The sequence below is a fragment of the Vicugna pacos genome, chromosome 22, assembly GCF_048564905.1.
Source record: "Vicugna pacos chromosome 22, VicPac4, whole genome shotgun sequence".
NCBI lineage: Eukaryota > Metazoa > Chordata > Mammalia > Artiodactyla > Camelidae > Vicugna > Vicugna pacos.
The window spans coordinates 30633580-30771917 of NC_133008.1; the positions used below are offsets into that span (position 1 = coordinate 30633580).

Here is a 138338-nt window from a genome sequence, read left to right on the forward strand (position 1 = left end):
AACTGCAGATTTGTGAATGAGCCTCTGACTGGGAGCCCCCCGCCCACCCCCGGAAGGAGGGTACTTGTCCTGCCTGCCCCTCCCCTGCCCGTCCGCCTCCCCGAAGGCCCGGGCCGGGGGGAGTAGGGGGTGTGCAGAGGATGGCCCCGACCCTCCTCCCACCCGTCTACCACCCGGTCTTGGATGCTGGCTGGGCAGGCGCCCCGAGGCCTCATCAACTCCAGAGGGGGTGCCCTGAAGCCATGGGACAGCGCATGGGCTGTTTTCAGAGATGGGAAGAGAAAGCCGTTCCCAGTGCACAAAGAGAGCGGGGTGCGAGGGCCCAGGATTGTCGAGTCCTGGCTGTGCGACCTCAGACAAGGCCCGGGCCACTCTCCCTGGCCTGAAGCTGGCAGAGAATCGCTGAGGACGGTGGCGGGGTGAGGGGGATGAGACGCAGAAGCCCGCAGAAGGGGCTGTGATTGTCATTGACTCACTTTTCCCTTCCTTCTCCCCGCTTCCAGACAGAAGCCAGCCAGGGAGTGTCCTTTGCTCTGACCATCTTAGCAGCATTGTGTATTTATGGAGCACCGAGTGTGTGCCTAAGCCAGAGGCGAAGAAGCCGGCCGCCGCTCTGTGGGGGTGGATGGTCTGGCCTCTCGCTGGCAGTAGGAGGGACTGAAGATGGACAGCAGGAAGGACTTCCTGGCGAGGGGCTGCTGGAGGCTCTGAAGTGACAGTGGCTGGCCTCTGCGTTTTCATTGGCCTTTCAAGCTGCCAATTAGGAGTGGACAGAAGGAGGTGGGGGTTGTTGGCTGCACAACTGGACATGAACAGGTGCCAAAGCTGATCCCTGTGGGATCAGGAGTGAGGATGGTAGCACGCGGGGAATTTGACTGCCCTGGGCTCACCCCTTCTGCTTGGTCTCTCGACAACCCGGAGGATTCTTCCTAAAACACGGCACTTTTTTGTTTGCCACCCTCCACACTCCCTAGTGTCCCCAGGTTAAGGTCTCCCCTGGGACTGGGCCTGGCTTTCCCCTATCTTCTCTGCCTAGCATACCTTTCCTCCTTTTGTTACCTGGGGACTCCTATGCATCCTTCAAAACCCAGCCCAACATTCCCTCCCTCCCACTGAGGGTGACAGAATTAGACAGACAGAGATAAAGAGAAACAGAGATACAGAGACAAAGAGAGTGAGAGACAGGAAGAGAGAGACAGAGAGAGGACACCCAGCCACACCTTGTCTGGGTTGCACGTTCTCTACTCCCACCACGAGAGGTTTGGATTATCAGCCACATTTCCTTGTGCGATCCACACCTTCTGGCCCCAGGCCCTGGCTGTGAACACATAGGACTGACAGATTTCTGTGTCCAGCTTGGGGACTCTGAGCCCTCGCTGGGCCCCACATACCACAGGCTCCACCAATCGACCCCCGACAAAGCACGAGTGTGTGGATGAGACCAGATTACTCAGATCACCATCACTCACAGCTGTGGTTTCTTGAGCACCTACTGTATGCCAGGTGCACGACCACCACTCACCCTCACCAGAGCTGTGCCCGGTCAGGACAGACCAGAAAACAGAGGCTCAGAGAAGTTTAGTTAGGGGCCCAGGGACACACAGCAGGTAGAGCTCACATCTGCGATCTGGGGGGGGGTTGCTGAATACCTGCCTATTCCCACCCTCGCTTCATCCGGTCTCAGCTCAGATGACACCTCCTGAGGGAGGCTCCGCTGGCCCCTGGCCTACAAGTGCTCCCCACCCCGCCCCTGCAGCCCCTCCCAGCTTCACTTTCCTGTATCACTATACTTAGTGCTTGCCTGTGGCCCCCGGCTCGGGGGAGGGTGTCAGCTTCTGTCTGGCTCATTCACGGTTTTGGCCTCAGTGCCCGGAGCCGCGCCTGGCACAGGGTAGGCGCTCAGTGATCTACGTGTTGAGTGAATGAATGAATGAATAATGGGTCGGGGTTTTGCAAACATTGGCATTTCCTGCTGACTTTCCCCAAAGGCATTTTCATCTTGGCACAAAAGCTGCAGGTCTGGCAAGGGGGCTGGGGAAGGGCTAGGGGCTGGGCATGGCTCCCAGGGCCTGAGCGGGGGCCTGCCTCGGCCAGCTTGCCCAGCTGAGGCCAGCAGGGCCCAGCCCAGCGGACGCGGTTGGCCACATGGAGGCCCCCGCCCCGTAACTATAATTTGCCTCGGTACCCTGTGGTCGTGGGAGACAATTACCCCACAGATGTGCGGTGGGAGTGAGGCATTCAGATGGCGCGGGTCAGAGCCCGGGCTTTGGCGGAAGGCAGATGTGGGAGGTGCCTTTCCAGCGGAAAGGGAGGAGGAGGGAGACTTCACAGAGCGAGACAGAGACGAGGAGAGATAGAGAGAGAGAACAGGAAAGGCCTAGAGACCTGGCCACGCCCTGTCCAACAGGGCAGCTGTAAAGAGAAATATAATTAAAAAAGAAACCCTCCACGGTTGTGTCCAACTCAGATCAAGCCTGAAACCTACAGTGTCTTTGCTAAGAGGCTAATCAAGAGTGAGAAAGGTGTTGTAGACGCTGGGGACCCCTGAAGGCTGCAGGACAAAATCCAACAACCTGACAGATGTGTAACTGGAATCCCAGCAGGACAGGGGAAAGAGGGCAGAAGAAGGTTTTAAGAGAGAATGGCCAAGAACTTTCCAGAATTAAAGACATTGAATCACGGTTCCAAGAAGCTGGGAAAATAGCAAATGGAATAAATATGCCCCAAGCACGTACCCAGACATGTCCCATTCAAAAGCACAAAACTGCAAATAAAGAGGGTATTCTGAAGTGCAGCTGAGGGGAGGGGGGCTCCCAGGGCTGGGCACAGGGGTCATGGAAGCTGGTGCTGCCCACAGCCCTCCTCTGTGCACCAGACAGACCGTCCCAGCTCAGGACCGTTTCCCTGGCCCTCCCGCCCGGGGCAACCTGCCCGTGAGGTTTCCAGCTGGATTTCATCCTCCTACAGCCACAGGCCTCGAAGCTCTCAAGCCCTTCCTGCAGCCAAGAGTGTCCTCCTCTGGCCCTTAGCCTCATCCCCTCTGTTCTAGGCCGCCTCCCCCTGGAAACCTTCCATGACCACCCAGAGGGCTTGACTCTTGAGTCAGCCTGGATTTGCTCTAGCAAATCTCTTCCTTTCGTTGAACCTCAATTTCCCCATCTGTACAGTGGGCCCAGTGATGTCTTCTTTTCAGCTTTGCTGTGAGAGCTAATGAAATGTCAGATGTCTCCAAGCCAGGGATCTGGGCATGGGACATTGCTTCCTTCCTTCCTTCCTTCATCAGACTTTTATTGAGCACCTGCTGTATGCCAAGTCCCGTACTGAGCTCTAGGGAACATAACACAATCAAGGCAGACACCAGATTCGGCCGATGCAAATTCTGGGTGGCTCTGGCCTCATCTAAGCCACACAATTGCCCACCTGGAAGCCAGCACAAGCCTCCTCTTTCTCCACACAACAGCCAGGGGTAGCCTAAAACATGCAGGTGTGATTGTCTCGCCTCTTCCTCCTATAAAACCCTCCATGGCTCCCTATTGCCTTGGTGATAGAAATCAACATCCTCACCAGGTCTCCAGGCCTATGACGCCCGACATCCTCTTGCTAACTTATTCCACCTCCACTCCTTCCCGGCTACTCTTGTGAGTGGAAAGTTGAGGACAAATTTGCAGGTGATATCTGGGGAAAAGGGTTTCATGCAGAGTGTAGCCAGTGAAAAGGCCCTGGGGCAGGACTGTCCCTGATGTGTTGAAGGAACAGGGAGGAGGCCAATGTGGTTGGAGCGGAGTGAGCAAGGAGAGAGGGAGGAGGTGAGGGAAGGGAGGGTACAGAAGCAGGTCGTGCAGGGCCTTGTGGGCCGTGGGGAGGACGTGGGCTTTTACCCTCAAGGAGGTGGGAATCCTAGAGGGCTGTGGGCAGAGGAGGGCGGGGTCTGACTCAGGTGCTCCCAAGCGCCCTCTGGTGGCTGCTGCGGGGAGGACAGACTGTGGAAGTGAGGGCAGGAGCCGAGGACCAAGGTGGAGGGGACTGCGCAGGTCCAGGCGGGAGATCCTGCGGCTGGACCAGTGGAGGCACAGGAGAGGGGAGAAGTGGGCCAATTTAGGAGACACTTTTGAAGGCAGAGGCGATAGAACTTGCTAACAGACTAGTTACGGAGTGAGCAAGAAAGGAGTCAGGGATAACATCAAGATATCTGGCCCCAGCACTTGGAAGGATGGGACAGCCATCTGCTGGCATGGGGACGACGCGGGAGAAGCAGGGCTGGGGACCAGGAACAATTTTGACCTGAGGAATATCCCCTTGGAGATGTCAGGTGGAGTCATCGATCTGAGGCTGGGCTCCTCTGAGGCTTTGATGGGGGGACAGACAGGCAGAGAGTAGGCGGCCTTGTTCCAGTGGGCTGGCTGAGGACCTGGGGCTCTTTCTGGGCCCTGTCGCCAGAACCCTCTGCACAACGTACACCCACCCACACAGCGCGCTCTGGTTGGGCCCTGGAGCTGTCCGCGACCCCCGGTGCTGAAACTTCAGTTCGCGCAGGGACCTGCCACTGGAGTAAAGTGCCTGGCAGGGACTGAGCTCTCCAAACGTATCTCTGGACTTCACCCACGATGGCAACGCTCTTTCGGTGCTAGTAGGCGCTGGTTTCGATGCCTTGCACATCCCAACCTGCATTGTACAGACCGCCAAAGAAAGGCAGGTATGTGTCGTTCCAAGTCTGTTCCAAACTCCCTACTCCATCGGAGGTTACTGCACCTTTAAGGATCACTGAATGCGTCACTCCTGACGTCACAATCACCCCTGCTCCAAAGACAGGCCTGACTTCAGGCTGCGGATTGGCTGATAGACTCACGAATATGTAGGTAAGCCTCACCCCCACCCCTTTCTGGTAGGCTGGGAAAAGAGAGGGGGCGGGGCGAGGACCTGGGGGCGTGGTCAGAGGATTTTCGTGCGTTTTGTTCTCTGCAGCGTCTCCAGAACCTACCTACAGCAGAGCCTAGCACACCACAGGCGCTCCATAAGGGCTTGTTGACATTCGAATACAGTAGGAATACTGTCCGAGAGTTCACTTTTCTGATTCAGGAGATCCTGTTTTGCCTTCTTACAATGTTATGTTATGATGACAAGGTTTGTTATTCGTGCGCATTCGTGTCCTTGATCGTCTCAGCAATCCTAGATGGGGCAAAGTATTTTACAGATGAGGAAACTGAGGCTTGGAGGAAGAATGAGGCTGCTCAAAGGCATGCAAACCTTGAATAGCTCAGCAAATACTGAGGACAGAGGCAAACATGTCTCTGTTCTTGTGGGCCTCAGGTCCCACGTCAGGCTGTTTGACCACCGTGCCATTCCCTGTGCTCGGAAGACTTTGTGTGTCTCCGTGCCAGTCCAGCGTCTGAGAACTCCAGGATGGGAGAGTTTCCCTGCGCGGGGAACCGCACGTGTAAAAGCCTGGCGGCAGTAACACATTCAATCTGGAGAGAGGAGGCAACAGAAGGGAGGTGGGGCCGATCCCACAGGCTTTAAGGCACTGGCTAAGGAATTTGGGCAAAGTAGCTTTTATGTCCTAGGAGAGAGCCCAGGGGTCTCCTCACCCCTCATGCAGTCCACAGCGGGCCGCGACACCCACCGGGCGCTCAGTAAATGCTTGCGGCCTTTCAAGTGAAGGCATCAATAGTACCGAAGGAAGGCATGAGTTTCTGCTGCCCCCTCCTGGTGGCCAGGGGCGAAGCCGCTGGAAAGTTAATTTCAGCGGGATTGATTTGACACTTGCGTCGCGGTTACTCTGGGCTTCACAAATATGGATTCGTTCACTCCCACAACAACCCTCAAAAGCTTGTGCTTGATTGTCCTCACTTTTCCAGAGTTGGGGGGGAGGCTGAGCCTCAGAGAGATCGGCCACTGGTCTGATAATTCTCATAAGTGGGATTCAAACCCTGGGCGGTCTCCAGTTTAAGTTTAAGCCTCCAGACTTAAGAGCGATGAATTTAGTACTATACGTGTATACATTTAAACACGCACACACACAGACACATGGGTTGCTTCCTGCTGTGTATTTTCTGCATCTCTCCTTTTCGCCTAACATGACCTGGAGATGATTACACTCTCCAAGGACCACATGGTATCCCACCGGGTAATGCTCCCCTGCAGTGGCCATCCTCCAAGGTGGCCCCCATGGGCCCCACCCCCTGATATTCATGCCCATATGTAATCTCCTGCTGTGACTGTGGGCTAGACTTTGTATCTTGCCTCTAACAAATAGAATAAAGCAGAAGGGATGGCATGTTACCTGGAGAGATAAGTCAAAACAGGCAGTGTCTTCTCTCCTTCCCTCACTTTGGGTCACACTCTGTCTGGGGGATGCCAGCTGCCCTGTAGTGAGCAGCCCTATAGAAAGGTCCACATGGTGAGGAGGAACTAGGGTCTCCAGCCAATAGCCATGTGAGGGAGCCAGCTTGAAACAGCTCCCCCAGCCCTAGTCCAGCCTTCAGGTGAGGCAGCCCCAGCTAATACCTTGACTGTGACCTTGTGAGAGACCCTGAACCAGAACCACTCACCTAAGTTACTCCTGGATTCCTGACCTGTGCAAACTGGGTGAGATAATAAATGTGTGGTGTTTTAAGTGGCTCAGTTTGGGGGAGGTTAAATTGTTATGCAGCAGTAACTAACTGATTTACCCTGGATGTCACTTAGCCTGTTGCCCCTGGCTGCACACCTACATCATAGCCATCCCAAGCACACCTTTATTCACTCTATGGAGACCCTCAGGTAGAGTCACTGTTTGGTACAGGTGCATATTCTAAATGTTTAAAAACTTTGAGTTAAATTTCAAAGCTTAAATTGGAATACTACAAATAATAACTTGAATTACAATCTGATACATTTGAATTTCAGCCATCACACAGCACAGGGAAGTGGGACAGCACAGTGGTTAAAAGACTAGCTTGAGAGCCTGGGTTCAACTCCTGCTGTGCAGCCTTGGGCCAGTCACTTAACCTCTCTGAGCCTCAGTTAACTGACTCATAAAGTGGGGCTATTCACAGGACATACTTCATGAGGTCGTGGCAGGTTATGTCATGTAAAATAGTTGGACCAGTGTTGTCTGAGAGAACTTCCTGAAGTGATGGACGTGTGGCTCTGGAGACCTAGAAATGTGGCTCTGTGTGACTGAGGAATAAAGTTATAATTTGACAAATTGATTGAAATATAAATAGCTACATGTGGTTAGTGGCTACTGTATTGTATGACACAGGCTTGAAAGAATGCTTGGCAAAGAGTAAATGCTTAATAGATGCTTGGTAAGTATAGTATTCTGCCAAACCGTTCTCCAGAATGCTGATTTACACCCCTCCAGCGGTACAGAGGTCACCCCAGGTATTCTCTTATTACTCCAACCTGATCCCACACCTCCCCTGCTCAAAACACTCTGTGGCTCCCAACTGACATCAAGATATGTCCCAGACTTGCTGGTCTCCTTGTGATTATAACTTTCAGCATGCTTGAGAATTACTTTTCCTTCTGGACATGGGGTGCTTTTGATTTTTTTGTCCCAAAGTACTTTCTCCTTGGCTGCAACCTTGGGAAGATGGGGACAAGGTCTGGCACACAGTAGGTGCTCAATCACAAAGGAACATCTGTGACCCAGCCCCCATCACCTCTCATCTGTCTCTTCACCCAGTGCTATGGTCTTAGCCAATGGTCTAACGACCACGACATCCCAAGCCTCTGAGTCTTTGCCCATGCTGTTCCTTCCACCCAGAAAACCCTTCCAGGTGGACTCAGACTCACCTTTCCAGCTCCCACCCCAGCTGGGTCTTGTTCTTTCTGTAGGAGCTGGAGGAAGGCACTTCCTGTCTCTGAGCTTCAGTTTCCTCAACTATAAAATGGAATGAGTTGTTGATCAGATTAAAGGATGCCATTTCTGCAAAGCCCCTGGAAGGATATTAAGTGGCTAATTAAATTGAGTGGCTAGTACCCCTCCCGTAAATTTGGAAAGGCTCAGCTTGAGTGTGTCCATCTCCGCTTACTCATACCCCACCTCCACGCCTTACCTTGGAGCACACTGTCCCCCATCCCGGGTCTCAGGATTTTGGGGGAGGAACTTTGAGGCCTTCACTGGAGTGCTGGAACTGCAGGCCATTTTGTTTTTGTTTTTTTAGCCAAAGCTACATCAGGTCTTGGATCTCACCTCCTGCAAGTCTCACCTCTTCAGAACACTTCCGGGGCCTTGACTGTGTCAGGTCCAATGGAGAGATTTCTCCGTTGACTGTGTAACAAGTATAGGTGGGGATGCGCAGAAACAGGAACTCCTGTGCGTTGCTGGTGGGAACACAGATTTACCAAGATCCAGCAATTCTGCTCCTAGGATGGACCTGAGAGAACTGAAACAGATGTTCAAACAGAAACTCACACACGAATCACTACAGCAGCATGATTCACAATGGCCAAAGGTGGCAACATCTCAATCGGTGGATGAATGGTCTCGCCACACACTGGAATATATTCAGCCTTAAAAGGAGCAGAGCACTGACAGTCGCCACAACATGGTTGGACCTTGAGAACACTATGCTCAGTGAGAGAAGCCAGATACAAAAGGACACACTGTGTGATTCCATTGATGTGAACAGGCAAATCCACAGTTTCATATGGGTGCATATTCTAAATGTTTAACAGCTTTGAGTTAAATTTCAAAGCTTAAATTGGAATACTACAAATAATAACCTGAATTACCATCTGATACATTTGAATTTCAGCTGCCACACAGCACAGGGAAGTGGGACAGCACAGTGGGTAAGAGACCAGCCTGAGAGCCTGGGTTCAGCTCCTGCTGTGCAGACAGAAAGTGGGTTCGTGGTGGCCACGGGCTGCGGAGGGGTTGGGGAGTGACTGCTAATGGGGACGGGATTGCTTTTAGGGGTGATGGAAACCTTTAGGAACTAGACAGTGGTGATGGTTACACAGCCTCCTGAATGTACTTAATGCCACTCAACTGTACACTTCAAAATGGTAAAGAAAAATGGTGAATTTTTATCTCAATTACAAAAATGTATATTGTATGGCATCTCCCCTGCCCCCACCTCCTGGCTGACTCCTTGAGGGCAGAGCCCAGAACCAACTGGTTACTGCTGTGTCCCTGACCCCAGCAGAGGCTCAGGCACTCAGTAGGCAGTCAGTAAACGTTTGTTGAATGAATGAATGGACGTATGAATCAACAAAATGTACCTACTTTTCTGGAGAAAGAACACTCCCATTTCTTCAATGTCAGGATGAATCAGACAGAATCCTGACCATGGGAACGACCGACCTTCCTTCTCCTCCTGCAAACCCTCCCTCTAAATCTAGATTGATCTCTAGTCCAGACACCCAATGCACTTGGTCTTTTTCGATGAAACAGGGCAAATGAGGGAGAACTCAGTCTTTTAGCAAGTAAAACTTTTATTAAATAAACTTTCAGTTTCTCCAGACCAAAGAGAGGCATTTTGGACATTAGGATGACCCCTGCAGCCTCTCACCTGAAACACGCCACAGTGACGAGGACCTCGAGATTCAAACCAAGTCAACCCAAAGTTCCCTCCAAGTCTTTTTCTTGTCTTTCGTGTGTGTGTGTGTGTGTGTGTGTGTGTGTGTGTGTGTTTGTCTCCAAAAGTCGTTTTGCAAGTTGAAACTTCATGAAATTACTCGTAGCAGAAATAAAGTACATCGTACAAATCACGTAGGTCTTTGATGTGGAGTATAAAAATGGTATTTACAGCCAGTAAACATGGACCAGAGGACACACGCCACTGCACGCCAGCACGCACTCCCAAGCAGGCCTGGCGGGGGGCGGGGCGGGGCGGGACACGGATGGGACCCCGCCGCCCCTGAGCACACACTTGTACACGCAGACGCACGGGACACAGGCACGCTAGAGAGGGTCTTGGAACAATTATCAAACTGGAATATCGAAACAGGTTGGTCAGAAGATTTTTTTTCCTTTTTTTTTCCCTTTTTTGCTATTTTTTTTTCCTTTTTTTTTTTTTCTGGGTCGGTCAACACATTTGGTAGAAACAAAAGGGAGTGCTTTTTTTTTCTTTAAAATTTTTTTTTCTTGAGCTTATTAAGTTCTCTGGTGCCTCATCTGGCAAGAGGCCCCACCGGATGTCCGAAAAAAAAAAAAACTTGACTCTGTGCTTCAAGAAGGGTTTTCACGGTTTGGGTAGCTATACAGAGCCCCGCCCCCCCACAAAGCATAGTCCTCCCCGCCCCAACTAGAAAACAAAAATCCATTGTCATTTGATTTTTTTCCTCATGTCTTTTCTTCTTTGTACCTGCTCAGAAAGACCAAAAAAAAAATTCTTTGTAGAGGTATCTCCGGTGAAGGGGTGCAGGTCGGGTTTGTCTAGTGCACGTGGCAATCTTGGTCATGAGATTGTGGATTCCAGGCTGGTGATCCAAAGGCAGGGAGGGTGGCCGCCTGCCCTTGGGAGGGGGTTCTGGGTGGGGGCTCCCCGCCCCCGCCCCTGTCTGCCCCCGACACGGAAAGCTAAGGGCTATTGGTCACATGAGTAAGGCTATGACTGGGGGGAAGGACTGGGGGAGGCCAAGGGGTCTCTTTTGTGCCTACATCCGGGGAAGGTAGGGCCCTGGGATGAGGAGGGGGAGGAGGTTCCGGAAGCTGCAGCTAGGACCAGGGACACTGAAGCCAGCTGAGCCCACAGGCCCGCGAGAATCTCGTCGGTGGCAGGGGTCAAAAGTCCTGGAGGTATATCGCGTCGGCTGATGATTCTCAGTGCTTCGCCTGGTGCCCTGGTCTGACATGACAGCGGGAGGTGGGGAGACACTGGGCTGCCCCACCAGCCTCAGCCCTTCTGAGTGTCCCTGCTGAGTGACCTGCCCAGGGCCACCTTCTCTTAGATGGAAGGAAGTCGGAAAGGTTTGGTCCCATGATCTATACTCAAAAAATATATATACCGTCTATAGCTCTCTATATATATGCATGTATATATATAGGAAAAGTTGCGATTTCATTCGGGGAAGCCACAAAGGTTGTGTTGTGGGGGGAGCGAGGAAATCTCCCAGAAGGGGCAGTCAGCCCCTTGGCCCCCAACTCAGGAGCCCCTCGCAGACCACGAAGCCCCATCCCAGCTCCGTGTGGCCTTCAGTAGTGTTTCACATTTTGGGGAGGGGGACAAGGAAGAAGGGAGAGGAGGTGGGGGCTGGTGTCCAAACTCAGTTGTAATTTACGGTAAAGTCCTGGATCGGATGGAAGCGGGAAACCCTCCTGGGGTGGGAAGGCCCCTCACCTGGCGGAGAAGGGAGGGGCGTTAGGGTGTGGCGATGAGGGCACAGGTCAGCAGAGGACATCACCTCCCACCCCCACCCCTGCCCTGGCCAGGCTAGGGTCTGGAACCCAAGGGACCCTATCTTTTCAGAAAGTCCATTTTGGGGTCTAGAGGCTGACACACCCAGCTTGGAAGGGACTGAGGGTCATCAAACCCATGCCCTCATCTGGCCACTTGGGGCAAATGTTTATTTCTGCCTCCTCTCCCCTGCTCCCTGCCACTGAAGCTCCATGAAGCAGCTCCCCAATCCCATTTCGGTTCATTCACGGCTGGAAACAGTGCCTGGCGCACAGTAGATGCTCAGTGAGGAATTGCTGTCAACTTGTCCAAACGCAGATTGCCTGTTGCTGGCTTCCAGGGGTGGATTTCCGTCGCTCCCAAAGACACACGACCCCGTGACTGAACACCCTCGAATCTGTGGGTGCTGGGAGCAGGGTTCCTGGGAGCAGGAACAGCCCCTCACTGAGCACCTGCTTCACACCAGATCCCAGGACATCCTCTGTGATGACGCAGCGACGACGATTAAGAGGAAACGAGATTCCCAGGTGGCAGGACCCGGGCTCAGCTGGGAAAACACCGAGTGCCCTGCGGGGATCCGTCCCACTGCCTCTGGGGGAGGCCACGTGCATGGGCCCACTTCACAGATGAGCCTTGTCAAGGCGTGAGCTCGTTGTAAATTTCCCCATTGGCCCCTCAGGCTCACAGTTCATTCCCCCAAAGAAGGTGATGATTGGACAGAGTTGTTCACACTAATGGCACAAACACGCTTGGGGATTTGTTCGTTCCTTTGGATTCCCCCTGATAGCCCCCCCCCAGCATGCCATGGCTGAGGGCAAAAATTCCATTCTCCCATCAACTCATTGGTATGCATTATGCCAAGCAAAGAGCTCTCAGAGGAGCCCAGCTGGGAGAACAGATTCACAGCACAGGACAGAAGCCCCTTCCCACAGCCCACTCCACCCCAGACCAAACCCCACCTCTCAGACGAACTTCTATTCATCCTTCAAAGCCTTCTCCAGGAAGGATCCCCTAACCACCCTCCCCACTCCCATCCTACTGCTCTGGTTCCAGCCCTGACCACAGAGGGAGATTGGGGGTGTCTTCGTCCATCTCTGTCCCTGTCAACCAAACCTGGGGACTCCTTGTAGCCTCTTGCAGCATCCCCCCAGCCTGGGGAGGGTTTGGAGAATGAGGAGGGAGTGCGGACAAGACGGGGGTGGGGCGGGGTGGGGGATGGGGATGGGGCCGCCTGGCGGCTCACCTGGGCCAAGCCCGCAGCCTCAGGGCGGCTGTGGGCGCGGTCAGTAGGGGTGTCCCGGATCTTTGGGCCGCTTCAGCTGCACTTTGAGCCTCTTCATGCCGATCTGAAAGCCGTTCATGGCCTGGATGGCGGTCTGCGCGCTGGCCGGGTTGTCAAAGCTCACGAAGCCTGCAGAGACCGGGGTGGACCCACGATGATGGGCAACGCGGGCATCCTCTGCTTGCTCCAGTGCTGTGGCCCTGGCTGCCCAGTGGCGCGGGGCACTGGGGGCAGGAGTGTGCACTCACAGGGGCAGGCTGTCCGGGAGGTGGAGGGCTTCCCAAAGGACGCACAGCAGCCCTGGCCTGGTTCTGGCACCTCCTGGGCTTGCTTGCCTCTGGGGATGGGGCACTCATTTCTTACTTGGGGTCTGCTCTGCTGAGACTTCTCAACCCACGTGGGGGACAGGTGTGGCCTCTGGGGGTTCCACATCACCCACACCTCCCACTACATAGATGAGGAAATTGAGGCTCAGAGAAAACACATGACCCCTGACTGCTGAATGTGATTAAGCAGATTTTCCTCCAGAAATTTCCTTCTTCCTCCTGAAAGCAGGATACAGAGGAAGGGGCCTGGGCACTGGCGGAGGGCCCCCTGCTTGCTGTGTGACCTAAAGCATGTTGCTTGGCCATTTTATGCCTCTCTTTTCTCCTCTTGTAAACTGGGACAATTCTTCCCTTTTATGGTTGCATAATGAGTGCATACAGGAAGTGCTTAATAAATAGTCAAGAGTCGACCCTTCAAAGAGGACAGGGTGGGGTTAAGAGTCCAGATTTTGGAGTCTAATAGACCGTTTCTAATCTAGGTTCTGCCTCTTTGGTGCTGTGTGACTTTGGACAAGTTACGTGCCTCTCTGAGCCTTAACTTCCCATTTCTGGGGACAAGGAAGTTCTCTCCACAGTCCACAAGGCCCTGCACAACCTGCCCCATCCCCTCCCTACCCTCCATTCCTCCCTCTCTTCCCCTCACTCACTCTGCTTCAGCCACACAGGCCTCCTCACTGTTCCTCCAATGCACCAGGCTCAGTCCCGCCCCAGGGTCTTTGCACAAGTGATTCCCTCTGCCTAGAACACTCTTCCCCCGACATGCCCGTGGTTGGCTCCTCATCATTCAGGTCTCAGTTGAAACATCGCCTCCTCCTTATCAGTCTGTACTCTGTCACTAGTTTTGTTTTTCTCCACACCACATATAACACCCTGGTCTATATCCTATGTTTGTTTATTTCTGTCTCCTCCCTCTGGACCTATGCTTTCCAATTTGGTCTTGGTAGCCACTGGCCACAATTTTAAATGCATTAAAATTAATACAATGAAACATTCAGTCCTTTGGTTGCACTGGCCACATTTCAAGTGCTCAGTAGCTACGTGGGGCTGGCGGCTCAGGCAGCGCAGATATAGAACATTCCCATCAGCGGAGAAAGTTCGAGGGGCAGCACAGTAAGACTGAGCTTTCCGCAGGCAGGGATTTTTGTTGTCTCCCATCACTGCTCTGTGCCAGTGCCCGGCATGGTGTATGGCACACAGTAGGTGCACGATCTGTTTGTTGAATGAATGAGGGAGTCTTTGAAGGGTTGAGAGGTAAGTGCTTAGCACACAGTAGGTGCTTAGTAAGTGCTCACTTTGATCATGAATGTGATTCTTTTGGACTAGACCTGTCTTGTGGCTGCCCACACTCTCCCACCCTCCCATTCCAGGGAGGGCAAGCAGGAAGGGGCACCCCACAGGGACTCACCAAAACATTTGCTCTGGTTGGTGGCCCGATCCATAAACACCTTGGAGGAGATGATATTGCCGAAGGGCAGGAACATCTGCGTCAGCTCCGTGTCTCCAAACTCCTGGGGGAGGTGGTAGATAAACAGGTTACAGCCTTCGGGACCTGCAGGTGGGGGAGAGAAAGACATAAAGCCCCCAAGGAGAGGAGGCGGACCCCCGGGGGAGGGGCGCGGGTCCAGAGCCCACATCTGGCATCTCCAGTTGCTGGGAGAGGGGTGCTCCCTAACACCCAGAAAGAAGGAGCATGGAAGTGGTGGGGAGGGGAGGCAGGGTGTCCTGAGCTCTTGTCTATATAATCCCATACTCAGATATTCCAAACCTCTAATGATCCTCAGTCCCCAGAGAATTTACAAAATTCAGCTCATCTCTACTCCCCCAAATCGAGATAAATCCCTCCATCCCAGACCCTGGATAATCCCCAAATCCTAGAAGACCCCAAGCCCCTGGAAAATCCCTAAACCTCAAACTCCAGATCATTTACAGAAATCAGATGAAGTGGGTGTGGGGTACACGGAAACTCTGTCTTTGCAAGAACTCTGTAAATCTAAAACTGGTTTTAAAATGAAATGCTCATCTTTTTTTGAAAGTTCAATGATCACAGAATAAAATAAGACAAGTGATTCCCTGGTTCCAAACCCCAAATACCCAGATATTTTTCAAAACCTTGGATAATCCTCCAAATGTTGGATAATTTTCAAAACTCAGATGATACACACATAAAATCAAGTAAAATTAAAAGATAATTCTCCAGTCTTGAACCCCAGATATCCTGAAGGCACAGATAATTTTTAAATGATATGCTATCCGGATTAGAAAGAATTTTTTAAAGCATGGCTAACCCTCAAAATTATCCCCTCCCCCAATAATCCCCAGTGCATGGCTCATATAAAAACTATAAATAAGAACAGCATCAAAAAAAACCTTGATTATATCCCAAAAGAAAGGTAACCATCAAACCACTGAGAACTCCCCTGTACTCGCAATGAATATTCCCCACCCTGGAAAATACAAGATCCAAAACGACACAGTCACACCTACCTCTTACCTTCCAGATTAGGACCACAAGTCTGCTAACAGGCTTGTTTTTAACATGCCAGTATGTTCCCAGGCGACTGATACGTTTCAGAACGATTTTGAGCAAACACGAATTTTGTGTTTGCTTGTGTGCTATCTCTAGGGGAATGCAAAAAACCACACCCAGCTGAACCGAACCTCCTAAGAAAGCAAAATGCACACACACTCGCATACACAGCTCCATCTACCAACTGTCTCAGTTCCCCAAGTGTGTTATGAGTCACACCCACTCCCTTCTGGGGTGAGGACTCCCCGTCTGATTTGAGACAAACCTTTCCATCATTTCACGGTAACACATGTTGTAGCCCTTCCGAGGCCACTTTCCCGTGCAAACTTCAGGTCTTTTCCAAGATAAATTGCCAAATTTATTGTAGTATTATGTATTTCTTAACCATCTAACACGCATAAAACCATATTACCATTTTTATTAGGGTTTTATCTTTTTTTTTTTGCCACATCACAGCCCACATTTTTGAATGGCTTTCCCCAACCCTGTTTCCCCCATGAGCCTGTGGTTTGTATGGTGAAGTTCTGCAAACTCTGGTGAATTTCCAGAAGGCATAGGTCATGTTATAGCAGCTCGGACTGCATGCGAACCAGCTTTTAGCCACTGCACCCAGGCAGTGTCCCCCGTTCCTGCGGACTAACAGCAATGGAGAAATTAAACAGATTCTCACAGAACTCAGTCTGCAGGCCAGGCCAAGCTTCCCGTGTCACAGGGTGATGTGGGGCCTGTCCCCAGCCCCCGCCCCCACCCTCACTGGATGGATTAAGGAAAGGAGTGACTCCCTGGTGCCGAGTGCCTCCTATGTGTCAGGAGTGGCCGCTGCTCACTTCCCAGTAAGGCCTCTGGGCGCAGAGGGTCGCCAGTGTGACAGATGAGGAAACTGAAGCACCGGGCAGTGAAGTGCCTTCCATGTGAGGTCCCAGGTCAGAACTGGGCGATTTCAATCCGGATTGAATTCCGACTCCAGAGTCTAACTCCTCCCTCCCTTGACTTTACTGCGGGAGCCTCATTTTACCTGAGATACCGCATCATCCCACCCTCCAACCTCAAAACGCGTTTCCTCTCCAAAATTTCAGAGAATCACACCATTCTGGAGAGACCTCCTGGTGGGGGCAGGGTCACTGCTATTCTCACCGGGTCGGGACTAGCCCGGTTCCCACTTCCCAGAGGAGAAGAACAAGGCTCAGAGGAGAAGATTCATTTGTTCCCCAAACACCCAGGGGCTGCATCGGGACTTGACCCAGATCTGTCCAGACCGCAGGCCGCGCTTTTAGCCGCGCGGTTCCCTGAGGCCAGGCCAGGCCGGGGGTCCTGGAGGTGGAGGGGGCGGTCAGAGGGCGGGGCCGGCGCCCAGGGGAGGTGGCGGCCTCCTCACCTTCTCGCTGCTGCTGCTGCAGGAGGGGCGGCGGCTGGGGGACGCTGTGCGCGATGGGCGTGATGGCCGCGGTGGGGTACATGGCTGTAGAGACCGGGAGCGAGACACAGGTCGGAGGCCGGCGTGAGGCGGGTGGGCAGCCGGGTGCCGGCGTGGGCGCGGCGGGGCGGGGGCGGGGCAAAGACTGAGGGGCGGGGTCACGGCTGAGGGTGGGTTCAAGACCGGGTCTTGGGAAGCCAGAGAGGCGTGGTCGTGGCGGAGGGCGGGCCTCAGGGAGGGGCCAAGGCAACAGGGACGAGTAGGGTGGGGCGGGGCCATGACTAGAGGGGTGGGGCCAAGGCCAGGTCTTGGGAAGGGGCGTGATCACGTTGGAGGGCGGGTCCGAGGGTGGGGCCAAGGCGGGACCATGGCTGAGGGCGGGGCCAAGGCTGTCGTTAGGAAGAGGAGATGCGGGGGGAGGCCCCCCGCAGGGACAGAGTCTAGGCGGTACGTGAGGGCGGGACCAAAGGCAGGTTATGGGGGGGAAGGGCTAGATGTTGAAGGAGGGCGGGGCGGGGGCCGGGCCAAGAACTGGGATTGGGTCCAAAGTAATGACTAGGCAGAAGAAGGAATGAATGAGAGGGGCGGGGCCAGATCTGGGTGGGCGAGGGGCGGGGCCGCGCTGCCTCCCTACCTGTGTACTGCTGGACTCCAGAGAAGGCAGGGTGGAGGGTCTCAGCCACCGTCGGGCTCTGAGCTGCAGGGCAGACGGAAGGGCTGAGTAGGGCGGGGGCAGCAGAAGTCTTCCATCCACCCCAGTTTCACTTCTACATCAACGTTTTACAAGTATAACCTCCATTTTACAAGTGGGGGACCCGAAGCTCAGGGATGGGAAGCAGCTGGCACATGGCTACTCAGGTAGGAAATAGCAGAAGCGAAACTAGAATCCAGGTTTCATGGACTCGAGAGAGGTTTAACCATCACCCCAACTCTGTCCTTATCCTGACCCCCTTGCTCCTCCACTTTATTCTCTGGATTCTCCAGGTCTCTGTTCCCCATCACCACCCACCCGCATCCCTTCCCCCTTTTCCCTCCCCACATCTGGATCATTAGACACCCTATGGACCCCCCATGTGGCTGTGACTGCCTGATGATCCCTAGGGGAGGACACAGGGGAAGGGGAGAGGATGTCTAGGCCACCAGAGCTGGAGAGTCTGGAGGAAATTGAGCAAAAAAATCATGCTCGAATGTAGAGAGGCTGCTGGAGGATGGGGTGGTGATGTGGGAGGGTAAGTCTGTAAAGGGGTCTCATGAGTGAATTACTTTGTGGAGATGGAAAATTCTGTATGTTGACTGTTGTGGTTGTGACCTGAAACTATACCTGTGATAAAATGGCATAGAACCACACACACACACACACACACACCAGTTCATGTGAAAAGTGAAGTCTGAGTAGGCTCTCCAACTCCAGTTGAGTTCAACATCGTGTCAGTTTCCTAGTTTTAACAACATACTGCGGTTATGTGCGATGTTAGCATCTGGGGATACCGAGTGCTAGGTACTGGGACCTCTCTGTACTATTTTTGAAACCCCCTGTGAGTGCCAATCATTTCAAACTAAAAATAAATTCTCACAGAGGTGGGGAGGGTATAGCTCAGTGGTAGAGTGCATGCATGGCATGCATGAGGTCCTGGGTTCAATTCCCAGTACCTCCATTAAAAGAAAGGAAGGAATGGAGGAAGGAAGGAAGGAAAGGAAGAAAGAAGAAACTGCTGAGGGCCACCTAACTAGAATTTGAACCCAGAAACACCTGGATGCAAAGTTCTTGTTTAACCTTTCTCTGTGCCCACAGCTGGTGTCTGTTCACCTGAGATTTCCTTTGTTCTGTCCCTCCGTTCCCTGGGCATCAAGACATAGGGACTCATGCTTGTCCCAGAGACACCCTCCCGGGTCCCAGGGGACCACCCGAGTTACCTGGGTAGGGCACAAGGCCATTGGCGTATACGGTTTCTAGGGCAGGGTGCCCGCCAGGGAAGGGCACGACGCCGGCGAAGCCATTGGTGATGGGAGCCACGAGGCTGGGCACGGCGGCGGTGCCGAGCAGCGGGGGGGAGTGCAGTCCTGGGGAGCGGAAGAGCATCACGGGGAGCCTGGTCCTAGCCCCGGCACTGCCCACCCATCCGCGGGCCCCTGGCAGACTCTCACCAGAGGCAGGGGCGATGGGTGTGGCAGGCAGCCCATTAAGGCTGACGGCGCCAATCTGCTGGATGTGGCAGGGTGAGAAGGCCACGCCGGGGCTCAGGTAGCTGCCTGAGGTGGACAGGACCGTCGTCTGCTGCTGCATGAGCTGGGGGTGGAGAGGGAGTTAACAGGCACCGTCAGGGTGGCATCCGGCCTGAGATCACAGCTCATGGCAGGGGGTGGGGGGTGGGGGCTGGTCCACCAGTAACTAGTGGGGTCAGCTGTATGTCATGGCTCAGGTCGGAGTCAGGGCTCAGGAATTGGTGCTCAGCCTGGGATCAAGGCTCAGTCTAGGGTCAGGGCCTGGTCTCTGTTCAAGGCCCATTTAGGAAACAGAGCTCAGCCAGGGATCAGGGCACAGTCTGGGACCCGATATCAGTCACTGTTGAACTCACCAAGGGTTGGGTCTCAGTTTGGAGTCAGCCTGGGTTTGGAGGTTCAGTTGGAATTGGGGCTAATTTGGATTTGGGGAGCAGCCAGGATCTGGGCATCAACCCCAGGCTGGGTATTAATTTGAGGCTCATCCAGAGTTGGGGCTCTGGCTGGACTTAGGGGCTCAGTCTGGGTTTGGTCTCAACTTGGGGTTAAGACTCAGCCTGGATTTGAGGGCTGAGTCTGGGGACCTGGCACTCCAGAGTTGGGGTTCAGCTGGGGCTTGGAGCATAGCTCATGGCTGGGGGCTCAGCTGGGGCTGGGGTCTGGAAGCAGCTTGGATTTGGGGACTTAGCCACAGCCAGAATAGCACCCTGCACCAGAGAGATGCAGCCAGAGACAGAAAGATGGGCAAAGAGGCAGAAGCCCTCGACAGACAAGAGATGGAGCAAGAGAGAGAGACTGGACCGGCAAAGTGGTCTCAGGAGCCCCACTGGGGACAGCGGTGTGTCTGCGGGGGTCACTCACAGCCTGGGCGTAGGCACTGTAGGGGCTGAAGGGCAGGGTGAGGGACGGCGTCAGGATGCCCAGCTGGCCCACCATCTGCTGCATGCGCCGCAGCGTCCGCTCCTTGTCCGTATCGGCAAACTTGACCACCAGGCTGGAGGAGGCACCCTGCAGGGGCAGCCGCAAGCAGGGAGGGAGAGAGGGGGTAGGTAGCCAGGACTCTGGGGTCCCTTGGATGAGGGGTGTAGGGGTGTAGATCGCAGCAGCTGTCAGCCCTGCCCCCAGGCCCCCAGATGCCGCAGTGTGGACAGCCTGGAGATCAGCACCCCAGATCTCACACTTGACCCTGCAGCCCACTGTGTGCACAGGTTGGGTGTCCAAGCCTGGGGTAGGGGGCTGTGTCTGGGGAGCCCTGACTGTCAGCCGTGCTCTCAAAAACAGCTGAAGAATCCAACTGCTGGAGAGAAACACTCAGGACCTGGATAGCGGATCCTATAGCTGCCACCCACACCTAAGAACAGGTGGCACTCCAACCATCAGAGAGCTTGAATACCTCCTTTGATGGAGAGCTCACTCCCTGCCATGCCCACCAGCTCCATCACTGGACAGCTCTGAGCAGGAGAAATCTTGGCTCCAGGTTGAGCTGCCTCTAGCCCCTCCAGGGACTTAAACTGATGCCCAAGAACCCAGAGATGGTCGGAGACTGCCCTGTGCTTTAAACCCATTTTCCAGAACAACAGAAAGGAGGGTTGGTTTTCCAACATATGTCTTCCCCAGGGCAGATTTGGGCATCTATATACACTGATGGTACTCCTAGGGCCTCCTTCCTGGGAGGCAGGGCCACCCCAACATCTGTGTGGTCCCCCTTATCGCCCAGCCTCTCACTGCTGCAGACTCACAGGCACCTCGCTCCATTCTTGCCCCTGCCCATCCTGCACTCTGGCCCCAAGGGGACATTTCCACATCACCTGGCCCCTTCCCTCTCCTGCTGAAACCCGCTGGGGCTCCCCAGTGCCCTAGGAGGAATCGTATGCTTTTTGGCCTTGAACTGCAGGTTCTTCCAGCCTCGTCTTCCCCTGCTCCTCTGGGGCTCACACACGTTTGCACACACATACACATGGGTTCAACTCCCACAGACTTACACTCACCATCTATACTCAGAAACGTGCACAACCATGAATATGTCCATACACTAACACATGCATCATATGCTTACACAATGCATCCACACACGTACACATTCATCTGCACGAAATCACACATATGCACATCTAAATGCATGCACTTACACTCACACGCATGCTCGCCCATCCACACACACAGTCACACACCCCTGCAGATGCCCACATGCACACCTGTCCTACCCACACCACCCAGGCACACTGACACACTCAAACTCACTTATAAATACACACATGCACTCACCCACATAAAGCTTGCACACCGTTGCACACGTGAACACATCCACTCAGCGTGCATGAATGTCTGTGTGTGCACATGCAGTCATATGTGTACACATGTGCATACGCAGCAGTACACACGTGCACACATAGCCACACCATTTACATACACCTCATGTGCACACTGACACCCACCTATTAACAACTGCACATTCACACACAGACATGCATGCACGATCTCAGGCACACTCACGTGCACACACCGAAACATACACCATATTGTACTCACACACATGCAGCCACATGTCGGCAGTACATCTATGCACAGCCCCCACTTACTTGCACTCTCACACACACACACACATGCACAGCCACACACCACCATCAGAGACTGCACATCTTTCTCCTCCTGTGCCCTCTCTGAAGAAAAGGCAGGGGCAACTCGATGGCTGGGATGGTAAGGCCAGGCCCCCTCGCTCCTTGCCCACCCCCACCTCCCAGTGCAGCTCCGACTCACCGGCATGGTCTGGCTGCCATGCAGGGCGTGGATGGCCGCCTGAGCCTCCGTGTGGGAGGAGAACTTCACAAAGGCACAGCCTGCTCCGGGAGAACGAGAACCAGTGAGGGGCTGCAGGAGAGGCGCTGGCAGCCTGGTGTGGCCAGTCAGCCTGGACACGGGCAGCCCACAATTCAGACAGTCGGACAACAGAGAGACAGCCAGCCGTCTGATCAGACAGACAGCTGGATGATCAAGGACCAGATGGTAAGACAAGCATACAGCTGGCCAACAAGCTAGCTGTTTGTCAGATGCACCATCAGAGGGACAGTGTGCGGTGGTGCACAGCTGGGGAGGCAGGCCCTGCCCGGTGGAACAAGTGAGGGCGGCCGGCTTAGGGAGCCACCAACACTGCGAGGGCCAGAGTTGTAATCAGGTCTGTGGAATTAAAGCTACGAAGCACCCAACACAGAGAGATTCAGTTCCACAGGCACACTCAGGCAGAGATACACCCAGACCCAGAGAGATACACTCACGTGCCCAGAGCTGGACAGATAGGAATAGAGTCACGAGGCAAGCACAGAATCAGTGGACAGACAAGATACCACCAAGCAAACTGAGACAGTCACTGGGAGAGACCACTGGACACAGTACCAGACAGACAGATCTTACGGAGGAGCCAGGCAGATTTGGGGGAGAGGGGTGGAAATGTTCTGGAATTTTGCGAATATACTGAAAAGCACTTCGCTGTACACTTTTAAATGGTGGGTTTTACTGAACGTGGATCATATCTCAATTTAAAAAGAAGAGCCAGGCAAACAGTCAGGGACCACCAAGTACATTCCTTCCTAGCAAGATAAAGTCACAAGGGCAGAGACAGGCAAGCCGACTGTCAGTCCCAGACAGATGGGCCCAAACGGGTAGAATCAGATAGACCACCAGACCCAGGAAGACTCGGACAGAAAGAGCCATTTGGACACGCGGGCAGAAAGCGTGTCGGACTGAGAGACACAGGAGGTCAGTCAACCCTAGGCACATGCAGTCACGTGAGCAGACAGGAAACCAGGTGCTGGAGATCCTTAAACAATTATTCCTGGATGGTACTGCCCTATGGGGAGCTGGAGTAAGTAGGATCAGGCAGACGGACAGTCCGCAGGACACAGGCAAATCCGGAAGGAAACAGTCCCACGGACAGTCAGGTGGAGACCGGCAGCCGCAGACGCACATGGGCACTCGGGCAGGACCGGGTGGTACTGGACTGGCTCTGCTCGCCCCGCCCCCCGGAGCCGGCCCCGCCCTTCCACGTGCCCGACCCTCCCCCCAAACCAACCTCACCCTCCCACCTGCCCGCTTCTGTCCCCTGGGCCAGCATCACTCTCTTGTGTGCCTGGCCCTGCCCCACCCTGCGGCCTGCTCTCCAGGCCCTGCCTATGTGTGCCAGCCCCGCCCTCACCCGTGCCCTTCGACCCCATCCCTCCAGCCCCACCCTCCCACTGCCCCGCCCCCGGAAGCCAGCCCCGCCCCCCGCCCATCACCTTTGCTGCTCCCATCAGGACCCCGGAGCACGGTGCACTCGTCGATGACCCCGAAGGGCTGGAACAGCCGCAGCACGTCCTCCTCCGACTGCTGCTTGTTCAGCATCCCCACAAACAGCTTCCGGTCCCCTGTGGGTGGAGACACCACCTCAGCCGAGTCCTAGCCTCCAGGAATTTCTCTGTCCGTCCAGCAGAGTGGAGGCAGCAGGGCAGGGAGCCGGGCGCGTGTGAGGGAGGACACAGCCATGTGCTTTCCCTGCCCCGACCTCTCCACTCTCCCACGTGCCCGCGCGGTCCCATTTCTGTGCCTGTGCTAAAGCAGTGACCCTGCCTGGAATGCCCTCTCTGCCCAACTGCTCCCACCCTCTGGGCGAAATGGCCTCTCCCTCCTGTGCACTCAGAGAGCCCACACATAATACCGGGTCTAGGAACTGCCTGGCCCGGCCTGAGTCCCTGTCTGTCTGTCTGCCATCTAGATTTTGTTGGCAGGGGTGAGCGCTGATGGCCCCTGCACCCTCACAGTGATCAGCAGAGCTCCCTGCCCAGCCTTGCTGGGGCTAAGGGGGGGGTCAAGCAATTAGTGTCCGTTGAATGAGTGAAGGCGTGTGTACGCACAGGACCAAGTGTCTGGAGAGCCTGGGGCTGGCTTGGGACCAAGGGCAGGGACCAGTCTGGGCCAGCCCCTCCCATGTGAGGCACCAGAGCCCTGCCCCTTTGGGTAATTGCACTGCTCCCCTGGAATCAGGAATGTGGCAGCTCCATCTTCCAGAAATGGTGAGCTGGGTTGCTATGGATACCTGTTCTCTGGCAGCTGTCACTCATGAGGGTGGGAGGAAGGAAGAGACAGAAGCAGAGAGACCAAAAGGCAGGGGGACGGAGAGAGACAGAGGGAGAGAGAGAGGCAAAGAGAGAGAGAGTAAGAGATAAAGAGAGACACATGGAAAGGCAGAGAGAGAACCAGAGAGACAGTAGGAGAGAAAAAGATTAGGACTGAGAAACAGAGATATGGAGGGGGAGAGAGAGAGAGAGAGAAAGGCAGAGAGGACACACACCCCGCACCTCTCTAATCCTTGACCTACACTGGCAGCCAGGTTGGAAAGTGTGAAAACAGGTTCCCAGCCCAAACAGGCTTTACCAGGCTCCTACACATACACAGAGGTCCTAACAGCCCTGCCCTCCCATACCACCTCCACAGCTAGCTGCAACCCCTCAGCCCCCAGTCCACCTGAGGTGGGGAGGGGGTTCAAAAGTACCCAAGAATGACTAACCTTGGATCCCACAGGAGACAGCTAAGCATCTCCCCCCCAGGAACACACCCAGCGCGAAGTCCAGCCTCAGGCAGACACAGGGCCCAGCCTGCACACCCACCCACCCAGCCTGGAACACTCAAGCACACACGCTTGAACATACACGCCCATACACAGCCGAGGCACGCAGATGTGCACACAGGAGGGCAGGCACTCCCACTGCACCAGCCAGAAACACATACGCATGTGAACACACACATCTGCACAGAGCTGTGCCCAGGTCTGCCTGCTCACACACACACACACGTGTGCTTGCCCAGACGTGCAAACATGCGCACACACATACGCACGGCCCAGAAAGCAGCCCACAGCCCTTCCGGGACCCCGGCCCCTCTGCACCTGAAGATCCCCATTACTGCACCCTCAGACAAGCGGGCTATTTCAAGTTCTAGGGGAAAGCAGCTGGGCCTGGCCACATCCCCTACTCCTGGGCCTGTGGCACTGTGGTTAGGAAGAGGGGACACAGCTTCCCTCCTCTCCTGCCCTTACCCCGGCCAGGGGCCTCTGCCTCTCCCACCACCGTTCACGCAAGGATTTCCATCCTCCCATCCCTCTGCCAGCCCGCAGCCTGGGGGCCACGGAGAGATGACAACTACCTCCACGGCTTTCACTGTCCGCAGGCTTCACCTGGATTGGCCGCGCCATCTGTGGAGAGAGGGGGGGAGGGAGGTCAAGGTCGGCAGCGGGGATAGTGTGGGTGGAAGCTTTGCCTGAGCTCTGCCTGGCACTCCTGCCCACCTCCCCCGCCTCGGCGTCCCACCAACCTCTGGCAGCAACTAGCACCTCAGTCACACCAAATGACAGAGTCCCACCTACAGGGCTCTGCGCTTGCGGCCTGGAGAACACCTACTTTGCCTTCAAAACCCAGTAACAAATCTCCCTTCAGCCAGGAAGTCTCCTTGCTTCCTCCAGTGGCCCAAGTCCCACAGTCCCTGTTTGTGGTGTGACTCTGCAGTTCCTCCATCACGAACTGGGGTCTGTTTCCCCAGCTTCTGCACCTGGACTTGGCCACGCGGCGAACGCTAACTGATGGAATGTGTGCGAGTGGAGCTGTGAGAGGTCTGAGCCTCGGCCTCAGGAGATCTCGCATCTCCCACTCTTGTCATCGTGGAGCCCTTGACACTGCCAGGTGGGCGAGTCCAAGTGAGCTGCTGGAGGACAGGAGACCTCATGCACAGACACTCTGCTGACAGACAGCCCAGGGAGGCCCTGCCCAGTTAGCTCCAGTCGAGCCCCAGCTGACTGTTGCTGCATGAATGACTCAGGACAAATCAGCAGAAGAACTGCCCAGCTAAGCCCAGCCTGCGCTCGTCAACCTACAGAATCATGAACAAATGAAACTTCCAGAGCAGTCTGTGACTCAGGAGCGGCTGACCGACACACCAAGGCAGCGACCTTCAGCCTGCTCCCTGACCTCGGGCTGGGGAAACTCATGCCCGAGTGGACCAGCCTGCAATCTGGTCTCACTGTTCTGGACACTTCCGTCCCTCACCCCCAGGACTGAAACTGATGTTCAATGGGCAAATTCCTTCCCTAGGCCCCACTTCCCCAGCTTAGCCAGCCGTGGGTGTGAACTGATGTGGCTATTTCAGAACAGACCTGAGGGCTGTGGGGTGGGGTGGCGTTTGCTTCTCCGCTGGTCCTAGGACAGAACCTTCTTCCTGACCTGGTGTCTCTGGTGAACTCCCACTCATCCTTCAAAACCCAGCCCCAAAGCCCCCATGTGGGCAATCCTTCCACCCTTCTGGGTTCCTTCCTCCCTCTGCCTCCCTCCAGACTGAGACCATAGCAGCTCCCCCCCGCATCACCCCCCACCACACACACACACACAGGGCAGGGTACATGAGAGAATTAGAGGAGTCTGCTGAGCTAAACTGACCAGAAGGAAGTCTCCAGCACCCATCAGCATAGAAAGGCACCTGGTCCCTCCACATCCGGCCTGGGGCTGGACCCTCATCCCAGCCCCACTCCCAGGTCCGATAATCTTGAGGTAGACCCCTACAGCCATTCAAAGGTGCTTGACAAACACTAGCCAAGCAAGCTCCAGAGAGAGGCACAATTTTTACCCCATTTTATGGATGTCAGAATTAAGGCTTAGAGAGGTTATTTGTCTGCTCTCCCTCCCCTCTTTGACTCCTTTCCCTTCTGATACTCTTTCTCTTTTTGAGTGTATGTCTGGGGCACATACAGTCTTCTTCAACTTGAACTCAGCCTTGGGAACCCCAGAACAAGATAGGCGTCTGTCTCCCCCATCTAGTGCCCCCAATTCCTCTAGCCCAATCTTCCTGCCACCCAGACACACCCTCAGAGGGAACTTGACCACTTGGAGAAGGCCGAACCACATCTCCCCAACCCCCAACACACACAGCCACCCACCCACCCACCCATACACCCCGCACCCCAGGCCCTTTCCACCTGGGTACCACACCTCTCTAGCTGGAGGCAGGAGGGGAGATTATTTCAACCAGATGGGACCAGTTTCTGGACAGGGGGCAGACTGAGACGGTGAAGGGAGGTGCGGGGGAGGGAGCACCTGAGCTCTAGCCTCTTGCTCCCCCACCCCTCCCACCCGCCTCCGCTGGCCCTCACCTCCTCCCCCCACTCCCAGCACCTTGGGCAGATGAGGATGAGGTTGCCATGGCAACACTGATTCACCACACGGAAGCTGGCAATTGTTGTTGCCATGGAAACCGCCTCTTAGGGGCGAGCCCAGCTCCTGCCTTGCACAAAAGAGATATTTAAATATAATCTTCTAGAGATGGATGAGCAGAGGGAGGGAGTGAGGGAGGGGGATCACGGGGAGGGAACCTGCCCCCATCACCACACCCTCCACACCCACCCCATTCTTGCGGCCTGGGTACCTGCTCACCATCTCCCCAGCCCGCTGCAGAGCCTGGGACTTTCTTCCTCCTACTGGGAGGCCCTTTCCCCCTCCTGGGTCAGCTTGGCGCGGGGGATGGGGTCCTGGTCTGGTTCTGAGAAGCCAGGTGGGCAACCCCCTCCGCTCTAGTCCCCGACTTGAAAGCCGAGTCTCTGAGGCCCGGCCATCCGCATCCCGCAGCCCCGCGCCCCTCCTTACCCACCGGCCTGGAGACGTGCGCCAGGCTGGCATCCACGTGCCGCCGCCCGCCCGGCCAGCCCTGGGCGCACAGGCGCGCACACGCCGCCGCTCGCACGCAGGGGCTCCGCGCCTCGCTCTCCACACCCAACACCCAGGCGATCCGCCCGCCAGAGGCCGGGCCCTGCCTGAGCTGCCAGCCCAACCAGGGAGGAGGAGTGCCAGGGGGGAGCTGGGTCTCCCCTAACCCCACCCCTCCTGTTGCCCCTGCCCACCCATCTGGTTCTGCCCTCCTCCTTCCTGCTCCCTCTCTCCATCTGTCCTACTGAGGTCTCTGCCGAGTGCCCTCCCTCCCTCCTCCACCTTCTCTGGCTCCCCATCGCTACATCCTTTCCCTGCCCCCTCCCTTCCTTTTTTCATTTATTCAACAATATTCCCGTGTGCTTCATGCTGAGTAATTCTGCAACCTCAGGAAAAATCCCACCAGTCTGACAGAGGGGAAACAGAGGCATACACAGACATTCCCAGGCTCATGAGGTCAGTGTTGGGGCAGAAGGAGGGATCAAGTGCTGGAAGATCCTAGAGCAGAGAACAGTAATGAGCCAAAGGCTATCCTGGGGGGTCACTGAAGATGGAAAATCTACAGTGGGTTTTGAAGTATGAATAGGAGTTGGTGGCAGGCAGTTCATGTTGGAGCAATACCTATATCCACTGACTGATTTCATCTCTAAGCAACTTTATGAGATAGAAACATACCCATTTTACAGACAGGCAAATCAGAAAAGGAGAGGAGAAAGTCCGAAGCAGAGACCAGATCTCCTGTCAGTTTCCTCTGAGGGCCCAGGCATTCCTCCAGCCAAGGTTCAGTTTGGGTAGGGCTCTGGGATTGTCTATATGCCCACTAAGTGGCTGGGATTCAGTCTTTGCTCTGCCACCCAGCTTTTGCTGTGACTTCAACCAAGCCATACACCATTGGGACAATAGGGTCCCTTATGTTTGACTTGTGTGTATTTCAGATGGGGAAACTGAGGCTGTGGGGAGGAGGGACTGCAGGAGGAGTCTCCAGTAGTCAGGCTGGGGCCCCAAATATTCTCCTAGATTTGCCAAGTTATGCCTTTAGAAGATGTAGTCGGTAGCCCAGGGAAAGCTCGAACTAAATTCTTTCTGAGTGGAGTGGAGGGGAACGAAGCAAGGCGGACCTCTATCTGGGCTGCTCAGGCACAACTCCAGCCTCCTCCTCTGCGACCCAAGTCCCAGTCCAGCTTCCAGTGAACACCTAGACCAAGCCCCTCTCCTGTTCTGGAGGCTGCCATGGCTCCCTATTGCCCTTAGGGTAGAGGATCAGCTCCTTATCCTGGCATTCAAGGAGCCACTCCTGCCCTCTCCTCCTCCCACACCCCAAGGACATCAGGCTGGAAGGTGCCCCTGCACATCCAATCCTTGTCCTACAAGCCCCCTGGAATGCCATCTCCCCCAGAAGCCTTCCCCTCCGTGCCCATCTGCTTTGGTTGCTTTGCTCAGGCACTGCCTTGAAGGTGGCACATCCCCCAAAACACACACTGTCCCTCTTTTGAGTAAGCTCTGGAGTCAGGGCTGAGGGGCTCTGGGACCCCTCTCCAGAAAGACCCAGAACAGGGTCCACAAATGACAAGAGATGAAACGAGACAAAACCTGTGGTTTCCAGACTGCTGTCCCATGGGCAAGAGCGAGGCAGGCGTGCTGGGCGTGGTGCCGGCATGGGAAGTAACCCAGGAGTTGTCCCAGGAGAGTCTGCACTGCCCCCGTTTCACAGAAACAACGGGCCCGGGAAGAGGCATGACTGGTCAGAGGCCCACAGCTCGACTTGCCTGGGACCGTTCGTTCACTCATTCAGCGTATATCTGCCAATTATGTGTTCAGCATCTGGGTTGTGTCACCTCCCAGGATCCACAAAATACTCCACACCTCCATGTTACAGACAAGGAAACAGGCCTGGGACAGCCAAGTCATTAGGAGTTTGGCCCTTTGGGGCCCCTGCCCATTCTCAGGGCTGGCTTAACTCTGAGCCAAGTCGTGGGATGTGGGCGTGGGTTCTGCAAGGGGACCACCTCAGAGACCCCTATGTGCACAGAAAAGGGTTCAGGGGGCTTGTGGGGGTCTCACAGCTCGACAAACCCATCCCTTCCTGGGGTGCTCAGATGAACAGCAGGGCAGCTGCCAGGTCTGGGGCAACCCTCACCCTCCGGGACCTTCAGGAAGAAAGAGATGACACTGACTCAGGTGACCTAGCCTCTCACCCTCCAAGAGGTGAGAGCTGGATTGCTGCCTGACCATCCTCAGGGGGTCCCTCCTATCCCCAGGAACCCCATCCCGGTGTTTGACAGCCCAGCAAACAGCCTCTGCGGGGACCTGGAGGCACCCTCCCAGCGTGGATTCCAGGGTCCTGCCGTCGATTCCTGGTTCTATTCCAGGATTCTGTTATTCAGTGTATGATCCTATTCCAGAATGCTGAGATTTGATTAAACTGTGTCCCCCACGGACGCCGCTGTCACACTCCAGGAGGGAACTGGAAGGGGGAGGAGGTCATTCTGCAGAAAGCAGCTTTATGGGGCAGGGATTGGCTGTGCCACGGGGAGGTCGGGGAGTGGGTGGGGAGACGCAGAGCTAGGAACGACGGGGACCACTCCCCTCCTGGTTCATCTGTAACTGAAAAGACAGCAGTGTCCGCTCCATACTGTCTTCCCCAACACGCACACGCACACGCACACGCGCACACACACGGGGGAGAGACGGTGGCTGCCTACGTCCCTTGCGCAACCCAGACCCCGCCCCCTGACTCCCTGGCTGCGAGCGCGCACGTGAGCCCGCGGGGTGGGCTTTCCGGCACCCGCCGCACCTCGTGCGTGCCGGCTCCATCCTCCCTCAGAGATGCCGCGGAGGGGGGCTCAGATGCCTTTCCCCAGATGCCGCTGACAGGCATGGGGGGTCTTCTGTGCCAGTAGCCCGCGTGCGATCAGCAAGCAAGCCTCTAGCTCTTTGTTCCGAAAGGCTGATGCCGTTTCTGCGGATGTTCTCGGGGGAGGGAGGCTCACCCCGGAAATCAGCCCCTCTGCTCATCAGAAGCCGAAGGTATGGATACTCGGGGATCGGAACTCCCGGGAATGAGCCTGGCCAAAGTGCGGCACGTGTCCACCAAAAACAAAACACCAGCAAGTAACAACAAAACCAGAAACAACCCAAATGCCCACCAGCAGGAGAATGTACGAGCAAACTGTATATTCCAGCCGTGGAATACCACACGGCGATGACAAAGCACAGACTGCACTGAGGCATGACACTGAGCCTCATCAGCGCCACACCAGAAGAAAAGCAGGAGCTGGTCACCAGGAGAGTCAGAACAGCGGCGCCTCCAGCAGGAAGCGGGGCTCGGGCCCGGGGCCCGGGGACGCGCACGGGGCGGTGTGCCGATGCCAGCTGTGCAGTGGTAACAGAGGTGCTCGCTTTATAATCAAGTTGTGTTGCATACACTTTTCTCTAAGTGTGCAGGTTTTTTTTTTTCAAATTTTAAGAAATAGTTTTGAAAAGCCAGGCTCTACTCTGAGAGAACGCTGCCCTGACCTGGGGGTGGTCTCCAGGGTCCCCTACGTCTGAGCTGCTCTCAGCTGCCTCCTTCTTACTGAGCAAACATCTGCCCTCACCTCCAGGGGGGCAGGGACCAGCTTTCAGGAAGCCGAACGAGAGAAGCCAGGGGTGCAAGGACTGTGGAACTGGTTGAGCGGGGCTGAAGTGCGCCCCCTGCTGGGTGACCCCGGTAGGGTCCCTTCCTCTCACAATTTCCCTGTTGGTCAAGTGGGGCCAGCAGCAGCCCCGGCGCCCCGCTGACATTTGGATGAAGTGCCCCAGGGGTGCTGGGCAACAGTGATAGCTCTGGGGAAACTGAGGCTCTGCGAGGAGACCTGTATTGCTCGAGACTCCTCACCCCTCCTCCACCATGAGATGGTATCAAAGAGAGACCTCGGACTCCCTAATTTAGATGTGTGATGACACTGCACCACGTTCCTGGGTCTAGGACATTCTAAGTCTGCCCTGCCTAACACGGTAACTGTTCCCTGGTCTAGAGCACTCTAGGTCTCTGCTGCCCAAAACAGTAGCTGACCCCTGATCTAGAACATTCTAGATTTGTACTGTCCAGTATGGTAGCCCCTAGCCACATGTAGCTGTTTACATTTAAATTTCCATTTATTAACACTAAATAACACGAAAAATCCAGTTCTTGAGCCACACCTGCCACATTTCAAAGGCTCAGTGGCCACATGGAGCTATTGGTCACCATATTGGACAGCAGAGACAGAACATGTCCACCACTGCAGAAGGTTCTATTGGACAGAGATGGTCTAAATTGGAGACTGGCAAACCACAGTCCTATTCTGGCTTCCTGCCTGTTTTTACCAATAAAGTTTTATTGGCACACAGCCACGCCCATTCAGTGACTTGTCTGTGGTTGTTTTCTGCTTTTCGTAGATGGGACGGGGCTGAACGGCCGGCAAAGCCAACAATAACTACTCTCTGATCCTTTACGGGAAAAGCTGACTGACCCTTGGCCTAGAACATTTTAGAACTACTGCTCAGTGTGGAAGCCAACAGCCACATGTGGCTACTTGAAATATGGCTTGCGTGACTGAGGAACGGAATTTTGTTTACTTGTGTTTAAGTACAATTAATACAAATATAAGCCTAAATATAAGCCTAAAAACTGATACCCGACTCCATTCTTGGAAAATCTTTAGTCTATTTAGAACAAACTGGACAGGCGAAACCTACTTTTTCAAATGTTGATTTTATAAAATGCAGAGACAGCGCGAACATCCCTGATAACAGTGGAGCATGCAGGTGAGACGGACCACGGGTGTGCAGCACACTCACCGGATCTGGGGACACTTGGGATTGAAAAAAGGATGAAAAAAGGCACGTGCACTATTTTGTTCATAATTTTTATGTGGGCTGTACTGACCACCCATTGAAATGATAAGATTTTGGAGATACTGGGTTCAAGTGAAAGATAGTATTAAGATTCATTTCACCTGTTTCTTTTTTCTCTCTCCATGTTGCTCCTAGAAAAATTTAAATGCTATATGTGGCTTGCATTATATTTCTACTAGCACTGTTCTAGAATGTTCACCAGCTCCTTGTTCTCCTAAACAGGGTTTCTCAGCCCTGGTGCAGTTGATCTGGGGCTGGGTCATTCTCTGTTGTGAGAGGCCATCCTGGGCGCCGTAGGGTGTTGACAAGCATCCTGGCCTCTGTCCACTCAATGCCAGTAGCATCTCCCAGTCACAATGATCACAAACGTCCCCAGACATTGCCCAGTGTCACTGGGGGCAGTAAACTCCCCCATTAGGCTCCCGTGTGCTCCCGCACTCAGCACACCAGGCAGGCTCCTGCCTCTGAATCTTGGTACGCTCTGTCCGCACACCACGTCCATCTGCCACAGTCCTGCCATCACTCAAGACAACACAAATGCTTCCCTCTCCAAGAACCCGCCCTGTCTGCCCTCCACGAGGCCATCAATGCGGATCGCCTGGTTCTCCCTTGAGATGCTGTCCCAGGCACCCCTACATCGGGCTGTTCATTTTGTGGTCACACCCCCTGCAGTGGGTTGAATGGTCATTCCCTCTAAAAATATGTCCAAGTCCTGACCTCTGGAATCTGTGAATGGGACCTGACTTGGAAAAGGCATCTTTACACCCGTAATTAAGAGATAGATCTCGACATGAGGTCATTCTGGGTTTAGGGTGAGCCCCAGAATCCAATGGCTGGTGTCCTTACAAGAGAAAGGCAGAGGTGGAGACACAGAGGAGAAGGCCCAGTAGTGATGCAAGCAGGGATCGCAGCGATGAGTCCCCAGGCCAAGGATTGCCAGCGACCACCAGAAGCTGGGAGACAGCCTGGACTAGAGCCTCCCCGAGAGCCTCCAGAGGGAGTGTGGCCCTGCTGGCACCTTGATCTCAGGCTCTGGCTCCTGGGCCCTTGAGGCAGTAAGTTTCTGAGGCTTTACGACATCCAGTTAGTGGTGTTTTGTTAGGGTGGCCCTAGGAGATTGATACACCCCCAGATCTACTCCCACGCTGAAAGCCAGGGTCTGCCCTCGAGGAGCCCCCGATTTAAGGGGAGACAGGCAGATGCAGACAGCCCAGCCCCGAGGGGTCAGGGATAAGCACAGGGAGGAGGTACCAGGTGCCACCTTGAAGGCAGAGGAGAGATTCTCCAGGTGGAAAACAGCTCCCCTGAGTCCTCAGACATGATTACAGGGGTTGCTGTTCCTGTGGGGTCCTTGGTCTCTGGGGAGTGAGGAATTTCTAGGAACTAGGGACTTGCAGAGACCAAAACGTAAGGACTTAACATCTCCCAAAATAGAATCCACTTTGCATGCACACTTCCTGCAATTCTCTCTCCAGCCTGGTCAGATGGAGGTGGTGAGACCCATTTCAGAGATAAGAGTGACTGAGCCTCTGAAGGAAAGACATTGTCAAAGCCTTGGGAGGGGTGGAGCTGGGATGTGAACCCACAGGACCACAGAGTGGGGAGGAGGGGCTCTGGAGAGCAGGATGTGGGGACTGCAGGCTGGGGGGCAGGGGCTGGGAGGGGGAAAAACCCATTCAAAGGGGAGGGGATGTGGTGGTCAGTTTGAGCTCTGCTGGGTCTGGGGTGCCGGGGGAGTCCCGAGGGGGTGACTTCTGCACACAGAGCTAGCGATAGACGTGTAGCATAGTGCCTTGAAAACAGCAGGTGCTCAATAAAAGTTTGCTGGCTGGTTGGCTGGATAAATGGATGAAAGAATTGGGTCCACTGACTGGTCAGGGAGAGTTAGCAGACAGAGAAGGACAGAGAGCCCTGAGTCTGACACAGAGAAGGAACGCTGGTGATGTAGCATCTTTACATTCCAAGGAGACCTTGGACTGGAGACCAGCCTGGTGAGAGCAGCCCGGGATGCAGGGAGGGAGAGCTCCTTAGCTCCTGGCTCTTCCACCTTCTCCCATCTTCCTTCCCCACTTCCGACAGAGCCCAGAGCTCAGCTTCAGCCTCCAACACAGAGGAAACTGGTTCCCAGGCCCCTGTGGCCTCAGGAAGCCAAAGGCACTGGCTTTGGGCCTCAGTGATCCCACCAGGAAAGTGGGAGCAGGGGAATGGGGAAGAGGGCCTTAGCCATGGGGACTACTGGCAATGTTGGCAAATCTCTAGGCAAGTATTGATTTCTCTGGACAGAGGAGTCAGAGGTTCCAATCAGGATCTGATGCTACAAAAACATGGTCCACTGTACATGGAAGGACTGAGCAACAGGACAGGGGGCTGGCCACCAGCGCGGGGTCTGCACTCAGACCGTGAGGTCACCTCCCTGCTGTGCTGCCTGCAGGCTGCCTGGCCTTGGACCAATCTACTATCAAGCTTGGTCACTCCAGGTTTCCCCCACCTCTTCCCCAGCCTAGGCCCCTGGCACCCAGTGAGTGGCCAGGATAGAATGTGGCAGGGATTGTAGTGTGTCATAAAAGGTGTGATGACTTCCACCTTGCTGGCCCCTCGGATCCTGTGCCCTGGGGGAAGCCAGCCACCGTGCTGTGAGGCCACTCAAGCAGCACTGTGGAGATGCCCACAGGGAGACGAGCTGAGGCCTCCAGCCGAAAGCCGAGCCAGCTTGAAGGTAGATTCGCCAGCCACAGTCAAGCTCTGCTGATGTCTCCACGGCAGCCTCAGGAGAAATCCTCAGCCTGTGCCAGGCAGCAAACTCGAGCCCCAGTCCTCGACCCCTGGCGACTGTGAGATAACTGAACGCTGGTTTTTTGAAGCCACTAACATGCGTAACCTGTGGTGCATCAGGAGATAGCCAGCACAGCCCACAGAACTCCACCGTGCCCCTGGGGGCCAACTGCAAGGGCAGACTTGCCCTCCCGTTCCTGGTTGGTCTGGGGAGATACTGGCAGGGGGCCCAAGGGAGGGAGAAGACTGAATTCTGGGTGGTGTTTATTCTACAGGCTCTAAGGCACCTTTGCTTGTGCTGTTCCATCTCCTGGCATGCCCTTCCTTCTCACCTGTCAAGCCTCTTCTCAAATGCCACCTCCTCAGTGAAGCCCTCCATGACCTTCTCAACAGCGCCCTCCCTATGCCCCGCCCAGTTATACCCGTCCAGTGCTGACAGTCACAGAGTTACTGGCTGTGTCACACAGCGAGAGCTAAACAAGGAGGCTGCTGATGTGGCTGCAAGCTCTTGCCTATGCCACTTCAACCCCTGAAGAGGGGCTCTTGATTCTGCAAATGAGATTGAGAACCAACCCCCACTCCGGAACGTTTTGATGATTGTTCAGAGTTGAGTCAAAGTCATGCCACAGCCTCATGTCCCTGGCTGGCGAAGCCCACACTGTCCACTGTCAGCCGTGCTGCTCCCAGGCTCCCAGCACTGATGGCATGGTGCCACACAAGCATCCCCCGAATTCCCTTGATGCTGAAGGGCCCTGAGATTTCCAGAGGGAAGGGCCATCCTCCCTGCTCCCCGCTGGACACCAGAGCTCCTGGGGTCGGGTACCATGGTTCTCACTGTGGCTCCTTCAATTTCCATCAAGAGGCAGTGCCTGGAGACCCAGCTCGGCTGGCTAAGGGGGGCCACCCATCCTCTACTGGGGGCAGGGACCTCCTGCCCATCCAAAGAGGACAGGGCTGACCAGAGACACCGGCAGGGACAGAGCCTGGGCCAGCCTCCCCTGGGGAGGAAATACTGCATCAGGAGCTTCTGCATTAAGGGGCCATAGTTTTATCTGCTCCATAGGGAGAAGGGAAAAGAAAAGCCCTTTCCTTTTAATGGTGAGAGGCAGGTGGAGTCTAGGCTCCTCCCTGAGGCCCACAGGCCCTGCATGTCTGCCTCTGTCCCCTCCCTGCCCTCCCCTCCTCTCTCTCTCCCCCTTGCTCACTCTGCTCCAGACACACGGGCCTCCGGACTGTTCAACTTTTCCTCCAACACACCAGGCAGGATCCTGCCTCAGGGCCATTGCACAGGCTGTTCCCTCTGCCTGCTAACGCTTCCTCATCCTTCAGGTCTCAGCCCAATGACACTCGCATGATGAGCCAGGTGCCCTTGTACAGTGTGCAACCTGCACAACCACACACAACCACCCTGGTATGAAGTGCAGGGCACGGTATGCAGTAGGCACACCAGGAATGCTCATTCTGGTGATGAGTTCTGCCTCTCCGCTCCTTATACCTCTTTCTGAGATCAGAGGTATGTGGGCTTCACCGCTGATCCCAGGAAGGGCCTCAGCCTTCTCCAGGCTGAGAGCAACTCCTCCTCCAACCGTCCCCCTTCCCAGACATCACCCAGGACTCACCCCGGGCAAGGTCTTCTGTTCGTGCAGGGCAGTCTGAGCTTTAATGGCAGAGTCCCTGGCACAGTAGGTGAGAAAGGCACAGCCTGGAGGGGAGAGAAATAGGAATGTTCAGAGAAAAGGATGTTATGCACCCATGTTCACAGCAGCATTCTTCACCATAGCCAAGAAGTGAAAGCAACCCAAGTGTCCATTGATGGATGAATGGATAAACTAAACGTGGCCCACCCATACAACGGAATATTAGCCTTAAAATAGAAGGAAATTCTGGCACCTGCTACAATATGGATGCACATTGAGGATATTATGCTGAGGGAAATAAGCCAGCTCCAGAAGGACACACACTCACAGGAGGTCCCTGGAGGAGTCACATCCACAGAGACAGGAAGTAGACGGTGGGGCCGGGGCTGGGGGAAGGATGGGGGTCAGTGTTTCATGAGGACAGAGCTGCAGTTTGGGAAGATAAGGAAGTTCAACGAATATATGTATGTTCATGTATAACTGAAAAATTGTGCTCTACACTGGAATTTGACACAACATTGTAAAATGACTATAACTCAATAAAAAAATGTTAAAAAAAAGGAAGTTCTGGAGATGGATGGAGGGGATGGTCGCACAACAGTGAGTGAGTGTGCTTCATGCCACTGAGCTATGGTTAAAATGGTAAACTTTACGTAAAGTGTATTTAACCACAATAACAACTTTTTTGGAAAGAAAAGAAGGGGAAATGGTTAAGATGGTAAATTTAGCGTTATATGTATATTACTACAATTTAAACAATGAAGAGAAGAGGAGGCTGGAGCCCCTCCGGTGGGGGGGGGGCAGTAGGGGTAGCTCAGCTCTCCCCCTCCACTCTCACGCTTCCCAGAGGGTGAGACAGGGGACGGCAGAGCAGTGTCAGATGGCGCTGAGGAGCTGGGCGAGGTGGGGAGGGAGGAGAGGGGAGGCCAGAGCCGCGGCCCCGGGGAGGAGGTGGGGAGGGCACCAGCAGCCCCGGCACCGGAATGAGGAGCGCGGCGTCTCCGCCACCAACCGCTCTGTGGCTTCGGATGGCGCGCTGCCCTTGTCTGGGCCTCAGTTTCCCCATCCGAGGGGACGGTCCGAAAGTGCCTCGGGAAGAACCAACCAAAAGGTGGGGGCAGAGCTAGAGGGGGTGTGGCGCTGCGTCTAAGCGCAGGGCCAATCGGGAGAGGCGAGGGGCGGGGCCGGCCCCGAAGTGGCCCAGAGCGAGGGTGTGATTGGACGACGCCCTGGGGAGGCAAAGCGTGAGAGCCGCAGAGACGGGAAACGCCGAGAGACGAGCGCCAGGAGAGAAGTGAGCAGAGAGAACCCAGAGAAGGGCCAGAGAGGTCAAAGGCATTTTGAAAGATGTTGGCCCGAGGGAGGGTGGGGGATGCAGGCCGGTGTCGGGCTCTCTGGATGGACACAGCGGTCCGGGCCTCAGCGCTGGGCTTTGCCTCTCTAACCTCCCTGGACCTGTTTCGCCGTCTATGAAACGAGACCACCGCTGGCTGTTCTGATGCTGTCGGACCCTGGGGCCCCCACCCCCGCTCCCTCCTCACGGTCTCTCTGCCTCCCCCTACGGGGACCCCCTGAGCAGAGCCCCTGGGAACAACTCCGCGGTGCCCACTTCCGCCCCAGGCTGTAGCTAATTAAAGCGGCATCCTGTGAGCTGCGCTCACTAAGCGGCTGCTCCCACCAGCTGGGCCTGGTGATGGGGAGGGGTCCTCATCACCAAGCCTGAGAGACGCCCTGGAGCGCTGGGGAGGGGGTCACCAGGCAGAGCTGAGGACAGTTTCTAGCATTCAAAAAACATTTGTGCTGGGTATGTAAAATGGTGCGGATGCTGTGGATAACAGTTTGCAAGTTCCTCAAAAAAGTTAAACATAGAATTACCACGTGATCCAGCAATTCCACTTCTGAGTACACACCTGAATATAAGAATTGAAAGCAGAGACTCGAAGAGTTATTTGCACACCCATGTTCTTAGCGGCATTATTCACAATAGCCTAAAGGTAGAAAGAACCCAAATATCCATCAACGATGAGTGGATAAGCAAAAAGTGGTCCATCCACCCAAGGACCACAAAGGAAGAAAACACTGACACGTGCTGCATGGACGAACCCTGAAGACAGGACGCTCAGTGAGAGAACCAGACCCAGAAGGACACACAGTGTGAGTCCACTCACAGGAGGGCCTGGAGGAGTCACATCCACAGAGACAGGAAGTAGGCGGTGGGGCCGGGGCTGGGGAAGGGTGGGGATTTGGTGTTTCATGGGGACAGAGCTGCAGGTTGGGAAGATGGGAAAGCTCTGGAGATGTGGTGGGGTGATTGCAATGTGAATGTGCTTAATGCCACTGAGCTGTGCACTTAGACCTGGTTACGATGGTAAATTTTGTTATATATTTTACCAGAATAAAAAAATTGCAATTGGGATGTATTACAAGCATCTCATCTTTATATGTGGTGTGTGCTTATCCTTTTTGGTCATATCTGATGCACAAATCTTCTCCCAGTACATGCCTCGTCTTTCTACTCTGTGTGTGTGTGTTTCTATTTTCTGAATGGAATCTCCCCAGGTCTTCAGGGAAAGGAGAGACACTAAGAAAATTAGCCACAAGGCCTGAGAGAAATTAGACAGGACTGTCAAGGAATTGGGCCACAGGGAAATGTAAAAAAGGGGCAAACCCCTTAAACTTTGGGTCCTTTCCTGCCAGTGGAGCCCTGTATGCAGAACATGGAGTGTGTTGGCCCTCAGAGTGTAGGTGGGACCCCCGAGCCACCTTCCATCAGCCTCTGGTCTGGAAGCTTTGCAACGAGAGAGGGAAAAAACTTAAACAAAACGCGAGCCGCTGTCCCTGGTACTGAAATGTTTTCCTGTTCTCTTGGCCCTGTTGCTTCTCCGCCTCCTAGTTTCTTTTCTAGTTGCTGAAAACGAGTGACACTCACCAGTTTCTGGATAAACAGAGACTTGAATTTCAGTCCCTACTAGGGTTGAGTTGCTTCCCATTCTCCCAAACCCCTATGTTGCTCTCCTAAGCTCCAGGGCCCAAGCATGTGACCTTATTTGGAAACAGGGTTGTTGCAGATGTAATTAGTTAAGGTAAGGTCACACGGGAGTGGAGCGGCCCTAATCCAGTAGGACTGGTACCCTTAAAAGGGAGAATCTGGACACAGAGACATGTACACGGGGAGAACGCCACGTGAACGTGAAGGTGGGAATCTGGTGCGTCTCCAAGTCAAAGGACAGTCAGGACTGCCAGCACCACCAGAAGCTGAGACAGAGGCCTGGAAGGAGCCTCAGAAGGAGCCAGTCCTGCAGACACCTTGGTCTCAGGACTGTGAGAGAACACGTTTCTGATTCTTAAGCCACCTGGTTTGCAATTCATTGTTTAAGCAGGTTTTAGTGATGTTAATACGAAGGGCATTCATTTCTCATGCTAATAAGCTTAGACTCAGCACCGACTCATTTAACCCTCACAACAACCCCACGAAGGAGCTGTTAGCATCGTCCTCATTTTACTGATGAGGGGTTGGAGTACAGAGAGGGCAAGTGACTTGCCCAAGGTCACACAGGGGAACATCCCAGGCTCCCTAAACCACGTGCTAACCACTGAAGTACACTGCCTGGAGTTAGCATCTTTTCTAAAAATTTCCCCCAGGGCCAATGGGAGTCGGAGAGTCGCAGGCCCCTGCCTTACCTTTCCCTATAAGGAACCTTGAAACAGTACCACCTTTCTAAGAGATGTGGGACCAGGTCAAATACTGAAAAGGCTATGGACCCTGTTTCAATTGTGGATCTCTGGTTTGCTGCCCTCCTAGTCCTAGAGGGACCCTCCAGGGAAATCCCCGCCCATCCAATGCCCACACTGGTGAGCCTGTCACCAGATTCCAGTCCTAGCTGCCCTCACTCCACACACCAGCCTCATCAGTGTCAAAAGGGCGGGGCCGGGTGTTCAGCAAAGCATGCTGCCAAGCCCCATGCCTGCCAAGAGGTGGGGCAGGTCAAGAAGGCAGTCCCACCTGCGAGAACTAGTCCCCCCAAATGTCAGTACCTATGACAGCCCTATGGCTCCCTCCACACCCACCCCCATTTTCAAAGCCCAAAGTGGAGCAGAGACCACTGGGGGGATCCTTGGGGAAACAAGAAATTTCCCCAATGTAAGAAAGTTGTCTGAGTAATAGATCTGCTTCACGATGGCTCTCTTGGGTGGGAGGGAGCTCCCCATCCCTGGAGGTGAGCAAGCAGCAGCTTCCCAGAGGAAATTTCTTTGTTGGGAAATTCTAAGAGTCCCTCCTCTTGCCAAGATCCTCTGCTCTCTGCTCCAAGATCTGAGCTTTTGAGATTTCACAACTCAAAGTTGTAATAACAATAATGGTTGCAATCCACTGAGCCCCAGGCATCCTACAGGGACACATAGCCCCTAGGAACCCTTTGAACCCTCAGCCTAGCCCAAGAGAACGGCATTATTGTATCTACTATTCTCCCCATTTGAAAATGGGAAAACTGAGACACCAGACATTGAGTGACGGGAGCCAGAGGTGGGATTTGAACCCTGGAAGTCTAACTCCTGTCCTAGCCCTTCTTCACTGCAATACACCCCCTCTTATGGTAGAGGGAGCACTAACAGCCAATTCACTGAGCACTTAGACAGGGCGGTCACTGTCCTAGGTACTGGCTCCACGCCCTTCTCTTCTCACAGGAATCCTGGGAGGGGAGTGTTATGTATAGTACAGAGGAATTGAGGTTCAGAGAGGCAAAATGACTTCCCTAAGATTGCACAGCAGGTGAGAGGGGGTTGGAATTTGAAGCTGGGGGTGTCTGATGTCATGCGCTCCACTCCCATCCACTGTGCCTTTGGGGCGTTGGCCCCTGGGTTGTGGAGAGGCCAAAGCACCCGATTCTGCCATCTTCCCTGGAACTCACTCCAAACCTTTATTATTTTAAGACAAAGGGGGATTTAAGAGCACCTATGAAAATGCCATGTGTGTCACTTACAATCTAGTCTAGACAACGGCTGTTTGATACATGGAAAAATTGAATCATTGGGGGTGGTTACTTAATGATGCAGGCCCCGGGGCAACCCCACAGAGCCTTCGATGGTGGGGAGGAGTGTCTACCTTACAGACAAGGAGACTGAAGTTCCCAGTGGCCCAGGTCACCCATAGATAGAGACAGGGCTAGGACTTAAGCCCATATCTGCATGCCTCCTCGCACAGGGCTCAGCCAACAAGGATGGTCCTCTCTTCCTGGAGATGTTCCTCTCTGAGGGAGGGGGCAAAGGTGGCTGTGGTCCCTCCTTGGCAACAGGTCTCTGCTTAGCTTGGGCTCTGGGGACAATGCCTTAACTGATGGGTGATGCTAAGGCTCTCAGCCTGGGAAAAGGAAGATGCTGATAGGCCCCTGTGTGTCATCAGCCTGGGACAGAGGTCGGGATGCAGGGCTAGGGGAAGCCCAGAGGATGAGGAGCATCTCTGGGCACTGAATTGTGGTCCCCCAGAAAAGACATCTCCACTCCAGGAACCTGAGAATGGAAACTTATTTGGAAAAGGGGTCTTTGCAGATGTAATTAAGGGTCTCAACACAAGATTATCCTGGATAACCAACAAGGCGGGCACCAAATCCAACGCCAAGTGTCCTTATTCGAGACAGGAGAGGAGAGACATGCAGAAAGAGACCCGAGAAGATGGAGGCAGACTCAGGAGGGATGCAGCCACAAGCCAAGGGACGCCTGGAACCCACAGGAGCTGGAGGAGGCAGAAAGCATCCTGCCCTGGAGCCTCCAGAAGGAGCGCAGACCTGTGACACCTCAATCTTGGACTTCAAGCCTCCAAGACTGAGCAAGAATAGATCTCAGTTGTTTTAAGCCATCCAGTCTGTGGTCACTTGTAACAGCCACCCAGGAAACTAGTGCCGATGGGAACCCAGGAGGAGGAGCAGTTTGGAAGGAAGATGTGGAATCTGGTGTGAGCCCTGCTGGCTCTGAGGGTTTGGAGGACACTCGAGGAAGGAACCCCCAGGACTGACTGAAAACCCCCAAACGGCCCAGGAAGAAAGCGCCAGCTGTGTGCCGGGACCCAAGCCCTGGTGCAGCCGCTCCCTGTGCCGTCCTGGGTTCTCACACTGCCTGCCGGTTAACGTTATCCCCATGTCACAGATGAGTGAACCCAGTCTCAGAGACGCTGAGCAGCTTTCCTAAAGTCACACAGCAAGTTGGAAACAACCCCTGGTGCTGAACCCGAATGGGGGAGGGTAAAGGGCATCTGCGTTCTAGAAAATTCCAGAGTGTTGGGAATGACTTAAGTCACCGGAAATGTTTACACTGATCTAATAAACTAAAAAAAAAATTTTGTGTGTTTTCCTTTTAACTGTGCATAGCCTTTATTTTTACGCAGAAGTCTGGGATTTTTGTCCCTTCCCAGGGATCTTGGTAGGTCTGGGGAACTGACCCCGATGGACGCTGGCTGTGTCCCTGGCTTCCCCTGACTCTGGCCACACCCCCTGCCTGGCCTCTCACTGACTGCCTTTGAACTTGGCATTTCTTTGGTCACTCTCACCCTTATGTTTGCCTGGCTCATTTCTCCTCAACATTCAAGTCCCAGCCGAGTCCCTCCTGGAGCTCCGGCAAGCCTCCCCATCCCCAACCACTGCTGGGTCAGGGCTTCTCACGCGCCTGTGCGGCCTCCACCACCGCTCTGAGCACTCTGCACGGTAACTGCCCAAGCAGCTGTTACTCAACCCCACGGGACTGTGCGCCTCCTGAGGATGGTAACAGAGTGTTCTGGCCACCGATGAGTCCCCAGTGCCCAGCACTGAGCCCAGCACACAAGACGTTCTCAGTGAGAATTTGGCCACTGTTCAAGGCCTCCATCCTGCTCCAGCCTCACCTGGACCAGAGTGGTCCCCTCCATCCTGGTCCCCTGGCTCCAACTCTTGCTCCCACAGTCCATCTTCCCTGCAGTGGCCACCAGAGGACGCCTGTGAGCACCTGAGTCAGGCCCTGCCCCTCCTCTGCCCACAGCCCTCCAGGGCTCCCACCTCCCTGGGGGTAAAAGCCCCTCCCTGAGGCCCAAAAGGTCCTGCACAACCTGTTTCTGTCCCCTCCCTGCCCTCACCTCCTCCCTCTCTGCCCCTTGCTCACTCTGCTCCAGCCACATGGACCTCCTCACTGTTCCTCCTACACACAAAGCAATGATTCTGCCCCAGGGCCTTTGCACAAGCTCTTCTGGAATATACTTCCCCTAGATCGCTCCATAGTCCACTCTCTCACTGCCTTCAGTCTTGGCTCAGATGTTACCTTCTCCATGAAACCTTTGAGTATCCTGTTCAAACCGACAGCCCTCAACCACCCTACACCCTGCTCTATTTTTTCCAGTGCCCTTATCACCATCTCAAATGTCACATATTCGGGTTTTTTTTTTCTGTCTCCCCCACTGAAATGTCACTTCCAAGAGGATGGGGGAATTTTGCTTTTTGTTCAGTTTTGGTTCCCCAGAGCCTAAATAGTACCAGGCACACAGTAGACGTTCAATAATCACTATTTGACTGAATGAATGATTTTGTTCTCAAACCAATCTGCTAATATCAAGACCACCTCCTTGAGGGCAGCGACCATATTTGATTCATTTTTATCCCTCTCTTCCCGCACATGCCCGGCATGGGGTCAGTCAGTATTTCTCACCGCCTATCATGCAGCAGCTGTGCTGGGGAGACAGCTGCAGGGAAGACAGCCTCGTTCATTTCTCTCTGATCACCTGTATCTTCTCCCTGCCCCAGCTAGGACCCCCACCACGACCGATTGTGGGAACCCCTCATCCCAAATCCCTCTGATCCCACTCCCACACACTGGCACCCCAGGTTCTCAGTCTTTAACTTAAGATCTATTATCTAGTAGCTAAAGACAGGATCTAACCCTGACTGATGGCTTTCTGCTGTGTGACCCTGGGCCAGCCACTTAACCTCTCTGAGCCTCCACTTTCTCATCCATAAAATCATAATACCACCCAGTAAGGATTACAGGAGACACCCCCTTCTGCTGTGAGGCCACCCCTCCACCACCCCCTGCCCCCGACCACCCTCTATACCTCCTCCTCCATCCTCACATCCTGAAGCTGTCCCCCACTTCTCTAAGAACAGTGGGGCTGAGAGGCCCCTCTCTTCTATTCACTGTCCCTCCCTCCACTTATAAACTCATTGGTTCCCATCTACGAGGGCAAGGCCAGGGACCCAGGGCTCAAGCTCCTGGCCCCTCCATCGGGCACACCGTCTCTGGGGTGACCTCCTACCTCCCCGCTGATGCTCCTCAGCCTCTCCTCTGTAGCTGCCTCCTCTCTGCCCCAGCCTTGCACACTGGGGATACTCAGGGCTCATCTGGACTCCTCAGCTCCTGCCTGCGGCTATCTGACTCTTCCCATAGATTTAGTCACCATTGCTGCACCAGTGATTCCCCTAGCTGTGCACCTGCCCATCTATCCACCTATCCACCTGTCCATCCACTCATCCACCCATTCATCCATCCATTATCCATTCATTTATCTACCCACCCACCTGTCCATCCACCTATCCATCCATCATTTATCCTTTCATTTATCACCCATTAATTTATTCACTCATCCATCCATTCATCCATTAATCATTCATTTATCCACCTATCCACCTGTCCATCCATCCATCCACCCATCCATCTACCTATCTACCTGTCCATCCACCTATCCACTCATTAATTATCATCCATTCGTTTAGCCACCCATCCATCCGTCCATCCATCCAACCATCCTCCCATCTATCCATTTACCTTTCCATCCACGTGTCCATCCACCTATCCATCCATCCATTATCCATTCATTCATCACCCATTAATTTACTCACCCATCCACCCACTATTAACTCATTTACCCATTCATCTATCCACACATGAAGCTATCTATTCACCCATCTACCCATGCACGCACTTATCCACCTGCTGTGTTTCTGGCACTGTTCTAGGCACTTGAGACACAGAAGTGAACACAGAAGGCAAAAATATCCTATCTTAATAGGGCTTCTAGTCTACTAGGAGGAGAGGAAAACAAATACAATAAAAAGAAAAATCTATGGTACGTCAGAAGTTTTCAGAAAAAAAAAGGGAAGTAGGGAAGAGGGATTTGGAGTTCTGGAGAGTGGCTGAGATTATAAATCATGTCTGCAGCGATGAGTTCACTGAGGAGGTGAAATCTGCAGAGGATGAGTGAGGAAGCATGTGATCATCTGGGGGAAGTGTGGTCTAGGCAGAGGGCATAGCCCATGCAAAGGCCCTGGGGCAGGACTGAGCCTAGTGTGTTGGAGGAACAGCCAGAAAACCCGTGTCTGGAGCAAAGTGAACAAAGGGGATAGAGGGAGGAGTTGAGGGCAGGGAGGGGACAGGGAAGGTTGGAAAGAGTTTTGCAGGAGACAGGGGGCACTTGGGCTCTTCTCCCAGGGAGGTGGGAGCCCTAGAGGGTGTGGACAGAGGAGTGGCCTGATTCAGGTGCTCACAGATGCCTTCAACTTGCTGTAAGGAGCACAGACTACAGTGGGCGAGGCTGCAAGCTGGGAGATAAGGCTGGAGGAGACTGAGATGTTCCAGGTGGGCGATGATGGGGTAGGCGAGGAAGGGGAGAAAGGAGTGGATCTGGAGAAGTTTGGACAGCAGAGCCATCAGGATGGAGGGACAGGGGAGTGGTGGTGTGAGAGAGAGGGGAGAGACAGGGTGACTCCAGCATTCCATTCTTCCATCCATTCCTCCATCCATCCATCTTTCCATCCTTCCATCCATCCATCCATCCATCCACCCACTCATCCACCCTTCCATTCCTCCATCCATCCTTCTATTCATCCACCCATTTACCCACCCACCCATCCATCCATCAACCATTCAGACTTTTCATCCACCTACCCACTCTTCCATCCAGAAATCCACTCATACATTCACCAAGTCATTGTCACCCATCCATCCATTAATGCCTGTACTCATCTGTTCACTTATCCAATTATCTATTCATCTGTTAGCCAGCCTGCTCTCCCACATCCAAACACTTCCTCATCCTCCCATCCTCTCATTCCCTTATACCCTTGTTCATCCACATGCTCCACTTCAGAATGGTGAACAGGACACAGTCCCTGCCCTCACAGAGTTGGCATGCCAGTGATGATCACCACGACCCAAGACCAACAGGACTATTGCCAGGTCAGTGTCTTCCAAACCCAGCAGCCCCTCCCTCTGGCCCTGGTCACCTTCAGTCCAAGGACCGCCAGCATCCCTGGATGGCTTTCACCCTGAGTCTGTCTCCACAATCACCTCTCTTTCTCTGCCTCCTTAATTTCTCTTCCACAGTGGGTCAAGTCTCAGGCTGGGGGGTGTGATGTCTTGCTATACTGCTGTATGACTTGGGACTGGATGTTGCCCATCTCTGAGTCCCAATTCCTCATCTGATCCATGTGGGAGAGGGGACCTGGGTTCTCTAAGAACCACTGCAGCCTGAGCACATGTCTGCTTCTTTGTACCCCTCTCATCCCACACTTTGGGCCTCACCCCAAGGGGAAGCTTCTGTTTTACCTGGATGGCCAGGTGTGGAGGAAGTGTGCCTATCCTGAATGAGGCTGAGAGGCTGGAAAGAGGCTGATGGTGGCAATGACCGTCAAAGGGACATGAAGCTCTCTTTCCACACAGGTCTAACTGAGATCCGCCCCTGCTCTAAATTCTCCCATGGCTGCCCGGTGCCCCCAGGAAAGAGCCTAGGCTCAGTCCAGCCAAAGAGGCACTTCATTACCAGTCCATGTGGACTCTCTGGCCTCATCGCCCGACTTACCTAAGTTTTCCTGTATTCCAGCTGTGCCCCTTTACATCGGCTTCCTTCTGCTCATATCCTTGAGGACAAAGACATTCACCTGGCTGACTCACTGCTGTTTCATGGCCAAAATAGGGCCCAGAGCACAGTAAGTGCTTCTGTGAATAAATAAATGAAACGCTTTCTCCGCCTGGCAAGCTCCTATTCATCCTTCAAAGTCCCAGTTCCAATGTCCCTCCTCCATGCAGCCAGATTCCACAGGCAGAGCCTTCAGCTCCCTATGCGGTTCCCTCACTGTGCCTTGCTTCCCTTTGACACAACCCTGTCACTGCAGCCGTAGGTGCCCATGTGTAGCTCTGTCTCTCCATGAGGGGAGTCTCAGATCTTCTCTTGCCTAGTACAAGGCAAGGCTCCAAAAGACTTCCAGGAAATGTTGGCTAAATGACTGAGTGTGGTCCTACTGAGCGCTCCTAATGGCCAGGGTCTCATGTGCCAATATTGGGTGAAAGGTTGAGCCATGAGCCTACTTCAGAGACAGCTCCTGGGCCCACCCCCCGCCCCCGCCATCCCAGAACCTCTCGGAAGACCCCTGCCAGATATGTCCTACATCAGAAGGGGACCCTGGGGCTCCACCAGGGCAAAAACTCCATCTTCCCCCTCCCCCCACCTGAACTTCCCCAGAGTCACCGTTGCTCTGGGGCTTTGCACATCCTCTGCCAGGAACGCCTTTCGCATCAACAGATCCTTCTCACCCTTAGGTCTCAGCTAAGTCACATAACAAGCATGGTCTCTGTGCTCAGCTCTGTGTCAAGAGCTTTAACTACCATTTTAGTTCTCACCTCCTCCAACCCTCGCTGAAATGGGAGGTCCCAGTGGTCTATCGACTCTGTAGAGGGCAATACTGAGCCACGAAGACTTGAAGACAGCTGCCCAAGTTTCCATAGCCGGAAAGATGCAGAGAAACTAGACTCATCTGAACTGCTCTCACACACTGACCACCTCCTCCAGGAAGCTCTCCTGGTCTCCACACCTGCAGAGACTGGGACCTCCTCTTGAGTTGTACCTGCGGACGTGTTTCCACCAATGAGGCCCTGACATCGGTGCCTTGTAACCTCCTGGTCCCTCACTGTGTCCCACTCCATCTGGGATGTGGGGCTGGGTGGAGTCTGGGAGAGGATTTTTATCTGTTTTGCCCCACATGGTATCCCAGGTCTAGGACGGGGCCTGGGACAGAGCAGGCACACCATAAATATTGCTTATATGACTAGATGGAGTCACATCTTTGTGACTCCGTCATGCCCCATAGGGGTTCCTATTTGCCTGGACTCTCAGCCCTGCACAAATGCCGGCACACAGTAGGTGCTCAATTAGTGTCCTCTACCTGATGAAAGGCAGAAACGATGTCACAGTTGCCTGTAAGGCCTCCAGGGCCTCATAAAAGCCTGTTAAGCCAATGACGAACAGGCGGCTGGGGAAATTGAGGCACAGAGAGGGGCGTGCCCGGCTCGAAGCCCCCAGGCCAGGCCCGGTGGCTCGCCCCAGCCCCCACCACCATCCCCTCCCTCGGTCCCCCGCCAGGCAGCGCCTGCCGGCCGCCCGGCCCGCTGTCTCCCTGGGGCTGGCACGTCACACTCGGAATCTCACGCCTCAGAGCTCGGCGTGCTCCAGCCTCCCCCCTGCCGCCAGCCGAGCAGCTGGTGCTCCCATGGAAACCGCGCCCCCCCCGCCCCCCCCCACCCGCACCGGCCCCCCTCACAACCCCCGCTTTAAGACAAATATTGTCATTAACATGCAAATGCATATGCGATCACCATACACGGGGGCCGCGCAGCGGACGAGCCCTGCGGCGGGCACCTGCCCCGGGCGGGGTGGGCGTTAACACTCAGCCCGATCCGCGGAGGGCCGGCTCGGGCGGGCCGCGTCGGCGCCTGGGAGGGAGCGCCCCCGTGCGCCCGGCCCCTCGGGGGGAGCTGGCCCCCGGCCGGCGACTGGAAGGGGTGATGACTGCACACGGGCCACTGGGAGTCCCCCAGTTCCCGGCCTGAGCCCCGGCCGCTCTGGAGCGCTGACGGAGGCCTTTCTCTGGTTGCGAGCTGGGTGCGGGGAGGCGTCTCGTGGCCTCCCTGCTCCCGCTTCTCCACCCCTCTCCCTGACTCCCACCCTCTCTGCCTCTCCCGGTGTGTGGGGGTGGGGGAGGCTCCCCCTGTCTCTCCCTCCTGGGTCTCTCCCTCCCTCTGTCTCTGTGTAATCTCTCTCCCTTCCCTACTCTTGCTGTGTCTCTCCACCGGTCTCTCTGTCTCCATCTCTTTCTCTTAAGAACAAGAAAAGCCAGTGACCATGGGCCTGCCCTCTTTCTGAGGAACATTCACTGCCTCTCCTCTCCCCGCACCTCTGCCCCATCTCCAGAGCCCAGGGGCCTGGCTGGACCCCGTCTTTCTCTTGGTCCCAGCATGGGCCCCACTACACAGGCCCCCACTCTATTCGTGGCCATGGCTGGCGGATTTCACAGACCCCTCCCCTGCCCAACACCACCGCTGGGGGTCCTCACCCTCGGCGTGGGAGTTGGGGATGGAAACTGTCACCCTTTCATCACCCAGATATACTTCTGCTTCCTCTGGCCTGAGAGGGAGACGAAGGTGTGACAGTTGGGGGATCGGCTCTGGTGGGACCTCGGGACCCAAGATTTGCCCAAAATCCGTGCTCACAAGCCCACTACCATGGCGATCACTTCAGTGGGGGATCAAACAGGCCCCCAAGTGTGAAAATCACAGGTGAGACAGTGAGCACGGCCATGACGGACATTATCACTTCTCCCCACTCTGGCCCTTTCAGCTCTGCTGGTGCCCAGGCTCTGGGGCCCACAAGGCTGTCAGAGGCTTTCTCCCCACAAGCCGGGGTCCACACGCCCACCCCACTGCTCTCAGCCAGCACCACCAGCATGCATCCTGCAGCCTGGAGGCTCCCAGAAGCTAAACCAGGTTAAGTGTTGGCAGGAGGTGCCTGGACCTCCCCCCAACCCCGACACCACAACTTCCCATTCATCGTTCCATTTCCCTTTGGCTGAGGCCCAGATAGGGGCAGCCACAGGCCAGAGGTCACACAGCTGAGCCCCACACACAGCCTCGATCCCAGCTGCTGGCCCTCGTGACAGTCCCCACCTCTGGCTCCGCCCACCAGCTCCCTCTCACAGGTAAGGTCCTGCCGGGCCCAGCACAGGTGGGGTTAGAAGGAGAAGTCATTCTTCTTCTGAGGGTAATGGGGGGGGGATACAAGGGGGAGGCCCCCCCCGTTACCCACCCAGGCCCTGCATTTAGGGCTCAGACCTGCCCAGGGCTCCTGCAAAGTGGAGGGTGAGGGCCAGGTGTCATGGACACCTAGCTTCCTAATTTTCACCCTCCAAGGAAAAAACCACAGGTGGGAAGCACCCCGAAGCACCCCCAATCCCAACCTTCTGCAGCCGGAAGACAATAACCCCACATTCGTGAGGCTGTGTTCTGTTGACACTGGGTAAACTGAGGCTCCCATCAAGGTGAATATTCAGCCACAGGCCCTCCCTCACCTCTCCTCAGAGTGGGGGTGGAGGGGTCTCCAGGGGGGATTTAAAGATGAGAAGAGGGGAGGACCACTGGCATCTCCATCTCCCTGCACCCCATCTAGCTCCCTGACCCAGAGCTCCCCCACAGCCTTTCAATTCAATGTTTGGGGGGCCACGTGGGCACCCTCACCCCCATCAGAATCTTTCTAGAAATGGGCCCTTCAGACACACTGGCGGTGGGGGGCTTTGGAAAGAACCCTCCATACAGCCGGGGACACCCCGAGCTTGACTTGTGGGTAAGTGGGAGCCTTCTGCCCTCCTAGGCCACAGGGAGGAGTTAGATTTTCCAGGCCCTCCCTCCTTTTTTTTTTTTTTTTTTTTTTTGGTGATGGTTGGATTTGAAAAGAGATGGAGGATGGGAGGGGTTGCTTTCCTCCTCCAGGGTACCAGCTGGAGGGTCTAGCTGAAGTGGCAGTCCTGGGCTCCATCCCACCAGACTCTCCCTATGGCCTGTCTCGACCCTTCATTCATTCATTCATTCATTCATTCATTCAGCAAACACTTATTCATGCTCACCATAGCTGCCACGCTGAGGGAGGACACGGGGTGGCGGCGAAAGGGGTCTGAAATAGGTCACGGGCCCTGATCCACCCCCACAGTCCCTCCAGGGTCTCACCAGGGGTGTTGACACAAAGCCTTCATCGTCCCCACCCCCAGTCCCCAACACCTGCCAGAGAACTGTCAGGGCCACCCCAATTCAGATACTGGGCTGTGATCAGAGCCCAGGGCTGAGGCCACAGTCCCTGGCACCCCCTCCCAGCATCCACCAGAGAATCAGGTGGCAGGGAGGCGGGCAGGCCTTCCCACCCCACCTGCCTCCCCCGCTGGGCTCACAGGTCGCCCACGCCTCCCCATCCACCCCAGGATCTGGACTCTGCCAGATGGACGGTCCAGGCTCATCGTCTTTGGCCTCAGCCCTCAACACACTGCTAACAGGCTTGGCCAGTTTTAACTTGAGCCAAAGGTGGAGGCGGCGGTGGGGGCACAGAGAAACGGAGGGGGGTGCTGATCTAAACAGAGCGGATGGGCAGGAAGGAGGGCAAACGGTAGCCTTTTAACCACCCAAGGCCGGTGCTCCCCCCGACTGGCTTAGCGCCTTGCACCCCCAATCCCCCACCCCGCTTTCTTTGTAGTTACCGATTAGCTCCGGATCCTGGGCACCGTGTCCCCCGCGGCCGGCTGGACCTGCCCCGCCGGCCTGGCTTTGTGCAAATGACCAAAGCAATGGAGTCCAGAGGTGCAAACTTCCCCGACGGGGCCTGGGGAGGCCGAATGAATGGGGGGGGGCAGGGAGGGGAGGCGGTGTTCAGGCAGCTCCCCCAGCAAAGGGGCAGGAAAGAGTGGGTGAGGGAGGGAAGAAGGGGTGGGGGTCTAGAGGGAATGGGAGGCAGAAGGGGAGAGAGAGAGAGACAGAGAGAGAAGGATGCTGGGGGGGAGGATGGGAGGTACAGGGAAATGGATGAGGAGAGAAAAGGAAAGAGAGGGGGAGAGAGAGAGAGAGAGAGAATGCCGGAAGGTGGGGAGGGAGGGAGAGGGGGCGGAGGAGGGGAGGGGGCCAGCTCGGATCTGTCAGCTGCACCCCCAGAGGGGGGAGGAGGGGTGGGTGGAACGGGTGGGGGGGAAGAAATGATGCTGTGGCAGAGGCAAGCAGAGGGAGGAGGTGAGGAGAGGAGGGTTCGGGGGAGAAGATGATGGAAGGTGGGGTGGGGAGGCCGAGGGAGAAGGGAGGGGAGGGAGGGGGCCGGGCGCCCACCTTTGTGCATGCCGGTGTAGGGGTCTTTGAGCACCGTGAGCTCATAGATGCGTCCGAACTGCTCGAAGAGCGGCTTGAGGTCCTTCTCGTCCAGGTTGCGCGGGATCTGGCCCACGAAGAGCTTGATGGCGTCCAGGTCCTTCATGCCGTCGGGCTGCCCCCCAGGGGGCTCTGGCCCGCTGCTGCCCACGGGCGAGGGCCGCGGCTGCAGGAGCTGCTGCTGCTGCCGGCGCGCCTCGCTCTCCGTTAGGCGGGCCATGGCGGGCGAAGGCGGGCGGCGGGCGCGGGACCGAGCCGGCGGCGGCGGCGGCGGCGGCGGCGGGCGGCGGGCGGACTCGCAGCTGGAGCGACGGACGCCGCCTCCCGCCTCCCTCCCGCCCCGTCCCCGCGCCCTCCTCCCTCCTCCGCGCGCCCGCTCGCTCCAGCATCAGGACCACAAAAGGGCGGCTCCGCAGCGGCCCCTGGCGGCCGGAGCGCGCCTCGCCGCGGCGGCGCCCCCCGCGGGCATCCCGCATCCCGCAGGCCGCCTCTGCGGGCGTCGCGTATCCCGCAGCTCGCACCCCGTATCGCACCTGGAAATCCTGAATCCCACATCCGGCATCCTGGCGCCCAGCCTGGGCCGGTAAACAGAGGCCAGAGAGCCCGCAGCCCCGGTCTTCTGGGTGGGTGATGGCCAAGCTTCAGACAGGACAGACCTGGCTTGCAGGTGGCACAGGCTCCTCCCACCGACAACAAGAAAAACACTAGAAGTAGTGCGCAGTTCTACAGGGTGCTTACTTGGCATTTACAGCGCTGTCCTGGGCATATTTAGGTATATAACTTATGAATAGTAATAACAATAACAATATTAACAGCAACAAGAAAGAACACTTCGAGAATACTGTGTGCTAGGCACTGCGCTCAGCACTTTTAAGCTTGTAACTTATTGAACAGAAATAGCAATCATTGTGTTACATCAAAAGCAACCAGAAGTAACATCTTTTGTCACACTTGCCATGTGCACATACTGCTCAAAATATTTCGAAGGATATGAACACATTTGGGCCAAGTGCTCTGTGGACTTATGTCACCCCTGCTTAGAGCTCTCCAACGATGTCCCCAAATTAAAGCCTGAGTCCTCCTTACAGCCTTCTGCACAACCTGCCCCCGTCCCCTTCCTGCTGCCACCTCCTCCTTCTCTCCCCCTCCTCACCCTTCTCCAGCCACACACACTTCCTCATTGTTTCTCCATTACATGAGGCATGGTCTTGCCTCAGGGCCTTTGCTCGGGCTGTGCCTGGAATGCCCTTCCACCAAATGGTGCATGGTTCACACCTTCCATCTCTCATTACTCTCTCTGGACAGACCTGATCTACAATCGTTCAGCCACTATTACCTCCTTGCCCAAGCTTCCTTTTCCCTTCATAGCAAGTTATACTCATTTTAATTTAATTTAATTCTAATTTGCTATATATTTACCTGTTTATGGATAAACCACATAGCTCTGTCAAGGTGCCAGGCTCTGTGCTAAGGGCTTGGCATTCATGAACTCATTCAATCCACATAACAAATGCCTGGGTGGTGGCTACAAACAAATCAACTAGACATTTTAGATTGTGATAAAAGCCATGAAGGAAACAGAAGTGGAGGGATGGCTTTAAGAGGTAAATTCAGGGAAGGCTTAGAGAGGATGGCCTTTGAGCTAAGATGAGACTGGAGCAGCATGTGCAAAGGCCCTGAGGCAGGAAACCACGTGACATGTTGGAAGAACAGGGAGACCAGTGGCTGTAGCAAAGAGAGCATCACACTGAGCCAGTGGGGGCAGCCTAGGGACCTTTATTTTAATTTTTAATTTATTTTCTTTATTTTTATTTTAAAACAAAGATGGGATCGGTAATGGTGCCATGCTGAACCAAAGGAAAATTCAGTCATTCTGATTCTATTTAAAACGTTGACATTTTGTGCACCGTGGATTTTTTTTGGCATTAATTTTAGTTTTTGAAAATCACTGCATTAAAGTATTCTTTACCTTGATGATGGCGTTTTTGGTGCCCCCTTAAACCTTGCTCCCTAGGCAAGCTCATGCAGGTCCCTGCCCATTCCTCGCAGCAGGTGTGAGAGGGAAGTACTGTTCCTGTATCCACTTCACAATGGGGGAAACTGAGGTCCAAAGAAGTCAAGTCATTTGGGCAAGGTCACACAGGGAGAGTGCTGGGATTTGGACCCAGGTGGCCAGAATCTGGAGTACACACACTTCCCATAAGCCCACACGGTCTTCCCCACACTTTAGACAGCCAAGCCTCGGTTTCTTCATTTGCCAAGTGAAACTAAAGAGTGAATAGGGTGAAGCCCTTGGCATGGATTCAGTGAGCTCATGGGTGCGGTCAGCACAGCCCCTGGGATGTATTTAGTGATAAACAAATGGCTGTCATGACTATTACCGGCAGCTGCCTGCCCACCCCCAGACAGAAGCAGGATGTCAGGACTGGCTGAGGAACGGAGCTCGGGTGAGGGGTCTTAGAGCATTCCACCCCTTGGCCCTGTTCAGCCCCTGGTTCTCGGCTCAGCCCCAGGCTGGGCTGGTGGAACTGGGCAGGAGGCAGGCTCTGTCTCCATGGAGACCTGAGCAGGATGCTTGAAGTCCTGTGGCCCTCTGATGTGCCGGGAGAGCCATTTAATAGAATAAAAATGAAGCCCCGCCAGCTCTCCTGCAAGTCAAAGATGCTTTTTTCTCAGACTCTTTCTTCCACCTGAGGTAGAAGAGCCCAGTCTAGCTTGAGTCTGACCCCTGGGAGCTAAAATTCAGCATTCCACCTCCTAAACAATACTCACCCTGGAGTTTATTCCCTGACACACCTCAGCTGTATCAGGGATGGGTCAAAGCAGAGAAAACTGAGGCTGTGCGCCTGAAAGCATTTGGAGCCCTCAAGGCCGACTCTCTGATTTATTATTAGCCAGAGGAGAGCTGGTCACATCGGCATCATGGCAGGAGGTCCATGGTTTGGGCTGTGACTTAAAAGGCAGTGAAAGTGGGAACAGAGCCTATCGGGGGATCCGGGGCTGGGAAGTGTCTGGCAGGTTGCCTGGCTCTCTGGATCGTGCTTCATAAACTTGCCCCAGGGCCTTTGCACTTGCTTAGTGTCTATCTCCCAGCACAGGGTTTCTCAAAATAATTACACAAACTTATATAAATTTATCTTAACGGAAAGCTGTCTGCTTGCAGGGAGGTGGCACTGCGGGGAGATGGGGTCAGTGAGTGGGGCTGGGGGCCTGGTCTGGAGCTGCCCTGCGCCAGTGGCCTCTGCATCACCCCCACAGCCAGCTGCCTGGTCCCCAGCCGCAAACACCACTGTCCCCTCTGGTCCCCAGGTGGTGCCAGGTGTGGGTGGGACACCCTTGCGTCCTGGCCACAGATGGAGACGTTTTCCCAGCCCCTGGGAGCCATGCTTCCCGTATTGGCCTACCCACTCCCCCCGCAATTTCCGCTGAAACTTCTGTAGGTCAAAAGGCGATTCCAATCATTGATGACTCTCAGATCTGACAATAAAATGTTGAAAGAAGCCAAGGACATGTGTCCCCTGCAAAAGGTCCACAGAGCCACTCTGCTCTGGTAGCGGCCAAAGGTTTCCCACAATGGAAAGGAGAGAAAGAAGAGGGCAGACTGGGGGCCGCAGACTTTCCCTGGAAAGAGCCGAACGGTAAGCACTGGGGGTTGGTGGGCCCTACAGTGAGAAAGCAGCAGTGGACGAGACACATTTGGGGGGGGGGTGTGGCCGTGTGCCAATAAAGATTTATTTACAAAGATAAACCATGGGCCGGACTTGGCCACAGGCCATGGTTCACTGACCCCTGCTTAAACACACTCCTCCTGGTGCTCCAAGAAGCGCCTACAGGGGCTTGCGATGGTGTGTCCATCAGCAGGGCACCAGGTGGGTAAGCTGTGGTACCTTCTGAGGACAGAATACTACACAGCAGGGAAAAGGAGTGGGTGCATGTGAGAGGAAGACGTGCAAGCAAGAGCTAGCGTAAGAGAAGGACAGCAGGATCCGACTGTATGAGATATTGAGGCCACACACAAAGCAACGGCGAAACCTGTCCACAAACGCACCATCGTGCCTGTCAACACTGTTTAAAGAACAGGAAAGTTCTGGACAGTGGGTGAGGCCTCTGTGCAGCGGGGGAGAGACCAAGCGCCTTCACAGGACGTTTGCCTGCATTTTGTAGCCTTAAAACAAAGACCTCCTGGGACGAGATCTTAGACACCAGATGCCACTCCCTTGGGGTCCCTGTAGGGAATGCAGTGCCCTAACCAAAGGACATCTTTGCCCAAATCGTTGGTACTGCCCAGATGGACCTAGGGCACTGAGGGAGCCCACGGGACGGGGGTCACCTTCATAACTGTCCTCCGGGAGCCTGTGATATCTCTACAGCCCTCTCCTCCTCTGCCCACCCCTCCCAGTTCCCCATCACGCAGAGCAGAATGCAAACATCTCACCAATGCCCTGGGGGCCCTCGTGCCCCCCTCCCTCCGCCTCGGTCCCTCTGCTCCAGCCACACCAGGCGTCCTCTCTGGTCCTGCAACACTCCAGGCCAGGTCCTGCCCCAGGGCCTTTGCACAGGCCAAGCCCTCTGCCTGGAATACTGTCCCCGATTTCCACATGGCTAAGTCCTTCCTGTCACTCCAATTTGACTCAAAAGCACCCTCACTGCCCACCTGGGGGTAATTTTTACTCATTACCCATCTTTCCTAGTGGCCCGCCAACCCCAGGGTCTCTCTTTGGCACTGCGTCCCCAAGCCCAGCACGGTACCTGGCACGCGGTGGGGCAGGGGGTGGAGAAATACTGGCTGTCCCCACAGTTGGATGAGAGTGATCCACGGTGGTGTGGTCAGCGGGTGCCTGGGGACAGGAGGGGTGCACGGAGGGGTGGCAAAGGGGAGCCAGGGAGTGTTCAGGTGACATGCCACCTCTCGCCTTGGCTACGGCATCGCCAGTGCAGACGTTCCCCCAACCCCTGCAGCCCGTCCATGGCGCCCACAGAGAGAAACATTTCAACAGCTCTTAGACGCAAATCTTGCTTCCAGCTTCCGTGCACATGCATGTGCACACACCCCACGCCCGGGAACGGGGTGCGGAAGCTCTGTACGTAGATGGTGGCTGCCGGCCCCGAGGTTTCGTGGAAAAGGAGACATTAGTCCGTGTCGAACGAGATGAGGGAGGCTTTTCCCAAGACGTGGGGAGCTTTACCTGAGGCTGTGCTGGGGCCAGAGCCTCCTTCCAGCCTCCAGGGGGATCGGAGGGTAGGACAGGAGGAAGGTCTGAGGGGCTTTGGCCCTGACCCTGGGGACAGGAATCGCTGAGGAAATCCCAGCAGCACCCCTCAGGGTCCAGCCCACACCCAGGTTCCACAAACACTGCTCTAGCCCCTCCTCAGTGCTCGGAGAACCCAGCGCACTCTTCCCCTCCTAAGCGCCCCTGCCAGTACAGTCCCCTGCACCCTGCACCCTCAGCTCCCGCCCTCGCCCTGACAGCCCGTCCTCCCCGCAGTGGCCTCCGGTGACCATGGGCACCCAAGTCAGGCCCTGCCTTCTGCCTTCAACCCTCCAGGGCTCCCACCTCCCTCAAGGAAAGGCTCTCGCAGCCCCCTTCCAGGTTGCACCCCCAGCACTGCCCACCTCCCTCGTGGCTGGTGTCCTCCTCCACCCGGAACCCAAACGCCCGAAGGCAGGGACTGCCCGGGATGAGCCCTGGCATTGCAGAGCCTGACACAGCTGCACTTGAAGGACACCTGCGGGTGGCTGGGAACTGGGCGGGCCAGGCAGAAGCCAAGAGGGCAAACTGCAAACTGGGGTCTGCCTCACAAAGCCAGTGCCTCTGACCGCGTGACCGACCCCAGAGCGGTGCTGACCGGGGACCCGCTCTGGGGCTGGCACTGGGCCAGGAGGCTGGGTGTGGCCTTCATGTGGCCACTGCCCCACCCAACTCCCCACTGGGTTGAATGGCGTCCCCCCAAATCCCTGTCCAGAATTTCAGAACGTGGCCTTATGTGGAACAGGACCTTTGCAGATATAATGAAATGGCATGAGGTCTACCCTGGAGTGGGATGAGCCCTAAAGCCAACAACTGGTGTCTTTCCGGCCAGGACACACGAGAATGGCCCAGTGAGGACAGGCGGAGACGGGGACCAGCAGAGGCTGAAGGCTGGGAGAGATGGGCCTTCCTCCCTCACAGCCTCAGACGAGCCAACCTGGCCTTGATCTTGGACCTCAGGCCTCCAGAGCAAGGGAACAACACATTTCTGCTGTCTTAAAGGCACCAAGTTAGTGGGGTGAACAAGTCCCACTGCCCCACTGTCCATCAGCTCATGAACTGGTTTTCAGCCCCACTTTGCAGGGGGGCAGGAAGGACACCCCTCCCCCAGGTCCCCAGGAACACAAAGCACCGTCCGGTGGGCTCACCAAACCCTGAGGCCCCAGTCCCCCGACAGGACACGGGAGGCTGTCGTTCATATGGCTTTATTTCTGATCATCCGGCTGCGCCCCATGACCAGCCTGAACTCTGACTGATCAGCGGTCCTGACCCGCCCTGGGGAAGGGGAGGAATGACTTGCGCTCCGAACGCTCCCGCCAGCACATCCACTGGCTCACACACTCACATGCTGCGGGAGGATGCGCAGACTCCGGCCCCGCGTCCGCCCCAGAGGTGGCCAGGCACGCGGTAAATAGTCTCTGGAGGAGACGAGCCACCCAGTGGCGGCAGGGGGAGGAGGCAGAGGAGGACCTGCAGCCTCCATGCCTGCCCCTCTCCCAGGCCCCATCAGCTCAGCTGGGAGTCACGGCCCCAGGGAGCCCGTTCCCTCCAGTGAGCAGCGAGCCAGTCGGCTGCCTGCCCCCACAGGCCCCTCAGGACTGGAAGGTGGGCGAGACCTCTCTGGTGGCCGGAGGAGGCAGGTGCCAGGCCCGCCCGGGAGTCCCTCCTCCCGGACACTGGGCCCCAGCACTTACCACTTGACTGAGTATATTGCTAATGAATCGGTACACCTGGGTCTCCCTGAGGTCGGTCCCACCCCCCTCTCCCCTCCCCAGCGAGGGGCTCATGCCCCACAAGGTGCCTGGTTTGTGGGGCTCAGGCCCAGACCTGCCCCCACCGGGTTCTGGGAAGAGCTGCGCCCGCAGTCACTCCTCTCTTGACCCCCAACCTGGACATCCCTCCAGGGATGTGGGGGCACCCACTCCCCCCAAACACATCCTCCTCCTTACAGGTAAGGAAACTGAGGACCAGAGAAAGGAGCAGAGGGGCCACCTCTCCACCCTGGGGACTCTGCAGGCACCCATCCCGGGGACAGGCTGAGGGCGGAGCGTAGAGAGCCCGGGCAGGGAGGAGACAGCTGGGGGAGCGGCGGGCCCCACAGGGTGGCGTGGGGCAGAGGTGGCAAGAAGCAGGGTGAGCAGTGTGAGGGCCGGACTGGGAGGTGGGAGGCTGGAGGCAGGGAGGTTGCCGGGTCTTCAGGGCGGTCCCATCACAAGGCTGCCCTGAGCTGGCTGCCTCCTCCCGGCTGGGGTTTGGGCACAAGGCTTCCAAGGGAAGGGCTGGAACCCAGAGACCCAGAGGCGGAGGTGCTGTCTCCAGGCAGGAGGGAGGGGGTATCCGAGTCACTTGAGGGGTGGGGACGGTGTCAAGGTCAGACCACTCGGTCCGCGGCCAGCGTCACAGCCATGGGTCACGCCGTGGCTGCACTGGGCCTGTCCCCTCTTTTCCTTGAGTGGTTTGCACGCCCTGAGGGCCGTGGGGCCAACTCCGGGGCCAGGAGCTCGTCCATGCGCTTGTCCCCAAGTCCATGGCCTGGCCCCAGACCGCCACTGATGCTCCTCCAAGGGAGCTTGAGGGACAAAAATGAGAAAGCAGCCCCCAGATCCTTAAGAGCAACACAGAAAAGCTCTGTAATTCAGGGTTGCAGCCGCCCAGGGGGTGCGGCCCCGCCTCCTGCTGGCGCTGAGCGGGGAAGAGCGGGGAGGGCCGCGGCCAGAGGTCACTGTGTCTTGGCCTTCAGCAGTCTCTGAACACTTTTGTACAGGAGGTCGAAGTGCTGGGGGCAGCAGGAGGGCTCTGGTGAGGTCGGGGACAGTCCCACCCAAGGGCCGCCTGTGGGGTCTCCTGCAAGGACTGGCTGGCCAAGTGGACCCTCCCCGGGCGTCTCGCCTCCCCCAAGACCCACCTCCGCTCACCTGGACTGCCGTGTAGGCCATCCCGAGGTAGGCGCTGATGCAGACGGCCAGGAGCAGGTCGAAGATGGCTGGCTTGACCCTGCGGAGAGACGAGGTGGGGGGTGGGGGTGGCGGGGTCAGTCAATCAGCTGGCCCCCCACCCCGCTGTGCCCATGGAGCCAGCCCCTGGGCCAGACTCAGCCTCACCTGTAGGCGTTCATCACCTGTTTCAGCTGGTCGTAGAAGACAAACTCAGGGTCCCTGGAAGAGAGTGCTTTCTCAGTGGGCGCACCCAGCCAGGCTCCCTGGAGGTCCCACCAGCCCAGGAACACGGAGGTGCAGGGGGCACCCGTGTGTGTGTCTGCTCAAGGCTGACACTGTCCCTCAGAAAGAACAACGGTCCTTTACTCTGAAAAATGCCTTTCCTGTTGATTTTGGGGGCGTCAAATGTATTCTCTCAAAATGAAGTGTGGTAACTGGAAGTTTTACTGGTCTAGGAAGCATTTCTATAGAGGGAGAGTGACCACAGCCTAGAAATCAGAGACTCCAACTCCACAACTATGGGTCCACTCTGAGCCTCAGTTTCCTCTTCTGTTTAAAAGCTGGGTGTCTTCAGAGAGCCATGAGTTGGGAGACAGGTGGAGGGAGAGCCAGCGAGGGGCATGAAGCTGCCTGGGTGGGGGCCTCCTGCCTGTGGATGCCACAGACACCCACTCCACTCGGCCTGACTGGGGAGCCTGGGAGCATCAAACAAAAAAGACCAAACCCAGGGGGCCTGCAGTGAGGAAGAGCATCCCGAGGGCAGGAGGGGGCCTGGGGAAGGAGTCGCCTGAGGCCCAGAGCACAGATGGACCAGAGGGTGGGCGGGGGTACAGGGCTGCCAGACGCAACCCTGGACTGTGGTTCCACGGGGACTGCAGATAAAGAAGAAGCGTGCTTTCGGGGTAAGTACGTCCCGAACGCTGCCCGGGACAGACTTCTACTGTGACAATCCGCCGTCCACCTGGAACTCGGGTTGAACGGGGCCCCCGTAGCCCTCACTCATCGTGTTCCTTCTCGTTTCTCTCTGCTCAATCTGGGCCCGGCAGGGAGGCCAGAGGACCCGCGGGCTGGCGAGCAGGCCCAGGCGGGGCGCGTCCGGGCCTCACCGCTTGTCAGCCTTGATGTGGTGCTGCTTCACCTCCTTCAGGTAGCGGCTCAGGTAGTGCTCCAGCGTGCTGAGGAACGTGCCGTCCTTGTCCACCAGCTGCGCGGCCCGGGGCTGGTTGGTGAGCCAGTCCATCACCGAGTCCAGCTGCTCCTGCTGGATCTGCTGCGGGGACGCGGCCATGGTCTCGGGGCCCTGTCCTCGCGCGCCGCGCTGCCCCGCCCCGCCCCGCCCGGCCTGCCCGTTACCATCTGCTCCGTGAAGACCGGCATGTCCGGGGGGGTGCCCTGTGGAGAGAGGAGGGCACAGGCCTGAGCCCAGAGCCGCGGTGCCGGGGCGGGGGCGGGTGGGCGGGAGGTTGGGGGCAGGCTCACCTTCTCCGTCAGGTTGTAGATGACGCGGGTCAGGGCCTCTGCGATGAGCCTTGTGTTTCGGGTCAGGGTTTTAGAGTCAACCCGGGACCTTGGAGGGCAGATGTAAAACATACGTATTTGGAACCGGCATCGTCTATAACCACCAGAAACCAAGAATGATCACACATCTGGTGATAAAAACAAGGACAGGAGCCGCCCCCACCAGGGACGGGCGCCCCCGCCGCCGGGTGGTCTCCAGGCCAGGCCTCAACCTCCCTGGGGCTACTCTGCACCCCAGTCCTGAAGACACGACTCTGGGCCTGTTTCCTCCTCTGGAACTTGGGGGGGTCAGAGCGCCCTCCTCCACAGGCCGTCCAGGGCGGAGCTGACGGAACACCCTCGGGGGGGGGTACAGTATCCCGCCAAATTCACAGCCGCTTAGAACCTGGGCTGTGACCCGACTTGGAAGGAGGGTCGCTGCAGACCTGGTTAGTCATAAGGTCACAGCGGAGCAGGGGCCCTAAGTCCAATGGCTGGTGTCCTCATAAGCAGAGGGGAATGTGGACTCAGGCCAAGCACAGGGAGAGGCCACAAGCCAGGGACACCAAGGACTGCTGGCAACACACAGAACGTTGAGGAGGAGCTTCGAAGGCAACACACCCCGACCCGAGTGGGTATGAGGTGCAGGCTGCCCGGGGAGGCAGGGTGAGGGGGCGTCTGGCCCATTATCCCAGTCCCCTGCTTCCCCCAGCTCTTCTCTGCTCTTGGCTCCCTCTGCCGTGCAACAACCTTCTCCTGGTTCAGGCCCTTCAGTCTGGCACCACCTCCTCCAGGAAGCCTCCTGGATGCCTGCCCCGACAGCAGCCACCTTCTCACCACCCCTGCAGCGGACATGGGTCCAGTTCCTGGGCGTGGGCACAGGTGACAGGAGTTGCAGAGGCTCAGTCTCAGTGGAGGGCCGGGGTGGGTGGCGCTCACCGCACGTCCATGATGCTGCTGCGCTGGCCATCACGGTGGCTCTCCAGGTGGGACAGGGTGAAGGCAGGCAGCCGGCGGATGGCGAAGCGCTCGTGCTCCCAGGCCAGGATGTCCTCCGCCAGGTTGATCTTCTTGTGCACCATGGAAAACCGCACCTCCGGGAACTGGTGGGTAGCCACCTGCGAGGGGCACCGTCAGGGTCTGCCCGGTGACGGCCCCTCCAGTCTCTGCGGAGGTGGCCCCTCGTGCCTGGGGAGCCTCAAGTCCCTCCCTGAACCTCTGCTCTGGAACTCGGGGAGAACCCCGCCTGAGGCTCACGCGAGGCCCCAGGGTTGGCAAAGGTCCTGGTGACGTGTGATGGAGGGGCGGGTGTTCCAGCCGAGCCCCCTACTGTGAAAGGGGCCTGGCCAGGACATTACCGTCTCAAGCTCCCGCAGGAAGGCGTGTTGCAGCGTCCCCTCCCTGGGTGGCTTGGACACATGCAGGTGCAGGCTGTCCCCCCGGCCCACGGTGTCCAGGCAGAGGACGAAGGCCACGTTGTCCTGCAGCAGGCTGGAATCTGAGGGCAGCAAGGGCTGGGAAGCAGGACAGGAACCAGGCCCTGCCTCCCTGGGGCCCCCTCACCGCCAAGGCCTCACCTGTGTGGTCCAGGTTGTCTTCCAACCAGCGCTTGGTGCCCTGGTAGTTGAACTTTCCTCCTCCGGAAGCAAAGAATAGGAGGTTGTACCTGGTGCGGGAGAAGCAGGGCGTCAGCGCTGACAGGAGAGTCCAGGCCCCCGATAAGGAGGTGGTCTCCCCGACCCCGGCCCTGCTGACACTGGGGCATCCTGGGCACGGCGGAGTCTGGGCAGCATCCCTGGGTGCACCCATTCAAGGCCAAAAAAGCTCTCTACCTCCCAGTCATAACCACCACAATGTCCCCAGACATCACCCAGTGTCCCCTGGGGGCAGAGCCACCCCTTGAGTGAGAAGCATGGGTCCAGAGGCCTCCCTGAGCTCTTGAGACCAGGAGGGACGAGGTGGACTGATCAGGAAACAGACCCGGAAGATAAAAAGTGACAGAAGCCTGGTGGAGGGAAGCAGCTTGGTGGTGGAGCACATGCTTAGCATGCTCAAGGTCCTGGGTTCTACCCCCAGTACCTCCATTTAAAAAAAAAAGGGTGACAGGAACTCAGCACTGCCTCCTTGGAGCGGAACTGAAGCCATGGGCCAGAGATGCTGTGAAGGACCAGGTCCCTGTGCCCCACCCCCATCCACCCCACCAGGGCCACAGTGGTCCTTATAGGAGGAGACACACGAGGAAGAGACCACATGGGGGTGTAGCCAGGGAACTCTGTCACTGCTGGAAGCCAGCAGACGTTGAAGAGGCATGAAAGACCCTCCCCCAGAGACTCGGGAGGGGGTGTGGCCCTGCCAACACCTGAATCTCGCTTCCAGTTTCCAGGATGGGACGCCTGCTGTGTGTGTGGCTCGGTAGAGTCACTCCCGGGGAGATGTGCACCGTCACTGGGCCCCTGCCATCGGGCCAAGCAGACAAGCACCCCCGAGAGTGACCAGCTGGGTCCTGGGCTGAGATGGGGGTCTCCAGTTTAAGTGACCGTTTCCCGGGTGTCTGTTACTTGCAGCTGGAAGCACTCCCAGCCCAGCCTGGGACGTGGGATTCCAGAGGGTTGATCAGCCCTCAACCAACAGACAGGTGATTCCCAGGGTTGGCACCGCCTCCGGGCCGCAAGGCCCAAGCAGCGCCTGGCGTGAGCGAGCCTTGTACCCCGGGCCCCGGCGGCCGTGACTTACGCGGCATGGGTGCGCTTGTAGGTGTAGAGCCTGGAGAAGAGCCGGGCGAGTTCCAGCAGCACAGAGATGCCGCTCCCGTTGGAGTCCGCACCGTGCGACAGCCACTGCGGGCAGACAAGACGAGGCCGGCGCTCGCCACATCCACACGCAGCGCCTCCTGGGCCCCACCCGGCCCCGTCGCCCAGCACGCGGCTAGGACTGCTACCCCCGCGGCTCAGACCCCAGCCTGATGGCCCAGTGCCAGGGCACGCGGGTCCCCTCCCTCACGACTGCCCCGTGCCCCGGGGAAGCTCTGTGCACAGCCTGGAGCTGGGGCCGGCAGGTCACGCAGCCACCAGCCTCGACATCGGCCCTGGGACCCTGGTGCCCCTATGATGGGGGCTTCCCTACAGCCTCAGGCCACCCCCAACACATGAAAGACCCCGACATGTCTGAGGCCCACAGTCTAAGACAACGTTCCCGATGGAGCAACAATCAGTTTTTGGAGAAGAAAGTTGGGTTGTTCCCATGGCTTGGGGCCCTCCCACGGTCACAGTGGGTAAACTGACGTGTAATGGCCCTGAAGTTCACGGGGAAGTTCACAGGGAGGGGGCAATACCGTGCTCAGTGAGAGAAGTAGCTATGTGATGCCACGGATGTGAAACGTGCACAACAGGCCAGTCCAGACACAGAGAGGGGCTCCCGGCTGTCGGGCAGGGGTGAGTGGAGGGGGTGGGGTTTATTTTGGGGGTGATGGAATAAATGTTACAGAAGTAGACAGTGGTTATGTCTACGCAACTTGGTGAATGTACTACGAGATGCTAAACTGCATGATTTAAAAGGATGAATTTTGTCATGGGAATTATGTCTAAAAAAATTTAAGAAAATTTCAGAAAGGCCCCGTGGGGTGGATGATGAGCAGGAGAGAACATGGTTCCAGGCTGACAGTCCAGGGCCGAGCTCTGCACCCTGGCTGGTCCCAGCACCCCCGAGGACGGCATGGCCAGGCTCCGGCCAGGCCGCAGGCCCGCCCACGCCACTCTGGTTCAGCTGGCCGTTGGTTCTCTGGCGTGAACCTCCCTGTCCCGGGGACTCAGGGAGCACAGCCCGGAGGAGACTGGACACAAGAGCTCGCACTGGGGGCCTGAGGCCACATGCCGGGAAGGCTGCTCCCCAGGCCAGCTCCCACCACCCCGCTGACGAGGTTCCTGTCCCTGCACCGTCTTTGCAAACACGGGGTCTGCAGGGGCACCCACTCTTCTCCTGGAGCCTGGGGTCTTGGACGGAGGCACCTGTGTGACACCCCAGCTAGAGCCCAGGGCTGTGTCATGAGCCCCCAGGGACCGCCTCTCACTCCCGCTGTCATGTCTCGTTTGGGGGAGTGAAGCTGCAGGATGACACCCACCCCGCGGGGTATCCACAGGGACCCAAGAGAGGATGCAGAGCTGCGTCTGCCCCGGACAGGGGAGGGCACACGTACCGGGGCCACCCCGAAGGCGTCGTAGTGGGCCACAATGACGATGGTGGGCAGGTCCTCTCCACCCAGCCCAGTCAGCCGCCCCTGCAGACACACAGGTGTAAAGGGCCACCAGCCAGACAGTGGGCTGCCCGCCCCCACCTGACAGCAGCGCCCTTGCTTTTGCCGGCTCCACTGTGGACATGTGCGGACAAGTGGGCGGGACTGCATGCTAATAAAACTTTATTTACAGAGACCAGCGGAGGCCAGACTTGGCTCAGGGCTGCAGTGCCAACCAGGCTTTTCCACCCAGGAACCAGACCCACCCTTCAAAGGCTGAGCTCTGCTGCCAGGAGAAAGGGCGCGGTCAGAGGAGTGCAGAACAGCCCCGCAGGGTCCAGGTCCGGCGCCCTGGCCAGGGTCCTCACACGGCAGGCTGAGCTGAGGTCTGGGAGCCCCCTTCCCACGTGCCCTGCTGGGCACTCACCTCCACGCTGGTGATGAGCCAGTCACTCACGGCCTTGCTCTGGACCCCGCTGGTGACCATCTGGAAGCCGTTGGCGGTGGCGGTGTGTAGCAGCACTGAGGACAGGGAAGGGAGGGTCAGCCCAAGCCTGCGGTTCCTGGCCCAGAGCCGCATCCTTGCTGCCCCTACACCCTAGGTCCTAGGAGTGCGGTCTGAGCAAAAGCATAACTGAACACACGGACTGGACACGGGGAAGAACTCGGGGGTAAAGGATGAGAGCTGGTGGAGTGGTCACCCCGCCTGCACGCAGGCTGCTGAGGGGTGTGTGGGCGGCCCTCTCGTTCTAAAATCACAGAGGCGCACACAAGACCTCTGGCCCGGCCTCCCAAGGATCAATTCAGCCACGACCTCAGAACAGAAGTTTCCCGCCTGGTGGTCCACGACGCTCCAGCCCAGCCCCGAAAGCAGACACGGCTTGCTCAGTGTGAGCGAGTAGCCCACCGGGGGTGTCATCTTCTCACGCCTGTGAGCTTATCCTGTCTCAAGCCCTCCCGTTCTTTACACGTTTAAAACCACAATCGTAAGGGGCGTGGAAGAGGTCACCCCTGGGGGGAAGCTGGGAGTAGGGCGCCCCTCAGGAAGTGTGCTGTCTTTGCGACTTCTATAGCTTAAGGTGTTCCAAAACAAAGGTGCTATTGCTAAGCATGGTGACTGAGATTTATGATTTTATATTTTGCTTCTTCCACTAACCGAGGTGAAATAAACTTTCCCACGCCACTAAAAGTTCTACCCTGATGTCATTTTGAGGGCTGCATAATATTCCACTGGGTAGCTGATTCTACTCACCTTCTACTCTAACTAGAAATCTAGGTCTTTCCAAAAACTCATTCTCCTGTTGCCACAGTGCAGGTGGCTGTCCTCCAGACTTGAATCTAGCCCAGGGGTTGGCAAACTTTTCCTGTAAAGGGCCAGTTGGTATTTCCAGCTCTGTGGGCCAGATGGTCTGTCACAGCCACTCAACTCTGCTGTTGCAGCATGAAAGTCCCTGTAAACCACATGTAAACGTTGGCTGTGTGCCAGTAAAACTTCATTTACGTGAAGAGGCAGCTGCAGGCCATGGTTTGCCAACCCCCAGTCCAGCATCCACAGCTAATAACCTGGCCAGGAAACATGAACCTTCATTTACAGCTCAAATACATGTGGACATACTGTTTCCCCAAGGCACTGGTCCGAGTTCACCCCTCGGAACCCATTGCTTGGACACACTTGCCTGCCCCCCTGCTCCCGTGGGCTCTGAGGACTCATTTCCTCTTCCTGAACCCACTGTTTGAGCCTCTCAGCCCATTCCTTTGGCTACTTTCGCCAGCTCACTCTGACAGCGGCCCACTCCCCACCACTCCTGAGACGGGTCAAACTACAGAGCTCCTGGCCCCCAAGCCCACTGCGGCGTCCCCCAGCCCACAGGTAGGGGGAACCGTGTTATCCCAGAGTGTCGCTGACCCACCCTGACCTATGTAAGCAAGCCAGTGACAAGTGACACCAAGAATTTACTTGGGAGGAAGAAGGGACACAGAAAACCACACAGATGCCTGTACATTCCCCAAACCATCCAGAGGCTGGAGATGGGAAATATGTCCCTCCAAATCAGCAGGTCTCCAGCACGGGAAAGGGTGGTGGGCGGGGCTGGGGCTGAAACACACAGCTGTGACATGGCAGCTGTGGGGTGCCTGGTGCCTCCACCACGAATGAAGAGGGACTGATGCCACACCCTCCCGCTGAGGCATGTTCCCAAATCTGCACAGAGTGGCCTTGGTGGATCGGGAGCCCCTGGGTTGCCCCCCGCCCCTGCAGCCCGAGCCCACCTTCGGCGGCCGAGGCGGAGCCCTGGGAGGCAGACGCGGCCTGCGTCTGCTCATAGATGGAGAGCAGGGCGTCATCCTCCACGGCGAAGTACACAGGAACAATGGTCTCCATGGCCAGCATCTCGGGCTCAATCTCCATGAATTGCTGTGAGAAAGACACACATTCAGGGGACTTCTGGCTTGGGAGAGGGGGACCCCAGACGTGGACGCAGGGATGGGCGAGGCCTGGTGATGCTCATGGTTCCGGTGGGGAGGAAGCAGGTTGGGAGAACAGGCTGTGTGGAGGGCTGGCTGGGGTCAGATCCCACGCCCACTGGCCATCACATCCTCAGTGGTACGTGGGTGCTGGTAGGGACCTGCAGAGACAGTGGGCGTGAACCCCCCTGCACTGAGGGGCCTCCCTGGCCCCACACCCCTGCTCATCTGCAAGAGCACCTCCACCCACAGTGCCCTGTGGGGCCCTACCAGATCCCATAAGTTCAAAGCAGCTCTCTCCCGCTCGGCACTGCTGATAGGGGGCTGGGTCCTCCTCTGCGGGCGTCCTGGACACTGGGCTGTGGAGCAGCCTCCCTGCCCCACCCACTCAACGCCAGGGACCACCCAGCGTGACAACCACAGATGTCCCCAGACAACGCTCAGGGAGGGGCTCAGGGAGGGGCAGCGACTTGCCCAAGGTCCCAGAGCCCACCCCAAACCCAGGCGGCGTGGCGGGGCGGGGCTCACCCGGATGACGTCCTGGGGCACGGCAGCCATGGCCCGGGGCAGGATGATGACCACGGCGCCGGCCGACTGGCGCAGGGCCCGCTGGTAGCGCTCGTAGGAGAAGTCCAGCAGCCGCATGAGCACGCAGCGGCGGCTCAGCACGTCCGCGTCGATGGTGCGCGCCTCCGTGTTGAGCACCGCGTTCCGCGTGCCTGCGGGGGAGGGGCTCCCTCAGAGGGGCGCGGGGACCCTGGCCACCCAACCCAAACCCTGGTGACTTGCGGGGCCTTCGGAGAACCCAATGAAAACTAAGACCCTTCTCCCTGGACCACCCCCCCACTCCTAGTCAGGGCTCCACCTGCTGCCTCTGCGCTGGCACCGCCCCCCACGCTCAGCCCTGCTCCCCGCAACCCCGGCAGAAAGCAGCACTGCCCTGCCCACCAGGCGCGGGCGCCGGCTGTGCCCAGCTAGCGTGGCTCCCGTGACTCCTGAGATCCACGGGACGTGGCATGCCCTCCTCCCAGCCCGCAGGAGAGGCCAGGCTCCCCGCAGACCACCTGCCAAGGAAGGAACATCAGCAGGAGCCCCGGGAAGGGAGCCCAGGTGGCCCTGCTCCCCCGACGCGGCCCCACGGGCCCCCAGTGCCCTGCACGCAGGGCCCCGCAGGTGCCAGCTGACCAAACTCAACCCCCGGGGCCTCGTGCCCAGACTGTCGAGACCCCTGTACAGCCAGCAGCATCCACTCCAGGGCGAGTCAGCAAGCAGGGGTCTCAGTGCCAGCAGAGGGAGCCCCCAGGCTGCAAGACTGCCCCGGGTCCCCATGGCCCTGGGAAAACCCAAACTCCTCCCCTGGCTGACCTGAGCTGGTGGTCTCCGTCCTGCCCCATCAGGGCAGGGCCCCTCCTCTCCACCGCTCCAACCCCGCCTTGTCCATTTCCCTGGAACCCCAGCACCACCCAGTGTTTCCTTGCTATATACACCCTAACTAGACTGGGGTGCCGGGGTAGCGACCTCACTCACTGAGGGAGAAATCGAGCATCACCCAGAAATCCCTGGTCCAGTGGGCTCTGACGCACACCAGCCAGGACATGGTGAATGGACACCTGGTCTCCCGTGTGGGGGCCAGATGTGGCCCTCAGGGGCTCCAGTTTGAGACCCACGCAGTAAAGTAACAGCACAGAGACACGGGTCTGCTTCCCCGTGGAAGTGAGCCTGCTGCCTGAAGGTCGAGGCTGCAGGCAAAGTAACGCCTGTGTCCTCAGAGATGAGGCTTGGGGCCAGGAGCAAGGTCCCCATCTCTGCTTTCCAGGAACGTGTCTCCGGGACAAGGGCCGCTTCCTACAGCTCATCCCGAGGGTGGGTCGGAGGAGGGGACCAGCAGGACACAGAGGGACTGCACACCACATGGGAATGGGCAGGCGGTCTCAGGGACCAGTGATCACAGAGCGCAGGTGGCCGTGTGCCCCAGGCTGGGGGCTCCATGCCTCTGTCCACCCCTCCGGCCTCTCCTCTGCTTTAGGGCCACCATGGGAGGGCGGTAAAGACCTTCAGGAGCCCTTGAAGCTCCAGGAATGCGGGGCAGGCCCCTCCCCAGCTCCACCTGTCCCACTGCAGCCTCCCAGGGGCTCACAGCCTCTCAGGTGTCACCTTGGGGTGGGGATACAGAGGGACACACAGCCTACTGTGACCCCACTTTCCAGAGGGAGGGGGTGAGGCCAGAGAAGGGAAGGAGTGGGTGAGAGCCAACTTCCTCCAAACCCTGAACACCCCAAGGGCAGAGACTGTCTTTGCTGGAGTGAGTGAGGCTGAAGCTGGCGCAGCCTCGATCACCCCTGTGTGGGGACGGGCCCTGGACACCTGGATAGAAGTCGCTGGTTCCTGCAATGGGGCCAGACCTGAACAGGCATTGCAAACTTCTCTATCGAGGGCCCAGGGCCAATCCTCCCCTATTGCGGGTGGCACTTGTACTTTGCAGCAGGAAGCACCGACGGCGGGCGTGACCATGTGTAGATACAACTTTATTTACAACAAGGATGGAGAGCCGGGCCAGGGGAGGGAGCCCTGGAAGCCTGCCCAGCCAGATGCCTATGTCCCTGACTCCCAGGGCCCTGTGTCAGCGGGTACAAGAACGGACGCAAGGGGGGTCGCTGACCACAGCACAGGCACCAGCAGGCACTGTGAAAGCAGGGGGCCACCCTGGAAGGGCCAGAGTCCACCTGGGGGGGAGGTCACACCCCAGCTCAAAGAACACAGCCTCTCCTTCCCAGCAGTCCGCCCCTCTGGGTTTCTCAACAGGAGCGACAGGAAGTTGGGAAAGGAGACCCAGAGCAAGGGTTGCACCAGGAGGCGGGAGCCTAGGGCATGTGTGACACTGGGGACACGGGATGCTGCAATCGGCAATGACCCAGCAGACCAGCTGTCAAAGGCTGTTCCCTTCCTGTGGCCTCCGGGGGACAAGCATCACCCCAGACCCTCTAGGGGCCTCCCCTCAACACGAACCACCCTCCCCAGTGCTGAGTACCTCCCCAGGCAGCAGTGGGCGCCTCCTGTCCCCGCCAATGGGGGACACCACCTGGTGTGACCAGATTGGGGTGTAGACGCCCACCCAGGCCCCTGTGCTCACACCCAAGCCCAGGAGGTGTCTGGGTTTCTCACCAAGAGTGACAAAGACAGGGCCGGGAAGGAGGGCGTGTACTGGGGTGAGGGGGGGGGGGGGTCAGAAAAAGGAATAGGAAAGAATCCAGGATCTGGGCAAAGGACTCATGGAAAGAGGAAAGGAGAGCTGAGAGGAAGGAGGAGAGGAGGGTGGAGGGCAGGGAAAAAGGAGAGGGGCTGCCTGGGGACCTGCAGGGAGGTCAACGAGGAGGCGGCTCTGCCATCAGGGGCTGGTCTGAAGCCCCTGTTTGGAGCAAGGGTGGGGGTGGGGTGGGGGCGGGGGGCACATCTGCAAGCAGGCTAGTGCGGAGCAGGCAGTGGGGGACCCAGGGCCTGCGGGGCTACAGCCGCCCAGGGGGCGGGAGCCGTGCTGGGAGGGGCAGCAGAACAGAGGAGCGACCGAGTGAGGGAAGGACTCGCGACTCCATCTGGAGTTCTAGGATGCGGGCCTCCCGGATGGCGGAATCCCCTAGACCAGGATGGCAGCCGCTGGTCACACATGGCTATTGGAGCGTATTACAATTAAATGCCAAACTTCGGTCAAGACCCCGTTTCTCTGTTTCATGAGTCACATCTCAAGGGGCCACACATGACTGGTCGAGACCCTCTCCCCAGGAAGATGCCCACAACGTCAAGAAGTGCCCGAGCTCCTGGCCTCCCACCCCACCGGCAGGGGCCTGGGCAAAGCCATCACTACAGGGACGGCGAGTGCCTCCCTCTCAGCACTGCTGACATTTGTGGCCTGGTCCTTCTCTGCAGGGGGTCGTCCTGGGCTCTGGGGACGCGCCCGTGTGCCCTGCCCCCACCCCACTGCATGCCAGGAGCCCCCAGGCGTGACAACCTCTAAGTCATCACTCGGTGATCCCTGGGTTGACAACCGTGGCACGAAACAGAAACAACGACGTAACTCCGGGGTGAGGAGGAATCCGAGGGGCAGTCGGGACACGTCGGGACACGCCTCTAAAAACTGGGTCTCTGCAAGGGCCTGGCAGTGGCGGGGGGTCCCAGGGGCTCAGGCCAGGCAAGTCCAAGAAAGCCAGGGCTGAGCAGTGAGGGGACCAGGAGGACTGCAGAGGGGGCTCCCTCATGGGGAGGGCAGCCTTGACTTGCTGGAACTGAGGCAGCAGGCTGGAAGGTAAACCAGAGGCCAGAAGATTCTGGAACACCGAATACAGCAAGGTGGGGAAAAGAAAAGGGAATTTAGAATGACTTGTGCACTGGGGTCAGGACAGACAAGAAAGCAGGCCTAGGGGGTCTGAAATCCCGGGGAGAAGGAGTGGGGGGTGGGGTGGCAGGGCTTCCAAGAAGCCTGCGGAGGGGTGTACACACCAAAGGACGGAACAACACATGGGGTCCAAGGAATTTCAAGAGCCAAAGACTGGGGAATTAGCTAAGGCATTCTGAGGAATTTGGCTCAGGGTGCAGAGCCTGGGGAGGGATGGTCCTTGTTATGGGGCCCACTGACCAGATTTCTGCAGCCCTGAGTGGGGGCAGATGTGAGTACTGGACAAAGAACACCGGGGTGCCCAGGGCCATGGAGGGTTGGGCCACTCGGCCTGGCAGAATTGAGCTGGGAGGCTCCACTTCAAACCAAGTAGGCCAAAGGTTGGAACTTTGTTCCAGCTGGGAATCGAAGAGAGAGGGGACCCAAGAGTCCAGGAGCAAGGGGAGCTTGGCCTGAGGAGTGGGAGGGAAGTCTGCGTTCTGGAGCATGAAGCCCTTGTCAGGGAGGAGGCCAGGGGGCCGTGGGAGCCAGCGCGGCAGGTCCCTGGGGCACCGAGCAGAGAGCTGGGGGCCTAATGTCAGTCCAGGTATCCAGGCTCAGACATGCCTGGGGCTTGAAAGGGTCTTGCGGCCCAAGTGAGGTCCGCGGGCTGGACTCCTGCTGGACAGGTAGGAGTGGTGGGTCCTGGGGCCCGGGGAGCAGAGACCGAACCACGGGAGAAGGGCAGCCCGCCGGGGTAGGCCGGGGCTCCGGGGAGGGAGGGGCAAGGCTGAGCGGAAGGTCAGGTGAGGGGAGGCCAGGAGCCCAGGGAGAAAACCAGGCCCCGGGGGGAGGCCAGGGGCCCGGGTCCACGCACCGTAGGGCTGCCCCTGCAGGTCGTACTGCTGCATGCGGTAGACGGTGAACTCGTGCGCCGCGTCGGCGGCGGGCAGCGGTGGCGCCACGAGCAGCAGCACCGCGGGCAGGAAGACGATGAAGCCAAGCGGAAGGCACGACGCCTTCAGCATGTTCTCCAGCACCTCGCCCGCTTCCTCCAGCATCCTGGCCGGCGGCTGGGCCGCGCGGGGCGGCAGCGGAGACGGGACGGCGGCGGGGACGGCGGGGACGGCGGCGGCAGCGGCTCCCGCGGACTCACCTCGGCATGGGTAGGCGCCGGGGTCCTGCGGGCGCCGCGTTGGGCAGCCCGCGCCCGCTCCGGGGTCCTGCGGGCACCGCCGAGGGCCGCCCGCCCGCCGTGCTGCCTGCTGGGAGTTGTAGTCTCCCCGCGCGCGCGCCGAGCCACCTGGAAGTTGTAGGTTCATTGTTACTTCTTGATGGACTAAGCTGTATTGGACCATTTGGCTCAAACCACTGAAGAGTCACATAAACTCCAAGTCGGAGACTACGGGGACTTGAAAAAACTATTAGCCGCAGAACTTACTGAAACTCTTCTCGGGGGGAGAAGGGGGGAGGGGAGAGATGGGGAGCAGAACGTGACCTTGTAACCCGGAAGACACTTGGGAATGAGGAAGCGAGGGGCCGACCTGGTTCGCTGGTCTCCTGGGAATTGTAGTCTCATTTGGCTAGCGCAAAGGGTCACGGGAGCTGAAGTCTTCCTGGCAGAAGTTGGGGGAGGGAGGCGGATAGCACTTAAAAGTCCCAAGGGACGTACATGTTAAACTCCGTGAGAGCAAAGACTTGTGTCTGCTTTGTGCACTGGTGTATTCCCCAGAACCTAACACAAGGCCTGGCACACAGTGGGTGGCTTATACAATTTTTGGATAAATGAATGAAAAAGGAATAAAGAAATCATGATAGGTTCCTAAACGGATGTCTCAATGGATTGTGGGACTTGTAGTCTGGAGCTTGGAGTTGTGCCGGAGCTGGTGATACAATTATTTATATTTATGCTTATTTATATTGGGGACCTACTCGTAGTAAAAAATTATTCGTTGTTCAACAGAAATTCAAATTGTACTGGGTGTCTCCAATTTATATTTTCTAATCTGCTCCCCCTAAGAACCCAACTGTTTCAGGGCCGGGGCTTTAAGGGGCATCACTAACTCACACCCTCCATACAGATGGAAAGACTGAGACCACAGGGTGCAGAGCACAATGGCCCTGGCCCCAAGCTCTGATTCCATTGCCTAAAGAATTGGGGCAAGTGGGAGTTGGCAGATGTTCTGATTAAAAGCATAGGTTCAAGTTCCAGCTCCTCCTCTTCCCAGCTGTGTGATCCTGGGAAAGTCGCCTCACCTCTCTGAGCCTCAGTTTCCTCAGCTGTGAAATATGATGATAAATAATCAAACACTCTTCCTCAATCAGATAATCCACGTGAAGTAACCTGGGAAGAAAGAGGCACACCTGAGGTGCTCAATAAGTGTTGGTATTATAAGAACGCACCAGGGGGAGGGTAGAGCTCAGTGGTAGAGTGCATGCTTAGCATGCATGAGGTCTTGAGTTCAATCCCCAGTACCTCCATTTAAAAAAAAAGAAAAGCACCAAGAAAAAAAAGTGCGCACCAAGCTTGTGCAATCTCAGAGACAGTGCCTCTGCTGTTTAGAGGAACACTCCCCACAGCTCCCACCTCCTCAGCTTTCTGCATGGCTGACTCCTTACTGAAATGATGCTGGGCACTTCTTCTTTTGATGTTTGTCACCCCCACCAGATGGTGATCTTTATGTGGGCAGGCACCAGGTTGTTTGTAGCTGGAACCCCAGTACCCAGAATAGAGCCTGACACACAATGGTTAAGTGAATGAGTGAGCCAGCCCATCCCTCGCAGCTGTGTCCCCTGCTTCCCGCCGTCCCCAGGCCTCTCCAGGGAGGTCCTGGGCACGAGGAGTCAGGAGTGGCCTGGCAGGGCAGGGAGTGGGAGAAGAACGCATTCTGGCCCGTGATCTTCATCATCAACCCCCATTCTTCCAGGCCAGGTTATGAACAGGCAGGACACACACACATTCACCCTGAGACAGACCTAGAAAGGGGCCTGAATTTGGCTCAGATAATGAGACTTAGACCTTCGGGCTGCACATGCCACCTCCTCTCCTGAGCCTTGGTTTTTCTGTCTGTAAAATGGGGAGGTTCAGGGGGTGGGAGTATAGCTCAATGGGAAAGCACCTGCTTAGTATGCATGAGGTCCTGGGTTCAATCCCCAGTACCTCCATTAGAAAAAAAAATATTTTTAATGGGGAGGTTCAACTAGTCCCATTTTGTGGAGATGAAACCTTGGGCAACCCAAAATGAAAGGAAACATTCGCTCTGAGTTTTCCAAGGAGGGAAAGGACTGGTATTCATTCATTCATTCATTCATTCATTCATCAAAAAGGCAGTAACAAGCAGGGATCAAGAAGTCAACCATCTGGGCTTGTATCCCAGCTCTGCCTCTTTCCAGCTGTGTGACTTTGTGGCAGTTACCTAACCTCTCTGGGCCTCAGTTTCGCCATCTGTTAAAATGGAGTTAATGATGATATCCGCCTCCTGGAGGTTTTGCAAGGATTAAATGAGTTAATACAAAGGTGATTAGAATACCACTGAGTGATATACAAGACTTTGTTGTTATTATTCATTTACAAACATACACATTTGGGGGTTGGGGGTATAGCTCAATGGTAAAACACATGCCTGGAATGCACAAGGTCCTGGGTTCAATCCCTAGTTCCTCCATCAAGGGACAGACAAATTAGTAAATTAAAAAAAATACATATCATAGTTTGAAGGCCTTCATATTCCTTGTCTTATCAACATCCCACAAGAACAGGGGATATCAATATCCTAATTTTACAGATGATGAAACTGAAGCCCGTGGTGCTTCCCCTGCAGAGCTGGGGAACAGTAATGGGAGACAGACACCTGGGCCACCTAAGAGCAGAAGTCAGGATTCTGGGGATGGTTCCCCCACAGCCAGGGAGGAGGGCAGGGGTGGGGAATAAGGAGGGAAAGAGGTTTCCGAGGCTCAGTGGAAGGCAGGCTGCTGCGTTCGGTTCTCCCAGAGCTCCAGGCCATGGGGCACCTACTGTCTGCTGGGCCCTGTGCTGGGTGCCGGGGACACCACAGTGACCCTGACTTGGTTGCTATCTCCACCCTCATGGAGCTCAAAGTCCAGGGGAGAGGATACGTGTGTGGCCAGAGGCAGCCAGAGCTATGATGGGGATGCACAGGCAGCTGCGGGAGCCTGGAAGAGGGCTGGGGGGGGGGAGAAATCAGGGAGACTTCCTGGAGGAGGTGATGCTAAAGCTGCGACCCAAAGGATGAGCAGGGCTTGTGCCGGTCAGGCTACTCGAGTGGAAACAAAAAAGACAAGTGCAAAGGCTCCAGAGGAGGGTGCAAGAAATAGTCCAGCTCAGTCAAAGCAAAGTGTGACACCCCACAAGGCAGAGGGGAACCTGGGCAGGCCCAGGATGCAGGCTGAGAGCTTCAAGGTAGCTCAGGCTCCATGCACCCCAAATTCCACCAAGGCCCCACCCTGCCTGCTGCTGTCCCAGATAAACACGTGGACCAGGAATCAGGGAAGTGTGCGAAGTAGCCCAGCTTCTGGCGCACTTGATACAGGCTTGGAGCTTTTTCCAGCCCTGTCTGTCCAGCAGAACCTTCCGTGATGACGGCGATGTTCTAGGTCTGCACCACCCCCCACAGGAGCCACAGGCCACGTGTCCCACGGAGCACTTGAAATGTAGCTAGTGCGGCCCAGGGTTACAGGCTGAGTGGTGTCTCCCCACAAATTCATACCTGGGACTCCTAATCCCGGGGCCTCAGAATAGGGCCTTATTTGGAACTAGGATTTTTACAGGTGAATTTAATTAGGTCACACTGGAATAGGGTGGCACTAATCCAACAGGACTGGTGTCCTTATAAAAAGGGAAAATTTGGACACGGACATGCACGCAGGGAGAGCCCATGTGAAGATGGAGGCAGAGATCAGAGCAATGCATCAACAAACCAAGAGATGCCAAAGTTTGCCAGCAAACCACCAGAATCTAGGAGACAGCCCCCCAGCAGTCTACCCCGTGGCCTCGGAAGGAACCAACCCTGCAAGCACCTGACCTCAGACTTCCAGTCTCCAGAACAACGAGAGGATAAATTTCTCTCATTCAAGCCCCCCCCCCGCCTCCCCCGGCTGTGACCCTTTGTTACAGCAGCTCCAAGGAATACACTGAGAAACAGAAGTTTTATATTTCTTTTTAATTAATTTTAAGTAGCCACATGTGGCTAATGGCTGCTTTATTGAACAGCACAGAAGATGGTTTCCCATCGCCGCATCCCCTAACCTGCAGGGGAGAAATGGAGGCTCAGAACAGAGCTGTCCCATCCAGGGTGGCAGACAGGATGCTGCCCCAGGAACTTGGCAAGATGGAGACAGAAAGACCTGCAGGCACTGCCTTGGCTGGGAGGATGGAGAGGAAGAACTGTCTTCCCGCCGACGTAGCTGTGTGCAGGGGGTGCATCTCTGCTATCCCATACTGTTGCCGCCACTCCCATGGACTGTTTAAATGCGAACAAAATCCAAGTTCAGTTTTTCAGTAGCACTGGATGCTTATCAAGGGCTCAGTAGCCACGTGGGGTTCCCAGGCTGGGCAGCACAGATGTAAAACATTTCCACCATCGCCAAATGTCTTGTCAGACACATGGACACGACGCACTGTGGCAAAAGCACTGAGCATGCACTGACAGCCTCCTCTGGTGTGTTCCGTATGCTATCAGCCCATTTTAAAGATGGGGAAGGTCAAGGCTGTTAGTGCTAAAGGGAACTCTATAGAGGAGTGGGTGAGAGTCCCTGGGGCTGAGAGGGCTAGGCTAGTCCCCTCTGCTGACCCCCAGGCTGTGTCCTCAAAGATGCAGAGGCCATAGGTGGGGGAAGGAGGCCACCCAGGACCCAAGATGAGAGACAGGACAGGGAAAGGGGAAGTGAGCGAGAAGGGGAGGGTGTCAATGTCACTGGGCGCCCCGCCCTCACTTTCCCGGCAGCCTGGAAACTCTCACACACACCTTCAACAGAGTGGATCAGTCACACACACGTGTGCACATGCTCAAGAGGCCTGCCACATGCCAGGATGTCTGTGCACACGCAGACACACTGGCACAAGCTTACAGGCACAACTTGTCCTGCCCTCAGCCTCTCCTTCTCTCACCCATACTCCATCAGTGCCCTCACAACCACACCCCCCCAGCACAGACTCACGGTCCTCCCCTGCCCCAGCACAGCTCCAGCTGACCCACAGCCCTCACGCCATCACCCTGATGCACACGTGAATAGGGGGAGGCTGAGACACCTCGTCCCACCTTTGAACTTCGGTGTTGCTCGGGCATCCACCCCGCAGTTCCCCCCTCACAGCCTGGGAGCCCCACTGAGGCCCAGAGAGGGACTGGTGCTTCCCCAGAACCACACGGCGGGGTGGGTGGGGGCAGCGCACACAGCAAACCCATTCGTCCCCATCCCAAGGCGATCTCTGTTCCAATGAGCAGTTGCCTCCTGCTCCAACAAGACTTTGGGAAGCCCACTGGGCATCAGCAGCCCCAGGAGGCTTCGAGGAGAACCACCGCTCGTCCCCCCACTGCCCTGTTCCTTCCTCTCCCTGTGGCCCGCCTGCCGCATCCCTGCGTGCTCCCCAAGCAGCGGCGGAGGGCCTGCGTGGGCATGCCCTGGATGTCTGGACCAGCGCCCCAGCCATGGGCTCAGACGCTCCGCACACTGGAGATGCTGGACAGGGGCTCCCGCATCCGGAAGCTGTGTGACCGCGAGCCCCGAAAGCTGTCCCTCGGCCTCAACGAACTGTCCGTGGTGGAGGCCCCGGAGTGGGCCTCGGCGGCCCGGGCCAGGCAGTCCCCGGGCCCTCGCAGGCCCAGCCGGAGACATGCGCAGCAGAGGAAGCCCAGCACTGCCCGGCACACCTCCCGGCTGCGGAAGGAGTAAATGAGCGGGTTGACGGCAGAGTTGAGCACAGCCAGCGTCAGGATCCAGTCCATGCCCCGCAGGTACTCCTGCGCCCAGACGTTGGAGCCAAAGATGTCGGCCAGCAGCAGGCCGAAGAGGGGGCCCCAGCACACCACGAAGGCCACCAGGATCATGAGCACCGTCTTGAGCAGCCGGCGGGCCTTGCGGCGGGCCGGGGAGCGCGGGGCCTTCTGCCCGTTGGCCCGCACCACCCGGAAGATGGCCCCGTAGAGCAGCATGATGGTGGCCAGGATGCAGGCGAAGACGACCACGCAGAAGAGGATGTAGCCCTTGGAGTAGAGCGGCAGCAGGCTGGAGCAGTGCTGGAAGGCGCACACGCAGTTCCAGCCGAGCAGGGGCAGCAGGCCCAGCAGTGCGGCCAGCAGCCAGCAGAGCCCGATGAAGCTGCACACGCGGCCGGTCTTGGTGGCCCCGCTCTCGGCCACCGGCCGCACCATGGTGGCGAAGCGCTCGCCGGCCGTGAAGAGTAGGCTGAAGGTGGAGGCGGCCAGCGCCATGAAGAGGAGGCCCTCGCGCAGGAACCACTGGGCGGGCGCCAGGCGGAAGGTGTGCGCCCCCGACAGCAGGACGTTGGCCAGGTACGCGGCGCCCGTGAGCAGGTCGCTGAGCGTGATGTTGACCAGGCAGTAGTAGACCCAGCGCCGGGAGCGCATGCGGCTCACGATGGCCACCAGCACCAGCAGGTTCTCCAGCACCACCAGGCAGCTCACGGCCACGAAGAGCCCGCGCAGCAGCCCCAGGCCGCCGTCGTCCGGCCCGGCGCGGCCCGCCAGCCGGCCCGAGTGGTTGTAGTGCAGCACGAGGAGCCGGCTGTGGCCGCCGGCCGCCAGCTCCTGGCAGGACTCGGGGGCCGCGGCCGGGGCCCCCGTGGCGTTCATGGCGGTCCCCGGGGCAGACTGAGGCCCGGGGCGGCTCGCCCCAGGCAGGGTGGAGCCACTCGCCTGCCCGCTCTTGGTTTCCTGTTATTTGAAATTTCCTGTTATGTTCAAGGTACCCCCCGGGTGGGGGTGAGGCCGGCACGGGGAGGGGCACCCGTCCCAACGGTCGGCTGCCACCGGCTCCTGGAGGGCGCTGCGGCGCACCCCGCACTGGCGGCGCGACCCCGTCTCTGCCCCCTTCCGGTCCTCGAAAGCCCACTGCGGGTGGGGCCCCCGAGAGAAGGGGAAGCAGGCTCCCCGTGGACATCTCCCCCGCCCCCACGAGCTACGACCCGCGGTTCCATCACTGGCTCCCCGACTGCTCCCAGCCCGCCTGGCAAGCAGCAGGTGATTAATAAGTGTGTGGCAAGTGACCGCGCACACGGGAGCACCACCAGCTCCCCCGCCGATGGTGCAGATGCGCCCTGTTTTACGCTCACGCCAGGGCCAGGACCAACGGCTCCACGGAGCGGGAACCCGAGGCCTGGAGAGGCGACACCGGGCCCCGCGGAAGAACACACAGCTGGGAGGGGGGCGCCCCACCTGCGGCCACGCTCCGCCGGGTGTCCGGGCCGCGACCCTCCTCATCCGGGTTTTCCGTTGCGTCTCCTGCCGCTGAGCCAGCCTTGCTGGGAGCTGCTCGGGACCCCCACCCAGGGCAGCAGCTCACCTCTGGAGGCGAGAGGCTCACCGGAGAAGTGGGGAGCTCACCCCAGCTCCACTGCACGGCCATCCTGAGTCACTGAGATGACTGAGGACCGAGGTGCGGGCACCTCCATGGGGAGACAAAGTGGCCGGTAATGTGTGGAGTGATGCTTGGGGAGTTGGGGGCGGGGGCGGCACGGCCCTGATCAGTGTCTGAAAAGGAAGGCGCAGGTATCTGAGGGCTCTGTTATCCCCCGTAAATGGCAGGCAGGCAGGATACTGCGGCTGAAGGCACCAGCACCCCCTCCCTGGGTTCACTGGAAGCAGGACAGCTACAGGGAGGCTGGGAGGGAGTGGCTGCCCTGCGAGGCAGCAGCATCTTGTCACTGGAGGTGACCAAGCAGAAACGGATCTGAAGGGAGAAGCTGCGGCAGGAGGGACTGTGCAGGCAGCTGGGGTGTGATGCGGGGGTGGGGAGGTGAGGAACTACCCTGTGCAACAGGACTACCGGGCCCCAGTCCCAGCCTCACCGAGGACCACACGACCTGGGCACATTGACAGAGAGGCACACTGCGTGTTCTGAGCCTGGACCCTGGGCTGAGCCCTGATCCTAGGCTGAGTCCTGACCCTGGACTGAGCCCTGATCCCAGGCTAGGAGAGCAAATTCAGAACAAGAGTGAAATGCTAAGAGAGAGCAGAGTTTGACTAATTTGAGGCCAAGCTGCCCAACAGTGACCTGCCATAAATTACCTGCTGCCTGAGTGAAAGGTCGTATGTGCATTATACCTTTAATTTTACGATTATCACCATCCTCAGAAGAGCTGCCCACCTCTCTAAAAGTTTGTCCTGAAGACACAGCTCAAAAATACGCAAGTCTAAGTACCCAGAAGGTTATCCATTATCGGTTGTAAATGCAAAACATTAGAGGCAACCCAGATGTCTGTACAGAGGAGAGAGACTGGTGCATTATGCTGCATCCCATGGTGGAGTATTATGCAGCCCTGAAAAAGAATGAGGGTGACCTCTGAACGGGATGGAGTGAGTTCCAGGACATACTGTTAAGTTGAGGGGGAAGTACAAAACATACAAAACATATATAGTATGTTATCTTTTGTATAATAAAAAAATGAAGAAGGGAGGGGGTGTAGCTCAGTGGTACAGCATGTGCTTGGCATGCCTGAGGTCCTGGGTGTAATCCCCAGTGCCTTCCTCTTTGTATGGTTTTTAGACTGTTAATGCCTTCTATATTCAACAAAAAATTAAACCAACAAAGATGGAGGGGGAAAAAAAGCTTTAAGATGGAATATAAATGGAAAACATGAACTGAACTGTATTTCAAATGAAAATCATAACCACACAGAAATAGGAAAAAACATGATGCAAATTTTGGACACAGTACTCACTCTAGAGACACAGGGAACTGCAAAATAATTTTAAACTTGATTCAGTACATTTGTTTTTGGGAGTGGCAGGGGTGTAGTGATTCTGAAACTATCGTGTGTACTGTGGGACTAAGTGAAGTAGCAAGTGTGTTTATATTATTAGGAATCGGGTCTTCGGGGGAGAAAGAAGTTGCAAAGATGAAAAAGGCAGAATATAGGAAAGAATCCCACAGCGACGGAATGAGATTGTCAGCGTCAGCATGTACTTGTGATTTAAACAACCAAACTGGGTCGTCTTGTTCTTGAGACAGCCCAATAGGAATGAGCCCATCGAGTGCCCAGATCTTGGTTTCTAAGTATCACCCTCTCAAAAACAGTAGGGGGGTTCAGGGCTCTGGGGAGAAATGTCTGATTCCAGGAGTAGGCAGGTGGATTACAAGAAGTGCCTGGAACACCTTAGTGCACCAGAGAGTAAGGAAGGGCTCCAAGGAGCATGGGACCCATCGGAGAGACACAGGCTGGCCAAACCTGGGACAATGAGCGTCAAAAATGAATGAGCTCAAAGTCGTACAGACAGAAAGTTGGGTGGCGGGTGCCAGGGGAAGAGTTAGTGTTTACTGAGGACAGAGCTTCCATTTTACGGGATGAAAAGAGTTCTGCAGGTGGATGGTGGGGATGGTTGCAGACCGGATGAATGTATTCAGTCCTACCTCTGAAAGGCACACTCAACAGAGTGCTTTTTATGTTACATGTATTTTACCACAATAAGAAACAATTGGGGGGAAATGATTTTTCTGTGTTATCCAGCAATTCTGATCCCAGTCATTGACTCAATAGCAGAGTTAGAAAAATCAGCACTAAGTGGCCCAGCAATAAGTGGCCCAAGCGAGGTCCGACGGTGGACGCTGAAGTGACCGGGTGGAGGTCTGACGGGGAGAAGGACATTTACAGAATCTCAGGGTGCCTTCCTGCAGGTGACTTCTCAGTTACAGAGGGGAAGTGCCTTCCTGAGAGACCTGGCGAGCAGCATCTTAGCCAGGCCACCCAAGTGAGCACACTGGGGGGGGAGGGGGGCTTCGTGGGCCTCCTGGTGTGAAGCACTAGGGGACACGCCGCTTCCAGGCCACTCCTGCCAGACATGGACAGCCTGCCTCCGATCATGGGAACCATGCTGAGGGACAGCTCACAGAATAATTGGCCTGGTTTCTTCGAAAGAGTCAAGGTCATAAAAGGAGATAAGAGACAAAAAAAAAAAAAAAGCAAGCCTCAGGCTGTCTCGGAAGAAAGCAGAGTGGAGATGCGTGAAACTCTGTGCAGTGAGTGACCCCTGACTGGATACAGCTTTGGGGAAGGGGAGGGGGCCAGGGAGGTGGAGGGGTTGCTATAAAAGACAATATTGAGACAACTGGGTAAATTTTCACGTGGGCTGGACATTAGGTACAATTATTGTATCTGTGTTTGATCCCCTGAATTTGACCATCACCCTCTGGTTATATAACAGGTGTTTGCAGGAACTACATGGTTTTTTGGAGTAAAGGTACATGATGTCGTCAACTTACTCTCAAATTATTTAGCAAAATTAAGAAAAAGAATAGAAATGTGTATATTTTTATGGAATATCTAAAATACTTTTATAGAGAAATACATACGGCAAAGGGTGAGTCGTGGGCCGATCTAGCTCAGGGGTCTGCAGACTTTTTCTGCAAAGGGCCAAGTCATGAATATTTTTGGCACCGAGGGCGCCAGACAGGCTCTGTCACAACCACTAGACTCTGCTGTCCCAGCAAAGGCGGGACTGATGTGCAAATGAATGGGCGTGGCCACATGCCAACAAAACTTTATTTACAAAAACAGGCTGAGAGCGGGTAGTGTGCTGCCCCTGACCTAGAGGAAGGGTAGGTGGGGGTTCGTGGTAATCACCTGGCAACTTCTGTAGGTCTGAAGATATTTTCAAAGTAGAAGGTAAGGGAAGAAAACGTGGGTTTCCTAACTCAGTGGGCAGAGTGTGCTCTCTGAATAACCCTCCCGTCAGAAGGAAGCAGGGCTCCTGGCAGAAGGGGCAGGGCCAGGCCTGGGCTGGGAAAGCAGCTGGCTTTTGCCAGAACTATGAGCTCTGAAGGCCACTGGGTCACGTCCAAAGGACTGAGGTGCCAAACCGAGGGGGCTTCCACTGGCCAAAGACGGAACAACGCGGCGTAAGGGAAGAAGCCCTGCCACGCACGGAGGATGGAGACACGCCAGACGTTACATCCACGGGCTCACAGCGACACACAGCGAAAAAGCTCTCCTTGGTGATCTTTCGTGGGTACTGAGGAACTAACTCGTTGCCGTGAGAGCGGCGAAATAAAAGTCGAGTCAAGCGTTTACTCGCTTCCCTGCGCAGCCCTTACTGCTGGGTAGCCAGTGCCTCCACGGGGGAGCGAGTTTTAAATCATACTCCGCTTTGAAAATTGCTTTTAGTTGTGGTAAAATACATATGGCAGAAAATGACCATTTTAACCATGTCTAAGTGCACAGCTCGGTGGCATTAAGCACATTCACGGTGTTGTGCAGCCATCCCCACCACCATCTCCAGGACTTTCTCATCTTCCCAAACTGCAGCTCTGTCCCCAGGAAACCCTCACTCCCCAGCCCCTCCCCCAGCCCCGGCCCCAGCGTCTACTTCCTGTCTCTGTGGATTTGACTCCTCCAGGGACCTCACATGAATGGAATCACACAGTATCTGTCCTTCTGTAATGGGCTTCTTTCACTGAGCATGGTGTCCTCAGGGTTCATCCATGTTGTAGTGCGTGTCAGAATCTCCTTCCTCGTTAAGGCTGAATACTACTCCTCTGTGTGGATGGACCATGTTTGTTTGTCCATCACCTCTTGATGGACACTAGGGTTGCTGCTACCTCTTGACTACCGTGAATCATGCTGCCATGAACATGAGTGAACAAATATCTCTTCAAGACCCTGCTTTCAATTCTTCTTGGTGAGCTAAGGTTGTTTTTTTTTAATAGAAAACAATTCCAGACAATTAACGCAGAAGAAATGAAAGTATGTAAGTCACCATTTTTGCAATCCCTAGCGACAATCATCGGTGGCCACTCAGACCATTAGGAGCGAGGTGCGTGGGGAAATTCACAATGGGTGAATCAGACTGAAGGCCCCTGAACCCCCTGGTCAATTTTAATGAGACAGAGAGAGCCACGTGTTGTGTTGTTACATGCCTTGTGGAGAGACAGACAGGAAACTAACTAAACATTCTGTGTCTGCTGGTGGAAGCTCACATCACCCAGGAAGTCCACGCATGTTTCCAGGAAGATCGATTCCCAGGGATCACAGGGGACAGAGGAATGCATTAATCCACACACCTGGGACGCAACCCACCCAATCAGGAAGCTAAGAAACTCTACCGGACAAATGACCTGCTCTCTCAACCAATAAATGGCAAAGAAAACAAGGTTGGGTGATGATTATGAACAAAAACAGACTTAAGAGATACAGTAACCGAATGCCACGTGTGGGCTTTGTTGGGGTCCTGACTCGACTGAACCAACTGCGGAAAAGAGAACACAGATGACATTTCATCCTCAGCGGTGAGACATTTTGGCATCACTGACCCACCCCAGTAATGCACTGAGAACCCTGCCGGATTCTGGCCCAAAACACATGACGTTAATCAAACCATGAGCGAACATCAGACAAGCCCAGACTGTGGGACTGTCTGCAAAATAACCAGGCAGAACTCTTTAAACGTGTCATGACAGACAAAAGCCAAGGAACCATCACAGAGAGAGGAGACAAAGGCCAGGAGGTGCCATGTGGAGTCCTGGCCCAGAAAAGGGGCAGGAGGGCAAACTGGCCAAATTCTAAGCCTAGAAGTTCAATAATAGAATTACGGTTGGTCTTAATTTCCCGGCTTCGATAACCTGGCTGGTAGCCTAGTTACCTAGGAGAGTCACATCAGAGGAAGCTGGGTGAAGGGTGTTCAGGAACTGGGCACTCTTGCTGTAACTTTTCCATAAATCTAAAACTATTACAAAATGAAGTTTTAGAACAGACATTTACGAGGTACATAGGGACATCTGAACACTGACCAGATACTTAATATTCAAGAATTGTCGCTCATTTTTTCAGATGGAATAACGTTGCCTTATGGCTACCCTTTTTAGAAGGGAGTCTTTATGCTTCAGAAGGATGCGGATGAAATGGTGTGACGTCAGGGATCACGGAAATAACCAAGTGGCAAGAGAGGCGGGGTGGGGTGAGAGTGAAGCAGGTGTGAAGGGTCAATGCTTGAGAGGTGCTGGGTTTCCGTAGAAGGTTCTCAGTCAATGTATCCTCCTGGCCTGGGCGCACAGCACCGTGAGGGGCCCATGAAATGTTTTCATTTTAATTTCCTTTTAAGACCTGAAGAGGAAAATGCATAAAATGAGCATAATATATACTGATGAATTCAGTCTGGATTTCATTTTCACCCTTCTGCTGGCATAATAGTACAAAGTCATTTTTAATATTAGCTGATGGAGAAAGGAGCCCCTGAAGGCAAAATGCCGCGGGCCCACGAGAGTCTGAATGACTGGTCTCCCTGCTCTGAGGGGCTCGATATCTTCTATGATATAAAGGGTTTAAGAAGAGCTGGGTGCTTAACTCAGCCGGGGACCAAGGGCGACAGCAACACAGAAGTCGTGCTGCCCCCGCTGGGATGCGATGAAACGCTCTTTGCCTCCCTCAGACCCCAGCCTAAGTCTGGTCGTGAGAGAAACGTCAGGCCAAACTCAACCGAGGGACGTTTGACAAAACACGTTTTCGGAGATGTGCTGAAGTCCTAACGCCTGGCATCTGGGCATGTGACCGCCCTTGAAAATAGATCACCGCAGGGAGAATCAAGTTAGAATGAGGTCATTTGTGGGGGTCCAATTCAGCATGACTGACATCTCCGTAAGGAGAGGGAGATTTGGACACAGACACACACACGTGAAGACAGAGGCAGAGACTAGGGGGATGCGGCCACGAGCCAAGGGACACGGGGAGCCCCAGAAGCTGGAGGAGGAGGGAAGGGCCCTCCCTGAGAGCCTCTGGCAGGCGCTTGGCGCTGCTGACGCCTGAGTCTCACACTTGGCCTCCAGAACTATAGGAGACTACATTTCTGGGGGTTTTTAAGCCCCTCCATCGGTGGCACTTTGGTAGAGCAGCCGTGGGAGAGTAAACTGATAGCTGACCCAAAATCCTCCAAACTGTTAAGGTCGTCAAAACCCGGACAGTCTGAGAAACCATCACAGCCCAGGGGAGCCTCAGGAGATGTGATAACTAAACGTCATGTGGGGTCCTGGAGCAGAAAAAGGACATTTAGGGGAAGAGAGGAAATCTGAAGATAGGATGGACTTCAGGTAATAATGTGTCGACATTGGTTCATTAACTATTTAAAAAAAGTACCATATTAGTGTAAGATACTAATTCAGGAAGTCAAGGGTGGTTTTATAAGGCAACTCCCTGTATTCACAATTTTTCTGAAACCTACGACTATCCTATAAAGTTTATTTTTTTAAAAGTTAAAAAAAGTGTTACATGAATAATTGAATCTTGGCTCTGCCACCTCCCAGGTGTGTGGCCTTAGACAAATTGTTGTTTCTCTGTGCCTCAGTTTCCTCATTTGTAGGATGGGGTGATGGGGCTGTGCCACCAGGGGCTGCCCTGAGGATGGCAGGAGACCAGGATCTGGAGTAAGTGGAGTCACCAGCATCTTCATCAGAGGTGGGTGGTGGCTGAGGCTGGGGTTTGGGGTGAGGAGCCCCAGAGGGTCGGCTCAGAGGTCCCCGGGGCCGGGGGAGAGGCTGGACTCCACTCCCTGGCTCAAAGTGCACGCAGCCCTGCACAGCTCGGTACCCTGCCCTGCACAAGTGGGTGGACAGCAAGCAGAATTTTTTCCTTCCTTCGCCATATTGCTACCCTGCCCAGGACAGGTGACTTGAGACGGGATCATAGGGATGCGGGTGGGTGAGGGGGAGAGGGGATAAACAGGACGCCCCTAGGAGATCGCAGGTCTCCAGAATGTCATTCCTTTAATGTCCACCCTGCAAAGGGCCCTGCAGAAGGTGACGGAATAAATACAGAGCTTGTAAGATGCAGTGCGCCCAGCCCCCGGCCTGGGAAGGAGGGGAGACGCCCGTGGGCCTCGATTTCCCTCGTCCGCAGACTGGGGCAGGACACACTTCAAGCCACGAGGCTCCGAAAGAGACAGTTCCCCCTAGCCCCAGGGCGCCTCTTCCTGAAAAAACGGAAGTCCCTGAGCTGCCCAGACCTCAGACTGGGATGCCCACTCCTGTCCGCCAGGGGGCGACAGAGTCCTCGACCATCAGCATGGTCCTGGGGTTGGCGCATCAGCCCCTCAAACGGTCCTAGACCCCTGCCCAACAGGGGACATGCCCGGAAGTGGGGGTCCTGAGAGAGCCCCACCCACCCGAGTCCTCCTTTTCCTGCACCCTGGCCTCCCAAATGGCCATTGCGCTCCCTCACCAAGGAGGTAAACTGAGTCAAGGGAAGGAGGATTCAGAGGCTGTCCTGGTGAGGGGCAGAGAAGCGGGGGGCGGCGGCCTTCCACCCCGACTCAGTCGTGGCCTTTCCAGCACCTGGGCCCGGGGCTGGAGCCGACAAGGGCCGCCCGGGCTCACGGAGCGCCGGCCCGCTCAGCGCCCACCCGCCCTCAGGTCCCTCTTGCCAAGCGCGCGTCCGAGTCCCGGGCGGCGGGTCTGGGTCACAGCAGGTTGATCTCGTCCAGGTAGCGGGCCAGGACCGAGTCCCGCACATCCTTGAAGACCTTGCGGATGTTCTGCGTGTCCGTGGCGCACGTGTAGTGGCTGAAGAGGCGGCGGGAGCGCGGGCCCTTCCTGCTCCCGTCGGCGCCGTCCACGCAGCCGGCGTACATGCCGATGTACATGTCCAGGATGAACCTCTTGGCTGCCTCCGCATCCTGCTTCGGGCCTGGGGCAGGGGTGGGCAGTCAGGGCACGCGGGGCAGGCGGGAGACCCTCCCTCCCGGGACCCGAAGCTGGCTCTGGAGACCCTCTCTCTACCTGACGTGGGCAACATTAGGGCTGCAGGGACCCGAAGGGCCACCAGCCAGGGTTCCTGCAGGCCACCGCCATCTTTTGCCTTTCTGGCGGGTCACATGACTCAGGCCCAGCCAGTAGGAGCCTCAAGGATGGGCTCAGGTGGGTCACATGACCTGGAACGGCCCAATGAGACTGGCCTCTGGGACTTTGGGCCCAACTGTGTTGGGGAGACCCTCATTCTCTGCTGGGCTTGCAGCTGGGGGGGACAGGAGCCTGCAGCTGCAAAGAAAGGCATCCTGGAGAGGTGCAAATGGGGAAACCGAGGCCAAGAGAAGGCGAGGGATGGCCGCCCTGTTGAGACACATGTGGGCTTCCCCTCCACCATCTCGCCTTCACTTACATGATGTGCGTTCAGGGCTTCTGGAGCCCAAGACCTGGCTCTGCTGCTCACTGGCTGGGTTAGCTGGCGTGTTACTCCACTAACCCCCGGGAGCCTTAGTTTCCTCATATGTGAAGTAAGGATCGTAACAGCCCCAGGCCTCCCAGAGCTGTGGTGATCCAGCACAGCCACGCCGCGGGCTCTGTACTCAGTGATCAGCAAACTTCACGAGAGCACCCAGCAGTCTTTCAGAAAAGCAGGTTAGCCGAGTGCCGAAGGCCTGCCAGCTTCAGCGCCAGACAGCCTGGGTGGAATCCTGTCTCTGCCACTCCCTGGATGTGTGGCTTTTAGGAAAGGACTGCACCGCTCTGTGCCTCAGCTTCCCCGTCTCTATAGTGCTGAGAAGAACGAATGCTACTGCACAAAGGGTTTTACTGAGGACTACGCGGGCCCTCGCTTGTACCAGAGCGCGCCTCCGCCAGTCGTGGGCGCACTCGCTGTTGGGGTTCGTTACTACTGTCATGAGTATCATTTAGTACAGAGGAGGGAGGCTGAGAGTCAGAAGTCAGCAAGGGCGTCCCAGCCTCTGTGGCCGAGAGAAAGGACGGCTTACGTGGGTCCCTTTGACCTGGAAGAAAACAAACTATTCTGAAGTCTATCCACTTTATCCCTGTTCCTAAACTCTCCAAGCCGCAGTCCCACTCCCAGTCCTGCCCAGGGAGGGCACTGGGAAGGCAGTGAGGGGTGTCCAGGCCACCATCCTGGAAGATGCTGACATCTGTCGCCCAGCACCCAAGTCTTGTGGGTAAGATTGGCTGAGATTGGCCACGTGGGCTCTGACAGGCCAGAGGTCACACCCAAGGTGATGTCACCAAGGGTTTCATTTACCATGGTTGATTGTGTGTTCCAGTGAATCGTGTCCCCCCAAATCCATGTCCAGTCAGAACCTCAGAATATGACCTTATTTGGAAATAGGTTTTTTTGTCTATGTAATGGGTTAAGTTGAAATGAGGTCATACTAGGTTCGGTTGGGCCCTAATCCAATGACTGGTGTCCTTATAAGAAAATGAGGGACAATCAGAGACAGAGAGAAGGCCATGTGATTACAGAGGCCAAGACTGGAGTGATTCATCTCCAGGTCAAGGGATGCTGAGAACTGCAGGCAACCACCAGCAGCTGGGACAGGGCCCAGGACAGAGCCTTCCTCGCAGCCTCCAGAAGGGACCAGCCCTGCAGACACCTTGAGTTCAGACTTCTGGTCTCCTGAACTGTGAGGGAAACTTTTTCTGCTGTTTTCAGCATCAACTACGACGGCTTCTGTTACTTTATCCCCATTCTACAGAGGAGGGAGCTGAGACTCAGAGAGCTTGGGCAGAGGAAGGAGATGGGTCTGGAACTGAGGTCTGTCTGACTGCATCTGAAAATCCACAGGCTCCGGGCTGGGGTGGGGCCTGGACCACTGGCTCCGGGCTGGGGTGGGGCAGGGACCAGTGTCTCTCTGAGGAGCTGCTTTGGGGCAGGGACGGGTATCGTGGGTTCTAGAACCACTCACCCTGGAAACTGGGGAAGTAGGTAGCCAGGTGGGAGGTGGGAATCTTCTCCTCCAGGATGTCAGTTTTGTTGAGGAAGAGGATGACGGAAGTGCTTTTGAACCAGGGCAGTTCCAGGATCGTGCCGAACAGGGCCAGGCTCTCCTTCATTCGGTTCTGGGTTGGAAACACAGACAGGTCACTGATCCAGACGGCCAGCTTGGGTCCACAGGAGCCCTCCCCGCCCCCCGTGGAGATGGGGCTGTCAGCCCAGCATCCAGCAGCTTCGACCTCCTCAGTTCCCACCCGGCTGGGTCTGGGGGGTTGTGGCCAGCTGTCTGTGTATGCCCAACACGGTTTGGAGAGAATGTACTAGTTTGGCTAATGTGCCCCTCAAATGCATGTCCACCTGGAACTTCAGAATGAGATCTTCTTTGGAAATAGGGTCTTTGAAGATATAATTAGTTAAGAAGTGGTCACTCTGGAGTAGGGTGGCCCTAAGCCCATTGACTAGTGTCCTTATAAAAACGGGAAATTAGGACCCAGAATGACAGCCATGTGAGGATGGAGGCAGAAATGGGGTAGACCCTTGGGGACTCCAAGCCAAGGGACACCAAAGATTGCCAGCAGCCACCAGAAGCTGAGAGAACCTGGGACAGATTCTCCTTCACAGGCTTGGGAGGAACCAGCCCCACTGACACCTTGATCTTGAACTTATGGCCTCCGAAAACTTCTGTTGTTTCAGTTCCCCTCCCAGATTGTGGTACTTGGTTACAGCAGGCCTAGCAAACTAGGACATCTCATGTGGCTGGATTCGAGCCAGATCTGTGTCAGAGCGCCCTCAGACTGATTCTGTCTGATTCAGTCTTAAAGTCGAAATTATCACGTCAGACCCTTGGACCCTGACACTGTCTGGGTGAGAGTTCAACCCTGAAAAGTACACATGTCAGAGGTGATGATGGGCCCGGCCCTCACGCCGGGTGTTAATTAGGAGATGAGGTCACACAAAGGAGAAGAGTTAGTTCTGAATGAAAGCAGGGCAACATCCCTGTCCCCACAGTGCGACCCATATGCCCAGGGCAGTTCGCACTGTGCTTCGGGGGTGGCGGGGGGTGGGGCTTGGGGTTCGAGTGTCCCACTGTGTGTGTGTGTGTGTGTGTGCGCGCGCGCGCACGCCCAGGGTCCGGCCTACACAAATGCTTGTGGATCTGTGTGTTGGGGGTCAGTGGGCTGCCCACCAAAGAGTGGATGGTGGAGCTCAAAGCCACCCAGACACACAGAAGCCCACTCAAGGTGGTGGTGGGGCTTCCAGCTCAGCTGCAGGTCCTCGGGCCCAGGTGGGGGCGGGGAGAGACTGGGGGGGTGGCCTCTCACCTCTCGGTTGTTTTCCTCCAGACACTGGTCGTATTCACTCAGTGAGGCCAGGTAGATGAGGGCGATCACGTTCTCGAAACAGTGGATCCACTTCTTGCGCTCTGACTTCTGGCCCCCAACATCCACGATCCTACCAGGAACCACCCCCCTTCAGGGCTCAGGCCTAATCAGGACCCCACAGTGAAGCACCCCAGACCCCAGTCACGGCCGAGGTGTGGCATGATCAACATTAACAGCAGCAAGAGTAGGTGCCAGCCACCTTGGGCATCATAGCATATCCCCCTTCATGGGGCACGTATCACGGTTACACCCATTCTACAGATGGAGAAACTGAGGCACGGGGAGGAGAGGGGACTTTCCTGAGCTTCTGCTGTGCTGGGCTGCCTGATTTCTCCCACATGGTGGCGGAGAGCAGGGTGGACATCTCTGCAGCCTGCCCTGGCTCTGGCTGGGTGACTCTAGGGGAAATTGCAGAACATCCCCAGAACTCAGTTTCCTCATCAGCTGTGTCTGGCTGGCCACAAGAGTATCCAGCGGCCACATAAATGGGCACAAGGCCACCCCCACGCTGTGTGGCCGGGGCCAGGGCCCCGCCTCCGCCCCACGCACCACAGTGAGGGTCTCTCCTCTCTTCTCAGAAATGTGTGCTACCGATAGCAAACCACGTGCGTCATCTCCCCGGGGGTGCGACCACCACTCAGGCGGCTGCAGGAAGTGTCAGAGAAGCCTCAGAGCAAGAAGAGACGTGCCCTGCTGTGACACGGGGCTCCTGACTCCCGGAACCCAGCCCTCTCCCGGCCTCCCGCCTCCCCCGCCTCCAAGGGGAAGGGATGCTGTGGCTGAGAGCGGCACTCTGGAGGCCGAGACGCGAGTGGGGAACGCTGCTTGCCAGCTTCCCGGCTCGGAGTCTGCTTCCTCTGCATCCTCACCTTCGGCCTAAGAACATACTCAAGTTCCCCCATGTGAAAACCCCCTCCTCAGCCCAGCCCTCCCTGCAAACTTCCCCAAACACTGCTTTCACTCCTAAGCTTTCACCAACTCACCTGCCCATCTGTTCATTCATCCATCCACATACTCACCCACCCACCACCTATTGGTCCATCTAGCCGCCCATCTATGCACCCTATCTACCTCTTCATTCATTCATACATTTACACACTACACCCTCCACCCATCCACCCATTGGTCTGTCCACCGCCCATCCACCAATCCACCTGTACATCCACTCACACTGACAAACTTCTGACCTTCAGCTGGTCATCGCTAGTGAAGCAGGAGAATCAGACTCAGCCCCTAACCATGTAGGGCTCTCCATCCAGTGGAGGAGGCCCAGTGCAAACAGGAACACTGTGAATCGTCCTAGTAAGGACTGTCGCACAGGCCAGAACAGCACAGGATGGGGCAGTGTTCAGGGAAACAAAGAAGCACCATGGGCGGGCTGATCACTGGAGGGTCTCAGGCTTCATCCTGCGCCCTCCACAGCTCCCCGCCATCATCTTGCTAAGGTGACTGAAGATTCTCAAACTGCCAGGCCCAGAAGTTGCTTCTCCCGCTGTATTCTTCCTGACCTCCCCTTGGCCTTTGGCACTGGCCATCGCTCTGCCTGGACCATCCTTTGCTGTACCGGCCATGCGCATCTCTGTCTTCCAGCTCAGGCCTGTGTGCACCCAGCCACCTCCCAGATGCCCCAGACCCTCAAGACCCAACCTTCCCCAAATGACTTCATCCTCTTATTTAACACTTCCCACCCCGCCGCCTCCACAGTGGCTCCACCATCTATGCCATCACCCTGACGGGAAACTCATAGGGAGTCACTTCTGACTCCCTGTTCTAATTCCCACGCTTATCCAATCCCACCCATTCTACACCAGAAACAATTCTTGCACCATCCCTTCATTTTCATCCCCATGACCACTGCCCTGACCCTTCCCAGTCCTTCCTGCTTGAACCATGGCTCCTGCTTCCTCCTGGGACTCCTGACCTCCAGACTCATCCCCTCATTGACCACAAGAGAGATGACCCTCTGAGCTTCCCCAGCCCTGAATCAATCCCTCTGGTCCAGCCCTGACCGCATAGTCTCTGTCTCCTCCTTCCCACGGCCCCCTCAAGAGTCAGCACTAGAGAACTCCTAATCACTCTTTAATGCCCTAGTACCAATATCCCTTGCTCCAGAAAAACCTCCCCTCCTGGAGCTCTGGGGTCTCAGTTTGGGCTTTTCCAGGTCCCATTCTTGACTACACAGGAGGCAAGAGGGCTCTATGTCCAGCTTTGCCTCCTCCGGCCTGGCAGCCCCTTGGGGGCTGGGACTAGGAAACTCCTACTCATCCTTCAGTGCCCCAGCTCCTTTGCCCCTCCTAAGGAGCCTTCCCCACCCACCACGACACGCGCTTACCGCAGGTTGGTTTTCTGCACGGAGAAGCAGTACTCATTGATGCCCGTGGTGGGCATGCGACTGCGGAGCACGTCCTGTGCTGTGGGGATGTAGCCCTCCTCCGTGATGCGCTCCAGATTCGACAGGTAGCTGTGAAGCCGGAAGCCCTCAGTCCCAGCCTTGCAACCTCCCTTTGCCTCTCAGACCCCCCACCCAGGGCCCCATGAGGACCCTGCTGGGGCAGGAGAGCCCCCGTGGAGAGGCCAGATCTCTGGGGTCCTCAGGTGGCTCAGGAGCCCCGCCCTGAGGCCATGGGAGAATCGAGGAGAAGCAGCTTCACTCTTGGAGCAGCATGACCCCACCAACAGTCTCACTGGAGGGGGTGCCACCCTGGGAGAGCTGTCATCCCGGGTGCGCCACTGCCCCAAGGTCAGTGACAGGCTCGAGCACTAGATGCCCCACGTCACGCCCAGGACAGCGTCCCTGTGCAGTGATGAACACGTTCCCCAGAAACGGTGTCACCCTAGAACAGTCACCTCAGAGGTGCCCCCAACCCAGAAGCGGGGTCACCCCAGGGACATCACCCCAGAAACAGCGTCACCCCGGGAATGATGCCACTCCAGGCACAGCGTCACCCCAGGAGCTCTGCCACTCAGGGGAGCAGCCACCCCGGGAAGGACCTCACCCGGGGCAAGACCACCCACAGCCAGCGGTTCCCAACAGCATGGCGCCTCCGCCCGCGGCGGGAGCCGGCCAGCCTGGGCCCTCTGCCCGGTCCCATCCCCGGGACTGGGTCTCCCCTGGCTGCTCCTCGGCACCCGGCCCCGCGCCAGCCCCCGCGGACCCTGGACTCACTACACCGCCGAGTCGAGCAGGTGGAATTCGCGCCGGCGCTCGTAGCAGGCGCGGATGCCGGCGTCGCTCCACAGCCGCTGCACGGCCACGGCGAAGCGCTTCTCGAAGGTGGTCACTTTGTAGGGGTCCTGGCTCATGACCAGGTCGGCGTGGTGCTGGGTAGGGAGGGGTGGGGCGGGTCAGAGCGGCCTGACGGGCGAGCTGCCCTCCACGCGTCCCCGCCCCCTTTCGTTCGGGCATCTTTCGGCCCCAGAGGGCGGGGGTGGGGGTGCGGGGTGCACCCGCCAGGCGCGAGGGGCAGCAGAAGGCGCAGCCAATGCAATAAAACAGGAAAAATAAATGGAAGGCATTAGATTTGGAAAGGGGTTAAGTCACACTGTGGTTATTCACAGGTGACACAACTATATGTAGAAAATCCAAAACAGTCTAGAGAGAAACTATTAGAATAAACAAATGAATTTAACAAGGTCTCTGCATGCAGAATAAATACACAAAAAGCAAATGTGCCCATAAAATAACCCCTAAATAGTGGACAATTTAAAAATTTAAATCACATTTATGGTAGCACCAGAAGATATCAAAATGCCTAGGAATGACTGCAACGATAGTTGTGAAGGCTCTCTACACTGGCACGTGCAAAGCACTGCTGAGGGAAGCGTCAAAGGTCTAACAGGTTGGAGGGGTAGTCCACGTTCATGGATTGGAAGGCTCAATATTTTTAAGCTGTCAACTCTATCCAATTGATCTACAGATTCAACACAGTCCTAACCAAACTCCCAAAAAGGTGTGTGTGTGTGAGACAGAGAGAGAGAAAACTGACAAAATACTGCTAACTTTATGGAGAAATGCGAGGGACCTGGAGTAACCAAGGCAATTCTGGAAAAGAACAAAGTAGAAGGATTTACACTAGCAGATTTCAATCCTATACTAGGAAGCTACAATCACTGATGTGAAGCTATACTTACTCAAAGGTAGATACATAGACCTATGGAACAGTAAGCAATCCAGGCACATTTGGACACCTGAATTACCAGAAAGGTGAACCTGTAGTGTGGTGGAGGAAGGATGGTCTTTTCAATGAATGGTGCTGGGAGAATTGAATATATACGTAGGAAAGGAAGGAAGGAAGGGAGGGAGGGGGAGAGAGAGAGAGAAAGCGAGCGAGCTAGCTAGCTAGCTAGATAAGGGCTTGATCCCTGCTTCACACCCTTCACAAAAATCAGTTCCAGGTGGAACAGAAATCTAAGTGTGAAACAATAAAGCTCCTAAGAGTCAGAGAGAATTTCATCAAGACTTTGCAGTAGAAAGACATTTCTTAAACTGGCCACAAAAGGAAAATTAGCCAGAAAAGATCAATACGTTGGAGTTCATCAAAATTAAGACCATCTATTCATCGACACCATGAAAACAGTGATAATTGCAAAGTACAGATGGGGAGAAAATATTTGCAAAATATGCCACTAATAAAGCCCTCATGTTCAGAATGTGCAAAGAATTGGCTACAAATCAGTAAGGAAACAAATGACAGATAATACTTTTTAAGACAGGCAGAAACAACAAAAACAAACCAAAAACTGGGCACAAGGTTAACAGTTGCTTCACAAAAGAGAATATCCAAGTGTCAAAAAAATACATACGAAAAGATGTGCAACCTCACCGTGAATCAGAAATGCAGATCAAAACCACAATGGGATCCCGCAAAGGACCCGCCGGAATGGCTAAAAAGAAGTGAGACAGCACCAAGGGCTGACAAGGACGTGGAGCAACTGGAACTCTTCCTGCGTGGCTGCTGGGGGTATGGTTTCTATTGGTACAACTGATACGAAAACACTTTTGGTGTCTCTGACTAACATGGATCATAAACATCCCTTATGATCCAAATCTACTTCTAGGTCAATACCCTATGGAAATGCATGTATTTTCATAAATATATTTGCCAATGACCCAAATGTCCAACACGATTAGATTGGATAAAGAAATACACTGTGGCATACTCTCACAGTGGAAACAAGCAAATCACAACTCTGCCCCCAAAAGACGGAGGGGTTACAGACAGACTGCGGAGCAGCAGAAGCCAGATACAGCGGACATTCTGTGTAATCCCACGGATGAAAAGTTCAAAAACAGGCAACGGGGGATGGGGCAGGGTTACCCTTGGGTGGGTAGTGACTTTGGGAAGGGGCCTCCTGCGCAGGCAGCGTATCCAAAGTGGTGGTTAAGAGAGTAGGTGCTTATCTTTCGTTTTTGGTTTATGCTGTGAATCTCAAGCCAATTACTTAACCTCTTGAAGCCTCCTTCTTCTTGCCTATAAAATGGGGTGATGTCAGCTGAAAGAGGTCATTGTGAGGATTAAAGGATCCTACCGCCTGCTAACACTTACTGAGTCGATACAATGTTCCAGACATTGTTTTGAGATTTTAGGAACTTTCAATTTATCACATTCTTACATCAGCCCTGTGAGGTAGGTACCGTCAGCCTCTAATCGTTCTTCCAAGCTCCTTGGACCAGCTCAGAATCACAAATCAGAAGCTTTCCAATTTTAAAAAAGGTGCTACGACCTCACACCTGTTAGGATGGTTGTTACATAAAAAAAAAAAGAGGATGTGGAGAAATTGGAACCCCCACACACTGTTGGGGGGAATGCAAAATGGTGCAGCCACTGTGGAAAACAGTGAGGCGGTTCCCCCCCAAGTGAAAAACAGAACTATCCTCCGATCCAGCCATTCCATGCTGGGTATTTATTCCAAAGAACTGAAGACATATCTGCACCCACATCGCACTGTAGCGTTATTTACAGTACCCAAGACATGGACACAGCCTAGATGTCCATCCATGGATGAATGGATAAAGAAAAGGTGATACAGATACACATATGCATATACACATATATATGGAATATTATTCAGTCTTTAAAAAGAAGGAAATTCTGCAAAGGAGACAATGTGAACCCTGCAGACACCATGTTCAGTGAAATCAGCCAGTCACAGAAGGACAAATCCTGTATGACCCTACTTACATGAGGCACCTGGAGCAGGCAAGTTCAGGGACACAGGGTAGAATGGAGTGGGTGTGACTTAGGAGGTTGCTATGAATAAAGTTTCCATTCAGAGGAACATATTCCAGAGCCCAGAATCACTGTATCTGCAGTTACTTACACTGTGTCCTGCAGCTAAAATTTGCTAAGAGGGTAGAACTCATGTTGAGCATTCTTAACACAATAAACTACAAATATAAAAGAAGAGTGGGGGAAGGGAATAGCTCAAGGGATACAGCACACGCTTAGCATGCACAAGGTCCTGGGTTCAATCCCCAGTACCCCCTCTAAAAATAAATAAGCTTAATTAACTCCCCCCAAAATAAAAAAAAAAGAAGAGTGATGTGACCGAGGGTCTGCAGAGCAGCCCCTCCCCCCAGCAGGCAGAGCAGGACTCAGTAACCAGCCCACAGTATCAATATTTCTAGAAAGAAGCAGGTGCTGACTCAGGACTCCAATCAGGCATAAGGGGTCCAAGGGAGAGTCATCTGAGCCCTGGGGGTCCACGGAGGATACGTGGGGGGAATCCCAGGAAATCTCCAGAGGGGTGTTCTTAACAAGGATGCAGGGGTCTAAGGGGACATGGCTCTGCCTGGGGGTCCGAGGGGACACAGCTTGGACCTGGGGACCTGAGGGGATAGGCTCCCACCCTGAGGTCCCAAGGGACCCCTCCCGGCATGGCACACACGTGGCGAGGCCCCGGGCGGCTCACCTCGCTCTCCGGCCGGCTGTAGGGGATCTGCAGCCTGTCCATGGCCTCGATCATGGCCCGCATGGACACGAAGATGTTCTGGTAGACGAGGGGCCGGAAGCTCTTGCGGTCCTCCTCGGAGTAGCCCGCCCCGTGGATGATCCGCATCTGCTTGATGAACGTGCTCTTCCCGCTCTCGCCGGGGCCTGGGGAGACGCCGCGGGCGGCTCAGCTCTGCGGGGCTCGGCCACCCGCGCCCTCCGGGGTCCCAGCCCCGCCGCGGAGACGCCGGGCGAGGCCTTCACGGCTCTGCGCCTCGGGGTCCCCGCCCGTGAACCGAGGTTCGCAGGACCCCTGCCGGCCGGGGGCCCTGAGGGGTAAACCTGCTCAGCGCAGGGTGCCTGCAGGGCTGCCGGCCAACCGCGGCCGCGGGCGGAGCCGCCTCTGCTTGCCTGACCGGGAGCTTTCACCGTCTGCGTGGTTTTGACATTTCAAATCATTTCCACTGTTACAGTTGCTACCTATTTTCAGTGGTGATAGTTTTTACATTTTTTAACGGCTGAGAGAAATCCAAAGAACACCATTCGGTGACATATGAAAAGCTCCTGAAATTCGGGGTTCCGGGCCCGTTAGTAAAGGTTTATTAGCACAGGGCCGCGCCGGTCTGTGCGCAGGTGGTCTGGGGCTGGCGCCCGCAGCAGAGAACTGAGTCAGAGAGCCCCGGGCCTGCCAAGCCGGAGATGCTTCCCGCCCGGCCCTTTGCAGGAGGTCCGTGGAGCCCTGGCTGAGAGCATGCCTGAGAGGCGTCAGGGTTCACTATTATTAGCAACAGTCTTATTTGCCATAATTATAATTGCCATTATTATTATTTGCTATAATAATTCCAGGTAGAGAAAGTTTGATGAAGGAAATACAGGTGGATACATCAAGAGTGGTTAAGTGACTACTACAGCGAAGTGTCACGGGATGCTTCTCGGTGGAGGTGACTTTGGGGTTGAGGTCTGAAGGCTAGGAAGGTTGCTCTGGAAAAGCACACCAGGCGTTGGGCACAGCATGCTCAAAGGCCCTGGGGCACGACTGTGCCCGCTGTGTTGTAGGGGTGTTGAGGAAGTTGGTATGTCTGGAGCAGAGTTAGCGAGGGGAGAAAGGGAGGAGGTGAGGGCAGGGAGGGGACAGGTTGGGTGGTGCAGGGCCTTGTGGGCCGCGGGGAGGATGCGGGCTTTGACCCCAGAGAGGTGGAGCCCTGGAGGGCGTGGGCAGAGGAGGGGCGGGGCCTGACTCAGGTGCTCACAGGCGCCCCCTGGTGGCCGCTGCGGGTAGGACGGAATGTCGGTGCGGGGCCACATGGGACCAGCTGGTCCAGGCAGCGGGGTGCAGCTGGAGAGAAGGGATCATATGCACAAGACATTTGGGAGACAGAATCCACACGACCTGTTGACGGACCATAGTGAGGAGAGGGGTCTTTGCAGGGTCATCTACAGAATTTACAGGGCCCAGTGTAGGATGAAACCATAGGGCCCTTCTGAGTGCAGGGCACTGTGAGACCATCTGGGTCGCACGTCTGCTGGCGTGATAATAACACTCGAACCTTCGAGAGCCCAAGGCCAGAAACGGAAAGAGCAAGGCGGGGCTCCCTACTGTCTGAGCCCCAGTAGCTCCCTTTCTGAGCCTCTGTTTTCTTATCCGTGAACCGGGCACGATAGCCTGGCAGGAGGTGCGGGGCCAGAGGGCTCCTCCAACATCCCGTCCCCCTGACGGCTCCCCTTGACCCTGCATGGGGTCCTTCCAGGGGCGGGAGGGGGGACCGGTGTAGGAGGAGCTGGGACCAGCAGCAAAAAAGGAAGGGGTGGCCTGGCTGGGGCCAGAAAGAGGAACCAGGAGGAGAGGGAGCGTGGCAGGGAGGTGGGGTGCATGTGGGAAGTGGGGGGAAGAGGGGTGCTTGCTTCTACCACCCTGGGGGCTCCCTGTCCCTCCCACCCCCAGCACGTCTGCACTGGAGGTCCAAGAAAAAAAGTCTCTTTTTTCTTTTCCTAAAGAACATTCATAGGGATGCTGGGGAAGCTGGCGGGACGTGACAGTGACAGGGCTGCCTCAGGCTCTGGACCACCATCCTGGGGGGGGGTCTTTGTTTTTTAGGGGGACCAAACCCCACTATATAGGGGCAAAAAAATGTCAGGGCCGCAACTTTAGTCACCAATGTTTCACAAAAAAATGAATATGTATGTGTTAAATATGCAAATATACAGCACATGAATTGTGGGTATGAGTATGCACGGTGTAAATTATAAGCTTTACTTACACAAATCATAAGTCTTAGCCATAAAAAAAGAATGAAATAATGCCATTTGCTGCAACATAGATGGACCTGGAGATGATCATACTAAGTGAAGTAAGTCAGGCAGAGAAAGACAAGTATATAATATCACATATCTGTGGAATCTAAAAAAATGACACAAAAGAACCTATTTACAAACAGAAACAGACCCACAGACCTAGAAAACAAACTTTTGATTACCCAAGGGGAAAGTGGGGGGGGATAAATCAGGAGTTTGGGATTAACAGATACACACTACTATATACAAAACAGATAAACAACAAGCTCCTACTGCCTGGTACAGGGAACTATGTTTTAATGTCTTACAATAACCTATAACGAAAAAGATTCTCCATGTGTGTGTATAACTGAATCACTTCACTGCCCACCTGAAACTAACACAATACTGTATCTTTAAAAAGTATGCACAAGGGGGCGGGTGGAGCTCAGTGGGACAGCACGCGCTTACCGTGCACGAGGTCCTGGGCTCCAGCCCCAGCACCTCCGCTTAAAAGAAAAAGTTAAATAAATAAACCAAATTATCCCCCCCAAAATAAACTAAAAAAAAAAGTATATACACATATACTCACAGTGCACACGTGTGTGTGTGTATCTAACCTATACATCTGTTTAGGGGGGATACAGGGCATGCGGTAAAACGCTGACACTTGTGGGAGAATTTGGCCGCAACGTTTCTGTAATTCTGAAAGTGCTTCAAAATGAAGTTAAGAAAGGGTGGGGAAAACCCTGAAATGCAATGTGAGATGCTGATGGATCTTGGAGCAGAAAGAGGCCTGAGTGGGAACACCGGGGCACCCTGAGGTCTGGAGCTTCACTCACGGAAACAGAGCGTCAGGGCTCCTGCGTGGACATCTGAGCCGGGACCAGCACACGGGTCGTGCAAGATGTACCATGAGAGGAAGGTGTCTGAGAGTCGGCACGAGCTCTCTGTACTGCCTCGGCCTCGTCTCTGTACATCTAAAATGCTTCCAAAATAAAAAGCGTCCTAAAACAAACAAACAAAACCCACCCCCACGGAGCCACCATCTGAAACTCCTCAGCATGGAGCCGCGTGTGTCCCAGCTCCCGGGGTTCCTGGGATAAGCTCACTGAACAGCCCTGCCGTGGAACGTCTGCATATCAGCCAGCGAGACAAACCCACAGCCTCGCCTTCCCCTGAGAAATCTGGGGAGATGGCTCGTCTCTGGCGTGTCTGCGATTTGGAGGTGGCACGGGTGGTAGTGACGCCAGCGTGCTGGGGGCTCCACACACACCAGCCCTTGGCCCCCCTTTTCATGTGGGGAGACTGAGTCCCAGACTGGTTGCGTCACGCAGCTGGTGAGTGATCCAACTGGGACTCAAACCCAGTTCTGTCTGAGTCCAGAGCTCAGGGGGTTTTAAATGATCACCCGGAAGTTCCCCCGCGCGCTGCCTGAATCATCACCATCACTGCGGCTGTCGTCACGCAAGCATGATTTAACTCTTGGCATCTGTCAAGCCCTGGGCCAAGGTCCTCTGTGCATGACCTCGGTCAGTCCTCACAAAGATTCCCGCTGTTTTCCCATCCCCAGAGGAGCCGTGGGGGCTCAGAAAGGTGAAGTGACTTTCCCATGGTCACACAGCTATTGGAGTTAGCAAAGGAGTAAACACAAGCTCATATGGGTCCTTCGCCAACAAACTAGGATGTGGCCAGTTGGCTGAGTCAGGTCTCATCAAAATATCAGTCGACGTGAGGTCTCTACGGACCCTCGGAGGCTCGATGTTTCCTCTGCTGCTGCCGAGATGGTGTGGAGACCTACGGCAGGGGACTGCATTTTGTGACCTCCCTCTGGGTGGACCCCATTCAAGGATGGAGATCAAGCAGAGTTCTCACCAAGCAACAGTTCATTTTGTTGCGATGCACTGATTTTTTTTTCCTCTTCTGTTTCATTAAAGGAAAAAAAAAATCCTGGTCACCGCCCCAAACATGGATTTCGTGACTCACGAATGACGGGTCACCACCTGAAATCTGAAAAACTCCACCTGTGCGGCCATGACTCTCCCGGGGCCTCCGAGGATTCAGGAACCTCTCTGTCTGCCCCCTACTCCCTGTCTGCTTCGGGAAACCCCCCAATTGGGGCTGGGGGCTGCAGGCAGAGCTGTCCCCACCTGGCACAGCCTCATAGACCAGACGGGAAGTGATTGCTTCCTCCTGGGGAAGGGTGAGGAAGTGGGAACTCCAGAGGCCAGGAGCCATGCCAAGCCCTGAGCGTCACGAGATGCTGTGTGGCTCCTTCCACGGGGGGTGGCAGCCCCAGCCCTACCATCCAGCCCCAGGAAACAGAGCCACGGGGGCACAGAGAGCCATGTCTGGGCAGCCAAAGAGCAGGTAGCTTAGCTTCCAAGCCCAGCTCTGCCTCAAGATTGGCTGTAGACCCCAGACCACTCCTGCCGCCTCCCTGGTCCTCAGTTTCCTCACCTGTCATCAGAGCTCGGTGATTTCTCTCCCCAGGTGCATTCACCAGGCAAAGTGCACGGACATCGCAATCGGAATTGTAGGTTCCGATCCTGGCTGTGTGACCTTGGGCGAGTTGCTTCATCTCTCTGGGCTTCGGGTTCCCTACCTGGGGATAGGAGTAGCTCCTACCTCAAGTAGAACGGACAGAGCTGGCTCCTTGAATTGCTTTACTCTGACTCTTCCCCCTTCTCCACATGGTGACCGCTTCCTGTCAGGGACAGACCCCCCTCCCCCGCCCCTTGGCCTTCTTCCTCAAAAGAATCAGCCACCTCCCAGAAAAAAAATAACTTTTGGATTCAATTCCTGTTTTTAAGAAGGGGGGCAAGTGTGGAGGTGGCCCTCAGTGCAGGGATAGGGGTGGCCGAGCCACGGTCCACAGGGCTGTCCACAGGGCCGCCCTGGGCACCGGGACCCGCCGACGACCTCCACCCCCCGCCCCACCCCCACCCCCCCGCCCAGGAGGCGCCTCCTGGCTCGGGGCTGGCTGCGCGATGGCAGAGAGTGGGGGCCGGGGCCTTCCCCGCTCCTGGGACATACGGCACGGCTCCGGGGAAAATCACCCCTGGAACAGGACTCACGCATTCGCTTACAAAGCACGCGACCTCTGTGCTGCTTGCTGTGTAACCGGCGCGCAGACAAGGAAACGCCTGAGAGAGAGGCAGCGAGTGAGCGCTGTGCAGGCAGAGCAGGCCGAGGAAGGAGGAGGGGCTGCCTCTGCGGCCAGGTAACTCAGGGAAGCCTTCTCTGAGGAGGTGGCACTCTCAAGTGTCACCTGAGACCAGCTGGGACCACCGGCTGTATCAAGCCTTGGGGGACGCTGAGAGCCCTTGGCAGGGAGAGTGGCAAAGGCCCTGAGGTGCGGCTCCAGGAACCTGAGATGTGCCAGGAAGGGTCACTAGCACCGACAGGCCCCTTGCCCGACAGGTCGAGAGAAAGGGGGCGGAGCCAGCGCATAAAGAGGGGACATCACTGTGGATCCCACAGACACGAGAGGACGACAAGGCAACGTTACAGGCAGCTCTGTGTCCGTAAACTCGGCAGTGCCGAAGAAACCGACATGGTCTTCAGACAGGAACGATAACCAAAGCTCACTTGAGAAAAAATACCCTAAACAGCGCTATTTATTTAAAAAACTATGAATAACATGTCCTATGCATGATTAAGTTAACAATAGCCTATCCATTACAGAAAGTGAATAGGGATTAGCATCTTCAATAGTTTAAAGAAATTAAATTCCCAGTGAAAGCCTTCCAGGCTCCGACGGCTTTGTTGAGGGCCCGAGCCCCCGCCCTGGCCTCGCTCCACCTCACAGGGCTCCCCCTCCCACTGAGCTCGAGAAGAGAGAGGGCGCGGGTCAGACCATGGGCCTGGGGCCATCTGGGCCGGCACACGGGACTTCAGGACACCCGGGACCTTCCAGGGCTGGGACAGTCCCTGGAGACCCTCCAAAGCCAGCGTCCCTGGGGTTAGGCAGTGGGGCCAAACTCAGCACAAGGTGGCTGGGGGACTGGGCACAAGTGGGCGACAAGACGCGAGGTCTCAGAGGTCACAACCTTCCAATCCACCGCCCCCGAGTACCCCCTCCCCCTGACTGTGTTCTGTTTTCCTCCCAGTTCTTGCTGCAGAAATTATTTTATCTGCTTTTAAGTTTATGGGCTTAACGCCTGCCTCCCTCCCCAGAAGCTGAGGTCGCCAGAGGCAGAGACACGGTCCATCTCCTCTGCTACTTTGCCCCAAGGAATTACTCAGTACATCCTGAATGAATGAAGAAATGGATGATTGAATGAAACAATCAATCAGTGGGTTGATCCCAGGCACTGGGCAACGCTCTGCAGACACACTCGTGCTGATAAACCACCAGAACAAACTCAGGTCAAGCCCTCAAGAGGGATGGGAGGGTCCCGGGCCCTCTGGGGTGGGACGGTGGGCGAGGCAGGGGCTGGGCAGATGCAGGCCTGAGCTCAGTCCCTTCCTGTGATGTGGGAGTCGGTAGGGCGGGCCAGGCGGGCGGGACAGGAGCGGAGCCACCCAGCCGGGCCACCTCTGCTCCTCAGATCCCCGGGAGGTGGCCGGGCTGGGGCGCGGGCCCCCAGCTCACCCCTTGGGACCAGGAAGTGGGCCTCAGTCTACTCATCCAGAAAGCGGGCTGGCAGGCTGTGGGACGGGAGGAGCGGGGCGGGCAGGCCGCACTCACCGAGCAGCAGCAGCTTCAGCTCCCCGCGGTCCCGCTTCTTCTGCTCCAGGAGGATCTTGCTGATCTCCTGGTCGATCCGGGCCGCCGTCTTCTCGTCCTCGGTCAGGCACCAGCGGCAGCAGCTCCAGGTCAGGGCGCGGGCCATGGTGCGGGCCTCGGTGCGGGCCTCAGAGGGCGGCGCCAGCCCGCATGGCCCCCGCCCCGAGGGCCCCGTCGTCGCGGGGGCGTCCCAGCCCCAGGAACCCCGCGGCTTCCCGGCCTCGGCCCGGCGGCCCCGCTCGGCAGCAGGAGCAGAGCAGCAGGGACGGCGCCGGCTCAGGGCTCCCCGCCCATCTCCAGACCTGCCCGGCCCGGCCCGACAGGTCAGGTCGGCGGCCGCCGAGGCGCGGTGCGCGCCCCCGGGGAGGGCGGGGCGGCGGCCCGGGCGAGGCCCCGCGGCGGCCGCGGCCTGTCTGCAGCCTGGGCCCCGCCGGCCTCCTTCCTCATTCTGGGGAAGGGGTGGGCCGCGTGCTCCCGGCCTCTGCCTCTGGCCGGGGCCCACCCCGCTCCCCCTCCTCTGGGCCAATTAGAAGCAGTCACCGGGACACCAATACTGACCTTCTGTTTCTCTGAACAGTCAAGGCCAAGCAGCAGCCACTGTCTTCAGTGGCTCTGTGCAGGGGGTCCCACACACAGCACCCGGGGCTCCTCGTGGTCCTGGCTGCACAGCCGCGCGGCCACCTCCCCAGGGGGCCTTCTCCCACCCGAGGAGCAGGCAGCTCTGGGACCCCTGCAAATATTTACCAAGCGCCTACTGTGTGCCTGGCATTCTGGGCACAGCGGGGAACAAAAGGACAAAATCCTCAAACCCCCTGCCTAACATTCTAGACAGATAAGGAGACACATTGGACACACACGTCTGAGGCCCTCAGAAGGCAACACATCCTGAGAGGAAAACAAAGCCGGGAAGGTGGACGGGAGACGAGAGGGCGCATTTGTGGCTTGAAACAGAGGGTCCAGACGGCATTTGGGACCAGAAGTCGGACAAGCAACCCAGGCATAAGGGGACCCTGGGAGCCGAGCCCGCTCCCCCACGAGGTCAGGAGGCCATCCTGCCCTGCCCCTCACCCTCAGAACCCTAGCCATAGGAGGGGACACACGGAGTGAACTTGTGTCTGCTTCCCAGACTGACAGAATAGCCCCCGCCCAGCAGATCTTCACTGTGTTTGGGTGCAGAGCTCGCTTTCAAGGCTCTGGAAAGTTCTCGAAGCTTCCAGAACACCCCTCCCCTCAGAAATACACAGAGGCCTCTGGACCCCTCACAGATGTCATTAGTGAGGCTCAGAGAGGGTGCATGCGGTGCCTGGGGCCACACAGCTGCCACAGGCTCCTCTGCCACAGGCTCCGCTGCCACAGGCTCCCCTCCCCCACACCCAGCCAACACCAATGCGGTTTTTCTCTGCTGTTGATTCATAACGAACGGCAGATGGGAAGTTCCGTAGGGGCCCCACTGGGTCACTGGGGCCAGCACCACTCCCTGCCCACCCACATCCCGCCCCCCTCCACCGGATGGCTGTGAGGAGGGTGCTCGCCGGGACCAGAGGCTTGGGCTGCTTCCCACCCTGGGGCAGGTGATGAAAAGCAGAAATAGGTCTGGGCCAGGCAGAGCTGGGCGGATGGCAGCAGAACAGAGCTCACCAACTTGGCAAAACCAGGAGGCCGGGCTGAGTCACAGACTGGAGAGCGGATGGCAGAGCGAGGCCCTGGAGAGCCCAGGGCCACCCGCTGTCCATCCATTTCCCGACTGACACCTGGCCCCCAGCGTGTCACACAGGGCCAGGGTGGCAGGCTCTGGTCTAACAGTTTCCATGGCTCCCACTGACCTCAGGGGAAAAAAAAAAAACAATCCAGCACCTTGATTGCCCCTCCTCCAGGGCCTGGCCTCTGTGAATTTCTCCAGCCTCACAGCAAACTCCTTTCCAGTTTCCAGACAAGCGAGCTGCTTCCTCTCCACGTAGCGGGTGCCATCCAGGACATCTGTCGCTTACTAGTTCATTCAGGAATAACAGGGCGAGCGTGTGTGTGCATTCAAAAACACACACACACAGAAAACGCGTAAAACGTGAACACACAACCCAATACATTCTTGTGAAACCAGCACCCACGAGCTGTCCACCCAGGCCGAGACCAGGGGCTTCATCAGTCTTGCTCTTTCCCACAGGACCCCCCACCCTCCCGCCTCTGCTGGGCAGTCCGCGCTGCTCTGGCCTCTATGGTATTTCTGTGTTTGGGGAGTACTTTTTGGCAACAAGATTTATTTTGTTTTTCGTTTGTTCAATTTACGTGGCTTGGTACGCGCTTTCTTTGGTGTACGGTTCTGAGTTTTCACAAAGGCACAGTCCTGTAAATTCCGGCTGGAACAGTTGACGGAGTGTGGTTCCGCCACCTGAAGGAGGCACTCCTTGGTAGCCAGACGCTCACCCCAGCCCTCACCTCTGGAAACTAGGGGCCTGCTCCTCACTGCCGTGGTTTTGGGGACCCTTCTGAGAATGTCATATGAATGGAATCATACATTACGTAGCTTTTGAGACTGGCTCCCTTCACGTTTGTTTCAGCCATTCCAAGATGCACGGAATGGTACCTCGCTGTGGAGCTAATCGACGTCTCTCTGGTCAACTACTGATGCTGAGTATCTTTGCCATCCACGTGTCTTCTGTGGGGAAGTGTTTGTTCAAATATTTTGCCGTTTCTTTCAGTGCATTTGTTTTCTTTTTTCTTTCTTTTTGTCACGTTTCTTTAGTTATATTTATTATTTATTTTTTAATTGAAGTATAGTCAGTTTACAATGTTGTGTCAGTTTCTGGTCTGCAAAATACTGTTTCAATCTTCCGTATATGTGCATATATTCCTTCTCAGATTCTTTTTCATTGTAGGTGACTACAAGATACTGAATATTGTTTCCTGTGCTATGCAGTAGAAACTTGTTGTTTGTCTATATGTAGTAGTATCTGCAAATCTTGAACTCCCAATTTATCCCTTTCCATCCTCTTTCCCCTCTGGTACCTGTAAGTTTGTTCTCTATGTCCGTGTGTCTGTTTCTATTTTGTAAAGAAGTTCATTTTGTGTCTTTTATTTTTTAGATTCCACATATAAGTGATAGCATATGGTATTTTTCTGTCTGTCTGGCTTACTTCACTTAGTATGACGATCTCCAGGACCATCCATGTTGCAGCAAATAGCATTATTTCATTCTTTTTAGGGCTGAGTAATATTCCACTGTATAAATATACCACAACTTCTTTATCCAGTCATCTGCTGATGGACATTTAGGTTGTTTCCATGTCTTGGCTATTGTAAATAGTGCTGCTGTGACCACTGAGGTGCATGTATCTTTTCAAATTAGAGTTTTTTTCTTTTCCAGATGTATGCTCAGGAGTGGGATTGCTGGATCATATGGTAAGTCTGTTTTTAGCTTTTTAAAGAGCCTCCATATTTTCCATAATGGCTTCACCAAACTGCATTCCCACCAACAGTGCAGGAGGGTTCGGTGGGTTTGCTTTCTGATTATTGCATTTGGAGAACCTTTTATGCAGTCTGGATACAAGTCATTTCTCAGGTGTGTGGCTTGCAAATTTTTTCCCCAGCCTGAGGTTTGGCTTTCCATCCTCTTGACTGTGTCCTTTGTGTTTCATCTTGACGATGCTCAGTTTACCACTTTTTTTTTTCCTTCATGGGCCCTGCTTTCGGTGATGTATCTAAGAACCCGTTGCCAAACCCAAGGCCGCAGAGAAGTTCTCTAGTGTTTTCTTCTGGGAGTTTTATTGTTTTACATTTAAATCTATGATCCTTCTTGAGTTCATTTTTGTTTAGGTAGAGGGTTTTTCAATTTAATTTTTTTTTTTTGCATACAGATACCCAATTGTTCCAGCATCATCTGTTAAAAAGACTGAACTTTCTCTGTTGAACTCCCTTTGTACCTTTGCCAAAAATCATTTCGCCATATTGTGTGAGTCTGGTTGATGGTGGGGCTTAGATCCCTCTTCTTGCTAATAGTCTGTCCGCTCATTCTACCGATTACCGACTGTAGCAGCTCTGAAGTGTAATTGTGGACTTATCTGTTTCTCCGTTTAGTCACCCCATTTTGCTTCACCTATTTTGAGCAGACACATTTAGGATTCTTATGTCCTCATGGTGAACTGATTTCTCTTATGACCCTCCTATGTAATGTGCCTCCAGCCTTCATTGCTTTTCTTTATAAATTTACAACCGGATTAAACAACCCGAAAAGTCATGTTCAGTTTCTGCCAGTTTTGAACACTGTGTAAATATGCAGTTGCACAAGACAATTTCTGGTCTTTCTGGTTTCTACCTATCGCTCAGTGTTTTGTCTGTGTCATAAATCAGATTGTTGCATGTGGTTGATATTCACTAATTCCCACTGCCCTACACTATTCCACTGGGTGACTGTCCCACCACCCATATGGGCATTCTAATTCTGTTTGTTTAAACTGAGACAGAGTTGGTACATAGCATACGAGTTTCAGCTGTAGGACATAATGGTTCTCTGTTTGTCTCTGTTGTGAAATGAGCGCCTCAGTGAGCCTCGTTAACACACATGAGCACACACAGAGTCCCTTTTCCCTTGGGATGAGAGCTTTTGCGATCTACCCTCTCAGCAGCTTTCAAACATGCAACACAGTGCTCTGAACTGTCGTCACCATGCTGTGTCATGCGTCTGTTCTACAGTTGACGGGCCATTGGTTCCATCTCAGTTTGGGACTGTAACGAGCAGGGTGGCTGTGCACATTCAGTCTGTGCCTTTTTGGAGACCACACGGCTGAGCGCCTGTAAATAAACAGCAGTTGTGGAGCTGCCGGGTTACAAGCACTTCCCAGCTATTAACGCTCTTCCGCCAAAGCGCATGCGCTGGTTTACACTCCCCCACTGGCTCCGGTGCGTGTCATATACCTAAATGTATTCAATCCAGAAGTCTCTCCTTTATTCATAAAGGACGATTTCCTTGCTATTTCTTTGATACTAAAAATGTCCTTTCTGTTTAGTGAGGAATAGGATGTTTACACAGTTCCGGAGTACCTCGCAGTCCTCAGCTGATGAGAGCACTGGCCGCTGCGGTTGGGCGCGCAAGGTCACGACCGCCTCCCACCAGGGGTGGCCCAAGGCTGGGGTACAAGGCCCACTCCCCCTTTTACCTGATGAATCATGTGTTTGATTACATTTCTGAGGATATATTCAAAAGGATGGAGAGCAGGGTCTCCAGGGGGTGCTTTGCACTCACGTTCACAGCAGTGCGAGTCACCTCAGCCAAAAGGAGGAAACATCCAGGTGTCTCTCTCGGGCCCCCTGGGCCGGCTTCGTGGGCAGGGGACCCGGAGGATTTTCCGTCTTGAAAGCCTCTTGATTTTGTAACAAAGGCCCTGCGTTTTCACTTTGCACCGGGCCCTCCTGGCTGGACAGGCCGTGGTATCGGGGCGCCGTTCCCTGCCTGAGTTTCCCTGCTGGAACCAGGATGCGGAGAGGACCCCACTGAAGGATGCGCGTTCCGGCCACAGGTGGGCAGGTGGGCAGGCGGGCGGAGAGCGGGCGAGCGCCATCTGCCGGCCTCAGGGGGCACGACGGCCAGATGGGCCAGCAGCGTCGGGGGAGCTTCCCTCCCCACACCCACCTGCGGAATCCCACTCCCCTCCTATGCCTCTACCTGGGATCAGCCCAGCGTCTCCCGACTGGACCCTCGCAGTTCCCTCCTCGCTGATCCCCCGTCCCCACAGTCTGTCCTCCCCGCAGCAGCCACCAGAGGGCGCCTGTGAGCACCTGAGTCAAGTCTCGTCCTCTTCTGCCTACAGCCCTCCAGGGCTCTCTCCTCCCTGGGGTAAGTGCTCCCCACCGTCCACAAGGCCCTGTACGACCTGCTCTGTCCCCTCCGTGCCCTCCCCTCCTCCCTCTCTCCCCCTCACTCACTCTGCTGCAGCCACACGGGCCTCCTTGCTGTTCCTCCAACACGCCAGGCATGGTCCTGTCCCAGGGCCTTCGCACCTGCTGTTTCCTCTGCCTGGAAAGCCTTTCCCTCAGATCATGGCATGGCCTGTTCCCTTCACGTCTTCCAGGATCCTACTCATATGCCACCTTCTCAGAAAGGCCTTTCCTGAACAGCCTGTCTGAAGTGGCCACTACTGCTCTCGTGTCCCTGCTCAGTATTTCTTCATGATTGAGTCATGGTGATAGAGTGTCTCCCCCTCCTCCTTATCTGCAGTGCTTAGGACCGTGCTTGGCCCACACAGGGCCTTCAAGGCATTCCCATCCCACTGATGAGTGAGTAAATAAAACTGGAGGGGGGTGTGGAGAAATGGGACGCTGGTGCATGGCTGATGGGAATGTGAAATGGGGCAGCACCGTGGAAAAGTCTGGTGGTTCCTCAAACGGTTTAACTGAATCACCACGGGACCCAGCAGTTCCACTTCTGGGTCTATACGCAGTAGAATTGGAAGCAGAATCTCAAAGAGATACCTGCACACCCAGGTTCACAGGAGCCAAGAGGTGAAAACAACCCAAGTGTCCGCCTACAGATGGTGAACAAAATGCGGTCCATCCACAGTGGAATATCACTCAGCCAGATGGAAGGCGCTTCGGGCACCTGCTACAGCGTGGATGGAACTTGAGGACGTGATACTCAGTGGGAGAACCAGACACGGGACACATACTCTGGTCCCACTCACAGGAGGTCCCTGGAGGAGTCACACCCACAGCGACAGAGTAGACTGTGGGGCCGGGGCTGGGGGAGGGGCTGGGAGTGAGTGTCTCCTGGTGACAGTTTCTGAGGTGATGAAAGTGTTTTGGAGAAGACAGTGCACGACAGAAATAGTCGCACAGCATTGTGAGTGAAGGCAACGTCACTGAATTGTACAGTTAAAAATGGTTAAGATGGTAGATTGTATGTTGTGTGTACTTACAATTTAAAAATAAATTTTTAAGGAAAAAAGAGATTTCGGGGACATTGCTGGTCCAACATCTCGCTTTACAGAAATGGGGCCGGGGACGGGGTGCACCTTCCCAAGGCCACCCCATTGACGTGAGCAGCGAGGGCCGTCCAGAGCCGGGGCTCCTCCCCACCTCGGGTCTCCGCCCTCGTCACCCAGCCCACAGCACAGACACATCGACTTCAGGTCAAGAGCCGGCGAAGCACACGTCAGAGCAGGGGCCCGGGTACGTGGCGGCAGCCCAGCATAGGAGGCGCACCCCCAGGCGGCCTGCAGTGGCTCCTGTGAGCTCAGACCCCACCCCGGGGGCCTCCGGGAGCCCTCTGCTGCACCCCACCCCCAGCCAGCGGCAGGAAATAAGCCAGAGGGGACCAAGCGTTTAGGAACAAAATTTATTCCAATTTAAAACAGAATTCATTTCAGGAGAAAGATATGAAAAGTCAATTTCCATCAGGGATCTCTGGATTAAGGGGTCAGGGCCCCGACCCGCTGCCTGGACGTGGGCAGCTTTGGCCACAGAAGGTCGGCACTGAGCTGACAGCGCCCGTCCCTCAGCCCGCACAGACAATACATGCATTTCAAATGACAAAAGGTTTAAAAACAGCATTTTTATATAACATTCTTTTTTAAATAGGTTAAGGTTGGAATCGTGGGAAATCAGGACTGTATAATATACAAGGACAACCAGATGAGGTCCCCGCCGGCAGGCACGGTCCCCCATGGCCACCGGGGGCGTTGGCACTGCGAGGGCAGTTCTGCTGGGCGGCCAGACACGGCGGGAGGGGCTGGGAGGTCCGCACTCGGGGGAAGTGCCCCGAGGTGAAGTTCACCTCACACTGGGTGAGGGAGGGGCTGGGCCAGCAGGCCCAGGCGGGGAGGTTTGGCACTGCCCCCAGGTTTGTCCTGGGGTCTCGGCACACTGACCCCCTCGGGAAGTCAATACTTTGGGGGCCCCCCGACATGCTCACGCCAGCCCTCGAAGCCCAACCCCCACCCCTGTGTGACCCAGGCCCTCAGGAGGCTCACCACCAGCGGCACCACCTGCCCCCACGGCGTGCACCAGGATTCAGGCACAAACCCTCTCAAGCGGACACGTGGCACAAAAGGGGGCCCTGGGGTGGAGACGCCAGAGAACAAGCTCAGAAGCCTGGGCCCCGCCCGTCCCGCACCCAGCAGGCAGGGTAACCACAGGGACGCAGCCCCCGCCCGGGGCCCTAAGAGCCCGGCGGGGCCAGGGCTGGCACGGGGCTGGTTTGAGTTTTGAGCTGTTCCCTTGTATACGTTGAAGGCGTACCGAGTGCAGCCCTGTAGGGGCCAGACGTGCCGGGCGGGTGCAAGGCATCTCGGGCGTCCACTTACCCCACGTTTGTGCAAAACCGCCAACCACACAAAACCAACCACCGCAGTGCTCAGTCCACAACCCCCAGATAAACGGAGGGGTGAAACAGCACCCCTCCCCAGAAACCAGCGCCCCCTGCTTCCCACCTTCAGCCCCCCTGGGAGGCGCCTCCAAGTGCGGCCACGGCTGAGGGCCCACCACGGCTCAGCGCGGGGTGGCCCAGGCGGTGTGGCCCTCCCCGCAGGCGGGCACAGACGTGAGCCCGAGCTCGACGCCACAGACCCACCAGTGCGACCCTCCCTCCCTCCCTCCTGCTCTACCTCTCTGGGGCAGACCTGAGAATATTCTGGAAGAGTCCCCACCCCAACCTCACTGTTTCCAAGTTGGCTACGAAATAGAACAAAATAAACAGCCACTCCTGGGCCTCCTCCTGGCTCCCGGGCTCCAGGGGGCTCCCCAGCCTGCGTGGGCAGCAGGCCCAGGGGGCAGGGCGGGGCCGGGGAGCCCAGCCCAGAGAACTGCGGGGCCCCCAGGGCTCCCGTTGTGGGCAGAGCTGGGAGATGGACCCTGGGGGCTTGGTTTTATTTTGTGTCCTCAAAATAAAAATGGTTAGGCACTTCCCAGGGCAGGCAGCGGGGGGCGCCACCCACCCCCACTTCTTGGAGTCCGGTGAGCAGAAACAGCGAGAGTGGTGAGGATGTCAATAACTTAAAAAAGGAAGAAAGAAAAGTCCCAGTCTCTGCGTCTCCACGCCGTCCTTCCGAGATCAAGGAGACGCCAGGGAGGGGGCCTTCCTGGCAGGCCCTGGGGCCGGCGCCCCCACTGGCCTCGCGAGGTCTCCTCTCGACGTCTTGGTTCTGTTTTTTCTTTTTCCTTTTTTTTTTAATAGAAAAAAGCGAGCCACAAGTCAAGGCCAGAAAAAGGCGGCCTCTGCCACTGACAGGAGGTGAGAAGGTGCGCGAGCGTCTAGAAAGAAAGGCGCGTCCCCCATGACTGTGAGGCAAAGCCGTCCGCAGGAGAGCCCGGCGGGCGGGCGGCCGCTCACACCAGGTTGTACTCCTTCAGGTTGAGCTGCAGGATGGTGTCCTTGACCGCGGCGAAGACGAAGCGGATGTTCTCGGTGTCAGTGGCGCACGTGAAGTGGGAGTAGATGATCTTGTCACTGTCTGGGTTCAGGTCCACGAACATCTTCAGGATGAACTCCCGGGCCGCCTGAGCGTCCCGCTGGGGGCCTGGGGGAGGGGGAGGCGGAGGCAGAGGCGGAATGAGGGCCAGGGAGCCCCCCGGGGCACCCCTGCGCTTTCTGCCACTTGCTCCAGCCCTGCTCCGGCCTCTGCTCCCAGTTCTGCCCTGGCACCCTCCAACCCCCTGCCCACCTCCACCCACCAACGGCTCCGGGCCCATGGTGGGCTCACTGGTGGTGCCCACGTCCGACACTCCCACTGCCCCCTTCCTGCCTGGCCCGGCCTCAGTCCACCCCACCCACCCGACACAGGCACGTGTCCACACACACACGGGCGCGCACACGTTCAGACACACGGCTCAGCCATCCACCCACAGCCCTGCTGCCCCTCCCAGCGAGCCTCCTGCTCATGCCCCGCCACCCACTCCAGCCCGAGGGGCCGAAGGAGCCCACATTCCGGCCCACCCAGCCTCATCACTGTGCCTTCAGAGGGGCCAGGCGCCCTGTTCTGTCCACAGGTGGCGGCTGTGTGGAGATGTCTGTGGGGTCTATGACCCTCCTTCCGCCTCCCACCTGTAACCCCTGCCAGCCTGCGGGGCTGTGAGTGCGGGAAGGAAGGAGCACCCCTGGGGGCCTCGGGAGGGAGTGCAGCTCTGGCCGATGCTCTGCAGAGGGGAGGGGGTGCAGGCCGCAGGTGGGGGTCTGTGCTTGGTCATTCTGCCTCCTGCCAGGAGCTCAGGCTGCTCCAGGGACAGCACAGGAGGGGTCCCGGGTCACCCCAAGTCCCCAGGGCCGCGCTCCTACAGGCCACTGAGCCCAGCCCAGCTCCTCGCTCAGGCCGTGGGCAAGCAGGGGCCTGGACACAGCCCCTCTGCTCCCAGGCCTGGGAGCAGTGCGTCCCACACGTCCCTCCCACTGCTTGTTTGTGACCGCAGACACTGCTCCCCAGGGCACACGGAGGTCTCCCCACCATCCAGGGCTTGAGGAGGAGCCCGGGCAGCTGTGGGCCCCACGCGGGCTCAGGACATGCGCTCCCGGAGGCTCCCGGCAGCGGCAAGCAGAGCAGCGGAGAGGGCGGGAGGCCGGGGTGGGGCGGCGCTCACCGTCGAACTCAGGGAAGTAATCCACCAGGTGGGAGTAGAGGATCTTGTCCTCCAGCAGGTCCTTCTTGTTAAGGAAGAGGATGACGGACGAGTTCTGAAACCATGGGTAGGTGACGATGGTCCTGAAGAGAGCCTTGCTCTCCTCCATGCGGTTCTGCGGGGGGAGGCGTGAGGGTTGGCGGCAGGGCCCGGGCAGGGCGGGGAAAGGGCCCCTCCGGGCTCAGCGCCAGGCCTACCTCGTTGTCCGACTCCACCAGCACCTGGTCATACTCGCTCAGGGCCACGAGGAACATGATGGACGTCACGTTCTCAAAGCAGTGGATCCACTTTCTTCGCTCTGATCTCTGTCCTCCCACGTCCACCATCCTGCAGGGCGGGCGCCAAGGGCTCATGCGGGTCTGCAGACCGCCCCCGCCCCCAGCAGGCTCCCCTCACCAGCTCAGCCGCATGGGCTAGAGCCAGCCCCCCGGTTCTCTGTCAGGGCCAGCAGAACCCGAGACCACTGAGCCAGGAGAACACAGCTCGTGACACCGGCAGGGTGCCAGCCACCTGCTACCCACGGAGCGCACAGGGCGCAGGCTGGACCAGCAGCTTCGGACGAACACCTGCATCTGGAAACCCATCTCCCCCGGGTGGGCAGCAGGCACCACCGATGGAACGCCGGAGCCTGCCCCAGCCCCAGGCAGGGTGGCAGGGGAGTGGGCTGTCTGGCTGGAGACATCCAACCAACATGGATGCTGACAACAGGGGGCGGGAAGGGGGACGCTGCACACGGCGCCCTGAGAACCATGGCTGGTCAGCCTCCTCTACTTGTGAGTTTCCCACGCTTTCCATACTAAGGAAACACACGACTTGTTAAAACAAAGGCAGCCGCGGGAGAGGAGGGCAGGCCACAAAGGCAGGGTCCACGGGGCTGGACAGACATGGGCGCAAGGGGCCGGGAGAGGCAAATCCACCTGAGGGCTTCACAGAGGAGGTTCCACCAACACCAGCGGACGGCCCTGCCGAGTCACTGAGGGGCTGGGCAGGTGGTGACCGAGGCCAGGACCCCACCGGCGGCTGTGGCCCACCTGGGGAACAGGGAACAGCAGCGGGGCCGGGCCAGGCGCCCTGAGGTCAGGTCTTCACATGAGGTCCCCTGTTTGGGGCCAGGCTTGGGGCCTCATTCAGTGCTGTGTGAGCTCGGATCAGGGCACAAGCTCAGTGCCTGCGTACTCACAACCAGACAAGGAGGGAGCTGGGTGAGGGGCAGCTGGGAGAAGGGTGGGGGCCACGCCACAGCTGGGACAGCTGGCAGAGAGCACACATGGGGTTGGGGTGGGAGGAGAGGGGACAGGCGTCCCGGACAGAGGGCCCAGTAGGTGCAGAGGCCAACATGAGGCCATGTGAGGGGAACCCAAGATGTGAGGTGGGAAGGAAGGCCTGTGACGGCCCCAGCCTATGCTGAGGCCCCAGACCCCATCAAGAATCTGATTGAAAAAGAAACCAAAATGCTGAACTCTCACCAGAAAAATGTACCATCAGGCACCTGCTGGGTGACGCCCACGACTTCTGAGGGCCCAAGGGAAGCACACACAGCTCTGACGGGTGAGAGGGGGCAGGGGACTGGGCAGGGGAGGCTCTCTCCTCTCTCCCGGAAGCTTCTGCCTGAGCAGTGGGGGGCCCCAGGGGCAGAGGTGGGTCTCAGGCCAGAGTGCACCTCAAGGCAAACCCAACAAACTCCTCTCAGGCCCCAGGGCTGGTGCTTCGAGGCCACAGGACAGATCCGGAGGGGAGCACCTTCTCTGGGGCCTCTCCCTGGAGCTACACAGCAGGACTGAGTGCAGCTGCATGAGGGGGACTCGCAGCTGGAGCCAGGCCCCCACCCGGATGCTGTCCCTTGGAGAGCCAGGCAAGCAGTGTCCCCCAAATTCAGTCCAGTTGGAACCTGGAAACAGGCCTGATTTGGGAGTAGGGACACTGCAGATGCCTCTGATTAAGGTGAGGCCACACTGGAGTGGGGGGCCCTGAATCCACTGACCGATGGTGTCACTGTATCAGGGAAATCTGGACACAGACACGGGGAGGGGCCACATGACAATGGACAGAGAGATGGAGTGAGGCTTCTACAGTCCCAGGGACGCCAAGGACTGCCCGCCCTGCCAGAAGCTGGGAGGACACGGGGCTGAGTCCCCACTGCGCCCCATGAGAGCCTGGCCCTGCCACCACCTTGATCTCTACCGTCCGGCCTCCAGAGCTGGGAGAGGACCCATTTCTGTGGTTCTAAGTTTCCATCTGTGGTCATTTGTTACGGCTACCCCAGGGGACACACACTTAGCCTTGCCACTTGGCAGCTCTGGATGAGCTGTGACCTCACAGAGTGGCGGGGCCCGTCCTCAGGGACAGCCCTGAGTCCACCCTGGCTGTGGGACCAGCAGGACTGGGCCCCAAGGGAGATCTCCTCAATCCTCCACTGGCCCGGAGCACCCTTGCTCCGGCCTGAACCCCAGACCACCCCTCCCCACATGTGCCAGCAGCCCCCTCATCCGAGGCCACCTCCCCAGGCCTCCCCTGACCAGCCCAGCCTGTGGAGTGGCCACGCCCCCTCACGGCACCACCGGCCACGGGGCCCCGGCACAGGCACCCCAGCACGGGTACCTGAAGATGATGTTCTCCAGGTCGAAGGGGTACTCGATGATGCCGGTGGTGGGCACGCGGACCCGCAGCACGTCCTGCTGGGTGGGCAAGTAGCCTGAGGTGGCGATGCGGTCCACATCGGTCAGGTAGCTGCAACACAGCAGGACCGGGCTGCTCAGGCCCGCCAGCAAGGGGGGCCCCCGGCATTACCTGTCTGCCAAGTGGCTAGGAGGGGCCTCGCTAGCAGGGGCTGAAGCAGCCGGAGTCGTTGGGACAGGACATTTCAGGGACAGACAAGGCCCTGGCCAGGGAAAGCCTCGGGACAGAACCCCAGCCGGCTCTGAGGGAGGCTCTCTACTGGACCTGCCCAAGGATGGGTGTCCAGACGGAGCCCGGGAACCAGTGCGGGGTTTCTGAGAAGAGGCTGTGGCTGGAGGTGACTTTTCAAACACACACCTATTATTTTAGAACAGTTTCAGATGCACAGAAGAGCTGCAGGGGTGGAACAGAGAATCCAGCCAACACCTGGCCTTCCGTAGTGAAACTGGACGTTATGCCTGCACACCGGTCACACCAACAAGCCAGCGGCAGACAGCACCACTGACCAGGCCCGTCCTCTCCACGGGCTCCTCGGGGCCCCCGCCCGCCTGGCCCCCACCCCGGCCCACTCACTACTTGGCGGAGTCGGAGAGCTGGTACTCCCGCCGGCGGTCGTAGCACTCCTGGATGCCGGGGTCGTTCCACAGGGTCTTGATGGCGCTGACGTACCGGTGCTCGAACGTCGTCACCTTCTCCACATCCACCTCCCTGATCAGGAGTGCGTTGGCCTGGGGAGGAGGGGCGCCGGGGACACTCAGCGCTGGCGACTCCAGGTTCCCAAGCATGTGTTAGAGAGAAGCGAGGGCGACTGGCAGTGACTGGCCCCTGTGTGAGGCCCCCAAAGCAAGACCCTGGACTGAGGCAGCTCCCAGGGGGCCCCGGCCGCCTGCCCCAGTGCTGGAGGGGCGGCACTGGTTCACTTTTGAAGGTGGCGGAGCAGGCGGCATGGGAAACAACCACATATGTAGACAAGCACATTCTTTAAAAAGCGTCCTAGGCAGAGACTCAAAAGAGGGGACTGTGGCCTCCATGAGCAGGACAGAGGGACAGACCAGCCGGCAGCTCCCGTGCCCCATGTCACAGATGAGGACATGGCCAGGAAGCCGCTGTGACCTAAGAAGAGGTGATTGGTCCCCACCCCCATTTCTAGGCACCCAGCTCCTGGGACCTAAGCATCTCTGAAGGTCTAGTGTCTGGGGGCTTGTGGGCGGCCAGGGAGCGGGGCTGACAGCCAGAGGAACCCACCAGGGAAGAGGAGGCTGAGCCGAGGGTCAGTGGGACCATCGATCATGCCTCCAGCATGAGGCCTCCACACAGACCCTGAACCACACACAGGCTCGGGGACCTGCTCCTCACCAGCCACACTGAGATGCTGCCCCAGAGATCCACGCACGCATGCACACACGTATACACACATGCCGTGCGTGCTCACACAATGCACATACGTGCCCTGACGTGCACCGACGTGCACATGCACACAAAGACACATGCACACAAGGACAACACTGGGATAACAAGGCTCTCAGGAGACCCCATCTCTCCTCCAGCCCACTTCCCATGCCTGTGCTCAGGGCGCTCCAGCCATGTGACCGGCCACACTTGGCTCAAGGACTAGGGAGGGGACACATACCCCCGCCCCAGCTCTGGAACCCACACGTGCCCGGTGATGCTCTCCAGCACCCACCCCCCACGGCTGTGTCTTTCAGGCCCTGCTTCGTGCCCCCCATCCTGCCCGCCTCTCACTCTGTGCTTGGAGAAGCAGACATGAGCCCCAGAAAACCCCACTGACTGTGGGTGCAAGCACATCAGAGACCAGAGATCTGTTCTCCAGCCACAGTGCCCCTGCCACTGTACCAAAAGCTGCCAAGGACGGTGGGGGAACGAGTAGGCGTGGCCTGTGCCTATAAAACTGCACTTATGGAGCCTGTCCTCAGTCTGCCCGCCCTGTTCCAAATGCTGTGGGGCGTCCATGGTCCCAACGGGGCCTGTGCTCTGGACGGGCCTCCGTGGGGAGCAGTTACACAGACCAGGGGCCAGAGGGCGAGAGGCTCCAGCAAGACCCACACGCGAGTCCCCCGCCCCGGCCGGCAGGGCCCCCAGCCCAATGCTGGGCCCTGGAGGGTCCCTGATCGCCCGTGAACCGGGGCTCAAGGGAGGAAGTCACCCATATCTGGTTAACTGGCCTTCTTAAGCCTCAAAGTAAATGGATTAGTTTAAACTATACTGGGCCATGCGGACAGGGGTGCCAGGCAAACTGTTGGGGTTGAATGAGAAGCCTCAGAAAACAGACCTACAAAAGCAAAGCCAAGGGAGGCTGCCAGCGGGAGCCTGCTAGGGGCCGGCCCAGGAACGCTGCTCGGACAGCGGGCAGGCGGCTCCTCCAGAGGGCAGACCTGGAGTTACCACCAGACCACACACCTCCACCCTGGACACATGCCAGAAGTGAGGACGGGTGTGCAAACAAAACTTTCACAGGAATGTTACAGCTGCGTGTCTGCAAGTGCCAGAAAGTGCCAGCAACCATGCATCCCTCAACAGGTGATGGTGAGCACCACGTCCCTCCACACATGGGACCGTCACTCGGCCGTGGGAAGGAGGGCAGCCCTGACACGCACCCCCACGGGGCCGGGCCCTGAGAGCATGACGCTCAGGGAGAGAAGCAGACACAGGAGGACACACAGTGTGTGATTCTGTGGATGTGAGGCGTCCAGAACAGGCCAGTCCACAGACACAGGGAGGGGGCTCCTGGCTGTCAGGGGCTGGAGCGGGGGCAGGGGTAACTGATAATGAGGATGGGGTTTCTTTCGGGGTGATGAGATGAGAATGTTTTGGAGTTAGACAGCTGTGATGGTTGCATGGCTCTGAGAATATGCTAAACACGAGTGAACCGCACACTTTAAATGGGTGACATGGTCTGTAAATGTTCTCGATAAAGCTGTCAACAAAGACAACAGGAGGAAGTGCCACCCCCACAGGGTCGCAGAGGGTCAGACCCGTGTGCGGGGTGCCGGGGGGGGGTGGAGCGCACATAGCCCGCCCGCGGGCCAGGCCCCACCTTGTTCTGCTCGTACTTGTACAGGATCTTCAGGGTCTCCATGGCCCGGATCATGGCCTGCATGGCGGTGAAGATGTTCTGGTACACCAGCTTGGTGAAGCCACGCTTGTCCTCCTCCGAGTAGCCTGCCCCGTGGATGATCCGCATCTGCTTGATGAATGTGCTCTTCCCGCTCTCGCCGGTGCCTGCAAACCGGCCAGTGAGATGGGGCAGGGACCAGGATGAGCACCTGGCCTCCCCCGCAGAGGAACAGAGGCCGGGGGAGAGTAAGGGGGACGTGGGCAGGCGCTGGGCCCGCGGGACGAGCAGGTGGGCACCCCAGCGCCCGCCCTCTGGGCAGGAGAGGAGTGGCTGCAACACGACCGGGTCTGAATTCAACTCCGGGCCACAGCTGGGGAAACTGAGGCCCGATGAGGGAAGTGCCTTCACTACCAGCCACCACCCTGACAAGCGGGTCGGGGCTCCTGCAGGGCTCGCTCACACAGCCCCCTACGCCTCCTGCACCACTGCCCCGCTGAGCCCTGCTCCTAGTCCACAACTGCCAGGAGGAACAGCTTCCCTCTGGGGCACGGGTTTGGTGTCTGCGTCAAAGGCCACACTGGGCTTCACAGGGCACCATGTCGTCACCCCACGGCCCCCCAAAGCTGCTTTCTCAGCCCCTGAGCCTGTATCTCACCCCCTTCAAGCCACCCCTGGCCCTGGGACCACGGCACTTGGACAGCCCCGAGGCCCACTTCCCCCATCTGCCCAGAGGCCCTGCGGGAGCAGGAGGTCTCCCTGGGTGCTCCCCGCTCCCGGCTCCCCTCCCCTGCCCTCCCAGTCCCACCGCCCAGGGGCAGCAGCCTCAGCAGCCTCGCTCAGGCCAGCACGCTGGGCCCGCCTCTGAGGGGGCGCCCAGAGGCCCTGCTGCCCCTGGGATCGAAGGATCAGAGACAGCAAGAAAACCGCCCAGAAAGAGGCCAGCGGCCGCCACATCCTCCTCCTGGCCCTGTGGTCCCTCCCCAGCCCCAGCCCTGCCCTGGGGCCTCTCCTGCTTCAGCCTCTCACAGCCTTGTCACCCCCTGAACAGCAAACCTGTCCCCCGACTTTCACTCACCCCCTCAAAAGGGGACAGCAGTTTTCGTGGCTTTAACGTGTCCACGAATCTCTGCCACGCCTCACAACCAGGGGTGGAGGCTGACTCCCACCCAGGGAGGCGAGCTGGACTCTGGCTCACTCTGACCAGCAGGATCTGACCACTGGTGGGGCGCCCCCTCTGAGATGGCCCTTGGAGGCCCTGGGCCCCCTGCTTTCTCTGGGACTCTCACTGGCGGCAGTGGGCTGGGGCAGCGCTGCGGGGACCCCGTGGGGAGGAGCCACGTGAGGGGACACCCTGGAAGCGGCTCCTCTGGCCCCGGTCAAGCCTTCAGATGAAGCAGACCCGGCCGACAGCTTCCCTGTGGCCTCATGTGAGACCCTGAGCCAGAACCACCCAGACTCCTGACCCTCAGAATCCGTGGGAGATGACAGTTGTTCCCTATTTTCAGCTACTAAAGTACGGCATGATTTTCTTACACAGCAAGAGAGAACTTCTAAGTGCTAAGGACATACGTCCTCAAACCCCTGCTTAGTAACCAACACGGGCCCTGTTTACCCACGGACTGAAGCCCCAGTGCCCCCTTTTGGGGACTCAGAACCTTCCAAACTCACTCCAACCCTCATATCTAGGCTCCCCACTAATCCCCGGCTCTGAGTCGCCTGCATCCGCCCACCTCCAGACATGCCTGAGCTGTGCCCTGCCTAAGATGCTGGCCCCCTCAACTGCCACGGTGCCGTGGCCAGGGCTCCAGGAAGCCCCCCGGCACTGGCAGGCAGCTCTCCCTCTGCACTGGGAACCGTCACTGCTGCCAGGGTGGGGTCTCTCTCAGGCGCCTGCAGCTCACCTCCCTGACCCTGAGCTCCTGGTCTGTGTACCCCACACTGACCTCACTGTCCTCCAGCAGGAGGCCTTCCTCCAGCATCTGAGTAACTGGCCACGGGCCTGAGCTTACCCAGGGAAAGCTGAGTCTCAGACTGGACAAAGCAGGGGCCTGGCTGCAGCCCCCCTTTCCAGGACCTCTCTCAAGGCCTCCAGTCCTTTTAAGAATAAACATGACTTTGGTTCTGTCACCAAGCAGTAACTACCCTGACACCACCCCCACCTCCTCCTGCCACAACATCAACCAGAGCCAGACGCTGCTGCCACCAAGCCCCCCACCGAGTTCCAAGGCAGGAGGAGTGGGAAGCCGGCACTGAGCCCACGTCTCCACAGAGGGAGCCACGCACTGCTCCCTCCCTGCACACTGCGGGGGAGGAAGGCCAGCACACAGGAGCACTGTGTCCCGCACTGTGTCCTCCGGCCCAGGGCCCCCGGGCACTGCTGACACCAGGGTCGTCCTGGGTGCTGCGGGCTGTGGAGCAGCCTCCCCGGCCCCCACCCACTCGATGCCAGGGGCCCCAGTCATGACGACCACGGATGTCCCCAGACACACCACCCAGTGTACCCTGAGACAGGATCGCCTGGGTCAGAACCCCCGTTTTTGGCCCATTTGGAAGGGCCTCACACTGGAAACACTAAACAGTGGGCCCAAGAGCCCGACCCCCTGCAGCCCCACAGGTCAGCCAAGGCGGATACGGTGGCCACTCAGGCCGGGGCGCTGCTGGGAAAGGATGCCGCGTGAGCACAAGGGCGTGGGGAGACCAAGACGGCTTCCCTCCCCATGACAGGTGGAGGACAGGCGGTGCAGGCGCCCCAAAGGGTCTCACATGCACACCCGTGTACACAGCAGCGGCCCTGGAGGGACAGCGGGCGGGGAGTGTCCACGGAGGAGCCCTAAGCAGCGACCAGAGCGCAGCTGACGGAGAAGGGGGCAATGTGCTGGGCCTGGGACACCCCCCTAAAACCAAGAGACGGGAAGTGGGACTTGGCCCCTGGAGATGTCAGAGGTCCTGGACAGGGCCTCACGGTCCCATCTGCGCATCCCACGCGGGCGGGCAGAGTGGCTACTGCGAAGACAGTGGATGTGACTGAGTGCTGGAGATGCAGAAGGCACAGTGAGGTGACGAAGGCGGTGACTGACCCGCCCGCAGGGCACGTCCCACAACACACACGTGACTCCTCCTCACACGGTGCCCCTGCTCCCAGCATTTATGTCAGTGAAGCTGGGCAGAGTGCAGCCAAAGGGACGCGCCGGGGACAGCGAGCGAGGCCCGGGACATAGGATGGTCAGTGACCCCACCCGGGCAATGTCACTTTGCCAAGAAGGAAAGAGAAAGAGGGTGTGGAGGTGGCGGCCGCAGAGAGGCAAGGCCCCCGCGGAGAGCCCACCATCCAGTGCTGAGGGTCCTGTATCACCTGCGCTCTGGGCTGACAGCGACTGAGCGACAGGCACCAGCCCCGCGGGAGACTCCAAGGGCAAGAACAGCAGCGTGGGAGGCGGGAGGCGAGAGGCGGGAAGCAGGGGCCGTGGGCCCTCGGCCCTGGAAGCAGCAGGCCCAGCTGGCTCGAGGCACTCGGCCACCACTGTGCCCGGGAAGGAGGGAGGGACAGGCCCTGAGCCCGTGGAGCTGGCCAGAGCAGCCCGGCTTCCTTTCCAGGTGCCGAGCTCCAGGGCCAGCTCAGCCCGCACGCTGCCAGCACCCGGTGCTGGGTGCTGGGGCACTGGGACCCCGACACACTCAGCCCAATGTTCACCCACCCAAAGAAGTCTCGGGGTGCGAGGTCTGCCTGGACCTCTGGGCTGGGCCCATGTGGGGCTGGCCGCCCATCCAGTTCCACGACTGTGACCAATGCCCGGGGTCCTGGCCAGCTCCCACTCGTCCTGCCCAGCCCTCAGTCAGCTCCCCCTCGAAGATCTGGTCACCCACACCCTTCAGCTCAAAAACCTTCAGTGGCTGCCCACCCATTCTTCCTGAATGGACCAAATGCACTTGGCCCCGGTCCCCAGGACTGGCTCCAGCATGTGTCCCCCATGGGTCCTCTGCATCGCCAGTCCTTGCTTCAAGAACGGGGGCCCTGGCAGTCTGGGGGTCCAGCCCAGGCGTGGGGAGATCCCACCCCTGGGGGCCTGGCAGGGGTCACACACAGCAGGCTGGGAGCCTGCAGGAAGCCCTCTGGTGGCTCAGTGGCCCCACCACCGCCCCAGCCAAGCCAACTGCAGAAGAGGAAGACAGCTCCCAGGGTGAGGGGAGCGCCACCACTCCTCCTCCGCTGGTCCGCCAGGATCTAGGACAGCGAATCAGGAGGAAGTAAGTCTGAGCCCTGGCGCCCTGGGCAGCCACCTCCATGGGGGAGAGAAGAGGGGCAGGGAGGATGGCACTGGTCGACAGCACCTCGGAAGGACTCGAGGTGCGCAGCGCGGAAACACCCGCCCCAGCATCCACACCCCCGGGGCGGGTAGCTGCCACCCAGCAAGAGAACCCTAGTGCTGGACTCCGAAGCTGAGGTTTGGGGCTGCCATCCAGCCACCCATGACTTTAGGATGTGGGTAATGAACCCAGAACCCCAGGACCACACGAGGCCCAGAGGAGAGCACTGAGGGGATCTGGGCTCCTGGAAACACAGTCCAGAAATCCAACACAGGCCTCAAGCTGTGTTAACAGGTCCGAGATCAAAGCGGGGGCCAACCTTACACTGGGAGACAGAGGAAGTGCAGAACCCTCGCGCAGCCGAGGATGGCGATTACATGCTCCCCCAGCTCCCGCTCGCTCTATCATTCATTCACTCATTCACTCGGGGGGACAGCTAGCACCCCACCCCCCCAGGACAGGTGAGGGAGGTGAAGCACAGAGAGGTCAAGCAGATTTGCTGAGGTCACACAGTCAGTACCTGCCAGACCTTAACAGACTCGGGTCTCCTGGCTTCACACACGTCCATCTCCCCAGAGAACGGGGAGAAGGCAGGGGCACGGGAACAGCTCTCCCGGGCCGGCCACGGGGCCTTCGGGGACAACGCGCCAGTGGCGCCTGCGTGGACTAGGGCCAGGAAGACCAAGCGGATGACAAGAGGGCCCTCTGGACATTCCCCTTCATCTGATCCCCGCCCTGCGGCAGGTGAGTCGGCAGGGCCAGCCTTACCGCCTGGGGTAACTCCAAGGCCCCACTTTTGTCCCCACGTGCTGGGTCCTACTGCAGCCCCTCCTGCAGCCCAGCTCTCAGAGCTGGGGAGACCCGGTGTGAGCCCCCAGTCCCGCCCAGCCCTGCCGTGTGGCCCACCTGCAGGTGTGTGGGCAGTTGCTAGGCCTGGGGAACGGAGGATCCCTGCCCACCCATTGAGACTTGGATGAGAGGGCTGATGGAGCAGAGACAGGACGACCCGCCTCCCATTCAAACTCCACCCCACAGGCCTTGGTGAGGGGTCGGACCTGTCAATTCTAGGCCCGACCAGCCAGCGGTGGGGAGCAAACCTCCATGGCGCAGGAAGGGTGGTTTCGGGCAGGTCCTGCTGGGAGCCACTCCTTCCAAGGGTGCGCCCACCAGGCCCCGCACCAGCCGGGCTGGAACCATAATAGGGAACCAGATGGCCGAGCTCTGAGGGCCAAGTTCCAGGGGCCCGGTGGCAGGAAAAGGGGGTTCTGCTCCTAGCAGAGGGAGCCCCGACGACACCGAGAGAAGAAGCATCAGGGCAGACGCACCCCCTAGTGTGAAGTGCATCACCCTCACTCCTCCCATCACCCAATATCGGTCTGACGACTGTCCTTCTGCAAAAGAGAACACCCGGGCTCAGGAGGCACTCAGGGACAGAACCCTCCGCCCCTCCGGCTCTGGCCTGGTGGGCTTGCCGCGGACTCCGGCAAAGCCCCCGGTGGGAAGAGTGGTGGTGACGGGGCCAACAATGCCTTCTGCTTTGCTGAGCACCAACTGTGTGCCAAGAGCCCCACGGACATCATCACCCTGACCCCAGACAGGAGAGTGTGCGGGCAGGGGAGCCGCGGTCCCCCCCACTGCTGGCGCTGGCTCGCACGGGAGCCCTCACAGACAGCCCACCCCGTGCCGGTTCACAGGAGGGCCTCGGGAGGGCGGCAGCTGCAAGCTGTCCCCCCGGAGTCTCTGTCCATACAAAGCCTCACATCCAGGTGAGATGTGAGGCCACCCAAAGCTGGGGCACCTGGTTACCCCCATTCCATCTGCCTGGGGCAACTTTGTTCAATTAACAAATCAAAGTCACTGGGCAAACATCTCTGAGGCCCACAGAGCTCTGTGCTGGGCCACGGGCAGGGTGGCTGAGACTGGAGGTGGGAAATGGTAGAGGGAACAAGGGGCAGCGACCGTCCAGAGGCCCCATAGAGGAAAGAGACCAGGGCCACAAGGGAGGCAGAGGGGCCCCTACGAGTGGTGGCACAAATTCCCCCAGCCAGCCAGCCTGAGGCCTGGGGGCCCAGTTCTGACAGCAGCTGGAGTTCCACCAAAAAAAAAACCCGCGCATGTGTGCCCCCGAAGCCTGTGAGATGTCACAGTCCCGTCTGTGGACACCTGCCCCACAGCTCACTGTCCTGAGGGGAGTGGAGGGCTCTGTGGAGGACCAGAGACAGCGGCTCCTTCTGAGAGCACCCAGTTCCCCACACCCATCTGGCTCAGTCCCAGACCAGAACGGCCCACCCAGGGCAGGACTCTGCCCCCAAGGCTGTCGGGGTGGAGGAGGGACAAGCGAGCTCCCGCCCCTCCCGCAGGGCTCCTCCACTGCTCTCTGGTCTCCCTGCAGCCGCCCCAGGCCCCCAGCCCAGCAGCACTAGTGACCGAGACAGGCCCCTGGGCTGCAGGGAGAAGGGCTCCGCCACAAAAGTCAGAAAGTGAAACCTTCTGTGGTTAAACATCGCAGGCAAAGCGCTTCCTCAAGTCTCAGCAGCGATCAGTGGAGTCAGCCAATCCGCCCAGAGGCATCTGTGCACGTGGAGTCTGGAACCCAGGGATACACCTGGCAAGGCCACGCTCCTAGCCCCGGCAACACTCGTGTCCTTCCTCCGAGTCGTTCCCTGGGGCCCCACGGGAAGGGAGAGTCCCGTCCGGGCGCAGGAAACCGATGGAGGGGAGTTCTGAGGGCAAGTCTGGGCTCCTGCACCTCCGGGGACAGCGCCCTAAAAAGTAGACCCCTTCGGTAACACAAAATTCCACTTAATTTTAAAGCACCCAGGACACACCCCAGGTGGGCCGCGAAGGGCGGACGAGAGGCCCCACGGAGCTTCCTGCTCTGGGGTGTCTGCGGGGGACGCGCAAGGCCACTGCCAGGAGCCATGGCCATGCTCCACTCCGCGCCTCAAAGCACGGGGAGGCGCGCCCTTCCCGCCGGGGCCACCACACCCCAGGCCGGATTCCGGGCCTTTTCACTGCCCTTGGGGGCCAGCGCGGGCCGGACAGGAAGCCTGCAGAACTGACCGCCCTGCTTTATTTAGAAATCCCGGAGCCGCTCGGGCACAGCCTGGCCAGCACGCTGAGCCTCCAGAAACAGGGTTTTAACGGGAAACCTGCCCTAAGGAACAGACAAGGAGCCTCCTCAGTGGTTGTCGCTGAGTTTCAGAAACGTGGGGACAAGGGCAGCACCTGAAGCAGGACAGACCACGGCAGGCAGAGCCAGCAGCCCAGCCCCGGCCCCGGCCCCAGGAGCTCCGAGCTGGGCTTCGAGCCCTTCTGTAAAGTGGGAGAGCGATGCTGAGCGGGCGGGACTGCCGCGTGTCCGCTACAGAGATGGCTGGCTGCTCCCACACCCCGCCACAGGCCAGCGTCAAGGACCAACAAAAAAAGGCTCACTTTTTAAGCATTCACAAAGCATCGAGTGAAACAGCCCACACTGCTCACACACCAGCTCGGCCACAGACGTTTTACACCACGTACTGCCAAGGGGCGGGGCTGATTCTGGTAACACAAATGGGGTGATTCTGCCCCTAGGGGACACTGGGCATGTCTGGGGACATCTGTGCTTTGTTGGGACAGGAGTGCTCCCAACATTGAAGGGGTGGGGCAGGGAAGCGACTCAGTACCCTCCCCCAGCCTCCAGCACGTCCCCTGGACCTCTGCTCGGCATTCACAGCCGCCCTCCTGCTGTCATAAACCTTCACCTTGGACCTCACGTTGTCCTCATTTTCCTATCTGCACCCCCATGCCTAGGACTTAACAGCTTCCGGAGCCAGGTGCACAATTCCCCGTCCTGCAAGCTAGCGGTGGGGAGGACTGGGTGCCTCTCTGGGATCACAAGCAGGGAAAGGGCGGGACTGCAGACACAGGTGCTCCTGCAGCCAACACCCTGTGCCCACCGGTGGGGACCAAACACTTTCAGACTCCCTGCAAGGCTCCTCAGCCCAGGCCCAGGGAGACACACACCAAGGCTGCAGGAGCGCAGGCTACTGACCTGCGTCCTTGAACCCCAGATCAATCTGGAGCCTGAGTACGCTCAGGATGGGCGGCGGGGGCGTCCGGAGGCTCACGCAGCCCCCAAGCAAGGCTGTCTGATAACATCAACACGCCGGTAACTTCCGAATCTGCCCTCTGAAAATAAAGTCTACCTCTACCGGCAAAACACAGCTCATGCCACACTGTCTTCCCAAGTGCCCCTGGGACCTCGCTGCAGGCTTCCTCCCAACTCTAAGGTTACTCTCTGCCTGTCTTTTCCGCAAAGATGGCCCACTGTACAGCCTTTAGACTGAGACACACTTAGGGAAAAAAACAGAGAAGGCATTTTATCCAAAGGAGGACCAGGAGGGTCCCCAAAGGTGGGTCTCACCAAGACCCGAGGCCTCCTGAAGGCCACCGACCCACCACCCGACTCGGTGCCTCCAAACTCCAGCACCATTCTGAGGGTGCACCTCTCTATGGCAGGACACCCCCCTCCACAGTGTCACAGCAGCATTTCCACCCTTCCTCAAAGCTCAAGCTCAGGAATGCAGTGGAGCTCTGGGGAAGGCAGGGCAAGGGCCTCTGTTGTGTAAACGACCTGCTTGCCTTTGACTGCAGAGGTAAGTCCTCTAACAGCCCTTATTTGGGGTGACAACACTTTGCCGACAGCTGGGCAGACTCGCTCCCTGCAACAGGTGTGCCTTGGGGAGACAGAGACTCGGACAGGAATCTTCTCCAGGAAGAGGAGGAGGACCCGGGTGACCGGGCTCCCACTGAGACGTAAGGAAAGGGGCTGAGGAGAGTCGATGATTTTGCCAGTTTTGAAAACCTGCCCAGGCTCCTCAGGGCTCCACCCGCCGTGGGCCACAAGGAGAGAGGAAAGGGTGTCTGCTCCCCCACGGGGTGTACTCCACTGCGGAGGGTCATGGGTTTTCCCCACAGAGGGCAGAGAGGCGGAGGGCCCGCCTGTGGGAATGGGGGTTGGAGGGGGACAGGGCTCCACCTGGTGGGAAGAGTCGAGAGGGATCTCAGGAAGTGAGGGGCGCGCCTGGTGGGTTATGGCCCAAAGGTCTGGCCCTGAACAGGTGTTGGGGGCAGCAAGGGGGGCACACCTGGTGGGGCAGAAACAGAGGGCCAGCCCTGTGCAGGAAGGGGGTTCATCCAGGGAGAAAGGGCAGAGGGCAGACCCTCGAGGGTTCGGGGACCTGACCTGGACAGCAGAAGCAGAAGCAGAAGCAGGCCCGACAGGGATCAGGCAGCAGAGGCAGGGGTTGATCCTGGGGCCTGATCTGAAAGGCAGAGGCAGGGGCTGGACCTGCAGGGACTGGGGACCTGCCCTGGACAGCACAGGCACGGGCGACCCTGAGATCCTGGGGCGCTGATGTGGACAGCGGAGGCAGGGGTTGGGCCCCTCTGGTTTCAGAGACTCCATCTGGACAGCACAGGCTGGGGCTGACCCTGCGGGGATCGGAACCGGATGGCCCAGAGGTGGACAGCACAGGCCGGCGCTGACCCCGCGGCCCGGGCCCCCGCCGCGGACAGCGCAGGTAGGCGGGGGCTGAGCCCGCCGCGGACAGCACGGGCACGGGCCGTGGACCGCACACAGGGCCCGGCCGGCACGCGCACCGCTGGCCCGCAGGACCCCGCAGGCCCGGCCCCACTCACCGAGCAGCAGCAGCTTGAGCTCGCGCCGGGCGTCGCGCTTGTCCCGCCGCAGCTGCTTCTCAATCTCCGCGTTGATCCGCTTGGACTCCTTCACCTCATCGCTCAGGCAACACGCCATCATGGACTCCAGAGTCATCGTCCCGGCCCCGGCCGCCCGCCGGCCGCCCCCGCCGCCGCCCCCCGGCCCGGCCCGGCCCGGCCCGGCCCTGGCCCGCAGCCGCCCCGGCCGCGCCCGCCTGGCCCTCGGCGCTCGGCCCCTGGGCCCGCGGTCCGCCTCGGCCTCCTGCGAGCGCCGGTCCCGCTCGGCCGCTAGTCCCTCCCGGCTGCCCTCCGCCCGCGCCGCTGCCGCCGCCGCCGCCGCCGCCAACCGCAGCCGCCGCGACCGAGCGACAGCGCCTCACAACCTAACCCGCGAGCAGACAGCGCCGACGGGCGGCCGGCGCGGCCAATAGAAGGGGGCGGTGGCCCGCGCGCCCGCCGCGGGGGCGGGACTAGCTGCAGGGATGGGCGGGGCGTCGCGCGGGCGGGGCGGGGCGGGGCCAGGCGGGCGCGCCCGCAGGTTAGGTTGCGCCGACGTGGGAAGGGGGACGCGCAGCCAGGAGCCGGGCGGGGCCGCCCGGGATTGTGGGAATGTGGCGGACTCGGCCCGTCGACTCGGCGGCGCTCGGCCCCGCTCGGCCCTGTTCGGCCCCGCTGCCCTCGGCGGCCCTCTCGGGCGCTGAGGTCGCAGGACCGAGCTATCCCGGCCCGGTGAGACCCTGGGGTACCAGCCCTCAAGGCCTCCCGGGGAGCCCTGGCATTGCCTGACCGGAAACAAACCTTCCTCTCATCCATTCTTGGGACAAACATTAATGGAACGCCTCGTGTATACCAGGCCTGGGCTTAGCATTAATGCAGAATCTGCTATACGCCAGGCATGGAATGAACATTAATAGCATACCTGCTGTATATCAGGCATGGACCAAGCATTAATGCAGTGCCTGGTATATACCAGGCAAGAGACAAACATTAGTGGAAGGCCTCCTGTAAACTAGGCATGGACCAGGCATTAGTGCAGTGCCTGCTGCATCCCAGGCAGGGAACAAGCGTTAATGAAGTGCCTACTGTATACCAAGTACTGCTTGAAGTACTTACGGGAGCACAGCCATGCCCCTTCCCCCTGCGCCGGCAGAGGTGAGTGGTTGCAGCAGCCCTGAAATCTTTTCTCTCCGGCCTCTTACAGAAAACAGGCAGAGGATGAGGCCTCCACGCACAGTAGGTGCTCAGTGCTTGTGTGTCAAGTGTTGGACAAAGGACGGAAGCCTGAATTTCACACACGGGGAAACCGAGGGGCTCTTAACACCCAGTTCCCTGATGATGGCACCTCTCCCAGCCCTGACCTGGCCAGAACCCTGACCCTCATCCCCACCTGGCCCTGCCCTGATCCATCACACACCTGCCCAGCTGCACCTTGACACACTGTGCTCACCTATCTTGAGATAAGAGGGAGGGGAGGGTCAAAGTCTCTGCTGACTAGCCTCTGCTGATTGGGACTGAGGGAAGGTTGGTTCCCTGAGGCTCTCCTCTCGGGGGTCTCCATGCTCACCCCAGCTGGACTCGTAGCCCTAGGGGTCCCCCCCACAAACAGAACACAGATCCACTTGAACAAAGAACTGACCACCAGGGGAACAGAACAAAAACACTTCCCCCTGTGGCCTTGGCTCCGACGTCCCCTCCTCGGGGGAAGGCGGTCAGGCCAGGCCTTCCTTGATCACCTTTCCAACACCACCGCCACCCCATCTCCACGCTGCTGGACTCCCCATCACCCTTTTCATGGCCCGAAGTCATCTTCTTTCTTCTTTTACCCACCTGTGCCCTCCCCACCAGATTGGAGGGCGTCTCTGTCTCAATCACTGCCGCCTCTAGACCCCAGCCTCACACACAGTAGGTGCTCGATAAGCGTCTGTGAAATCATTGAAGGCACCTGGCCCTCCTGGGTGCTCATTCTCCTTCACTGGAGAAAAGAAAATTGCCCCTTTCTTCCCTTCCCTGCATCTGTTCCCTGTCGCCACTGGCCTCCCCACGCGGGACTTAAACCTCAGGATGGAACCTTCCTTTTCCCACTTCCTCGGGTGTAGACTGTCAGTGGGTGCCTTAACTTCCCTGGGCCAGTTTCCCCATCTATAAAGCGTGCACAATTTTAGTTGTTTTTCAGAGACCCATTGTAAAGAGCCAAGAAGGTTCTTGTAAAGCGCACAGTAGAAGCTTAATGTTTGCTGAAATACTCTAATACTATGGGACAGTGGTAGATAAATTCTAGGATGACCCCCAGGGAACCCCGTTTCCTGGTCTTCATAGCCTTGTGTAACTCAGCCCCCGGCCTAGGATGTGAGTGGAATTTAGTGATTCAACTTCTAACAAATAGAACACAGCAGACGCCAAGTCAGAGGACTGGCTGTAAGACGTCTTTGGCTTCCCGCTCGAGCTCCCTCTTGCTCGCTCTGACAGCAAGCTCTTTCCAGACATCTGGGCTACCCTACCTGCTGGAGAAGTTATGAAGAGAACAGGCCTCCCTCCAAGAGCCACAGTTTATTGCCTGTCAAGTAGACCTTTATAAAGCTCTAAGAATAAGGAGGGAGGGGGTAGTTCAGCAGTGGGGCACATACCTAGCAGGTACAGCAGGGTCCTGGGTTCAATTCCCAGTACTTCCATTAAAAAAATAAATTAATAAACCTAATTACTCCTTCCACCAAAGGGATATTTTTAAAAGAAGAACAAGAAGTGACCCAGGAGGTGGAACTTGTAAAGTACATCGAAGGTGTTTAATAAGTGCTTAAGCCTTAAAAAGGACACTGAAACAGGGGCCTGGCCGCGCTGGGGCTGTAGTTGAGGGCAGGCAACAAATAAGACGGGATGAGTCAGTGTATTCCTTCATCCCCCGAGTACGTGGTGTATCCCATCCGTGACACCCACGCCCGGGGCAGCCCTGGGCCCTGGAAGGAGGACGTGAGGGGGCTGAATCAGCAGTGGGGGTCTTATTCTCAGCCATTCCTTAAGTGCCCACTAGGTGCCAGAGCTGGGTGGGGAGCAGAAGGCCCCCAGTGGGTAAGCTGGGGTATGGAGCCCCACGGAGAGATAGTGAACTGGCCCCGGAGCCCAGCTGGTGGCTAATTGCTGACTTTGGCTTTTCCACCCAGAGACCCAGAGAGACAAAGTGCACCCAGCTGCACGCCCTGCTGGCTGGAGGGCCCCCGCCATCCTGTCCCCTCCGCCTCCCTGCCTCCTCACCCTTGGAAGTCGACCTCCCATCCCCTGAGGGGTTCGATTTTATGAGGGGGAACAAGGCCGTTTCCTGGCCGAGAGCTGTGAACAGGAGCAAAGGTGAGTGGGGCCCAGGCTGGGGACACGCAGGGAGGAGGGGCACCCGAGGCCAGAGTACCAGCCCAGGGTATCGGGGGCAGATTCCACAGCACTCGCATCCCTACCCTTCCCCAGGCCTCGGTGCTGAAAACTGGGTGCTCATCGTGTAAAGCAAATCCCAAGCCACGTGGACACTCAGCGTCAGAGGAGCCGGAGGGAGGCCCTGCCCTTACTCTGCCTTAATGCCCCATCTGCCGTCACGGAGGGTAGTTACTTGTTTTCTTCTCTTTCAATTTTTCAAACATGGTGCACTCAAGGAAGACAGAGGCGGAGGGGCCTGGGTCTGCCTGGGCCGTGGTGTTTCAGACCTGACCTGGTCTACCACAGGCATGCAGTTAACGTCGGTTGCCCAGCTCCGTAAATATTAGCTTTTACTCTTT

General features: G+C 57.0%; 5 protein-coding genes, 3 long non-coding RNA genes and 1 other non-coding gene across 13 annotated transcripts; 3 read left to right on the forward strand and 6 right to left on the reverse strand.

The window, feature by feature from the left end:
- Positions 1-540: 540 nt before the first annotated feature.
- LOC140688493 (uncharacterized) lies at positions 541-1317 on the reverse strand. The gene is made up of 2 exons (XR_012063229.1): positions 1221-1317; positions 541-753 (listed from the first exon to the last, which is right to left on the reverse strand). It is a non-coding gene; the product is annotated as an uncharacterized lncRNA (long non-coding RNA).
- A 2809-nt stretch (positions 1318-4126) lies between these two features.
- CELF5 (CUGBP Elav-like family member 5) lies at positions 4127-53496 on the reverse strand. Of its 4 annotated transcripts, XM_072948008.1 has the most exons (17): positions 49271-49409; positions 48729-48952; positions 37086-37168; positions 25271-25322; positions 23371-23499; positions 21857-21936; positions 19961-20107; positions 19025-19166; positions 18794-18940; positions 17514-17576; positions 16841-16924; positions 14344-14487; positions 12574-12741; positions 8196-8372; positions 7780-7867; positions 4979-5166; positions 4127-4662 (listed from the first exon to the last, which is right to left on the reverse strand). In XM_072948008.1, the coding sequence occupies exons 2-13, from the start codon at positions 48829-48831 to the stop codon at positions 12614-12616; spliced, it is 1302 nt and encodes a 433-aa protein (XP_072804109.1). In that variant the 5' UTR covers positions 48832-48952; positions 49271-49409; the 3' UTR covers positions 4127-4662; positions 4979-5166; positions 7780-7867; positions 8196-8372; positions 12574-12613. The 4 variants fall into 4 exon arrangements, with proteins under 4 accessions (XP_072804109.1, XP_072804107.1, XP_072804108.1 ...); XM_072948006.1 differs by lacking the exons at positions 48729-48952; positions 49271-49409 and adding an exon at positions 53238-53496 and having other exon boundaries at positions 25274-25322; XM_072948007.1 differs by having other exon boundaries at positions 18794-19166; positions 25274-25322.
- LOC140688494 (uncharacterized) lies at positions 4730-8728 on the forward strand. The gene is made up of 2 exons (XR_012063230.1): positions 4730-4856; positions 8151-8728. It is a non-coding gene; the product is annotated as an uncharacterized lncRNA (long non-coding RNA).
- On the forward strand, positions 18462-18534 carry TRNAA-GGC (transfer RNA alanine (anticodon GGC)). The gene has a single exon. It is a non-coding gene; the product is annotated as a tRNA-Ala (tRNA).
- A 6218-nt stretch (positions 53497-59714) lies between the features above and the next one.
- Positions 59715-75517, reverse strand: NCLN (nicalin). Of its 2 annotated transcripts, none has more exons than XM_072948010.1 (15): positions 74893-75517; positions 70178-70368; positions 69455-69599; positions 67614-67708; positions 67151-67231; positions 65692-65795; positions 64536-64624; positions 64317-64456; positions 63898-64076; positions 62941-63028; positions 62815-62853; positions 62568-62731; positions 61627-61680; positions 61441-61519; positions 59715-61301 (listed from the first exon to the last, which is right to left on the reverse strand). In XM_072948010.1, the coding sequence occupies exons 1-15, from the start codon at positions 75371-75373 to the stop codon at positions 61245-61247; spliced, it is 1986 nt and encodes a 661-aa protein (XP_072804111.1). In that variant the 5' UTR covers positions 75374-75517; the 3' UTR covers positions 59715-61244. The 2 variants fall into 2 exon arrangements, with proteins under 2 accessions (XP_072804111.1, XP_072804112.1); XM_072948011.1 differs by having other exon boundaries at positions 62568-62728; positions 74893-75210.
- A 5036-nt stretch (positions 75518-80553) lies between these two features.
- On the reverse strand, positions 80554-81910 carry S1PR4 (sphingosine-1-phosphate receptor 4). Its single transcript, XM_015241170.3, has one exon. It carries the CDS (start codon positions 81842-81844, stop codon positions 80687-80689), a length of 1158 nt encoding a protein of 385 aa, XP_015096656.2. The 5' UTR covers positions 81845-81910; the 3' UTR covers positions 80554-80686.
- A 7506-nt stretch (positions 81911-89416) lies between these two features.
- GNA15 (G protein subunit alpha 15) lies at positions 89417-108536 on the reverse strand. The gene is made up of 7 exons (XM_072948012.1): positions 108186-108536; positions 101202-101386; positions 97456-97610; positions 96622-96750; positions 94230-94359; positions 92879-93032; positions 89417-90876 (listed from the first exon to the last, which is right to left on the reverse strand). Exons 1-7 carry the CDS (start codon positions 108328-108330, stop codon positions 90650-90652), a joined length of 1125 nt encoding a protein of 374 aa, XP_072804113.1. The 5' UTR covers positions 108331-108536; the 3' UTR covers positions 89417-90649.
- LOC140688495 (uncharacterized) lies at positions 108451-115118 on the forward strand. Its single transcript, XR_012063231.1, has 6 exons — positions 108451-108547; positions 109053-109262; positions 111586-111620; positions 112076-114051; positions 114433-114491; positions 114699-115118. It is a non-coding gene; the product is annotated as an uncharacterized lncRNA (long non-coding RNA).
- A 416-nt stretch (positions 115119-115534) lies between these two features.
- Positions 115535-134974, reverse strand: GNA11 (G protein subunit alpha 11). The gene is made up of 7 exons (XM_072948014.1): positions 134560-134974; positions 124552-124736; positions 122070-122224; positions 121419-121547; positions 119018-119147; positions 118782-118935; positions 115535-117727 (listed from the first exon to the last, which is right to left on the reverse strand). Exons 1-7 carry the CDS (start codon positions 134693-134695, stop codon positions 117537-117539), a joined length of 1080 nt encoding a protein of 359 aa, XP_072804115.1. The 5' UTR covers positions 134696-134974; the 3' UTR covers positions 115535-117536.
- Between the last annotated feature and the right edge of the window lie 3364 nt (positions 134975-138338).

What these genes read in the sequence shown, in the direction of transcription:
- CELF5 (XM_072948006.1), bottom strand. Translation starts at nt 53,496, where the DNA reads ATGGCCCGCCTAACGGAGAGCGAGGCGCGCCGGCAGCAGCAGCAGCTC. An exon ending in ATGGCAGCCAGACCATGCCG is followed by an intron (nt 20,108 to 21,856) that starts GTGAGTCGGAGC and finishes CTGCCCCTGCAG; the next exon opens with GGTGCCTCCTCCAGCCTGGT. An exon ending in GCAGCAGCAGCAGCGAGAAG is followed by an intron (nt 14,488 to 16,840) that starts GTGAGGAGGCCG and finishes CCCCACCTGCAG; the next exon opens with GTCCCGAAGGCTGTAACCTG.
- NCLN (XM_072948010.1), bottom strand. Translation starts at nt 75,373, where the DNA reads ATGGTCCAATACAGCTTAGTCCATCAAGAAGTAACAATGAACCTACAA. An exon ending in TCTACAACCTGACGGAGAAG is followed by an intron (nt 62,854 to 62,940) that starts GTGAGCCTGCCC and finishes CTCTCTCCACAG; the next exon opens with GGCACCCCCCCGGACATGCC. An exon ending in CACATCAAGGCTGACAAGCG is followed by an intron (nt 61,681 to 62,567) that starts GTGAGGCCCGGA and finishes ACTCTCTTCCAG; the next exon opens with GGACCCTGAGTTTGTCTTCT.
- S1PR4 (XM_015241170.3), bottom strand. Translation starts at nt 81,844, where the DNA reads ATGAACGCCACGGGGGCCCCGGCCGCGGCCCCCGAGTCCTGCCAGGAG.
- GNA15 (XM_072948012.1), bottom strand. Translation starts at nt 108,330, where the DNA reads ATGGCCCGCGCCCTGACCTGGAGCTGCTGCCGCTGGTGCCTGACCGAG. An exon ending in ACAGCCGGCCGGAGAGCGAG is followed by an intron (nt 97,611 to 101,201) that starts GTGAGCCGCCCG and finishes CTCCCTACCCAG; the next exon opens with CACCACGCCGACCTGGTCAT. An exon ending in GTGCAGAAAACCAACCTGCG is followed by an intron (nt 94,360 to 96,621) that starts GTAAGCGCGTGT and finishes GGTTCCTGGTAG; the next exon opens with GATCGTGGATGTTGGGGGCC.
- GNA11 (XM_072948014.1), bottom strand. Translation starts at nt 134,695, where the DNA reads ATGACTCTGGAGTCCATGATGGCGTGTTGCCTGAGCGATGAGGTGAAG. An exon ending in TGGTGGAGTCGGACAACGAG is followed by an intron (nt 118,936 to 119,017) that starts GTAGGCCTGGCG and finishes CTCCCCCCGCAG; the next exon opens with AACCGCATGGAGGAGAGCAA. An exon ending in TTACTTCCCTGAGTTCGACG is followed by an intron (nt 117,728 to 118,781) that starts GTGAGCGCCGCC and finishes CCCCTCCCCCAG; the next exon opens with GCCCCCAGCGGGACGCTCAG.